Source organism: Mustela putorius, unplaced genomic scaffold (genome assembly GCF_011764305.1).
Source record: "Mustela putorius furo isolate JIRA1106 unplaced genomic scaffold, ASM1176430v1.1 tig00003914_pilon_pilon_pilon, whole genome shotgun sequence".
Lineage (NCBI taxonomy): Eukaryota > Metazoa > Chordata > Mammalia > Carnivora > Mustelidae > Mustela > Mustela putorius.
Genome location: NW_025422061.1, coordinates 3099628 through 3243806, shown reverse-complemented (window position 1 = coordinate 3243806; position 144179 = coordinate 3099628). Strand labels below are relative to the sequence as shown.

The window sequence follows — 144179 nt, the reverse complement described above, 5'->3', positions numbered from 1 at the left end:
CAGCCCAGGGTAGCACATGTGCAATTATCAAGACAGATTATTGTGTGTACATCCCAGACTATCACAAAAATGTCACAGGACTAATAAAAGATATGAATACTCAAATTAAGGCCTACAAGATCCTTCTCTCTCTCTCAGTAAATGGTTAAGTTCCTGGTTTAAAGGAGGACTATGGCCGAATCTTTTTTTCAGGCTTCTCATTCTTATCGCCTTATTAACCTTAATATGTTGCTTTGTTCCATGTTTCTCTACTTGGTGCCGAGACTCCATTGCTACAGTGACTACACCACGACAGACGATCCTTGTCGCGCACAAGGACACCTCTTTACTGTCAGCGCTGGATTCAACTGCCTCCACCTTTCGAAACTCCCTTATACATTCCTACCCTGATCAATATTAACCCCAGTAGGTAGGGACAGCTCTACGCCCCTATTCAGCACGAAGAAGTTATAGAAGATGAGACCTTCCACCTTCAACCACCTTAAAAATTTAAGGGTCTTTAAAAGCTGGCGCCTTGCATCCCCCCTTCACCCGCTCCCCTCCATAGGTGTAGCATTCCTCAGGCACCCCTGACTGCCATAAAATGATAAATAGTTGACTTGCTGAGATCACAATCCTGCAAGACAGGAGCCTCACTTGGTTTGCAAATGTCCTTGAGATTACAACAAAGAAATTACCTTATCAATAGCCCAATTTTCAATCGGCCCTTGTATCTTAAATAAACTCTTACAGTTTGTAAAAGATCGCTTGTCAGTAATCCGGACAATGGTACTGACACAGCAATATCAACTAATTAAACAGACCGGATCTCAAACTGACTTACTTCATAAACAAAGCAAATGGATATAAGATTCTATCCATGATAAAGAAAAAGGGGGGAATGAAAGACCCCTCTCCCCTTGCTAAAGGCTTGTTTAAGTAACCTGTGTCCCCAAAGCACCCCCTATCCCCTTGCTGAAGGCTTGATTGTTCCCATAGCTGGATGGCAACACATACCAGGATGTCTATTGTCTGTGATCACCCGGTCTGTCAAAAGAAAAGACAAATGAGGAATAGAGTGTACCTGGGACTTTCCAGAGTGCTGAGCCAAGGCCCACCAGAACAAACCGTTGTGTCCTTGCCTTAAACCCAGTGCCTGACAATGCTTGATTTAAGTTAACCAATCAGATCCCTGTAACCAAGCATCTGCTTCTGTAAGCTCGCTTCCCACCACCCCAACCCTTGCCCTATATAATCTGCTCCCCAATCTATCCCGGCGCGCTCAGCCCACAAAGGCTGATGCGTCCGCAGGCGCCTGTGTAACCAATAAACCTCTTGCAACTTGCATCCAGTGGAGGCTTGGTGTCTGCTTCTTGGGTGCAGATCAAGGGTCTTTCAGCTTCACCAATGATCAATGGAAAAACCACTGAGTGACACATTGGAAGTCAAATTCTGCTCATTAGGAAAAAGGCAGACATGACTGAGGGTTAGTACAAAAGTGCATTTGTTTCAGGTTTTTTTTTTTTTCCAGGTAGAAAACACAAATTTCAGCCTAAAATAACTTACACAGAAACAAAAGGGTATCCTTGATTCTAAAGAAAAGGTGGAAGAATCAAATTATGCTATTTCCAAAAGAATGACAAAGGTAGGCGGGTTGTTGTCCAGGTTACTAGGATATAATTGATTTGCATCACTCTCTAAGTTACAGCACCATGGTTTGACTCACATATATTATGATATGATCACACCCATTTCTCATATAGATACAATATATGTATCATATAGATACAATAAAAAGAAAAAAAAAAGGAGGAAAAATTTTCTCCTCGTGATGAGAACTCTTAGGATCTACTCTCTCAGCAAATTTCCTATACACCCCAAAGCAGCATTAAACATCATTTATGCATTACACCCCTAGTGCTTTCCTACTTTATAGCTGGAAGCTGATAACTGTTGACCACCTTCTTGCAATTCCTCTTATCCCCAACCACAAATCTGGGGTAACCACAAATCCCATCTCTTTCTCTAGGACTATGTGGTTCTCTGTTTTCCTTTTTCTTTTTTTTTACATTCCACATATAAATGAGATCAATAGTGCTTCCTTTCTCTGTCTAATTTCACTTAATAAAAAGTCCTCAAGGTCCATCAATGTTGATATAATTGACAAGATTTCCTCCTTTTATGGCTGAAGAATATAATAATACTATAATAATAGTTAATAATAATTAGTGATGATATAGAATAAATATAATAATATATAAATAATTAATAATATATATATATCATAAAGTCTACTTTTTATTTTTTTAAAGATTTTATTTATTTATTTGACAGAGAGATCACAAGTAGGCAGAGAGGCAGGCAAAGAGAGAGGAGGAAGCAGGCTCCCCGTTGAGCAGAGAGCCCGATGTGGGGCTCAATCCCAGGAAGCTGAGTTCATGACCTGAGCTGAAGACAGAGGCTTAACCCACTGAGCCACCAGGTGCCCCTACTTTTTAATTTTTTTCTTGAGTACAGTTGACACAATGTTACATTAGTTTCAGGTGTACAACTTGGTGATTTGACAAGTTTATATGTTATGTGTAACTACTGCCTGTCACCTTGTGACACTATCATGATATCACTGACTACATTCACTTTGGCTATATCTTTCATCCCCATGACTTATTCGTTCTGTAACTGGAAACCTGTACCACCCACTCCCCTTCACCCATTTTGAACACTACCACCCCCCACCTCTCTGGCAGCTATCAGTGTGTTCTCTGTATTTATGGGTCTGATTCTGCTAGTTTGTTTATTTAGTTTTGCTTTTACTCCACATGTGAGTAAAATCATATTAATACTTGTCCTTCTCAGTTTGATTTATTTCACTTAGCATAATACCCTTTAGGATCATCCATGTTGTTACAAATGGCAGTCTTTTCTTTAATGTCTGCATAATATTCCATTCTACACACACACACACACACACCACATCTTCCTTACCCATTCATCTATCAATGGACACAGATTGCATCCATATCTTGGCTATTGTAAATAATGCTGCAATAAATTTAGAGATGCATGTATCTTTTCAAATTAGTGTTTTTGTTATTTTGTTTTGTTTTGTTTTTTGATAAATACTCAGTAGTGGAATTATTGGGTCATATGGTACTTCTATTTTTAACTTTTGGTGGAAACTCCTTCTTGTTTTCCACAGTGGCTGTATCAATTTACATATGGACCAACACTGTATGACAAAGGTTACTTTTTCTCCACATCCTTGCCAACATTTGTTATCTCTTGTGTTGTTGATTTTAGCCATTCTGACAGATGTGAAATGATCTCTCATTGTGGTTAGGATCTGTATTTCCCTGACAATAAGTGATTTTGAGCATCTTTTCACGTGTCTGTGATCATTTATATGTCTTTTTGGGAAAATGGCCATTCACTTTTTCTGCCCCCCCTTTTATTAATTTAATTTTATTTTTTCAGTGTTCCAATATTCACTGTTTATGCACCACACCCAGTGCTCTTTGCCCTCCACAACACCCACAACCAGGCTCTCCCAACATCTCACCCCCTGCACTCCAATACCCTCGGTTTGTTTCTCAGAGTCCACAGTCTCTTATGGTTTGTCTCCCCCTCTGATTTCCCCCAACTCACTTCTCCTCTCCATTACCCAATGTCCTCCATGTTATTTCTTATGCTCCACAAGTAAGTGAAACCATATGATAATTGACTCTCTTTGCTTGACTTATTTCACTCAGCATAATCTCCTCCAGTCCTGTCCATGTTGATAACAAAAATTGGGTATTCATCCTTTCTGATAGAGGCATACTCTATTGTATACATGGACCATATCTTCTTTATCCATTCACCTGTCGAAGGGCATCTTGGCTCTTTCCACAGTCTGGCGACTGTGGTCATTGCTGCTATGAACATTGGGGTACAGATGGCCCTTCTTTTCCCTATATCTGTATCTTTGGGGTAAAAACCCAGTAGTACAATTGCAGGGTCATAGGGTAGTGTTACTTTTAATTTCCTAAGGAATCTCCAGACTGTTTTTCAAAGTGGCTGCACCAAACTTCTGCCCCTTTTTTAATTGTATTGAATTGTTTGTTTGATGTTGAGTGGTATAAATTCTTTAAATATTTTGGATATTAACCCTTTATTGAATATGTCACTTGCAAATATTCACAATTAGTAGGTTACCTTTTAATTTTGTTGATTGTTTCCTTTACTGTACAGAAACTTTTAATTTTGAGGAAGTCCCAAGAGTTTATTTGCGCTTTTGTTTCCTGTCCCTCGGGAGACATATGTAGAAAAATGTTGTTATGGCCAATGTCAGAGAAATTAATGTGTGTGCTCTCATCTAGTATTTTTATGGTTTCAGGTGTTACTTTTAGGTCTTTAATCCATTTTAAGTTTATTTTTGTGTATGGTATAAGAAATGGTCCAGTTTCATTGCATTGCATGTAGTTATCTCATCCCAACACCATTTGCTAAAGAGATTGACTTTGTATATTCTTGCCTCCTCTGTCATAGATTAATTGATTATGAAAGTTGGAGTTTATTTCTGGGCTTTCTATTCCGTTCCATTGATATTTGAATCTATTTTGTGCCAGTATAATACTGATTTTATTACCATAGCCTTATATTATATCTTGAAATTTGGAATTGCAGTATCTCCAGCTTTATTTATTTATTTTTTTCCTTCCTAAGATCACTTTGGCTGTACAAGGTCCTTTCTGGTTCCATACAAATTTTAGGATTATTTCTTCTAGTTTTGTGAAAATTGCTGTTGGTCTTTTTTTTTTTTTTAAGATTTTATTTATTTATTTAACAGAGAATTCACAAGTAGGCAGAGAGGCAGGGCGGGGGTGGGGGGTGGAGCAGGCTCCCCGCTAAACAGAGAGCTCCATGCTGATGCAGGGCTTACCCCAGGACCCTGAGATCATGACCTGAGGTGAAGGCAGTGGTCCAACCCAATGAGTCACCCAGACACTCTTCTGTTGATCATTTGATAGGGAGTGCACTAAATGTGTAGATTACTTTGAGTATTATGGGCATTTTAACAATATTAATTCTTCTAAATCACAATCATGGGATATTATTTTGTTTGTGCCATCTTCAAATCCTTTCATCAATTTCTTTATAGTTTGAGAGTACAGCCTTTCACCTCCTTGGCTAAGTTTATTCTTAGGTATTTTATTATTTTTGGTACAATTATAAATGGAAATATTTTCTTAATTTCTGTTTCTGCGACTTCATTATTAATGTGTAGAAATGCAATTTGTTTCTTTATGTTAACTTTATATCCTATACTTTTACTGAATTCATTTATTACTCCTGGCAGTTTTTGGTGGAGTCTTAGGATTTTTATGTATAGTATTATGTCATCTGCAAAGAATGATTATTTAACTCCTTCTTTACCAATATGGATGCCTCTATGTCTTTATCTTTTCTGATTTCTGTAGCTAGGATTTCCAATACTGTTGAATAAAAGTCATGAGAAGGAGCATCCTTGTTTTTTTTCCTGACCTTAGGGGAAAAGCTGTTAGTTTTTCAGCACTATGATGGTAGTTATAGATGTTTTCATATATGGCAATAATTATATTGACTTATGTTACCTCTAAACCCACTTTGTTGAGAGTTTTCATTATGAATGGATGTTGGATTTTGCAAATAATTTCTCTGCATCTATTGAGATAGTCACATGATTTTTATCTTTTGTTTTGTTGATGTGATGTATGATGTGAATATTGAACAATTCTTGCATCCCTGAAATAAATCCCACTTTGATCATGGTGAATGATCCTTCTAATGTATTGTTGGATTTGATTTGCTAATATTTTTTTTTGAGGATTTTCCCTCTATGTTTTTCAAGGATATTGGTATGTAGTTTTCTTTGTGGAATGTGTCTGATTTTAGTATCAGGGTTATGCTGGCCTCAATTTGGAAGCTTCTACATTTGAGAAAAGTATTAACTCTTATTTACATTTTTAATAAAATTCAGCTGTGAAGCCATCTGATTCTGGACTTTTATTTTTTGGTAGTTTTTTGATTACCAATTCAATTTTGTTAACAGTCATTGGTCTGTTCAGATTTTCTATTTCTTCCTGATCTGGAAGATTGCATGTTTCTAGGATTTATTCTTTTTTTTTTTTTTTTTTAGGTTGTCCAATTTGTTGGCATATCATTTTTCATGGTATTCTTTTATAATTCTTTGTATTTCTCTGTTCTCAGTCATTATTTCTCCTCCTTCATTTCTGCTTTTATTTATTTGAGTCCTTTCTCACTTCTTTCTTTCTCTTTCTTTCCTTCTTCCTTTCTTCATTAATGAGTCTGGCTAAAGGTTTATCAGTTTTGCTGATCTTTTCAAAGAACCAGCTTTTGGTTTCATTTATTTTTTTCTATTGTTTTTAGTCTCTGTGTCACTTATTTCTAGTCTAATCTTTATTTCCTTTCTTCTACTTACCTTGGGCTTTACTTGTTCTTTTTTCAGTTTCTTTAGCTATAAGGTCTGAAATTGTTTATTTGAACTTTTTTCTTGTTTCTTGAGGTATGCCAATACCACTATGTTTTTTTCTTAGAACTGCTTTTCTGTGTTCTGAAGAGTTTGGATCATTGTCTTTTTACTTCATTTGTCTCTATGTATTTTTTAAATTTTTTCTTTGATTGCTGTGTTGACAAACTGGTTGTTTAGTATCTTTTTATTTAGACTCCACATGTTTTTGCTTTTTTCCAGTTTTGTTTTCATTATGATTTATTTCTAGTTTTTTACTATTGTAGTCAGAAAAGATGCATGGTATGATTTCAATATTCTTTAATTTATTGAGACTTGTTTTGTGGCCTAATATATGATCTATTCTGGAGCATGTTCTAGATGTACTTGAAAAGGATGTGTTTTTTATTTTGTTTGATAGAATGTTCTCTATGCATGTGTTATGCCCATCTAGCCTAATACATTATTCAAATTTATACTATATCCTTACTGATTTTCTGCATTGATAATCTATCTATTGATGAAAGGGCTGTGTGAAAGTCTTTACTATTATTGTATTGCTATCCATTTCTCTATTTCCATTAATATTTGCTTTATAAATTTAGGTGCTCCTTTTTGGGGTGCATAGATATTTATAATTGTTATACCCTTTTGTTTGATCCCTTTATCATTATGTAATTAATGACTTTCTTTGTCTCTTGTCAGTCTTTTATTCAAAGTCTATTTTGCCTAATATGAGCATTACTATCCCATTTGTTGTTGCTGCTGTTGTCTTGCTTCCATTAGCATACTAAATATCTTTCTTTCTCTTGCCTTTTAGTCTATATGTGTCTTTAGGTCTAAGATGAGACTCTTGCAGGCAGCATACTTTTTTTTTTTTTAAAGATTTTATTTATTTATTCATTTATTTATTCATTTTTGTTGTTTTTTTTTATTTTTTCAATTTATTTATTTTCAGAAAAACAGTATTCATTATTTTTTTCACCACCCCCAGTGCTCTATGCAATCTGAGCCCTCTATAATACCCACCACCTTGTACCCCAAACTCCCACCCCCCCGCCACTTCAAACACCTCAGATTGTTTTTCAGAGTCCATAGTCTCTCATGATTCACCTCCCCTTCCAATTTACCACAACTCCTTTCTCCTCTCTAACACCCCTTGTCCTCCATGATATTTGTTATGCTCCACAAATAAGTGAAACCATATGATAATTGACTCTCTCTGCTTGACTTATTTTACTCAGCATAATCTCTTCCAGAGCCATACATGTTGCTACAAAAGTTGGATATTCATCCTTTCTGATGGAGGCATAATACTCCATAGTGTATATGGACCACATCTCCCTTATCCATTCATCCGTTGAAGGACATCTTGGTTCTTTCCATGGTTTGGCGACCGTGGCCATTGCTGCTATAAACATTGGGGTACAGATGGCCCTTCTTTTCACGACATCTGTATCCCTGGGGTAAATACCGAGGAGAGCAATTGCAGGGTCATAGGGAAGCTCTATTTTTAATTTCTTGAGGAATCTCCACACTGTTCTCCAAAGAGACTGCACCAACTTGCATTCCCACCAACAGTGGAAGAGGGTTCCCTTTTCTCTATATCCTCTCCAACACATGTTGTTTTCTGTTTTGTTAATTTTGGCCATTCTAACTGGTGCAAGGTGATATCTCAATGTGGTTTTAATTGAGTCTCCCTGAGGGCTAGTGATGATGAACATTTTTTTCATGTGTCTGATAGCCATTTGTATGTCTTGATTGGAGAAGTGTCTGTTCATATCTTCTGCCCATTTTTTGATATGTTGGCCTGTTTCGTGTGTGTTGAGTCTGAGGTGTTCATTATAGATCCTGGATATCAGGATCTATACTTTTGTCTGTACTCTCATTTGCAAATATCTTCTCCCATTCCATGGGTTGCCTCTTTGTTTTGTTGACTGTTTCCTTTGCTGTTCAGAAGCTTTTGATTTTGATGAAGTCCCGAAAGTTTAATTTTGCTTTTGTTTCCTTTGCCTTTGGAGACATATATTGAAAGAAGTTGCTGTGGCTGATATTGAAGAGATTACTACCTATGTTCTCCTCTAGGATTCTGATGGATTCCTGTCTCGGTCTTTCATCCATTTTGAGTTTATCTTTGTGTACGGTGTAAGAGAATGGTCGAGTTTCATTCTTCTACATATAGCTGTCCAGTTTTCCCAGCACCATTTATTGAAGAGACTGTCTTTTTTCCACTGTATATTTTTTCCTGTTTCATCGAAGATTAATTGACCATAGAGTTGAGGGTCCATATCTGGGCTCTCTACTCTGTTCCACTGGTCTATGTGTCTGTTTTTATGCCACTACCATGCTGTCCTGGTGATCACAGCTTTGTTAAAGCTTGAAATCGGGTAAAGTGATGCCCCCAGCTTTATTTTTGTTTTTCAACATTTCCTTAGTGATTCAGGGTCTCTTCTGATTCCATACAAATTTTTGGATTATTTGCTCCAGCTCTTTGAAGAATAGTGGTGGAATTTTTATCGGAATGGCATTAAAAGTATATATTGCTCTAGGCAGTGTAGACATTTTAACAATGTTTATTCTTCCGATCCAGGAACATGGAATGGTCTTCCATTTATTTGTGTCTTCTTCAATTTCTTTCATGAGTGTTGTGTAGTTCCTCGAGTACAGATCCTTTACCTCTTTGGTTAGGTATATTCCCAGGTATCTTATGGTTCTTGGTGCTATAGTAAATGGAATTAATTCTCTAATTTCCCTTTCGGTATTTTCATTGTTAGTGTATAAGAAAGCCACTGATTTCTGCACATTGACTTTGTATCCTGCCACGTTGCTGAATTGCTGTATGTGAGTTCTAGTAGTTTGGGGGTGGAGTCTCTTGGGTTTTACATATAAAGAATCATGTCATTTGTGAAGAGAGAGAGTTTGACTTCTTCATTACCAATTTGGATACCTTTTATTTCCCTTTGTTCTCTGATTGCTGTTGCTAGGACTTCTAATACTATGTTGAACAAGAGTGGTGAAAATGGGCATCCTTGTCCTGTTCCTGATCTCAATGGGAAGGCTGCAAGCTTTTTCCCATTGAGGATGATATTTGCTGTGGGTCTTTCATAGATAGTCTTGATGAGGTTCTGAAATGTTCCCTCTATCCCTGTACTTTGAAGTGTTTTAATCATGAACGGATGCTGGATTTTGTCAAATGCTTTTTCTGCATCAATTGAGAGGACCATGTGGTTCTTCTCTCTTCTCCTATTAATTTGTTGTATCACATTAATTGATTTGCAAATGTTGAACCATCCTTGTAGCCCAGGGATGAATCCCACCTGATCATGGTGGATAATCTTTTTAATGTGCTATTGGATCCTGTTTGCTAGGATCTTGTTGAGAATCGTAGCATCCATATTCATCAGTGATATTGGTCTAAAATTCTCCTTTTTGGTAAGGTCTTTGCCTGGTTTGGGGATCAGGGTAATTCTGGCTTCATAGAAAGAGTCTGGAAGTTTTCCTTCTGCTTCAATTTTTTGAAACAGCTTCAGGAGAATGGGTGTTATTTCTTCTTTGAAGATTTGGTAGAATTCCCCCAGGGAATCCGTCAGGTCCTGGGCTCTTATTTTGGGGAGGTTTTTGATCACTGCTTCAATCTCGTTATTAGATATCAGTCTATTCAGGTTGTCGATTTCTTCCTGGTTCAATTTTGGTAGTTTATATTTTTCCAGGAATGCATCCATTTCATCTAGGTTGCTAAGCTTATTGGCATATAACTGTTGATAATAACTTCTGATGATTGTTTCTACTTCCTTGGTTTTAGTTGTGATCTCTCCCTTTTCATTCATAATTTTATGAATTTGGGCTTTCTCTCTTTTTGGGGGGATTAGTGTGGCCAATGTTTTATCGATCTTATTGATTCTTTCAAAAAAACAGCTTCTAGTTTCATTGATACGTTCTACTGTATCTCTGGTTTCTACCTCATTGATCTCAGCTCTAATCTTGATGAGTTCCTTTCTTATGTGTGGAGTTGGTTTGATTTGTTGTTGATTCTCCAGTTCTTTAAGGTGTAGAGACAGCTGGTGTGTTCTGGATTTTTCCAATTTTTTTGAGGGAGGCTTGGATGGCTATGTATTTCCCCCTTAGGACTGCCTTTGCTGTATCCCATAGGTTTTGGACCAACGTATCTTCATTCTCATTGGTTTCCATGAATTGTTTCAGTTCTTCTTTGATCTACTGGTTAATCCAAGCATTCTTAAGCAAGGTGGTTTTTAGCTTCCAGGTGTTTGAGTTCCTTCTGAAATTTTCCTTGTGATCGAGATCCAGTTTCAAAGCATTGTGATCTGAGAATATGCAGGGAATAATCTTAGTCTTTTGGTCAGTTGTGTCCTGATTTGGGACCCAGTATGTGGTCTATTCTGGAGAAGGTTCCATGTGCACTTGAGAAGAATGAGTATTCTATTGTTTTAGCGTGGAATGTTCTGTATATATCTATGAGGTCCATCTGGTCCAATGTGTCATTCAATGCTCTTATTTCTTTATTGATTTTCTGCTTCGATGATCTGTCTAATTCTGAGAGAGGCGTGTTAAGATCTACTATGATTAGTGTATTCATACCAAAATGACTCTTTATCTTGATAACAGTTTTCTTAAGTAACTGGCTGCTCCCATATAGGGAGCATAGATATTTACGATTGTTAGATCATCTTGGTGGATAGTCCCTTTAAGGATTATGTAGTGTCCTTCTGTATCTCTGACTACAGTCTTTAGTTTGAAGTCTAATTTATCTGATATGAGAATCGCTACCCCAACCTTCTTTAAGGCCCATTGGCATGAAAGATGCTTCTCCATCCCTTCTCTTTCAGTCTGCGTGTATCTTTAGGTTCAAAATGGGTTTCTTGTAGACAACATATCTATGGGTCCTGTCATTTTATGCAATCTGCTACCCTGTGCCATTTTATAGGTGCATTTAGGCCATTCACATTGAGAGTGATTATTGATAGATACGTTTTTATTGACATTGAGTTACCTTTGAAGTCTTTCTTTCTGTAGAATGTGTCTATATTTCTGTTCAGTGCTATTCTTGGGATTTTTCTCTTTTATAGAACCCCCCTTAATATTTCCTGCAGTGTCAGCTTGGTGGTTGCATAGTCTTTTAAGCCTTGCTGGTCTTGGAAACTCTTTATCTCTCCATCCATTTTGAATGTCAGTCTTGCTGGATAAAATATTCTTGGCTGCATGTTCTTCTCATTTAGTGCCCTGAATATATCTTCCCAGCCTCTTCTGGCTTGCCAGGTTTCTATGGACAGGTCTGATGTTGTTCTGATGGGCTTCCCTCTGTAAGTAAGGAGCCTCTTTGCCCTGGAGGCTTTCACGAGATTATACTTACAATTATAATTCCTCAATTTGACTATCAGGTGTCGTGATGTTTTTTGGGAATGTATAATCTTGGGTGGAGACCGTTCAGCCTCTAATACATGAACGCTGGTTCCATTCCCGAGATTGGGAAAATTTTCTTGAAAGACTTGTTCCACTATATCTTCTAGACTTCTTTCTTTCTACTCCCCTTCAGGGATTCCAATAATTCTGATGTTGGAACGCTTCGTGGAATCATTTATTTCCCTGATTCTATTTTCGTGGTTTCTAAGCTGTTTGTTCCAGGCTTCCTCCTGATCCTTTCTCTCTATCTGTTTGTCCTCCAGATCACTAATTCTATCTTCTGTCTCAGTTACCCTAGCTTTGAGAGAGTTTAGATTAGATTGGAACTCATTGAGAGCATTGTGAACCTTCTCCCTGGTAGCTTTAAGCTCCGCCCTAACATTGTGAACACCTGTCTGGTCTCTTTCAGTTCGGCCCTAATCAATTCTGTTTGGTCATCCATGGCTTTCTCCAACCTAGCTATTGCCTGGATAATTGTTAGCCTGAATTCTCTTTCCAACATATTGTCTATGTTTATAGCCATTAGCTCTGTTGCAGAAGGTCCATCCTCTGTATTTTTCTTCTGTTGGGCATTCCTCCTCCTAGTCATTTTGGTGGGAGATGACTGAACAGATGTAGCTGGAAGTATCAACTGTGGTGCAGTCAAGGTGCACCCTGGAACACTTCTGAGCAATCAGGATTCCCCACCTAACGAGAGACAAGAGAAAAGGAAAAAAAAAAAAGAAAAGAAAAGAAGAAAAAAAAGAGAGAGAGAGAGAGAGACAGGAAAGAAAGGGAAGATGAAAAAGAATGTTCAGCCCAGATGAGCCCCAAGGTAAGATTTATGAAGTAGACAAACAAAAAGAGATAAAAAGATACAATAGAAAAAAATATATATATATGCAAATAAAGAAAGAACCTCTTCAAAAAGAACCCCAAGTGTAAAATTTATATGCTATCAGGACAAACACAAAAAAAAACACATAAACACTGGTGGAAGAACATGGGAGAGTTCTTATAAATTCTCAGTGTGTACGAGGAAGGTTGTTTTGATTCTTCCTGGATGTATCTTGATATCTTTGTTAAAGGACTCAACTTTCCTAAGATAAAGGGGATTAAAAATTGGTTTACCTATAGGGGTAGTATTGATTGGGGAAAGGGGATTACTTTGAAGTTTAACTCTAATTGAATATTATAGGATAAAAATAAAAAGGAATAAACTAGACTAAACTAAAATTTAAAAAAAAGAAATTCAAAAAATAAAAATGCAAAAGAAAAACATAGGTGTATGTATCAAAAAGTTCAGGTTAGAAAGGTATTATGGAATTTGATGTACTGTACAACTCGCTGTGATGGTAAATAGGTTAAAAAAAATTATCTATGTGTTAAAAAAAAAAAAAAAATGAACCGGAATAGTGGGAACGAGTGAAGAATACAAGTTTTCCTATGAAGTAGTGGTTGTTCTTTGTAGTCCTTTTTATTTTCTCTCTCTCTCTCTCTTTTTTTTTTCTTTCTTGGTTTGTTTTCTGGGGAAGGGGCCTGCCACGTGGATTGTCAGTCAATGATGTTTCCTGAGTTAAGTCCTCCGCCCCCCTCAAGGAGGTGGGCTCTGAGGAAACTCGTTTTTTTCAGGCTTTTGTTCTCTGGTGGTTTTTATGCTTGTTCAATTTTTTTTTTCTCTCACCTTGACCGCCTTTGATGGTTTTTGTAGTTTTAGAGGAAAACAAACCGCACCCTGATCTCCCTCTCAGATAGAAGCCTCAGTCTGGGTGCAGAGCCTAAATAAATTCCCCCTTGGCCGCTGGCAGAGCAGGTTCCAAGTTGCAGACCCTGGGGGCGCAGGATCTTTTGCTTGTACCCAAAGCCAAGGCCGTGGCGGCTGTCTGCGAGCCCCAGACCGCCAGAGAGATTCCAAGCAGCAATCGCACACTGAGACTTTGCCGCTGGCCTGGGCTGGGAGTGCCTAGCTTGTGCGCACCTCTTTCAGAGGCAGCGCATCTTGGGCACTGAGAATGGGGCGCTGGTCCGCAAGCACTAGGCTGGGCTTTTGCACACCTCTGTCAGGGGAGAGTTTGGGGCGCGTGGCTTACACTTTGAAACAATGGCATGGGTCAAAGAGCGCCAGCTGGGCCTTTGTAACTCAGGGGAGCATGAGGGACATGTTCACGTATCTCAAGCTTTGTGGTAGAGCTCCTGCACTCTGCCAACCAGCGTGGCTCCCATCCCCTCACAGGAACTAGAACCCATGCATTCTCGAGCATGCTGGCGGCTTAGGGACCAAGAGCTGGTTTCTCTGCCGCATTCTCTCTGCCTCAGCGCCGGGGGAGGTTGTCCTGGGACCGGGGACTTAAGCCCCTGTCCCTAGTCGCCCCTATTCCCACAATCCCCCCCCCCACCGTGATCCTTTGCTCTTTTGGAGTGCTTTCAACCAGTCTCCGAGTTAATGCTGGTCCCCAGACGCAGGGCACTCTCGCTCCTATTGGGGTATTACTTTCCAACAGGTCGCCTCTGTTGGCTCCCTCCCCCTTTTGTTTATCTTCCAATATCAGTCTGCCATTACCATTCCACTTTACCTGCCCCCTGGCATCTTCTGCCCCTGTAGAGATCCAGATGTGTATAATTCTGATCTCAGGCTGATTTCATGGGTGATCGGAGTTCTTTGGTAGGTAATCAGCTCACTTTGGGGTACCGGCTGAAAAGGCGCCTCCTCCTACTCCCCTGCCATGTTGTCCCCCCCCCCTTTTTTTAACTCATTCTACCACCCTGTGTCTTTTGATTGATACATTTAGGTCATTTGCTTCTAAAGTAAATATTGATAGGTATGTATGTATTGCCATTTGTTCATTGCTTTCTCATTGTTTTGTAGTTTTTCTCTGTTCTTTTCTTCTGCTGCTGCTCTTTTTCACTATAACTGATGAGTTTCTGAAGTGTTATATTTGGATCTTTCCTTTTATTTGTTTGTCTATTTAGGATGACTTTGAGGTTTGTGACTACCATCATGTTCATATATATCATCTTAAGAATATAACATTCTATATTAAGTTGATGGTCATTCAAGTTCAAACATACCTTCTTAATTCTTTCTTTTTTACTTCCTCCATATTTTATGTATATGTGCCATATTTCATATCTTTTTACTTATAATTTTCATGTATCTAATTATGGCTTATATAACAAATTTGTTATCCAGTCATCTGCCAATGTACCCTTAGGTTGTTTCCATGTCTTGGCTATTGTATGCAGTGCTAGTATGCAAATGGAGGAGCAAATATCTTCTAGAGTTATTGTTCCATTTTCTTTGGACAAATTCCCAGAAGTGAAATTACTACATCATATAGTAGGAATATTTTTTATTTTTTCAAGATCCTATATAGTTTTCCACAGTGGCTATACCAGTTTACAAGCTCACCAACAATAAACAAAGGTCACTTTTCTTCACACCCATACTAATATATTTTATCCTTTGTCTTTTTTGTAATGATTATTTCAACAATAATGAGATCTCTTATTGGGGTTTTGATTTGTGTGTCTCTATACTGAGGTTGAGCTTCTTTTCTTGTACCTGTTGGCCTTTTGTATATCTTTGTTGGAAAAAAAAATCTATTCCGGTCCTTTTATCACCTTTTAGTTAAGTGCATGTGCTTGTGTGTGTGTGTGTGTGCGTGTGTGTGGGTGTGTGTGTGTGTGTTGGGTTGTATGAGTTCTTTATATATTCTGGATATTTACCCCTTATGAGATATAAGATTTGCAAATATTTTCTCCCATTCCATAGGTTGCCTTTTCCTTTTGTGATTTATTTTACTGTGCAAAAGCATTTTGGTTTGGTGTGTGCTCACTTATTTATTTTTTATGTCTCTTGTGCTTTATGTGTTATATTTAAAAAACAAAAACTATGTCAAGGAATTTTTTTTCTATTTTTTTTTTCCTTTTAGGTGTTTTATGGTTTCAGATCTTACATTGAATTTTTTAATCCAATTTGAGTTAACTTTTGTCAGTGATAAAAGATAGGAGTCTATAGTTTCATACTATTACCTGAAAATATCCAATCTTCCCAGCATGATTTGTTGAAGAAACTGTTACTTGCGTGTTAGTTTTTGGGCTCCCTCATCAAATATTAGTTTACTATATATGCATGGGTTTATATTAGTTTACTATATATGCATGGGTTTATTTTCTGGGTTCTCTATTACATTCCTTTGATGTACTTACCTGTTTTTGCATTAATATAATACTGCTTTTTGTTTTTTTTTTTAATATTTTATTTATTTATTTGACAGACAGAGAACACAAGTAGACAGAGGCAGGCAGATAGAGAGGAAGGGAAGCAGGCCCCCCGCTGAGCAGAGAGCCTGGTATGGGACTTGATCCCAGGACCCTGAGATCATGACCTGAGCCAAAGGCAGGTGCTTAACCCACTGAGCCACCCAGGTGCCCTATAATACTGTTTGATTACTGTGGCTTTATAGTATAGCTTCAAATCAGGAAGTATAATGTCTCTTGCTCTATTCTTTTTCAAAATTGTTTGGGCAATTCAGAGTCATTCGTGTTTCCAAATAAATTTTAAAATTGATTTTTCCAGGGTGCCTGGGTGGCTCAATGGGTTAAGCTACTGCCTTCAGCTCAGGTCATGATCTCAGGGTCCTGGGATCGAGTCCTGCATCTGGCTTTCTGCTCAGCAGGGAGGCTGTCCCCTGCCCCCACCTGCCTCTCTGCCTACTTGTGATCTCTGCCTGTCAAATAAATAAATAAATAAACAAATAAATAATTGATTTCTCTACTTCTGTAAAAATGCCATTGAATTCTTGCAGGACTACATTGAATCTATACTTGGCTTTTTGGTAGTATTGACATTATAAGAATATTAGTTCTTCTAATTCACAAACACAAGGTACCTTTCCATTTATTTGTTTCTTACACTCTTATCAGTGTGTAATAATTTTTGGAGTAGAAGTTTTTCACTTTCTTTGTTTTTTTCTTAAGTATTTTATTGTTTTGGTGATATTGTAAATAGAATCAGTCTTTTTCCAGATAATTTATCACTAGTGTATAGAAATATTACTGGTTTCTGTTGGTTAACATTGTACCCTGAAACTTTACTGAATATATTAGTTTTTTGGTGGAGTTTTTGTGATTTTCTTTATATAAAGTCATGTCATCTGCAAATAGGAACATTTTACTTCTTCCTTTACAATTCTTATGGCTTTTGTTTTCTTTTCTTTCCTGATCAATCTGGCTAGAATTTTCAATACTTTGTTGAATAAGTGCAATGAGATAGTATCCTTTTTTCTTATTGTTGATCTTAGAGAAAAAGCTCTCAACTCAGCCTTTCAAAATTGAGTATGGTGTTAGCTGTGGGCTTGTCATAGATAACCTTTATTATGGCAAGCCACATTCCCTGTATACCTAATTTGTCAAAAGTATTCATTATATGTATATGCAATATATGTATATGCAATAAAGGGTTTACATCCAAAATATACAAAAAACTTATAAAAGTCAGCACCAAAAACCAAAACATCAAATCAAAACAACAACAAAACAACATAATCTGATATCTATTCATCAATTGTCCATTCATGGGCAGAAAACATGAATAGATTTTTTTTTCCAGTGAAGACATGCAAATGGCCAATAAACACATGAAAAGATGCTCAACACCCCTAATCATCAAGGAAATGCAAATCATAATCATAATGAGATATGACATCACACCTATCAGAATGAGTAAAATCAGAAACACAAGAAATAGCAAGTTTTGATGAGGATGTGGAGAAAAAGGAACCATCATAAAGTATGGTCAGAATGCAAATTGGTACAACCAAAAGCAAGACAGAGAGAGTTTCCTCAAAAAGTAAAAAATAGAGCTTCCCTACAATCCAGTAATTCTGCCACTGAGTATTTACCCAAAGAAAAGAAAAACACTAATTCAAAGAGATATGTGCACCCCTATTTTTATTGCAGCATTCTTTAGATTAGCCAAGATACAGAAGAAACCCAGTGTTGGTTGATAAATGAATGGATAATGAAGATGTGATATATATACAATGGAATATTATGCAAATGTGAAAAAGGATGAGATAGCGTCATTTGTGACAACACTGATGGACCTAGAGTGTACCATGCTAAGTGTAATAAGTCAGACTGAGAAAGACAACTACCATATGATTTCACTCACATCATCCAATATGTGGAATCTAAAGAAGAAAAAGGAATAAATAAATAAAAACATGGAATCAGACCTATAAGTTGCTAGAAGGGAGGAGTGTAAGGGGATGGGAAAAATGGGTGACACGGAGTGGAAGACACAGGCTTTCCATTATGGAATGAATAAGTCATGGACATAAAAGACACAGCATAGGGAATATGGTCAATGATATTGTAGTAGTGATATATGGGGACAGATGGTGGTTACACTTGTGATGAGCACAGCATAATGTATCAACTTGTTGACTGACTATGTTGTACATCTGAAACTAATGTAACATTGTCAACTATTCTCAGAATTTTAAAAAAAAAGAGGTTTTCATCATTAACAGATACTGAATTTTGTCAAATACTTATTCCATTGGTAATGAAATGATCATATAAGTTTTCCTTTTATTGTATTAATATGTTGTATCACATTGATTGATTTGCACATATTAAACCACCATTGGATCCCAGGGATAAACTCTGCTTGATTATGGGACATGATCCTTTTAATTTGCTGCTGAATTCAATGTGCTATCATTTTGCTGAGAATTTTTGCATCTATATTCAACATGGTATTGGTCTGTCATTCTCTTTTCTGGTGGTGTCTTTATCTGGAGTTTGTATTATGGTAATGCTGCCTTGGATAAATGCCTTGGAGTGCTCCTTCCTCTGATTTTTTTGGGAAAAGTTTGAGGTTTTTTTGTCATTTATTTTATAAATGTTTGGTAAAATTTATCAGTGAAGACATCTAGTTCTAGGCTTTTCTTTTATGGGAGATTTTTTAATTACTGATTCACTCTCTATAATAGCAATTAATTGGTCTATTCAGGTTTTCTATGTCTTCCTGATTCAGTTTTGGCAGTTTGCATGTTTCTAGAGTTTTTTCCATTTTATCTAGCTGTCCAGTTTGCTGGCATAAGTTACTCATAGTGCTAACAGTTAGTTTTAAATATAACCTACCACAATCTCATGTTCTAAAAGTTTGCTAGAACAGGCCAGGTTCGAAGAAATTAACGTGAAAATGTCCAAAAAGGGATAGAGATAAAAGTCAGTAAAAGCTTAGAGAAAATATTAATGAAGAAAGGGCAATTTTCTGAAATAAAAAATCGCTTTTCTCTACCTCTTGTAGATGGTATTCTAATTGATGGGTTGCTCCTTGCAGTTCCAGGTGGGCTCTGTATAGAAATGCCAGTGGCACCATCCCAGATGAATTCATCCTCTTGGGATTCTCAGATAACCCCAGGCTAGGAATGACCCTATTTGTAGTTGTGTCTGTCTTTTACACAGTAACCCTCATGGGCAACACCACCATCATACTCCTGTCTCACCTAGACCCTCACCTGCACACCCCCATGTACTTCTTCCTCGCCCACCTCTCCATCCTGGACCTCTGCTTTACCACCAGCTGCATCCCCCAGATACTGGTCAATTTCTGGGGCTCAGACAAGACCATCAGCTACCTGGGATGTGAAGTCCAGCTTTACATCTTCTTGGGACTCGGAGCTGCACAGTGTGTCCTGCTGCTGGTCATGGCCTTTAATCGCTTATGTGGCAGTGTGTCGACCCCTGCACTATGCAGTAATCATGTGCCCAAGCCTGTGTCACAAGCTGGCATTCCTGGTCTGGGCAAGTGGAATTTTTGGCACCTTGGTACAGTCTCCTACCACCATGAAACTCCCCTTTTGCCACCACCACCAGGTTGATGACTTTGTCTGTGAGGTCCCTGCACTGATCCGTCTGGCCTGCGGAGACACACATGTCAATGAGCTCCAGATTTCAGTGATTGGTGCCATCTTCTTGATGGGGCCTCTTCTGCTTATCCTTGTCTCCTACGAGAACATCGCCCAGGCAGTACTGGCCATCCAGTCCCAGGAGGGCAGAACCAAGGCCTTCAGCACCTGCTCTTCCCACCTGGCCGTCGTCTTTCTCTTCTACTGCAGTGTCACTGCTGTCTACATCCGACCCTGGAGTCACTTATCCCGGAAGGGAGGCAAGTTCCTAACTCTTTTCTACACTGTGGTAACTCCCACTCTCAACCCTCTCATCTACACTTTGAGGAACAAGGACATAAAGGGAGCTTTCAAGAGGCTCTTATGGAAAGACAGAATGGCCAGTGAAGAGTGAGGAAAGGGCTCAGACTCAGAGGGAGATCAGCTTCCTTTGCTCAAATGTGTGATTTTCATGCATGAGAACTCTGAACTATCACCTCTAGTGGAGGGGACATTAGCCTCATTGTACAGTGGACTAATGAAATGTACATTTGATGTACCTGACACTGTTACCTTTTTTTTTTTTAAGATTTATTTATTTATTTATTTATTTAACAGAGAAAGAGAGAGAGAGATCACAAGTAGGCAGAGAGGGAGGGAAAAGCAGGTTCCCTGCTGAGCGGAAAGCCCAATGCGGGGCTGGATCCCAGGACTCTGAGATCATGACCTGAGCTGAAGGCAGAGGCTTAACCAACTAAGCCACGCAGGTGCCCCTGAGTATGTTATCTTTTTTTTTTTATTTTTTTTTAAGATTTTATTTATTTATTTGACAGAGAGAGATGACAAGCAGGCAGAGATGCAGGCAGAGAGAGAGGAGGAAGCAGGCCCCCCGCTGAGCAGAGAGCCCAATGCGGGGATCGATCCTAGGACCCTGAGATCATGACCTGAGCCGAAGGCAGCGGCTTAACCCACTGAGCCACCCACGAGCCCCAAGAGTCTGTTATCTTTTTTTTTTTTTTCCAATTTTAATTTTTTATTTTTTATAAACATATATTTTTATCCCCAGGGGTACAGGTCTGTGAATCACCAGGTTTACACACTTCACAGCACACACCAAATCACATACCCTCCCCAATGTCCATAATCCCACCCCCTTCTCCCAAACCCCCTCCACCCGGCAACCCTCAGTTTGTTTTGTGAGATTAAGAGTCACTTATGGTTTGTCTCCCTCCCAATCCCATCTTGTTTCATTTATTCTTCTTCTACCCACTTAAACCTCCATGTTGCATCACCACTTCCTCATATCAGGGAGATCATATGATAGTTGTCTTTCTCTGCTTGACTTATTTCGCTAAGCATGATACGCTCTAGTTCCATCCATGTTGTTGCAAATGGCAAGATTTCATTTCTTTTGATGGCTGCATAGTATTCCATTGTGTATATATACCACATCTTCTTGATACATTCATCTGTTGATGGACATCTAGGTTCTTTCCATAGTTTGGCTATTGTGGACATTGCTGCTATAAACATTCGGGTGCATGTGTCCCTTTGGATCACTACATTTGTATCTTTAGGGTAAATACCCAATAGTGCAATTGCTGGGTCATAGGGCAGTTCTATTTTCAACATTTTGAGGAACCTCCATGCTGTTTTCCAGAGTGGCTGCACCAGCTTGCATTCCCACCAACAGTGTAGGAGGGTTCCGCTTTCTCCGCATCCTCGCCAGCATCTGTCATTTCCTGACTTGTTGATTTTAGCCATTCTGACTGGTGTGAGGTGATATCTCATTGTGGTTTTGATTTGTATTTCCCTGATGCCGAGTGATATGGAGCACTTTTTCATGTGTCTGTTGGCCATCTGGATGTCTACTTTGCAGAAATGTCTGTTCATGTCCTCTGCCCATTTCTTGATTGGATTATTTGTTCTTTGGATGTTGAGTTTGCTAAGTTCTTTATAGATTCTGGACACTAGTCCTTTATCTGATATGTCGTTTGCAAATATCTTCTCCCATTCTGTCAGTTGTCTTTTGATTTTCTTAACTGTTTCCTTTGCTGTGCAAAAGCTTTTGATCTTGATGAAATCCCAGTAGTTCATTTTTTCCCTTGCTTCCCTTGCCTTTTGCGTTGTTCCTAGGAAGATGTTGCTGCGGCAGAGGTCGAAGAGGTTGCTGCCCGTGTTCTCCACAAGGATTTTGATGGATTCCTTTCGTACATTGAGGTCCTTCATCCATTTTGAGTCTATTTTTGTGTGTGGTGTAAGGAAATGGTCCAATTTCATTTTTCTGCATGTGGCTGTCCAATTTTCCCAGCACCATTTATTGAAAAGGCTGTCTTTTTTCCATTGGACATTCTTTCCTGCTTTGTCGAAGATTAGTTGACCATAGATTTGAGGGTCTATTTCTGGGCTCTCTATTCTGTTCCATTGATCTATGTGTCTGTTTTTGTGCCAGTACCATGCTGTCTTGATGATGACAGCTTTGTAATAGAGCTTGAAGTCCGGAATTGTGATGCCACCAACGTTGGCTTTCTTTTTCAATATCCCTTTGGCTATTCGAGGGCTTTTCTGGTTCCATATAAATTTTAGAATTATTTGTTCCATTTCTTTGAAAAAGATGGATGGTACTTTGATAGGAATTGCATTAAATGTGTAGATTGCTTTAGGTAGCATAGACATTTTCACAATATTTATTCTTCCAATCCAGGAGCATGGAACATTTTTCCATTTCTTTGTGTCTTCCTCAATTTCTTTCATGAGTACTTTATAGTTTTCTGAGTATAGATTCTGTGTCTCTTTGGTTAGGTTTATTCCTAGGTATCTTATGGTTTTGGATGCAATTGTAAATGGGATTGACTCCTTAATATCTCTTTCTTCTGTCTTGCTGTTGGTGTAGAGAAATGCAACTGATTTCTGTGCATTGATTTTATATCCTGACACTTTACTGAATTCCTGTATAAGTTCTAGCAGTTTTGGAGTGGAGTCTTTTGGGTTTTCCACATATAGTATCATATCATCTGCGAAGAGTGATAATTTGACTTCTTCTTTGCCGATTTGGATGCCTTTAATTTCCTTTTGTTGTCTGATTGCTGAGGCTAGGACCTCTAGTACGATGTTGAATAGCAGTGGTGATAATGGACATCCCTGCCGTGTTCCTGACCTTAGCGGAAAAGCTTTCAGTTTTTCTCCATTGAGAATGATATTTGCGGTGGGTTTTTCATAGATGGCTTTGATGATATTGAGGTATGTGCCCTCTATCCCTACACTTTGAAGAGTTTTGATCAGGAAGAGATGTTGTACTTTGTCAAATGCTTTTTCAGCATCTATTGAGAGTATCATATGGTTCTTGTTCTTTCTTTTATTGATGTGTTGTATCACATTGACTGATTTGCGGATGTTGAACCAACCTTGCAGCCCTGGAATAAATCCCACTTGGTCGTGGTGAATAATCTTTTTAATGTACTGTTGAATCCTATTGGCTAGTATTTTGTTGAGTATTTTCGCATCTGTGTTCATCAAGGATATCGGTCTATAGCTCTCTTTTTTGGTGGGATCCTTGTCTGGTTTTGGGATCAAGGTGATGCTGGCCTCATAAAATGAGTTTGGACGTTTTCCTTCCATTTCTATTTTTTGGAACAGTTTCAGGAGAATAGGAATTAGTTCTTCTTTAAATGTTTGGTAGAATTCCCCCGGGAAGCCGTCTGGCCCTGGGCTTTTGTTTGTTTGGAGATTTTTAATGACTGTTTCAATCTCCTTACTGGGTATGGGTCTGTTCAGGCTTTCTATTTCTTCCTGGTTCAGTTGTGGTAGTTTATATGTTTCTAGGAATGCATCCATTTCTTCCAGATTATCAAATTTATTGCCGTAGAGTTGCTCATAGTATGTTCTTATAATAGTTTGTATTTCTTTGGTGTTAGTTGTGATCTCTCCTCTTTCATTCATGATTTTATTTATTTGGGTCCTTTCTCTTTTCTTTTTGATAAGTCGGGCCAGGGGTTTATCAATTTTATTAATTCTTTCAAAGAACCAGCTCCTAGTTTCGTTGATTTGTTCTATTGTTTTTTTGGTTTCTATTTCATTGATTTCTGCTCTGATCTTTATGATTTCTCTTCTCCTGCTGGGCTTAGGGTTTCTTTCTTGTTCTTTCTCCAGCTCCTTTAGGTGTAGGGTTAGGTTGTGTACCTGAGACCTTTCTTGTTTCTTGAGAAAGGCTTGTACCGCTATATATTTTCCTCTCAGGACTGCCTTTGTTGTGTCCCACAGATTTTGAACCGTTGTATTTTCATTATCATTTGTTTCCATGATTTTTTTCAATTCTTCTTTAATTTCCCGGTTGACCCATTCATTCTTTAGAAGGATACTGTTTAGTCTCCATGTATTTGGGTTCTTTCCAAACTTCTTTTTGTGGTTGAGTTCTAGCTTTAGAGCATTGTGGTCTGAAAATATGCAGGGAATGATCCCAATCTTTTGATACCGGTTGAGTCCTGATTTAGGACCGCGGATGTGATCTATTCTGGAGAATGTTCCATGTGCACTAGAGAAGAATGTGTATTCTGTTGCTTTGGGATGAAATATTCTGAATATATCTGTGATGTCCATCTGGTCCAGTGTGTCATTTAAGGCCTTTATTTCCTTGCTGATCTTTTGCTTGGATGACCTGTCCATTTCAGTGAGGGGAGTGTTAAAGTCCCCTACTATCATTGTATTATTGTTGATGTGTTTCTTTGATTTTGTTATTAATTGGTTTATATAGTTGGCTGCTCCCACATTGGGGGCATAGATATTTAAAATTGTTAAATCTTCTTGTTGGACAGACCCTTTGAGTATGATATAGTGTCCTTCCTCATCTCTTATTATAGTCTTTGGCTTAAAATCTAATTGATCTGATATAAGGATTGCCACTCCTGCTTTCTTCTGATGTCCATTGGCATGGTAAATTCTTTTCCACCCCTCACTTTAAATCTGGAGGTGTCTTCGGGCTTAAAATGTGTTTCTTGGAGGCAACATATAGATGGGTTTTGTTTTTTTATCCATTCTGATACCCTGTGTCTTTTGACAGGGGCATTTAGCCCATTCACATTCAGGGTAACTATTGAGAGATATGAATTTAGTGCCCATTGTATTGCCTGTAAGGTGACTGTTACTGTATATGGTCTCTGTTCCTTTCTGATCTACCACTTGTAGGCTCTCTCTTTGCTTAGAGGATCCCTTTCAATATTTCCTGTAGAGCTGGTTTGGTATTTGCAAATTCTTTCAGTTGTTGTTTGTCCTGGAAGCTTTTAATCTCTCCTTCTATTTTCAATGATAGCCTAGCTGGATATAGTATTCTTGGCTGCATGTTTTTCTCGTTTAGTGCTCTGAAAATATCATGCCAGCTCTTTCTGGCCTGCCAGGTCTCTGTGGACAAGTCAGCTGCCAATCTAATATTTTTACCATTGTATGTTACAGACTTCTTTTCCCGGGCTGCTTTCAGGATTTTCTCTTTGTCGTTGAGACTTGTAAATTTTACTATTAGGTGACGGGGTGTGGGCCTATTCTTATTGATTTTGAGGGGCGTTCTCTGAACCTCCTGAATTTTGATGCTCGTTCCCTTTGCCATATTGGGGAAATTCTCCCCAATAATTCTCTCCAGTATACCTTCTGCTCCCCTCTCACTTTCTTCTTCTTCTGGAATCCCAATTATTCTAATGTTGTTTCGTCTTATGGTGTCACTTATCTCTCGAATTCTCCCCTCGTGGTCCAGTAGCTGTTTGTCCCTCTTTTGCTCAGCTTCTTTATTCTCTGTCATTTGGTCTTCTATATCACTAATTCTTTCTTCTGCCTCATTTATCCTAGCAGTTAGAGCCTCCATTTTTGATTGCACCTCATTAATAGCTTTTTTGATTTCACCTTGGTTAGATTTTAGTTCTTTTATTTCTCCAGAAAGGGCTTTTATATCTCTCGAGAGGGTTTCTCTAATATCTTCCATGCCTTTTTCGAGCCCGGCTAGAACCTTGAGAATTGTCATTCTGAACTCTAGATCTGACATATTACCGATGTCTGTATTGATTAGGTCCCTAGCCTTCGGTACTGCCTCTTGTTCTTTTTTTTGTGTTGAATTTTTACGTCTTGTCATTTTGTCCAGATAAGAGTAAATGAAGGGGCAAGTAAAATACTAAAAGTGTGGCAACAACCCCAGGAAAATATGCTTTAACCAAATTAGAAGAGATCCAAAATCGTGAATGGGGGGAAAGGGGATAAAAAGAGGTTCAAAAAGGAAGAAAGAAAAAAAAATAAATAAATAAAAGAAAAAGAAAAAAAAAAGAAAAGAAAAGAAAAGAATTTTTTTAAAAAAAAAGAAAACACCTAAGAAAAATGTAAAAATATATATATATATATTAGATAAACTAGTAAAAAATCGTTAAAAAAGAAAAAGGTAACAGTTAAAAAAAATTTTACCCGAAGGCGAGAAAAAAGAAAAAAAAAAAATGAAAAAGAAAAAATTAAATTAACTGCAAGTCTAAAAAAAAATCACAGGAAAAAAGCCATGAGTTCCGTGCTTGGCTTTCTCCTCCTCTGGAATTCTGCTGCTCTCCTTGGTATTGAAACCGCACTCCTTGGTAGGTGAACTTGGTCTCGGCTGGATTTCTTGTTGATCTTCTGGGGAGGGGCCTGTTGTAGTGATTCTCAAGTGTCTTGCCCCAGGCGGAATTACACCGCCCTTACCCGGGGCCGGGGTGAGTAATCCGCTCGGGTTTGCTTTCAGGAGCTTTTGTTCCCTGAGCGCTTTCCCTAGAGTTCCAGAGGACGGGAATACAAATGGCGGCCTCCTGGTCTCCGGCCCGGAGGAGCCGAGAGCCCAGGGCCCCACTCCTCAGTGCGCCCTCAGAGAACAGCACCCAGTTACTCCCGTCTGCCTGACCTCCGGCCGCGCTCCGAGCTCACCGAGCCTGCGACCGGTTCAAGGTAACACGGAGCTGCGAGCTTACTGTCAGCTCTGTCTCTGTAGCCGGCTTTCCCGTTCCAATACCCGCAAGCTCTGCGACACTCAGACACCCCCGATCCTTCTGTGACCCTGCGGGACCTGAGGCCACGCTGACCCCGCGTGGGCTTCGCCCCGGTTTAGCCTCTGGAGCGATGTCCCTCAGCGGAACAGACTTTTAAAAGTCCTGATTTTGTGCGCGGTTGCTCCGCCGCTTGCCGGGAGCCGGCCCCTCCCCCCGGGGTCTATCTTCCCGTCACTTTGGATTCACTTCTCCGCCGGTCCTACCTTTCAGAAAGTGGTTGTTTTTCTGTTTCCAGAATTGCTGTTCTTCTTCTCTTCAATCTGCCGATGGATTTTCAGGTGTTTGCAATCTTTAGATAAGCTATCTAGCTGATCTCCGGCTAGCTGAAGCAGTCTCAGCTTGCTACTTCTCCGCCATCTTGACTCCTCCCCCCCAAGAGTCTGTTATCTTTAAACAGAGATGCTGGAGTAACACTGGGACTTGTCAGGAAGTAGATACCACTCTCACTATAAAACCAAAAAGAGAGCATTTATTATGAGGAATTAACTAGATATTGAAGGAAGGAAAACGCAAAAGGAAGCACCCTCTACCACTAGAGGAACACAAAGAAAGAATAGGAATTTTTCAAACTTAAGGCCCAGAGTAAAGGGAGCGTAAGTTTTCAGACTTCCTACTTCTGAGACAAAAGCATTGCTGGCTGGGGTTAATGTCATTGAGGAAACACTGGTTTTGTTACCACCTAGTGGAGAATCTTCATTCAACTGTTTTTTCCCTAATACACTGCCCCTATAGATGAAATGAACAGGAAAGAAACCAAACAAAAAACAAAGAGGGAAGAACACGTCTCCTTCCCAACATCAGCCTGCTCACAGCCCACCTGCTTATCTGAAGTCTCATAAGAAATGAGCAAGCGAAGCAGAAATATGGCATGCACACTCCCAGCATCACCCTCACCATGAAGCTGGGTGATACAAGTGTGGGTTCAGAGCTGTAAACCACAGGCTTCATGTCTCATAACTCTTGACACCATGAAAGCAATCCAGAATACAAATCTAATCAAGAGGAAGGTACAGCCCTGGTTATCTTACAGATTATGCTCGGTATAATTCCCACACATCACTTTCTGTTAAGCAAAAGCTCCATATGTGAGCAGAATAAAGATAAGAAACAAATATAGGAGTTTACATTCTTGAAATACCCTAAAGAAAATAATAATCTCAAAACTTACAATCTTATGGCTATAAAGACATCCTTACTGTGCCTGCTACACTGTTTTTATTTTAAATGAAACTTTGTATTTTGAGGTAATTGTAGATGCATATGCAACTGTAAGAATTAATAGATATCCCACAGACCCATTACCCAGTGTCCACCATGGTAACATCTTGCAAAACTGTACTACAATGTAACAAGCATACTGACATTGATAAACAGAAAATAGGGAGTATTTCCCCACACACAAGCATCCTTCTCACTGTCTTTGAAAGCCACACCTGCTTCTCTCCCACCCCAATCACACCTGTTTAAATCCTGGCATCAACCTATCTATGCTATGTTTCTACATTTTGGCCAACTTGAGAATTTTATACAAATATAACTACATAAAAAGTAGCCTATTGAGACTGACATTTTTCATTCAGCAGAATTCTCTGGAACTGTATCTGTTGTTGTGTGTATCAATAGTTTTTTTTGTTGTTGTTGTTGTATTTCCTTATAATTGCCAAAGAGTATTTGAGGGTATCGATACTTCAGTTCATCTAATTCACCCATTGAAGTATTCTGAGCTGTCTCCAGGTTGGGGCTATCAGAATAAAGCTGCTATGAACATTTAGGAACAGGATTTGTGTGATCGTTAGAATTGTGTTTCTCTTGGACAAATGCAGAAGAGTACAATTGCTGAATCATATAGAAAGCACGTGTCTAACGTTGTAAGAAACTGCCATAAGCTTAGCAGCTGTAAAACTTACTTTTCCCACAAAAAAACATAGGAGCAATCCAGTTTCTCTGCATCCTCTCAAGCATTTGGTGTTGTTGCTGTTGTTGTTGTTTTAATTTTACCCAATTCTGATAGATGCCTAAGAATATCTCACTGATTTTCATTTTAATTTCTCTAATGACTATAAAGATGAACATTCTTCATCTTTCATCAGTGAATCGTCCTCAATAAATCTTATCTTTTGCTTGTTTTCTAATTGTTTTCTGTTGTTAAATTTGAGATTTCCTTGTATATTCTACAGGAAAGTTTCTTGTCAGACATATGGTTTGGAAATACCTGATCCTTATCTGTAGCTTGTTGTTGCTGTGGTTGTTGTTGTTTTTACCATCATTTTAACAAAGACTTTCACACAGCAAACATTTTAATTTTTTTTAAGATTTCATTTACTTATTTGAGAGAGAGAGCACAGGGACAGAGTGAGAGGCAGAAGCAAGCTGAATAAAGAGCTTGATGAGGGACTTGATCCCAGGAACCTGAGATCATTACCTGAGCCAAAGGCAGATGCTTAGCACACTGAGCCACCCAGCCACCACTAAAATTTGTTTAAAGATTTATTTATTTATCCTAGAGAGAGGGTTAGTGGGGACAGGGGCAGAGAGAGAGAATCTTCAAGCAGACTCTGCACTGAGTGAGCCCAACTCAGGGTATGATCTCATTTGAACCAATGAGATCATAACCTGAGATGAAATGAAGAGTGGAACACCCAATTGACTGAGCTACCCAGGAGCCCCCAAACATTTTAAATATTAATGAAATCCAGTTTACCAAGTTTTCCTTTTATGGATCATGCATTTAGTGTCATCTCTAAAATCTCTCCATGCTGTAGGTCCAAGCTATAGAAACTTTCTCCTATGTTGTTTCTTGAATTTTTGTGGTTTTTCATTTTATTTTTAGGTAATCTCTATATCCAGCACGGGGCTTGAATGTACAACCCCAAAAACAAGAGTTCATGTTCCACTGACAAAGGCAGCTGTGCATCCCATTTTTGTTGATTTCTACACAAAATGTAAAGTTGGGCAGAGGTTTATTTGCTTATTCAGCATGTGAATATCCAATTACTCCAGCATCATTTGTTGAAAAGAGCTTCATGAGCTCCAAGACTGGGGGAGAGGAATGAATAATAAACAAGGAAACTGAAGCCAGGGACCTCACCACAGTGTCATTCCTTGTGTCTGGAGACCCCTGGCTGGCTTCTTCTCTCTTCTTTGAGATGCTTCCTGATACTTGTTTTATATGCAATATGCAAGGTTTCAGTTGGAAAATTTGATCCATCTTCAGAGAAGACATTCCACCAGATTGTTTTTAGTTAAATGTTGATATAAATAAAGAAGTCAACAAAATCATAACCTGCTAATGCAGTCCTATCTATCCTGCAATAAAAGAGAACCATATACTTGTCTGAGTACAGCTCAGCTGACCTGTCCCTGCTTCCCAGACAAATGCATGTGTCTCTGGACCTGTAGCCTCCCTGCTCCAGTGTGGGATAAACAGCATCAGCATCACCTGGAGCATGATATAAATGCAGAATCCCAGGTTCAAAGCCAAACCCACCAAGCCTGAATCTGTGTTTTATCCTGTTCATAGATGATATACATGAGCAGAACAGCATGGGAGGCACAGCTCCATGTATGATCACTCAGAAAGGGATTCCCCCTTGTTAGAATTTGTTATTCAAACACTTGGCATGGCCTCAGGGCCTACTGAATCATTCTCCATGCTTCATCAGCTCCAGTCCTGGGAACTGCTCATTCATCTCAAGAGGCTTGAGGAGTACCAAACCACTTCAGTAATGGAACACATACATTTCTATTGGTCTATAATCTTCATGAGCAGAATTATTTGGTGCCCTTCCTTTTGCATTCTTCATCCCACTTTTTCCTCTGCCCACTTCCTTTTTCTTTCTTTCTTCTTAAACAGCTCATCAATTTCTTTTGTAACTTTTCTCTTCTGCCATTCCACACTCAGGGCACACAACTCTGTTTTATGTTCAACCTTAGATCTCATCTAAGTGAAGTCTTCCTTGAGGAAATGGAAGAAAGTTTTCAAATTTTACTTGATTCTTCGAACCCCAGTTTTTCACTTTATATGTTTGATGCTGAAATTTCATTATCACTTATTTGATCTTTGAATGCATTTACCTGGACCTATGATCATTTGGCTGTTGATAAGTAATTTAGACCCTTTTATTGGTGCGAAAAGGCATGGATTTTCTGCACTAACTCTGCATTAGAGCATTTAGAGCATACTAGTTTGCTAGGGCTGCCATAACAAATACCACCATCAGCTTAATTGACAGCTTAAATGACAGAAAGTTATGTTGCCACTGTTTTAGAGGCTACAAAGTCCAAAATAAACATGTCAGCAGGGAAGATTTCTCTTCAGGTCTCTCTCCTTGGCCTGTGGATAACTGTCTTCTCCTTGTGTATGCGTATGGTTTTCCCTCTTCGCATGTATGTGTCCTAACCTACTCTTGTAAGGACCCAATCAGACTGAATTACAACCTAGCCTAATTAGTGTGCTTTAACTTAATATCTTTTTTGAAGTCTCTTTTTGAAGTCTCTATCTTTAAATACAGTCACCTTTTTGAGGTACTGGGGGTTGGGGTTTCAACATAGGAATTTAGGGGTGGGGGGATACAATTCAGTCCATAACACAGAGCCATAGAGAACACAGCACAGTTCAAGTATATATTCTGAACAGACAGCTATTGAGGAAGGGAAGATAATAGCTCCTCAAAGGTTAGAATGCACATGTCCATTAAGAGAATTCTAAGCAGGAATAAATAAAGAAACAGGACTGAAAACAGGCATGGTTGTCCAATCACACTCATAGCCACAAATATCTGTCTACCCCAAGTCAGGCACAGAGATCCCACCCCCATGCACAGCTGTCACCCATTGTCACACAGTGCTCCATTATTATGGAGATGAAGAACATGATGAGAACCTGCAGTCTTATCCCAATAATAGGATAGTCCTCATTTCTCAGACACACTTAAAGCTGAAAGAGACTTAATGGTACCTTTTGCATGACAGACATTATTCTAAGTGCTTTACAGATATTAACTCATTTCTTCCTCACACACCAATTATGTGTGAAGCAGATGTGATGATCTTTGTCATGTTACAGATGAGGACTCAGACACAGAGATAAAGGGGCTCCCATGGTCACACAGTCAATGAATAGTGAGGAGGTACTGGCCTGTGTGGTCAGTCCAGAGATCACTATCTTGACCCCAGGATGGGCCATGGCAATGACAATCTTGAGGGTGTGGTATGCAGCTGTGTGTGATGTGTGGCTCTCTCTGTGTGATGCAGTCCACATCTACAACAACAGGGAAATTGGGGTAGCTCCTAGAGGTTGGAATCAGACATTCCTCTGGCTGGAGGTGAGATAGAAAGGAGAGAGGGGAGAGGGGAGTGCCCTCATCCCACTGACTTCTAAGCCCTGCAACTCTTAGTGGGAAACATGACACAAACACGCATTGTGGCGATGTGATTGACAAAGGTGCCAACAGGGTCTGATCAAATCCTGGGAGTTCAAAGGTCTACAGACCTCTCTAGCACCACCACAAAATACTTTGGAGGAAGAGCAAGCAAAGTATTTACTGCTGAAGGGATGCCTGGATGGCTTAGTTGGTTAAGCTCTGCCTTTGGACTCAGGTCATGATCTCAGGTCCTGAGATCCAGTCCCAGGTGGGAGTGGGGGAGGGGGCTACTCAGCAGCGAGTCTGCTTCCCCTTCTTCCTCTGCTCCTCCACTGCACTCATGCACACTCTCTCTTTCTTTCAAATAAATAAATAAAATCTTTAAAAATATGTCTTCTGGTGAAAATAGAAGAAAATTACAGAAAACTAAGCTGCAAAGATAAATTAAGTCATGCATATAGAAAACGATGACAGGCATAGAAGACTATGACTGTCCTTTTACACAAAATTATTATCACTAACGAAAACACAGCAAAACAGATGCACCTGGAAATTATTAAAACATAGCATGTTCCTGAAATAAAAGAGAATTGAATCTGAAGATTAAAAGGCCAAAAAGAAATAGAACATGCAGTATTGAAAGAGAAGTGCCTAATGAAGTTACTTAGCTTCAAAGATAAAAAAGTAGAATCTAGGGTGGCTCAGTGGGTTGAAGCCTCTGCCTTCGGCTAGGGTCATGATCCCAATGTCCTGGGATCGAGCCCTGCTTCAGGCTCTCTGCTCATCAGGGAGCCTGCTTCAACCTCTCTCTCTGCCTGCTTCTCTAGCTACTTGTGATCTCTGTCAAATAAATAAATAAAATATATTTTTAAAAGAAGTAGAATCTAAATGCATCTTATCAGAAAAACAATTCAACTACAGAGGAGAAGAGTCAGAACAGGTTTCAATCTAAGCATAAAATGGTGCAGTCTCTACCGAGATTTAGTTTTAATGAGCTGTCAAACCATACTGTTGCTGTATAACCTGTTTTCAGACAAAAACAACCATGAAGATCCAAGAAACAAATTGAGGGTTTTAGAAGGGAGGGGGCTGGGGGAGATGGGTGAGCCTGGGGTGGGTATTAAGGAGGGCACATATTGCATGGAGCACTGGGTGTGGTACATAAACAATGAATTTTGGAACATTAAAAAAATAAAATTAAATTAGAAAAAAACTAATGTATTATTGTATGGTGACTAACATAACACACACATACAAAAAAAAAAAAAAAAAAAAGAAATCCTGAATCTCTGTATCTTGATTTCACAGTTATTTATACAGTTGGTTGATAGGTGATAGATACACAGATACATCGATGATAGGATAAAGTAAATCTATAATGAGGTTAATATGCTTAGGAACCTAGATTTTTTATATAAAATAAAGATAAAATGCCAAGAAATTAAATAAAAATCCTTTAATCTTACTTTGGAACAAGAAATATCACTTTCAAGTACTGACTTATTTGTTTATTTATAAAAATAACCCAGTAGTAACCCCGAACTTACAGTCCTGATTGTAACCTGTAAACACCATTTTACTCTAAAAGAAACCAAGAATTGTGAATCTTAGGTCAGTTCCTTTTAAACCATGGAGCATAACAGAAATATCGCCACTACTCCAAGTAGCAAAAACTGATATAGGAGAAGACATTAGAGTTCAAAGAGGATGACCAAGAAAGGATTCTTGAGATGACTTTGGTATAAAAAGATGATTTTATTAAAGCACGAAGACAGGACCTGTGGGCAGAAAGAGCTGCACCAGGGTCATGAGGAATGGCTTTCAAGTTGGGAGTGGTTAGGGAGAGCATAAGTCTCTAAGGAATTTAGAAGCAAGGTTGTCAGGACCTTGAGGGGCTAGCTATTGTTGAGAAAAGTCACTTATTACCATCTAATAAAACCTTAGTCATGAAACGCTTCAGATGTATAGTGGTGAGCCATATGCTTGGGGGATGATTGCTAACATGTATCTAGGGGGTAGAGATTAAGGAAATTTCCAAAAGAATTTTCATATGTTAAAGTAAACTTTGAGGATCGTGGGGGGTCTGGCTAAGATTGCCAGTTGCCCTTAACAAAGTAGCAACATCGAGGCATTTGGATCCCTAGAGAAATATCACTCTACCTGTTTGAAGGACTTGTCAATGGGTTGTAGATAGTAAGGAAATTTAATAATTTTTCTTCTGCCTTTGTTTCCCACATTAAAAACTATATAATGTAACAAACCAAGAAGGAAGAATAAGATGTAGGAGGATGAGTAAAGAAGAGACAGCCTTGGTATTATTTAAAAGCATTATTTATATAGGAAAAATGAGTAGATCACTAGATGAACCCACTAGACAAACTACTAGAACATTAAGACATCTCACTATAACTGTTTGACTAAAGATAAATAGTAAATATTTACATAGTAACTTACTATTTAAGTTGTTGATTTTATATATATGTGTATATATATATATATGCACGTGTGTGTATATATATATGTGCACCTGTGTGTGTGTGTGTGTATAATCACTTTCACAATCCAACAGTGACACTACCCAGGTGATCCACCCAACTGACACCAGGAATAGAAATGTGGTTATATGGGACAGGTCTACAAAGGACCCTCTTTGACAGTTTGGACCCCTATGGTTGCACAGGAAATGAACAAAATTTCTGTGAATGTTCTATCAGCAGAAACACTGACAGCTTGGAAAAGTAAGGAGGCAGATACAGAATGAAATGAAGGAAGGCTGTTAATGTAAGATTCCACTGGCAGAAAAAGGGAAAACTGAGCTATATATCTGGAAATATATATTATTTTTCAAGAAAAGGAAAGAATAATCCCAGAGGTGGTCCGAGTTTAACAAGGCTGTCACTGGCATCAGGACCCAGAGGGTAGAGTCTCAGAGGTGGGGCTGTCTTTTCCTCAGTCCCAGGGTGTAGACAAGGAGGGCAGAGGACAGCCAAAGAGGATTATTCTCAAGCCTTCAAATCTAATGAAATCTGCCATCAAGTTGCATACTCACTTGGGACCAATGCACCTGTTGCTCTTCTGATTTCTCTCCCTTGGAATGAGAGTGTCTATCTTATGCTGCCCCACCACTGTATCTGGAAAGCACATGGCAAGAGGTCTGGCTTCATGGGTTCACAGCTGGAAAGGAAGAATCATCCCTCAAGTCTCACCTATATCTGATTTAGTTGCTGTTCAGATGAAATTGGGTGCTGAAGTGAGTTAAGACTTCAGGGGATTTGGAGAGACAGTGAATAATTTTACAGGTGAGAACATGAATTTGGGGAGAGATCACATTTATGAGTTGAACCGTGTTTCCCAGAATTCATATACTGAACTCCCAATCCCTACAACCTCAGAATATGACCTTATTTAGAAAAACAACATTGCAGTTGTTAGCAATTAGCATTGCAGCTAATTAAGATGAGGACATACTAGTGTACAGTGGACCTCCTCCTTTACTACAGGTATTTCTTCAAAGTTTGGTTACTAGGAAATCTTCAGTTGAATGCCTTGATTCTGGGACTGAATGGTACCATTGTAACCCAACTGTACATTTTGCTGTTACGGACTGTATGTATTTGCTGGGGCTGCCACAAACAGCATAATCTAAACAATAGACATGTATCATCCCACAATTCTGGAGGGTAGGAATCTGACTGTGGTATGCCAAAAGATTTGGGTCCTCTCAGGGTTATAAGAAAGAATCTGTCCCATGTCTCTCTCCTGGCTTCAAGTGGTCTGTGGGAAATCCCCAACATTGCATGGCTGGTACATCTCTGTCATCATTCATCCTCACCTGGTGTTTTCCCTGCATGCATTTCTGTGTCCAAATTCCACTCTTCCCATCTCATCTTATATATAAATTAGGACTCACCACACTCCCTGTGTTCCCATCTTAACTAATGACATCTGCAACAGCTTTATTTCCAAGTAAAGTCACCCTCTGAGGTACCAGGGGTGAGGATTTTAACCTCTGAATTGAAAAGTCCGGGGGGTGGGGGCAGGGGACACACTATACCCCATAAGAAAAGGAAACAAATACAAGGGAAGTCTAATGAACTGACATCTACAGCTAGATACAGAGGCTCAGTCCCAGCGGACCTTCTGAAAGACTTGTAGAATGCATCTCAGAAAAGGGGTGAAGGGGGGCCTGGGTGACTCAGTCATTAAGCATCTGCCTTCAGACCAAATCAGGATTCCAGGGTCCTGGGATCAAGCCTTGCATTGGGCTCCCTGCTCAGTGGGTAGCCTCTTTCTCCCTCTCCCTCTGCCCCTGCTTGTGTTCCTTCTCTCATTATCTCTCTCTCTGTCAAATAAATAAATATTTTTTAAAAAGAAAAAGAAAATGGGTGGAAATCTTCATGGGGCCCCCACCAGTGTTGGTCAAAGGCAGCTCCACAGGCATTCACTTTGTTGTATTGACAGATTGAGCAAAAGGGAGTGGTTCTGCATGTGTCCTAAGCAGTGTCACAGAAACTCTATGAAGAATCACAGGCGGCCCACTGATGTGCCATGCTGTCAGATTATATCTCCTGCAGTTTGTGGCATGTGTGGGCATAATGATGGCTGGAAGGAAGTGGACCAGAGCCCAGCACAAAAAGTCTTAAGCTGGGGCTATAATGTTAACTTTACAATATTCAAAAATTTTACTTTTTAGTGTAGTTTAATTTACTAAGTTTTTTTTTATACTGTGTGCATTTTAAGTCTATTCCAAGAAATTCATTCAACTTATATCTTAGATATTTTGCCCTATTTTCTTCTAAATGGTTTATGCCTTTATCCCCCCCAACACCCATGGAAACAATATGCTTTTATGGTAATTCCATTCTGTTAAGTTAATGTTCAATGTCAATATGCTTACATGACATGCAATGAAATTTGTTGGCTTTTTTAATCCAGGTTTATATACGGTATATAATGTAATCTTTTGAAACAAGTATGCATTGTGCAATCACTACCACCAACAAGATATTTAACATATCCATCATTTCACATAGTCACCCTTTTAATCTGTGCATTTGTGTGTGTGTGTGTGAGTGATGAGAACACTTAAGATCTACCTTCTTAACAAATTTCAAGAGTGCAATACAGCATAATTAACTATAGTAGACTACTCTACATTTAGATCTACTTTTAGAAGAATCCATCAAAATGGCAGCAACCTCTTTGACATCACCCATAGCAACATCTATATTAGAGGTGTCACTGAAGGCAAGAGAAAGAAAAGCAAAAATGAACTATTGGGACTTCATCAAAATAAAAAGCCTCTACACAGTGAAAGAAACAATCAACAGAACCCAAAGACAACGTAGAAAGGTATTTTCAAATCACATATCTGATAAAGGATTACTATCTAAAATCTGTAAAGAAGTTATTAAACTTAACCCCCCCAAATAATCCAGTTAAGAAATGGGCAGAAGACATTTCTCCAAAGAAGACATACAAATGTCTAACACACATAAAAAGATGCTCAGCCTCACTCATCAGGGAAATACAGATCATACAGATCATAAAGAGATACCACCACACACCACATACAAATGTCTAACACACATAAAAAGATGCTCAACCTCACTCATCAGGGAAATACAGATCATACAGATCAAAAAGAGATACCACCTCACACCACTCAGAAAAGCTAAGATTAACAACTCAGGAAACAACAAGTGTTGGTTAGGATGTGGAGAAAGGGGAACACTCTTATACTGTTGGTGGGAAGGCAAGCTGGTGCATCCACTCTGGAAAATAGTACAGAGGTTCCCTAGGACATTAAAAATAGAGCTACCCCAGGACCCATCAATTGCCCTACTGGGTATTTACCCAAAGGATAGAAACATTGTGATCCAAAGGGACACTTGCACCCCAATGTTTGTAGTGGCAATGTCCGCAATAGCCAAACTGTGGGAAAAGCCCAGATGTCCATGGACAAATGAATGGATAAAGATATAGTATATAGTGTGTATTATAGAGGGCATGGATTGCATGGAGCACTGGGTGTGGTGCAAAAATAATGAATACTGTTATGCTGAAAATAAATAAAAAATAAATTAAAAAAAAAGATATAGTATATATATAATGGAATATTACTCAGCCTTCAGAAAGGATGAAATCTTGCAATTCGTAATGATGTGGATGAAGGTAGTCAAACAAGTCAGTCAGAAAAAGATAAATAACATGTGATTTTACTCATGTGGAATTTAAGAAAAGAAACAGGTGAACATAGGGAGAAGAAAGAGAGAGGCAAACCATGAAACAGACTATTAACTATGGAGAACACTGAGGGTTGATGGAGGGAGAGAAGTGGGGGGTGATGGGCTAAATGGGTGATGGGTATCAGGGAGGGAACTTGTGATGAGCACTGGATGTTATATGTAAGCAATGAATCACTAAATTCTACTCATGAAACTAATATTACACTATATTTTAACTAACAGGAATTTAAATAAAAAATAAAATAAATAGTTTGTCTCCCTCCCAATCCCATCTTGTTTCATTGATTCTTCTCATACCCACTTAAGCCCCCATGTTGCATCACCACTTCCTCATATCAGGGAGATCATATAATAGTCGTCTTTCGCTGCTTGACTTATTTCGCTAAGCATGATACGCTCTAGTTCCATCCATGTTGTCGCGAATGGCAAGATTTTGTTTCTTTTGATGGCTGCATAGTATTCCATTGTGTATATATACCACATCTTCTTGATCCATTCATCTGTTGATGGAAATCTAGGTTCTTTCCATAGTTTGGCTATTGTGGACATTGCTGCTATAAACATTCGGGTGCACATGCCCCTTTGGATCACTACGTTTGTATCTTTAGGGTAAATACCCAATAGTGCAATTGCTGGGTCATAGGGCAGTTCTATTTTCAACATTTTGACTCTTAATCTCACAAAACAAACTGAGGGTTGCTGGGGGGAGGGGGTTTGGGAGAAGGGGGTGGGATTATGGACATTGGGGAGGGTATGTGCTTTGGTGAGTGCTGTGAAGTGTGTAACCCTGGTGATTCACAGACCTGTACCCCTGGGGATAAAAATATATGTTTATAAAAAATAAAAAATTAAAAGTAAAAAAAAAAAAGGGAGGGAGACAAACCAAAATAATAATAATAATAATAATAAATAAATAAATAATATCAACATTATTGAAAAAAAATAAACTGTGTCTTTCCTACATAGGGAAATTATTTGTATGATATGAGCAGCAGTGTTCCCATGTTTATGGCTATTTGTCCCAACCAGGTTCCTTTCTTCATCATTTTCAATGTCACAGATGACATTTTCATGCATTCCATTGGCAGCACATGAACTCTATCCTGCCTCTACTGCATAGACCAATTTTAACACCTTAATATCTAGTACAGAAAATCCTCCTATGTTGCCAAAATTCCCCTCAATCCTCTCTCCATCTATTTTTCATATACATTTTCAAAATCATCTGGCTCAAATCTATTAAAATCCCTGTTAGTATGTTAATAGCAATTGCACTAAATTTTTGTTCGTTGGTGGAAAGTGGGGGGCAAGGGGAGAGAACTTGCATTGTTGTGGTACTGAAACTTTGGAACCTTGTCATCCATAAATAGTTCTCTATTTATTTAGTTCTTTTTTGTATAATTTTTATACAGTTTTTGATAGATTTACTTCAGGTACCTGATTTTTTTTTTAATATTTATTTATTTATTTGACCATCAGAGATCACAAGTAGGCAGAGGCAGACAGAGAGAGAGGAGGAAGCAGGCTCCCTGCTGAGCAGGAAGCCTGATGCTGGGCTCAATCCCAGGACCCTGGAATCATGACCTGAGCTGAAGGCAGAGGCTTCAACCCACTGAGCCACCCAGGCATCCCAACCCCCCAATATTTTTTATTAGATGGTCAGACCACTATCTAATTTCTGTTCTTTATACAGTTACTATTTTTTTGCAACTGATTACCCAACTGTGGAGAGATGCTTTCCAACTGTGTAAGTATCCTGCTCTTCACTTATACTCTTTTTAGAGTTTTGCATCCATTTGCTTCATACCTTATCCAATCTTGACTATGATAGTTGAGAAAAGTTATTTGTTTTACAATTGCATGCTGTTGATGTTTGTATGTAAATCTTCTATCCAGAAACTACTCATTTTTTAGTTTTACTGGTAAAGAAAGCCTCATGGATTTTTCCAAATTAATAGTCACACTGTGGCATCTTTATTTGTTCAGATATTCCTCTGATGATTGACAGGTAAACTCTTAATTCAGTTGTAAGTTCATGGTGCCCAGAAGTTTTTCTCTTTCCAGATTAAATGTGCTTTAATTACATTTTACTCAGTATGTCAAGGTGTATATAGCAGAGAGACAGTATGCAATAGTTCCCTTCACCAACATGTGAAAAATAAAAACCTACATCTGAGTTACATCCAAGTGCTAGTCCTAGACAAGAAAAAAGTTTGCAACAGAATATAAATCACATACTTCTTCCTTTATTGATATAATCTTACCAAGAAAAAAAAAAGCTTATCTAAAAAGCATATTTTGTAATGTGATTGACTTACATTATTGCACAAGTTCCTTATATCAACAGTCCACAGGCCATGCTTGAGCAGCAGAAGTCTGGATCACTAATTTAACAGAGGAAGCAGTGTTTCCATCCTGAAAAATCCCATGTGGTTCAAGGGTTGTCCCATGTGTAGAGGAGAAATTAATCAATATGAAGTATGGCAGATGAACTGCTCCTCAGATCAGATAAATCCAAGATAAGCTCTTATAATTGAAGGCAAAAGGCATTTTTTAAATTTATAAGAAAAAGTTTAATTATAAAAAGGAGTCTGTAATTTAAAAGACTGCGAAGACATAATATGCTTCATTAAATTTTGTAAAATGCTGTTTTTCTTTTTTTTTTAATTTCTTTTCAACGTAACAGAATTCATTGTTTTTGTACCACACCCAATGCTCCATGCAAAACGTGCCCTCCATAATACCCACCACCTGGCTCCCCCAACCTCCCACCCCTCACCCCTTCAAAACCCTCAGGTTTTTTTTCAGGTCCATAGTCTCTCATGGTTCACTTCCCCTTCCAATTTCCCTCAACTCCCTTCTCCTCTCCATCTCCCTATGTCCTCCATGTTATTTATTATGCTCCACAAATAAGAGAAACCATATAATAATTGACTCTCTCTCTGCTTGACTTATTTCAACCAGCATAATCTCTTCCAGTCCCATCCATGTTGCTACAAAAGTTGGGTATTCATCCTTTCTGATGGAGGCATAATACTCCATAGTGTATATGGACCACATCTTCCTTATCCATTCAACCGTTGAAGGGCATCTTGGTTCTTTCCACAGTTTGGCCACTGTGGCCATTGCTGCTATAAACATTGGGGTACAGATGGCCCTTCTTTTCACTACATCTGTACCTTTGGGGTAAATACACAGTAGTGCAATTGCAATGTCATAGGGAAGCTCTATTTTTAATTTTTTTAATTAAATTTATTTATTTTCAGCATAGCAGTATTCATTATTTTTTTCACCACTCCCAGTGTTCCATGCAATCCATGCCCTCCATAATACCCACTACCTGGTACCCCAACCTCCCACCCCCCCACCACTTAAAACGCCTCAGATTGTTTTTCAGAGTCCATAGTCTCTCATGGTTCACCTCCCCTTCCAATTTCCCTCAACTCCCTTCTCCTCTCCATCTCCCTATGTCCTCCATGTTATTTATTATGCTCCACAAATAAGAGAAACCATATGATAATTGACTCTCTCTCTGCTTGACTTATTTCAACCAGCATAATCTCTTCCAGTCCCGTCCATGTTGCTACAAAAGTTGGGTATTCATCTTTTCTGATGGAGGCATAATACTCCATACATAGTGTATATGGACCACATTTTCCTTATGCATTTGTCCATTGAAGGGCATCTTGGCTCTTTCCACAGTTTGGCGACTATGGCCATTGCTGCTATAAACATTGGGGTACAGATGGCCCTTCTTTTCACTACATCTGTATTTGTGGGGTAAATGCCCAGTAGTGCAATTGTGGGGTCATAGGGAAGCTCTATTTTTAATTTCTTGAGGAATCTCCACACTGTTCTCCAAAGAGGCTGCACCAACTTGCATTCCCACCAACAGTGTAAGAGGGTTCCCCTTTCTCCACATCCTCCCAACACGTGTTGTTTCCTGTCTTGCTAATTTGGGCCATTCTAACTAGTGTAAGGTGGTATCTCAATGTGGTTAATTTGAATCTCCCTGATGGCTAGTGATGATGAACATTTTTTCATGTGTCTGATAGCCATTTGTATGTCTTGATCGGAGAAGTGTCTTTTCATATCTTCTGCCCATTTTTTGACATGAGTATCTGTTTTGTGTGTGTTGAGTTTGAGAAGTTCTTTATAGATCCTGGATATCAGCCTTTGTCTATACTGTACATTTGCAAGTATCTTCTCCCATTCCATGGGTTGCCTCTTTGTTTTGTTGACTATTTCCTTTGCTGTGCAGAAGCAAAAGGCATTTTCTACATTATGCATTCATTTATGAGTATAGGTTCCATCTATTCTAAAACCTTCTTTTGCATGATTTTTAACTTCCTGTCCTATCAGAGCTGAAATTTCAACCAGCAGAGTTAGGGTTAAGATGATTTTTCCCCCATTTATTACAAGTGAATCATTTGCCAAAGAGATTTTTTAATGCATAAAGCAATTTAATTTATATTCAGTAGTTTAAAGTAAAAAGATTTCTAGTCACCTTCTTTTAAAATTAAGGGAAAGAGGAGTCCAAGATGGTGAAGTAGGAAACATTAATTTCTTCTGGCCCCAGGAATTCAGCTAGATAGCTATCAAATCATTCTGAACACCTGCATACTCAGCTGGAGATTGGAGAAAAGAATAGCTACAAATACAAAAAGACAAGCGATCATTTTCCATAAGGTAGGAGGTGCAGAAAAGTGAATCCAAGACGATATATGGGAAGATAAACTCCAGGGGGAGGCAACCTCCATCAGTCAGCTTCTAGAAAATGATAGAGCAGAGGAGCACAAAATCAGAACTTTTAGGAGTCTGCTTCTCTGACGGTCATCCCTCAGGCAGCCAAGCAGGAGGTAGAACACTTGCTGGGACAGTGTGGTCCCCAGATTCTCAGGGTCACAGGAAACCTTGTGCAGCAGAGATCCCTAGTATCAGAATGGGGAAGCCAGCCCAAAAAATGAGCCCAGGAGTGGGATTTCAGCTCAGGCATGACTGTGATCTGCAGCACTGTTGGCCCCTACTCCTGGAGCAGGGGCCCAACAAGTGGCAGAACCAGGGAGAGCCCCCTTCTTCCTGTAGGAGTAATAGTGAGTAGCACACCACAGGATGCTTCTGGGTTTGGAAACTCAAAACAGGGTCACGTCCCTGAGATAGAAATGCTCGGTCACAGGCTGGGTGAGCACAGATTGTGGCCAGAGACCAGGCAGACAGGAGTGATTGACTACTTTTCTCAGAGGGCTCACTGAGGAGTGGGGCCCCAAGCTTTCAGCTCCAGGCCCAGAAATTGTGAGGTCGCCATTCTCATTCTTATCCTCTAAACCTGCACAGAAAGACTTCAGGGAACAAAAGCCACATAGAGCAAACAAGAGCAGATTACTTAGCCAGGCCTCCAGACAAGGATGCAGCAATTCAATCTGGGGAAAAGTTATTTGATAATCAACACAACATGCCCTCCCACAGAAGATGTGTGAGTCTATGGAGTTTGGTACAGGCAGAGGTGGATACAGGATGATTTGTTAAGGGGCATGGACCAGGACACTGAAACTCTGTGCTGGAGATTCCTGCATGGCCACATTTGCTCTAACCATCTAGAGAGAAGCAGAAAGATACCAGGGAACAAAAGCCTGGATGATTTGTTAAGGGGCATGGACCAGGACACTGAAACTCTGTGCTGGAGATTCCTGCATGGCCACATTTGCTCTAACCATCTAGAGAGAAGCAGAAAGATACCAGGGAACAAAAGCCTGGATGATTTGTTAAGGGGCATGGACCAGGACACTGAAACTCTGTGCTGGAGATTCCTGCATGGCCACATTTGCTCTAACCATCTAGAGAGAAGCAGAAAGATACCAGGGAACAAAAGCCATACAGCCAACCAGCTCACATTAAGTTCATCCCCCTGACAAGAAGTGGGGCAACTCCACCTAGGCTAAGACACCTGAGAAGCCAAGCAACAGGCCTTTCCCTAAGAAGACCGACTAGAAGAACAGATGAATAAGCTTTTAAGCTTATTTCCCAGAGCACTGTAAAACTCCAGTGCCAGGGGGAAATAATATAAGGAGCTCCAGGTGTTCCCTTCCAACTTGATTATACTTTAGGCTAAAATGTTATATTTCTTTATTAGTTTTTTTTTTTTCTTATTTTCTTTTTTTGACCCTGCTGTCATTTCAAATAGATTTTTATTTCCCAAACTATGTATTAAGTCACTTTTTAACTTTTGTTTTCATATATATATAATAGACTTATACCCCAAACATACTCCTTGGATTCATTTCTCTACACCTCCTACCTTGTGGCCCATTTTTCACTCTATTCAATTTTATCTTGATATATGTGCAAGTTCTGTTTTTTTGCAATGTTGGGATATAGTGTCTTCTGACACAGAGACCAAAAATGAAGCAAAAACAGGCAAATCACCCTGCTGTGTCCACTCGGCGAGGTTATCATCTCTCTCCCTGTCCCCTCTCTTTTTTTCTCTCTTTTATCTTTGTTTTTTGTATTGTTTCAGATCATCTGCTTTAATGGTGTATCTGTGGTAGCTTTAGACTACTTTGGATTTTTGTGGGGGTGCATTTTGCTTGGGTCATGGTCGATATTTTGGACTCTGTACATTCCTTCAACCATTTCTCAACAGAATGACTAGGAGGAAGAACTCCCAACAAAGAAAAGAACCAGAGAAAATGGTCTCTGACACAGAACTACTAGATATGAATATAAGCAAGATATCAGAGATAGACTTCAAGGTAGCAATTATGAAGTCAATAGTTAGGCCTCATAAAAGCATTAGCAACCTGGGGCGCCTGGGTGGCTCACTGGGTTAAGCCTCTGCCTTTGGCTCAGGTCATGATCTCAGGGTCCTGGGATCGAATTCCACATCAGGCGCTTTACTCAGCAGGGAGCCTACTTCCTCCTCTCTCTCTCTCTCTGCCTGCCTCTCTGCCTACTAGTGATCTCTCTGTGTCAAATAAATAAATAAAATCCTTAAAAAAAAAAGCATTAGCAATAATATAGAATCTCTGAGGGCAGAAATGTGGTCTAATAGGCCAAACTTTAAAATGCTATGAATAGAATACAGTCTAAACTGGATACTCCAACAACCAGGGTAAATGAGGCAGAACAAATTGGTATTCTAGAAGCTAAGCTGATAGAAAGGAAGGAAGCTGAGGAGGATAGCAATAAACAGCTAGAAGCCCATGAGAACAGACCTAGAGAGATCAATGATGCCATGAAATGCTCCAATGTCAGAATTCTTGGGATCACTGAGGGGGTGGAGAGAAAGAGAGGACTAGAAGATATATTTGATCAAATCATAGCTGAGAGCTTACTTAACTTGGGGTAGGAAACAAGTGATTGTGTCCAAAAGGCAGAGAGGACCCCTCTCAAGATCAGTAAAATAATTAAAATCGATAAAAATAAAGCAACACTGACATATAATAATGAAACTTTCACATCTTAGAGCCATGTAATCTGTCCTGAGAGCAGCTTTGGAAATATATTTCTTACATATGGAGGGAGGGTCATCAGAATAACATCAGACATGTCTACAGAAACCTGGAAAGCCAGTAAGGGCTGACAAGACATATTCAGGGTACTAAATGAGAAGAACATGCAGCCAAAAATACTGTATTCAGCAAGGCTGTCATCCAGAATGGATGGAGAGATAAAGAGTTTCCAGAATGGGCGGAAACTGAAAGAATATATGGCCACCAAGCCAGTCCTGCAAGAAATATCAAGGGAGATTTTATAAAAGAAGAAAGATCCCAAAGGTAATATGGACCAGAAATTTAGAGAGATAATCTATAAAAATAGGGATTTTACAGGCAATATGATGGCACTAAATTCTTATCTGTCGATGGTTACCCTCAACATGAATGGCCTAAATGCCCCCATGAAATGACACAGGATTGCAAATTGGGTAAAAAAACAGGACCCATCCCTACATAGTCTACAAGAGACTTATTTTGAACCTAAAGACACTTCCAGATTGAAAGTAGGGGGATGGAGAACCATTTATCAGGCCAATGGACCTCAAAAGAAAGCTGGTGTAGTAATTCTCATATCAGACAATTAGATTTTAAACCAAAGACTGTAGTAAGAGATGCGGAGGGACACTGTATCATACTGAAAGGGTCTTTCCAACAAGAAGATCTAAAAATTATAAATATCTATTCCCCAACATGGGAGTAGCCAACTAGTCAACTGTTAACCAAAAAAAGAATCACGTTGATAGTAATACATTAATAGTAGGAGACCTAAACACTCCACTCACAAAAACAGATACATCATCTAAGCAGATCAACAAAGAAACAAGAGCTTTGATTGACACATTGGACCAGAAGGACTTCATAGATATATACAAAAATTCCACCCTAAAATAAAAGAATATTCATTCTTCTCCAGTGCACATGGAATTTTCTCCAGAATACACCACATACTGGGTCACAAATCAGGTCTCAACTGATACCAAAAGATTGTGATTATTCCCTGCATATTATCAGACCACAATGTTTTGAAACTTGAACTCAATCACAAGAAAAAATTTGGAAGAAATTCAAATATTTGGAAGTTAAAGAGCATCATGCTAAAGAATGAATGGGTCAACCAAGGAATCAAAGGAGAACTTAAACAATTCATGGAAACTAATGAGAATGAAAACACATCAGTCCAAAACCTATGGGATACTGCAAAGGTGGACCTAAGGGGAAATACATAGCCATCCAGCCCTCTCTCAATAAAGTAGAAAAATCCCAAAGGCACAAGCTAACCCCACACCTAAAAGAGAAAGAACAGCAAACAAAACCTAAGACAAGCAGGAGAAGAGAAATAATAAAGATTAGAGCAGAGTTCAATGAAATAGAAACCAAAAAAAAAAAAAACAGTAAGACAGATCAATGAAACTAGAAGCTAGTTCCACGAAAGAATAAGATCAATAAACCACCGGCCAAACTTATCCAGGAAAAAAGAAAAAAAAAAGGACCCAAATTAATAAAATCATGAATGAAAGGGGAAACATCATGACTAACAGCAAGGAATTGAAACAATTATTAGAAATTATTACCAGCGAAGATGGCGGAGAAGTAGCAAGCTGAGACTGCTTCAGCTAGCCGGAGATCAGCTAGATAGCTTATCTAAAGATTGCAAACACCTGAAAATCCATCGGCAGATCGAAGAGAAGAAGAACAGCAATTCTGGAAACAGAAAAACAACCACTTTCTGAAAGGTAGGACCGGCGGAGAAGTGAATCCAAAGCGACGGGAAGATAGACCCCGGGGGGAGGGGCCGGCTCCCGGCAAGCGGCGGAGCAACCGCGCACAAAATCAGGACTTTTAAAAGTCTGTTCCGCTGAGGGACATCGCTCCAGAGGCTAAACCGGGGCGAAGCCCACGCGGGGTCAGCGTGGCCTCAGGTCCCGCAGGGTCACAGAAGGATCGGGGGTGTCTGAGTGTCGCAGAGCTTGCGGGTATTGGAACGGGAAAGCCAGCTACAGAGGCAGAGCTGACAGTAAGCTCGCAGCTCCGTGTTACCTTGAACCTGTCGCAGGCTCGGTGAGCTCGGAGCGCGGCCGGAGGTCAGGCAGACGGGAGTAACTGGGCGCTGTTCTCTGAGGGCGCACTGAGGAGTGGGGCCCTGGGCTCTCGGCTCCTCCGGGCCGGAGACCAGGAGGCCGCCATTTGTATTCCCGTCCTCTGGAACTCTAGGGAAAGCGCTCAGGGAACAAAAGCTCCTGAAAGCAAACCCGAGCGGATTACTCACCCCGGCCCCGGGTAAGGGCGGTGTAATTCCGCCTGGGGCAAAGACACTTGAGAATCACTACAACAGGCCCCTCCCCCAGAAGATCAACAAGAAATCCAGCCGAGACCAAGTTCACCTACCAAGGAGTGCGGTTTCAATACCAAGTAGAGCAGCAGAATTCCAGAGGAGGAGAAAGCCAAGCACGGAACTCATGGCTTTTTTCCTGTGATTTTTTTTAGTCTTGCAGTTAATTTAATTTTTTCTTTTTCATTTTTTTTTTTTTCTCGCCTTCGGGTAAAATTTTTTTTTAACTGTTACCTTTTTCTTTTTTAACGATTTTTTACTAGTTTATCTAATATATATATATATATTTTTTTACATTTTTCTTAGGTGTTTTCTTTTTTTAAAAATTCTTTTCTTTTCTTTTTTTTTTTTTTTTTTTTTTTTTCTTTTTGTTTTTTTTTTTTTTTTTCTTTCTTCCTTTTTGAACCTCTTTTTATCCCCTTACTCCCCACTCACGATTTTGGATCTCTTCTAATTTGGTTAAAGCATATTTTCCTGGGGTTGTTGCCACCCTTTTAGTATTTTACTTCCCCCTTCATTTACTCTTATCTGGACAAAATGACAAGACGTAAAAATTCAACACAAAAAAAAGAACAAGAGGCAGTACCGAAGGCTAGGGACCTAATCAATACAGACATCGGTAATATGTCAGATCTAGAGTTCAGAATGACAATTCTCAAGGTTCTAGCCGGGCTCGAAAAAGGCATGGAAGATATTAGAGAAACCCTCTCGAGAGATATAAAAGCCCTTTCTGGAGAAATAAAAGAACTAAAATCTAACCAAGGTGAAATCAAAAAAGCTATTAATGAGGTGCAATCAAAAATGGAAGCTCTAACTGCTAGGATAAATGAGGCAGAAGAAAGAATTAGTGATATAGAAGACCAAATGACAGAGAATAAAGAAGCTGAGCAAAAGAGGGACAAACAGCTACTGGACCACGAGGGGAGAATTCGAGAGATAAGTGACACCATAAGACGAAACAACATTAGAATAATTGGGATTCCAGAAGAAGAAGAAAGAGAGAGGGGAGCAGAAGGTATACTGGAGAGAATTATTGGGGAGAATTTCCCCAATATGGCAAAGGGAACGAGCATCAAAATTCAGGAGGTTCAGAGAATGCCCCTCAAAATCAATAAGAATAGGCCCCACACCCCCCGTCACCTAATAGTAAAATTTACAAGTCTCAATGACAAAGAGAAAATCCTGAAAGCAGCCCGGGAAAAGAAGTCTGTAACATACAATGGTAAAAAATATTAGATTGGCAGCTGACTTATCCACAGAGACCTGGCAGGCCAGAAAGAGCTGGCATGATATTTTCAGAGCACTAAACGAGAAAAACATGCAGCCAAGAATACTATATCCAGCTAGGCTATCATTGAAAATAGAAGGAGAGATTAAAAGCTTCCAGGACAAACAACAACTGATAGAATTTGCAAATACCAAACCAGCTCTACAGGAAATCTTGAAAGGGGTCCTCTAAGCAAAGAGAGAGCCTACAAGTGGTAGATCAGAAAGGAACAGAGACCATATACAGTAACAGTCACCCTACAGGCAATACAATGGCACTAAATTCATATCTCTCAATAGTTACCCTGAATGTGAATGGGCTAAATGCCCCTGTCAAAAGACACAGGGTATCAGAATGGATAAAAAAACAAAACCCATCTATATGTTGCCTCCAAGAAACACATTTTAAGCCCGAAGACACCTCCAGATTTAAAGTGAGGGGGTGGAAAAGAATTTACCATGCTAATGGACATCAGAAGAAAGCAGGAGTGGCAATCCTTATATCAGATCAATTAGATTTTAAGCCTAAGACTATAATAAGAGATGAGGAAGGACACTATATCATACTCAAAGGGTCTGTCCAACAAGAAGATTTAACAATTTTAAATATCTATGCCCCCAATGTGGGAGCAGCCAACTATATAAACCAATTAATAACAAAATCAAAGAAACACATCAACCATAATACAATAATAGTAGGGGACTTTAACACTCCCCTCACTGAAATGGACAGGTCATCCAAGCAAAAGATCAGCAAGGAAATAAAGGCCTTAAACGACACACTGGACCAGATGGACATCACAGATATATTCAGAATATTTCATCCCAAAGCAACAGAATACACATTCTTCTCTAGTGCACATGGAACATTCTCCAGAATAGATCACATCCTCGGTCCTAAATCAGGACTCAACCGGTATCAAAAGATTGGGATCATTCCCTGCATATTTTCAGACCACAATGCTCTAAAGCTAGAACTCAACCACAAAAGGAAGTTTGGAAAGAACCCAAATACATGGAGACTAAACAGTATCCTTCTAAAGAATGAATGGGTCAACCGGGAAATTAAAGAAGAATTGAAAAAAATCATGGAAACAAATGATAATGAAAATACAACGGTTCAAAATCTGTGGGACACAACAAAGGCAGTCCTGAGAGGAAAATATATAGCGGTACAAGCCTTTCTCAAGAAACAAGAAAGGTCTCAGGTACACAACCTAACCCTACACCTAAAGGAGCTGGAGAAAGAACAAGAAAGAAACCCTAAGCCCAGCAGGAGAAGAGAAATCATAAAGATCAGAGCAGAAATCAATGAAATAGAAACCAAAAAAACAATAGAACAAATCAACGAAAGTAGGAGCTGGTTCTTTGAAAGAATTAATAAAATTGATAAACCCCTGGCCCGACTTATCAAAAAGAAAGAGAAAGGACCCAAATAAATAAAATCATGAATGAAAGAGGAGAGATCACAACTAACACCAAAGAAATACAAACTATTATAAGAACATACTATGAGCAACTCTACGGCAATAAATTCGACAATCTGGAAGAAATGGATGCATTCCTAGAAACATATAAACTACCACAACCGAACCAGGAAGAAATAGAAAGCCTGAACAGACCCATAACCAGTAAGGAGATTGAAACAGTCATTAAAAATCTCCAAACAAACAAAAGCCCAGGGCCAGACGGCTTCCCGGGGGAATTCTACCAAACATTTAAAGAAGAACTAATTCCTATTCTCCTGAAACTGTTCCAAAAAATAGAAATGGAAGGAAAACTTCCAAACTCATTTTATGAGGCCAGCATCACCTTGATCCCAAAACCAGACAAGGATCCCACCAAAAAAGAGAGCTATAGACCGATATCCTTGATGAACACAGATGCGAAAATACTCAACAAAATACTAGCCAATAGGATTCAACAGTACATTAAAAAGATTATTCACCACGACCAAGTGGGATTTATTCCAGGGCTGCAAGGTTGGTTCAACATCCGCAAATCAGTCAATGTGATACAACACATCAATAAAAGAAAGAACAAGAACCATATGATACTCTCAATAGATGCTGAAAAAGCATTTGACAAAGTACAACATCCCTTCCTGATCAAAACTCTTCAAAGTGTAGGAATAGAGGGCACATACCTCAATATCATCAAAGCCATCTATGAAAAAACCCACCGCAAATATCATTCTCAATGGAGAAAAACTGAAAGCTTTTCCGCTAAGGTCAGGAACACGGCAGGGATGTCCATTATCACCACTGCTATTCAACATAGTACTAGAGGTCCTAGCCTCAGCAATCAGACAACAAAAGGAAATTAAAGGCATCCAAATCGGCAAAGAAGAAGTCAAATTATCACTCTTCGCAGATGATATGATACTATATGTGGAAAACCCAAAAGACTCCACTCCAAAACTGCTAGAACTTATACAGGAATTCAGTAAAGTGTCAGGATATAAAATCAATGCACAGAAATCAGTTGCATTTCTCTACACCAACAGCAGGACAGAAGAAAGAGATATTAAGGAGTCAATCCCATTTACAATTGCATCCAAAACCATAAGATACCTAGGAATAAACCTAACCAAAGAGACACAGAATCTATACTCAGAAAACTATAAAGTACTCATGAAAGAAATTGAGGAAGACACAAAGAAATGGAAAAATGTTCCATGCTCCTGGATTGGAAGAATAAATATTGTGAAAATGTCTATGCTACCTAAAGCAATCTACACATTTAATGCAATTCCTATCAAAGTACCATCCATCTTTTTCAAAGAAATGGAACAAATAATGCTAAAAATTTATATGGAACCAGAAAAGACCTCGAATAGCCAAAGGGATATTGAAAAAAGAAAGCCAACGTTGGTGGCATCACAATTCCGGACTTCAAGCTCTATTACAAAGCTGTCATCATCAAGACAGCATGGTACTGGCACAAAAACAGACACATAGGTCAATGGAACAGAATAGAGAGCCCAGAAATAGACCCTCAAATCTATGGTCAACTAATCTTCGACAAAGCAGGAAAGAATGTCCAATGGATAAAAGACAGCCTTTTCAATAAATGGTGCTGGGAAAATTGGACAGCCACATGCAGAAAAATGAAATTGGACCATTTCCTTACACCACACACAAAAATAGACTCAAAATGGATGAAGGACCTCAATGTGCGAAAGGAATCCATCAAAATCCTTGAGGAGAACACGGGCAGCAACCTCTTCGACCTCTGCCGCAGCAACATCTTCCTAGGAACAACGCAAAAGGCAAGGGAAGCAAGGGAAAAAATGAACTACTGGGATTTCATCAAGATCAAAAGCTTTTGCACAGCAAAGGAAACAGTTAAGAAAATCAAAAGACAACTGACAGAATGGGAGAAGATATTTGCAAACGACATATCAGATAAAGGACTTGTGTCCAGAATCTATAAAGAACTTAGCAAACTCAACACCCAAAGAACAAATAATCCAATCAAGAAATGGGCAGAAGACATGAACAGACATTTCTGCAAAGAAGACATCCAGATGGCCAACAGACACATGAAAAAGTGCTCCATATCACTCGGCATCAGGGAAATACAAATCAAAACCACAATGAGATATCACCTCACACCAGTCAGAATGGCTAAAATCAACAAGTCAGGAAATGACAGATGCTGGCGAGGATGCGGAGAAAGGGGAACCCTCCTACACTGTTGGTGGGAATGCAAGCTGGTGCAGCCACTCTGGAAAACAGCATGGAGGTTCCTCAAAATGTTGAAAATAGAACTGCCCTATGACCCAGCAATTGCACTATTGGGTATTTACCCTAAAGATACAAATGTAGTGATCCAAAGGGACACATGCACCCGAATGTTTATAGCAGCAATGTCCACAATAGCCAAACTATGGAAAGAACCTAGATGTCCATCAACAGATGAATGTATCAAGAAGATGTGGTATATATACACAATGGAATACTATGCAGCCATCAAAAGAAATGAAATCTTGCCATTTGCAACAACATGGATGGAACTAGAGCGTATCATGCTTAGCGAAATAAGTCAAGCAGAGAAAGACAACTATCATATGATCTCCCTGATATGAGGAAGTGGTGATGCAACATGGAGGTTTAAGTGGGTAGAAGAAGAATAAATGAAACAAGATGGGATTGGGAGGGAGACAAACCATAAGTGACTCTTAATCTCACAAAACGAACTGAGGGTTGCCGGGGGGAGGGGGTTTGGGAGAAGGGGTTGGGATTATGGACATTGGGGAGGGTATGTGATTTGGTGAGTGCTGTGAAGTGTGTGGACCTGGTGATTCACAGACCTGTACCCCTGGGGATAAAAATATATGTTTATAAAAAATAAAAAATTAAAAAAAAAAAAAAAAGAAATTATTACCAGCAACTATATGTGAACAAATTAAGCAATCTGGAAGAAATGGATGCCTTCCTGGAAATATACAAACTAAAAACTGAAACTGGGTTCGAAGAATAACATTGTTAAATGTCTATGCTGCCAAGAACAATCTACACGTACAGTGAAATCCCTATCAAAATGTCACTGGCATTTTTTGCAGAGCTAGAATAAACAATCCTGAAATTTATATGGAACCAAAAAGACCCCAAATTTACCAGGGATTGTTGAAAAAGAAAACCAAAGCTACAGGTATTACAGTGCTTGACTCCAAGCTATATTACAAAGCTGTGATCATCAAGAAAGCATGATATCAGCACACAAACAGACACATAGATCAGTGGAACATAATAGAGACCCCAGAAATGGACCCTCATCACTATGGTCAACTAATCTTTGACAAAGCAGGAAAGAATACCCAATGGAAAAAAAGACAGGCTCTTCAATAAATGGTGCTGGGAAAATTGAACAGCCACATGCAGAAGAATGAGTTTGGACCATTCACTTACACCATACACAAAGGTAAACTCTAAATGGTTGAAAGACCTCAATATGAGAAAGGAATCTATCGAAGTCCTAAAGGAGAACATAAGAAGTAACCTCTTCAACATTGGTCACAGTGATCTCTTTCAAGACACATGTATAAAGGCAAGGGAAACAAAAGCAAAAATGAACTCTTAGGACTTCATCAAGATAAAAAGCTTTTGCACATCAAAAGAAATAGTCAACAAAACAAAGAGGCAATCCACAGAATGGGAAAAATAATTGCAAATGATATTATGGATAAAAGACTGGTATCCAGATCTATAAAGAACTTCTCAAACTCAACACCCAAAAAATAAATAATCCAGTCAATAAATGGATAAATGGGCAGAAGAGTTGAACAGACATATCTCCAAAAAGAAGACATACAAATGGCTAACAAACAAATGAAAAAATGTTCAACATCACTAGCCATCAGGGAAATACAAATCAAAACCACAATGAGATATTACCTTACTCCCATTAGAATGGCAAAAATTAAAAAGACAGGAAACAAGTGTGGGTGAGGATGTAGAGAAAGGGTAACTCTCTTACACTGTTGGTAGAATGCAAGCTGGTACAGCCACTCTGGAAAACAGTATGGAGGTTTTCTCAGGTTATTAATAATAGAATTACCTTAGGATGCAGTAATTACACTGCTAGGTATTTACCCAAAAGATAAAGATGTAGTGAAAAGAATGGGTACATACATCCAAATATTCATAGCAGCAATGTCCACAATACCCAAATTGTGGGAGGAAACAAGATGCCCTTCAACAGATGAATGGATAAAGAAGATGTGGTTCATATATACAATGAAGTATTACTCAGCCATCAGAAAGGATGAATACCCAGCATTAACATCAACATGGACAGAACTGGAGGAAATTATGCTAAGTGAAATAAGTCAAGCAGAGAAAGACAGTTATCAGATGGTTTCACTCATATGTGGAAACTAAGTAAAAGCACAGGAGAAGGGAGGGAAAACTGAATTGGAAGAAATCAGAGAGGGAGACAAACTATGAAAGACTCGACTCCAGGAAACTAACTGAGAGTTAAAGAAGGGAGGACATGGGGGATGGGGTAGCTGGGTGATGGGTATTAAGGAGGGCACATGTTGTGATGAGCACTGTGTGTTATATGCAACTAATGAATCGTTGTTCATTAAAAACTAATGATGTACTATCATTGCACATAATAATAATAATTTTAAAATAAAATTAATTAATTAAGGGAAAGACTATTTAAATCAATAAATACAAAAAGGTTTTAAATTTTCTCACTTTTCAACCAGCTACAATAAACATGAATTATTTTATTAGAAAATATAACTGTTACAAAAATTAAAAATAAATAAGTTGCTGCTACAAAACTGCAACATAGCATATAGTTTACTAGTTCTGTTATAGTCAGAAAGATAGGAGTGTGTGATAATGATGATATGGGTGAAAGTAAACAGAACAAAGATGGGTAAAAAGGGTATGAGGGAAAGGAGATTTAGAGAGAGTAAGAAGAGAAAAACAGAAAAAGTGCTTTATTACATGAGTTAGTTATATGAGGTCACCAACAGGAACATATCCTCTAAGGTTCTATAATGAGAACCACCTCATTTGGATGATTTCATTGTCCTGGTGTCTTCAAGCCAGGGGAAAGGAGATGCTTCTCTTGTAAAACACACCATCGGCAAGATTTCGCTGTCCCACCCTGGACCAGAGGAGTCGTGGAGTGATGGTCTTCACCTTGGTTGGGGGAGTGCTCATTCTCACTTCTCCACACCTGGATGACAGGGAGCCAAAATGCTTGCATCTGGTAGCCGGCATCTATCACTACCAAAAGGGCTCAAAGACAATGGTCAACTCCGGCTTTTCTTCTTGAAGTGTTTCTAATGCACATTTTGTATCATAATTGAAATACATTTCACATAACCTGTAAGAACAAATTCACAGCCTTGTGTTATATTCTTCAGAGAGCACTCTCAGAGTTTTGCCTTAAAAACTCATCTCCTTACTTTCCTTAACCTAACATACTTCTAAGCTCTCCAATGCTACACTTCATGCCTATTGTTTTTATGTTATATTTTTAACCTTCAAGTTTGGAAATATTTAAACATGTTAATTTAGAGAGAATGAGTTAATCCCTATGCCTATTACCCAAATTTGACAATTAATAACCCATTGCCAGGGACGCCTGGGGAGTTCAGTCAGTTAAGCATCTGCCTTCAGCTCAGGTTATGATCCCAAGGTCCTGGAATTGACTACCATGTCATCAGGCTCCCTGCTCAGTGAGGGGTCTGCTTCTCATTCTCCCTCTACCGTCCTCCCCTGCTCATGCTCTTGCTCTCTCTCAATCTTTGTCTCTCAAATAAGTAAATAAAATCTTTTTAAAAAATACATTAAAAAAATAACTCATGGTTACCTGTACCCCTGGGGATAAAAATATATGTTTATAAAAAATAAAAAATTAAATAAAAAAATAATAATAATAAAAACAACTCATGGTCAATCTTGTTTCATCTATCACCCACCCAATGGATTATTACAAACAGCATTGCTTGCATCTATAAATGTTGCACTATGTGACACTAAATGAAGGTTTTTAGAAACACAACCACCAATGCCAATATCACACTTAAAAAGTTAACACTGATCCCTTAATATCAATATATGTCCAGTCAGCATTTAAATTTCCTCGATTAGCTGATACATTTTTTATATTAGGTTCATTTAATCAGGAGCCAAGTAAAGCTCCCACATTGCAACTGTTTTGTATGCCTCTCAAGTCTTCTTTGATATATAATTTCTTCCCTCTTGTCTCTTTTTTTCTTGTTTCCCTTGCAACTTAGCTAAGAAATCACACCATTTGTCCTGCACCATTTTTACCAATCTTTATTTGGTTGTGTTATGGATTGAATGTTTGTGATTCTTCAAAATTCCTATACAGAAGCCCTAATCCCTCATATGATGGTATTTGAAATGGGACATTTAAGATATAGTTAAGGTTATATGAGGTCATGGGAGTGGGTCATCACAATGAGATCATTCCCCTAAGGTAAGAGATGTGAGGGCACACAGTGTCTCTGTCTCTGTCTCTCTCTTCCACATAAGTACATGGGTAAAAGACAGCCATCTGCAAGCCTGGAAGAAAACTCTCACCAGAACCTGAATTGGTTGGCACTGTGATCTTAGACTTCCCATATTCAAAACTGTGAGCAATAAATATCTGTTGTTTAAGGCACCCTGAGCTAATGAGACAGGTTGATTGTATCCAGAGGTTCCTTAGTCAGTTTGAAGCCTATCCCTCATCTGCAGAGTGTCCCTCAGGGCTAGGTCAGTGACTTCAGATACAGCATTTTCTCAGCTTCATCCTGGCCTACCCTTCCCTTTTTCATTCTATTTCTCTTCACTCTTAGAATGTTGGCTTTTCCTGCAGTACCTGTGTTCCACTATCTCTACATAAGGATGCACACTTCTGTTTATTTGAGCCTGCATTCCAACTGGTTCTCAGCCTTGAGGTCATGAACTAGAACAGAAGCCCAGGACTAATAGAATTTATATTATTTGAGTAAGATATAGATAACAAATAAGCAAGAAAGTGATGTAGCAGGTATGTATGATGGTGATCACACTGTGGAGGAAAATAAGCAGAAAAGGGGGGAATATGCTGGACTGTTATTTTCAGTAGGATGGTCAGAGACAGACACAGAAGAAGACCTTGAAGCAGAGAATTTAAGGATACATGGGAACAAGACACATGGATATCAAAGGGGAGAGAGGTTCAGGCAGAGGGAACAGGAAATGCCAAGTTATGGAGGTGACCATATTTTTGGAAAACTGCAAAATCAGTGTGTGTGGAGCAGAAGGAACATGGATTAGGAGACAATGAATTTGCAGAAAGAGCAGAGGGGGATCAAAGGAGGCCTTAGGCATTTCCATGGATTTGTGGATGTTACTTTCAATGTGATAGGGAGTCACTAGAGCACATGGGTAGGAATGATATAATCACTTGCTCCTGTTTTAGCTGCACCCTCCATCTGCCATGGTCAGTATACTAATAGATGCAGAGTAGCCTGGAAGGTGCCATTGGAACAATTCAGACAAGGGGGACAGTGGCTTGAACTAGGGTAGGAGTCATGAAGCTGGCATGATATGGAAGCAAAACAAACAGGACATGCCAATGAGCTAATGTGCATATAAGAAAGTTGACCTAGAGTGATGGGGTTTTTTGTTGTTTTTGTGGCATTGTTTTGTTTGTGTTTGGCTTGAGCAATTCTCACTGAGTAACCATTGACTTGAGATAAGGAAGAGGCAGAAGAGGGGCCAATATAGGTTTGGATTTGAACATGTAAAGTTTAGCACATTTATTAGACATAAAATGGAAAGGTCAGACTAACATTTTGACATAGAATTCATGCAGGTATAAATTGGCTGGCACAGCATATATATGGTAAAGCCAGAACACTGGATGATATCAACATGGGATAAAGTATAAAGAAAAAAAAATAGCTCAATGATTGAGTCCTGGTGTTTCAGCATGTGCAGGTCAGGATGATAAAGAGAATCCACAAAAGGAGACTGAGCAGAAATAGCAAATGAAGGAGAAAAAAATCCAGTGTGGAGAAGGTGTGGCCCCTAAAGCCAAGTGAGGGAAAGTTCTTCTGGCAAGAACGTGATTATCAGGGTTGACAAAGGTACAGGACTCACTAGGAAGCTCTTACTGGAGAGGTAATGAATACCAGTGGTATCACCAGTAATGAAACACAACACAATGCACATAAACTGGCTTATGGAATTTCTATCTTGACATTTCTGGAACTTTCTTTTCTCATTTTCAAATTCTAAGAATACCCCCACTGTGCAAAGACCTTTGCAATTAAGAGGAACCATGGACTGCTCTAGGTCTACGAAGTACCTTTGGTCCCTTTCAGGGTCATATAATTTTATTTGGCCACTTTCACTGGGACTTGGATTTCTTTCAGGAATATAAATGGAAACTCTTTTGACACCCAACTGAACCTTAATTATTCTAACTGTCTGGATGAAGTTAAATATGTGGTTTGTGAATCATAAAAAAGTCTGCAACAATAGACACAGACCCAACCTCACTCTTTGAATACAAATGAAGACATCCTGGGTTTTGATAACTCATCAACTTGTCCTTAGTACTCTGAACACTGCCATATAAATATGTTCAAAGCATACTTACTTCAGGCTTTTTAGGAGGCAGCCCTGCTGTTTTAACACTTCACAGAGCAGCATGACCCCTAGATCACCCAGGTCATTACTGCCCAGGCTCAATTCCCGCAGGCTCCTATTGGAGGTCAGAAGTGTGGAAAGATCCCAGCAACAGTGTGAGGTGAGGCTACAGCCATCTAATCTGCAAGAAAGATGGTGATTTAAGGAAAATGTCCCCTTAACTATCCTCCTAGACCCCCCAGATCTCAGCCTGCAATGTTTCAAATGCACAAAAAGCACAGGATTAATGAATTTGGAACAATTTTATGTGTCTGTGGTTATCCTTCTCCCTTTTTCAGATGAAGGCATTTTTTCCAGTCTCCTGGATTGTGCAGATCCAATCAGTAATCGTTTTTGAACTGATTTTTCCAAAATTCTATGGCTCTCTCCAAATTTCCCTTAAACACAAGTGCCATATTGCCCCATTCTTTTGTGATGAAATCCAGTTTTTACCTTTATACCACCAAGAAATAGAACTCCTCCCAGTCCCATGATCCTGCAATAAGCCAAATCTTAGGAGATCACCATCACTTCTCAGATAAAAATCATCCCACCATCATTCCCCCCACCTTAGCCATTATGCATCCCCATCACTATAATTAGCTAAGGGACTTACTCCAATATCTGAAGCTTACAGTTGGGGTGCAAGAGGCCCTCACAGAGTAGCTTAACTCCCGTGTCTCCAAGAGAATTGCCCCGTAGGTAAAGGTGTGTGAGCTTCTGGTTAGTGCTGAGCACTGATGACAAAGCTGGACAACAACCTGATGTAAGGCCAGAATTCATCAACCTGGAGAAGGAACAAGGAAATGAGGCCTCAATGTTCAGCCTTTCTTGAACACTGCAAAGCTATCTTAGCACAGGAATCTCATCTCATCTAAAAAGTGCATCCTTAGGGCACTTGGGTGGCTCAGTTGGTGAAGCATCTGCCTTTGGCTCAGATTGTTGTCCCAGTGTCCTGTGATCAAGCCCCATGTCAGGCTCAGTGGAGAGTCTGCTTCTCCCTCTCTCTGCCCCCCACTCCAAACTGGTTCTCTCTCTCTCTCTCTCTCTTTCTCTCTCTCTCTCCCTCTTTCTCTCAAATAAATTAAATCTTAAAAATTTTTTTTTTTTTTAAAAAGCTGCATCCTTCTCCTTCAAGGTCAGGACCCAGCCTCTTGGATATAGTCTGAGGAAAGCATGACTCTCTGTCTCTGAACCCATAAGAGAGACAAATAATAGTCACAGTGGCTGCTCTCCTGGGATTGGTGGAACAGACAGAAAAAGCAAACGGATTCAGATTTCTTACATATTCTTCTTCCATCTTAGACATTCTTCTCCCTTCTTATACATATTACCTCTGCCATGCATGCTCTTTACCACCACACCTACCAGAAATACATCCCAAATTATCCTTCACTGATAATTCCAACAACATTGCAAAGAGTTGCCTTATTGGATTCTCACATTAACTGAGTAAGGCAGCACTGCAGCTGTAACTATTATGTGTCTTTTGCAGACTAGAAATCAGGTTTACCGAATCCTATGTTTCTCTTAAGTTGAAAGAGCAAGTGTTTAGTGGGAAGAGACATGAATTTAAGCCTTATAGGGCCATCCCTCTTCTGTGGCCCTTCTATCCGTATCACCCTTCCTTCTGCACTGGTAGGGGACTCTCAGAGTTTAGAGCTCTAGATTTTTATTACACTCAGTGGGACTAAGAAATTTGGTGTGCTGCATTTGGGTCAAATTGAATATATTCTCTCACCCAACAGAACATGAGGGTTTTAGGAGAGAGCTGCATCCCTCTAGCACAGAAGCTCAGAGGTGGGTATACAGTACACAGAAAGCCACTTATGCTAGGCCTTCAACAAAACCTTGACTTAACAACATTTCATGCAGTCACATTCCTTCCTGAAGGAATTCTTAACAATAACATGTTCATAAGTTCCAAGATGTTTTAGAATCAGAAAAAATAGAAACATAGAAAGTAGCACCAGCAGGTAGTCAAAAGAAAACAGAAGTATTTATCTACATACTGGCTTCCATCTTGGCAGTCAGGGATGAATCGTAATTAAAAAAAAAAAAAAAAAAAACCTGAATATGCAAGACAAAGAGGGGAATAAATCCCAAGATGGATGAATTTAAAAAAAAAAACAACAAATAAACAAACAAACAAACAAACAAAAAACAGGACAAGGCTTCTAGTAAGAACTTTATTTCCAGCTGAGAATAATTTCATCAGATAGTCCTTAATTAATGTGCAAGATTATTAGCTATTACAAGCCAAATGTTTGTGTCATATTGAAATCATATGTTGAAATCTTAACCTTCATTGTGATGGTAAGAGTGCAGACTTTAAGAAGTAATTACATCATCAGGGTGGAGTCTTCATGATGGAATTAGTGCCCTGATAAAACAGACCCCAAAGAGTTCCCTTGCCACTATTGTCATGTGAAGACACAACAATAAGGTGGCTATTTGAAAGCCAGGAAGGAAATGATCTACAGGCACCTTGATATTGGGCCTCCAGCCTCCAGAACTGTGAGTCATGTTTGTTGTTTGAGTCACCCAGACCATGGTGTTTTTGTTACAGCAGCCTGAACAGACAAGATGAAGACAAAGAACAGCAAAGATGAAGACCATTCCAGAAAACTGAAGATACCCATCCAAAAGGAAAGGAAAAATTATTTTGTAAGCTACAAAATGACAAGCTTTGCCATCATTTCCAGAAAATGACTAGAAGGAATTATGAACAGGTGTTTGACTAGCAGTGCACGAAATGGTAGCACAAGGTGGTTTTGTTAAATATAAATCACATCTCAATTATCAAAATGTTAATTACTATTGAGACTGAGTGGTGGGTGCATGGAGTGCATAATGAAATGTTTAGGCAATCAAATGAGTTCTACCCAACAATCCAGTTGATTAGAGGGATGTAACCAACATCACACATCTTGGTCTCAATCAATCCATTTGACTCAGTTCTACATTCACTGAGTAAAGATATCTTGCCATATACTATATTGTTAAATGATTGTGGTTTTTTTTTTTTAATCACTAATATATGCTTATGTTATAAAAATGTGTCAGAAAGAAAATTAAGGAATAAAAATGCAACAAGTCTGTTTCATTTCTACACAATAATATTTGGCTGAAATAATGACTTAAAATGGGATTGTCTCATAGAATTACAACAAAACCAAGATTTAGGTATCATTTTTGTCCTTATTTTTAAATGGAAAAGCTGTGAAATTACTTGAAAAATAAGGAGGAATTTCCTAGATAGACTATGATGATGGGTGAATAATTTGCATACTAGGCAAAAAGAAAGTGGTAAGCAAAGGAAGGAAGGGTAAAATAGGTCACATTCTTAGAACTAAAAGCTTACTAAATATGACTCAGAATGGAGTGAAGGATGTGGCAGAAGCAATGATCTAAAGCTGATCAGGGACAATTTTGTATACTATGCTAAGACACAGCAACTACACTTTGACTTCAAAGAACTTATGAAGTTTGTTTGTTTTTGTTTGTTTTTGTTTAATTTATATGACATAAGCAGCTAAAGAAATACAAGCAGGGGGAGTGGGAGAGGAAGAAGCAGGATCCATGCTGAGCCCGGAGCCCAATGCAAGGCTCAGTCCCAGGACCCTGGGATCATGACCTGAGCCAAAGGCAGACACTTAACAACTGAGTCACCCAGGTGTCCCCTTTTGAAATTTTTTTGAGAAAAAGTGTGATATTATCAAGTCTGCATTTTAGAAAACTCCTCTGGTGTTTTGAAAAAGAAAGAAGCAGGTAAAGGGAACTGAAAGGAAAGATAATCTAGGTTTTTCCTCTGTTTACTGGCTAATCAGCCTTCTGGAAAATCCCAGTATTCAACAAGGCAGTAAAGAAAGGGCAAGAAGGGGACAAAGGATGACAGTGGAGAGTAAGTTATAAGAATTAAAGAATTTTGCAATTGCTCACTATGAGGCACTTATGTAATATGGGAGGGGGGAGTGCAAAATGCAACCAAAAATAAAGGCCTAAAATTCAGGACATGTGGCCATACCTAACAAAATATAAAATGCCGTAAAGGATGACTTCATTAATTATGTTTATAGGTTTCCATCTCAAAAGAAATATCCACACATAAATAAATTTATATATATAAATATATTTTTTCATAGTTACTTATAATAATAAAAAAGGAAAAGGTCATCCAAAAGTTTATCATTTGGTAAGAACCTAAATAAATTACTGTAATGTATACTATGTAATATTATGCCTAAATCTGTAGATCTGTATATGTCAGCATGGTAATAAATTCCTGATAAATTTAAGAAGATATAATAAAAAAGACTCCACAAAAATATTGCTAGACTTGATACACAAATTTAGTAAAGTCACTGTACACAAAATCAGTGTACACAAGTCTGATGCATTTCTATATACTAATAACGAAGTAGCAGAAAAAGAAAAAGGAATTGATCCCATTTATAATTGCACCAAAAACAATGAGATACCTAGGAATAATCCTAATCGAAGAGGTAAAAGATCTGAAAACTATAGAATACTTACAAAAGAAATTGAAGAGGACACAAAGAAATGGGGGAAAAAGTCCATATAGTAGACTGGAAGAATAAACATTGCTAAAATGTCTATACTACCCAAAGCAATCTACATATTTAAAGCAACCCCCTATCAAAATAACACCAGCATTCTTCAGAGAGCTAGAACAAACAATTCTAAAATTTGCATGGAACCAGAAAAGAGGCCGAATAGCCAAAGCAATCCTGAAAAGAAAACTTGAAAGCATCACAATTCTAGACCTCAAGATATATTACAAAGTTGTAGTCAACAAGACAGTAAGATACTCACACAAAAACAGACGCATAGATTCATGGAACAGAATGGAGAACCCAGAAATTGACCCTCATCTTTATGGTCAACTAATCTTCAACAAAACAGGAAAGAGCATGCAATGGAGAAAGATGGTCTCTTCAACAAACAGTGCTGGGAAAATTGGATGGCCACACATAGATGAATGAAACTGGACCATTCTCTTACACCATACACAAAGATAAACTCAAAATAGATGAAAGACCTCAATGTGAGAAAAGAAACCACCAAAATCCTAGAAAGGAAAAAATGAAGCAATTTATTTGACCTCAGCTGCAGGAACTTCTTGCTAGACATGTCTCCAGAGGTGAGGGAAACAAAGACAAAAATTAACCATTGGCACTTCATCTAGTTAAAAACCTTCTGAAGAGTGAGGAAACAGTCAAAAAAACCTAAAAGTCAATGTTCAGAATGGGAGAAGATTTGAAAATGACATCTGATAAAGAGTTGGTATCCAAAATCTATAAAGAACATATCAAACTCAATACCCAAATACAAATAACCCAGTTAAAAAATGGGCAGAAGACATGAATAGACATTTTTCCAAAGAAGACATCCAGATCACCAATAGACTCATGATATAGATGTTCAGTATTTCCCACCTTCAGGGAACTACAAATCAAAACCATGATGAGAGCACCCCACACCTGTCAGAATGGCTAAAAAGCACAGGAATCAACAGATGTTGGCAAGGATGTGGAGAAAGGTAAGCCCTCTTATGCTGTTGATAGGAATGTAAACTGGTGTAGTCACTCTGGAAAGTAGTATGGAGATTCCTCAAAAAGTTAAAAATAAAACTACCTTACAACCCAACAATTGTACTTCTAGGCATTTACTCAAAAGATATAAAAATACAGATTTGGGGACAGGTTCAGTCAGTTAAGCATCTGCCTTTGGCTTGGGTCATGATCTCAGAACCGTGTTCCACATTGGGCTCCTTGCTCATAGGGAGCCTGCTTTTCCTTCTGCCTGATCCTCCCACTGTTTGTGCTTCCTGATAAATAAACAAATAAAATATTTTAAAAAATAAAAGAATGTTAGATGGCCCTTAGCTCTATGCTTTGGAGACACTAAAAAAAAAAAAAAATACGGATTTGAAGGGGGCACATGCACTCTGATGTTCATAACAACATTATCAACAATTGCCAAACTATGGGAAGAGCCCAAATATATACAGTGACTGATGAATGGATAAAGATGTGGGGTATACATATATACGTACACACACACACACACACACACACACACACAATGGACTATTGCTCAGCCATCAAAAAGAATGAAATCTTATCATTTGCAATGATGTGGATGGAGCTAGAGTGTATCATGCTAAGTGAAATAAGTCAGTCACAGAAAGACAAGTACTGTATGATCTCACTCACATGTGGAATTTACAAAACAATATAGATGAACATAAGGGGAGGGGGAAAAGAGAAAGGGATGCAAATCACAAGAGATTCTTAACTATAGAAAACAAACTAAGGGTTGATGGAGGGTGGTGGGTGAGTATGGGCTAAATTGGTGATGAGTGTTAAGGAGGGTCCTTATTTTGATGAGCACTGGGTGTTGATGTAAGTGATGAATCACTGAATTCTACTCCTTAAACCTATATTACACTATTGTTAACTAACCAGAATTTAAATTTAAAAATTCAAAAAAAAAGAAAAAAAGGAAGAACAACAACTATAACCAACAAACTGGACAACCCAGAAGAAACGGAAAAATTCTTAGAAACATACAACTTACCAAAACTGAACAAAGAAGAAATAATGTGAGCAGAACAACTACTAGAAAGGAGATTGAACCAATAATCAAAAATTTCCCCACAAAGAAAGAGTCAGGAACAGATGGCTTCAATGGTGAATTTCATCAACACTTAAAGAATTAATAGTAAGCCGCCTCAAACTTTCCCCAAAAAATTCAGAGAAAGGAATACTCTCAAAGTCATTTTTGAAACTAACATTACCCTGATGTTAACAAACCAGACACTACAAGAAAACCGGAGGTCCATGTTCCTCATGAATATAGAGCAAAAATTTTCAACAAAATAATAGTAAACAGAATTGGGCAGCACATGTAAAAGATTAATTATGTCAAGTGGAATTTATCCCTAAGATTCCAAGATGGTTTCCACATATGAAAATCAATGAATGTAATAAGTAACAGTAATAAAATGAAAGATAAAATTCATTTGATCCAGTGGTGGGTATTATGGAGAGCACGTATTGCATGGAGCATTGGGTGGGGTGCATAAAGAGTGTATTCTAGAAATTTTGAAAAGAATTTAAAAAAGAAATTTAAATTAAAAAAAAGAAATTTAAAAAAATAAATCTAAAAAGAAAGAACAGGAAGAAAATACATTTGATCCTCTTAATAGAAGCGGAATAGACATTTAATAAAACTCAACATCCATTCATTATTAAAACTTTTAACAAATTAAGCATAGAAGGAATGTACCACAACATAATAAAAACAATATATGGTGAGCACAGAGCTAACATCTTGGTCAATGGTGAAAGGTTGAAAGTTTTTTCTCTATGGTCAGGAACAAAACAAGAGTACCCATTCCCTGCACTCCTATTCAACATAGTCTGGGAAATCCTGGCCAGAGCCAGCAGGAAACAAAAAGAAATAAAAGTCCTCAGAATTGGAAAGGAGAAGTAAATATGACTTTTACAATTGACTTGATTTTATAGATAGAAAATCCAAAAGACTCAACCAAAAAACAGTTACAGCCTGCACCTCGGTGGCTCAGTGGGTTAAGCCTCTGCCTTTGGCTCAGGTCATAGTCTCAGGGTCCTGGAATCGAGGCCCGCATTGAGCTCTTTGCCCAGCAGGGAGCCTGCTTCCCCTTCTCTCTCTCTACCTGGCTCTCTGCCTATTTCTGATTTCTCTCTCTATCAAATAAATAAGTAGGTGATTCTTTTTTAAAAATCTAATCAATGGATTCAGTAAAGCTGCGGGATACAACATTAATATACAAAAATTAGTACTATTTCTATAATGAATTATCTGAAAATGAAATTTTTAAAAGTATCTCATTTTCAATAACATCAAAAACAGTAAACTATTTAGGAATAAGTTTAACCAAGGAATGGAGAGATCTCTACTAAAATCTACAAAATTGAAGATGAGACTAATAAATGTAAAGATACCCTGGTTCATGGATTAGAATTAATATTATTGGGGCACCTGGGTGGTGCACTCAATTAAGTGTTTTAACTCCTGGTTTTGGTTCAGATCGAGCTCTGTGTTGGGCTCTACAGTTAGTGTGAAGTAAGATTGAGATACTCTTAGTCTCCCTCTCCCTCAGCCCTTCCCTCTCATGCTCTCTCAATCAATCAATCAATCAATCATCTTTAAAAAGTAACCATATTAAAAAAATAATTAATATTGTTAAAATGTCCATTCTATCCAAAGCCATCTATAGATTCAATACAATCTATATCAAGACTCCAGTGGCATTTTTAAGTGGGAAAAAAAAAAAAATTCTAAAATTTGTATGAAGCACAAAAATCTCCCAAATAGCTAGAGTAGTCATGAAAGAGAAGAATGCAGCTATAGGCATCACACTTCCTGATTTCAAATGGCATTATAAAGCTATAGTAATCAAAACAGTATGGTACTGACATAAAAACAGACACATATATCAATGGAACAGAATCAAGAACACAGAAATAAAGCCATGTGAATATGGTTAACTAATACTTAAAGTATTAGTTACTTATTTAGATACTTAGTTACTTAGATAAGGAAGCTAACATTACTCAGTAGAGAAAAGACAATTTCCTCAATAAATGGTACTGAGAAAACTGAATATTCACATGTAAAACAAAATAAAACTAGACCCCTATTTTACACCATTCACAAAATTACTCAAAATGAACGAATGATTTAAAATAAGACCTGAAACCATAAAAACTTATGGAGGAAAATACAGGGAAAAATCTCTTTGACATAAGTCTTAAGAATGATCTCTTTTTAATATGACACCTGAAACACAAGCAATAAAATAAACAAACAGAACAAACAAATGAAAAACATGGAGAATTTCACCAGTCTAAAAATCTTCTGCACAGTATGGGAAATGATCAACAAAATGAAAAGGCAACTTAAAAATGGGGGAAAAATTGCAAATGATATATCAGATAAAGGGCTAATATCCAAAGTGGATAAACATCAATAAATATATAAACATCACTAATCATCAGCAAAATGCAAATAAAAAATACCAAGAGATTGCCACCTCACACCTGCCAAAATGACTATCATTATAGAGACAAGAGATAACAATAATAATAATCCTGGGAGGATGTGGAATAAATCTCATGAAATGTTGGTGGGAATTCAAATTGGTAAGATCAGCGGAAACCAGTGTGGATGTCAAAAAATTAAGAATACAACTATCATGTCCTACCAATTTCTCATTTGAGTACTTATCTAAAAGAAATAAGATCAGTATATGAAAGATATCTGCACCCCATGTTCATTGCAGCATTATATACAATAGCCAAAACAAGGAAACAACCTAACTGTCCATCTGCATATGAATGGGTAAATAAGATATGATTGTGTATACAACTGAATACTGTTCAACCATAAAAAAGAAATAAATTCTGTCATTTACTACAAGATGGGTGGACATTGGGGAACGCTATACTGAATGACACAAGTCAGAGAAAAACAAATATTATGATCTCACTTATACATGAAATTTAAAATATTAAAAACTGAAACCACACTTACAGAAAAAGATATCAGATTTGTGATTATCAGAGATGTGGGGAAGGGAGTGGGGGAACTGGATGAAGGTGGTCAAAGGGATAAACTTCTAGTTATAAATAAGTACTGGGGACATTACATAACATAATGACTATAGTTAATACTGCTGTATGGAATACTTCAAAGTTGATAAGAAAGTAAATCTTAAATGTTCTCATTACAGGGAAAAAAACATATTTTTGTAACTAAACGAGTTGACGGATGTTAACTAGACTTATTGTGATGATTTTTACACTATATGTACATCAAGTCATTATGCTTTAGACCTTAAATTATACAGTGCTGGGTGTCAACTGAATCTCAATAAAGCTAAAGGAAAATAAATGACTCTTGTTAACCACTCTTTTGTGGATGTTGGTTACAGCAGACCTAGAAAAACAATTTATTTTGAGTGTATTAAGATAGGTGGGTGGAACAGTTGCCAAACTGTGGAAAGAACCAAGATGCCCTTCAATGGATGAATGGATAAAGAAGATGTGGTCCATATACACTATGGAGTATTATGCCTCCATCAGAAAGGATGAATACCTAACTTTTGTGGCAACATGGATGGGACTGGAAGAGATTATGCTGAGTGAAATAAGTCAAGCAGCGAGAGTCAATTATTACATGGTTTCACTTATTTGTGGAGCATAACAAATAGCATGGAGGACATGGGGAGATGGAGAGGAGAACGGAGTTGAGGGAAATTGGAAGGGGAGGTGAACCATGAGAGATTATGGACTCTGAAAAACAATCTGGAGCACTGGGTGTGGTGCAAAAACAATAAATACTGTTACGCTGAAAAGAAATAAAAATAAATAAATAAATAAATAAAAATAAAAGAATCCTATAAATATGTCTATGCCTACAGAGTTAATAAGCTAGGTTAAATGGACCAATGATTAAAGAATACAATCTGCCAAACTCACTCAAGAAGAAATACACAATCTGAATAGGCTTTTTATCTATTAAAGCAATTGAATCAATAATTAATCAATTTGAACACATACAAACACACACACATAAGCACCTGACCCAGACTGTTTCACTGGTTAATTCTAGCAAATATTTAAGGAAGAAATTTTGTCAATTATCTACATCTCTCTGAAAAGAAAAGAGTAAAAGGAATACTCTCAAATTCATTCTATAAGGCCAATATTAACTTAATATCAAAACCAGACAAAGATATTACAAGAAAAAAAAATACATATATTTCCTATAACCATAAGTTCAAAAATCTCAACAAAATATCACCAAATTGAATCCAACAATGTATAAAGAGAATTACATGCCACAACCACATAGGATTTATTCCCAGTACACAAAGCTGAATCTACCTTTGAAAGTTACTTAACATTTAAAAATAAATTAAGGGGCACCTGGGTGGCTCAGTGGGTTAAAGCCTCTGCCTTTAGCTCAGGTCATGATCCCAGGGTCCTGGGATCGAGCCCTGCACTGGGCTCTCTGCTTTGCAGAGAGCCTGCTTTCCCCTCTCTCTCTCTGCCTGCCTCTCTGCCTATTTGTGATCTCAGTCTATCAAATAAATAAATAAAATCTTTTTAAAAATAATAAAATAAAATAAATTAATATAACACATCACATCAAAAGACTATAGAAGAGAAATCACATGATGATATCAATAGATGCAGGAAGAGTTTTTGACAAAATTCCAATACTCATTCATGATCAAAGTATTCAGCCAATTAAAAATAGAGGGGAACTTCCTCAATTTAACAAAGAATATCTACAAAAAAAATCTACTGCAGCAGCATATATAGTGGAAAGGAACTCAAAGATTTCCCACTTAAATCAGAAAAAGACAAGGATGCTCCCATTCTTTAATTCTTTTAATTCACCTAATGGAAGTCCTATCTAATGCAATATGACAACAAAAGGTAAAACACAAAGAAATATACAGATTAGAAAGGAACAAATGAAACCGTTTGGAAATGGCATGATCTTTTACATAAAAAATCTGAAAGAATTTACTAAAAAACTCTTAGAATGAAATATATGCTGACATATATCACAAAATATGTACAAGATCCGTATGAGAAAAACTACAAAATTCTGATGAAAGAAATCAAAGAAAAAACAAATAAATGAACAGACAGTGCATGCTCATAGTTAGAAGACTCAGTGTTGTCAAGATGTCAGTTCTGCCCAATTTTATCTATAGATTTGATGCAATTCCAACAAAATCCCAGAAAATGTTTTTAAGATACTGACAAATTGACTCTGAAGTCTATATGGGTGGACAAAAAAACCAGAACAACCTACACGGTATTGAAGGAATAGAACAAATTCAGAGGACTGACATTACTGAACTCCAAGAGTTGCTATAAAGCAACAATAATGAAGACAATGTGGTACTGCCAAATTAACAGACAGAGCAGAATAGAAAGCTCAAAAATAGACCCACATAAACATCATCAGTTGATCTTTGACAAAGAAACAATGGACCAAAGTTAATCTTTTCAAAAAATGGTGCAGGAACAACTGGACATCCACGTGAAAAAAAATAAAAAATAAAAATGTCTCTTGACACTGATCTTAATGTATTTCATGTATGTATGTAAAAAAATTTAATTGATGCAAAACAGATCTAAATGTAAAAAACACAAAATTATAAAACTCTTATAAGATAACAGGAGGGAACCTAGATCACCTGTGCTTGACAATGAATTTTTAGATACAATACCAAAGGCAAGAAACAGGGAACAAGAATCAGTAAGTTGAACTTTATTAAAATTAAAATTATTTTCTGTAAGATACCATCAAAAGAATAAAAAACACAAGCCATACTGGGAGAAAATATCTCCAAAGACATTTTTGATAAAGGACTGCTATTTGGAATATACAAAGAACCCTTAACACCCAATAAGAACATAAAACACCTGATTTAAAATGTGCCAAAGACTATAACAGACACCTTATCAAAAAATACACACAAATGACTAATAAGTTTATGAAAAGACACTCAATGTCATAAGTCATCAAAGAAATGCAAACTAAAACAAAAAGAAAAACAAAATATGACCACATGAATATTAAAATTGCCATGATGGAAACTGACAATGCCAATTGCTGGTGAGGATATGAAGCAACACAAGTGCTCATTCATGGTGTTTGGGATGCAGAATGGTACACACCATCTTTAGAAGGCCCGTTTGAGATTTCTTACAAAACTAAACATCCTTTAATTATATAATGCAGCAATATCTCTCCTTGATATTTATCCTGAGGAGCTGAAAACTTATTTCCATGCAAAAACCTTCACACAGATGTGTATGCCCCCTAATTCATACATATCAAAACTTGAACACAAGAGGTTCAGTAAGATGATGGAGTAGGAAAAATTCAAAAGATGGCTGCAGAGTAGGAGGACCCTAGGTTCATCTCTTCCATGAACACAATTAGATATCTAACAAATCATCTTAAAAACCTCCAGAAACTGACCTGAAGACTGACAGAGCACACTATACAACTAAAGGGACATAAGAGAGCACACTGAAGAAGAAGATAGGAAGGTCAGAGACGTGGTTTGAGGGAGAAATGAATTATGGGTGTCTGGTGGGATGGGACCCATGGTAACAGAGACCGGTGAAAGAGAGGAGAGCAAGCACATAGGGGAAGTTCAAGGAGAAAAATTCACCAAAGGCATTGGCTGGGAAAGTGAGAAAGACTGAATTTTGTGAGTTCTTGAAAACCAGCAGGGCTTAAAGCTTGGATTTTAAAAGTCAGCAGGCTTGGCTGGGATACAGCCTAGAGGGTGCTACCCTATTCCTACAGCAGATAACATTGAAAGAGTAATTTGAAAATGCCTGGGGCACACAGTGGGACAATTATTCCCTCTTCCTGGAACACTTTCCCACTCAAGGAAGCATTCAAGGAGACCCTCTACAGGAACAAAGGAAGTAGCTAGTGCCATTTCCTTCCTCCATCCCTCAGCATAAACAGAAATCACCTGCAGAAAGCAAGGCAGAACCCACATTGGCTGCCTAACCTGCTTACACCAAGCCCCGCACACCTATGCTCTGGAGACTCTGCCCTTCTCAGCAAAGTTTGCTTCACTTTCAGCATGGTGGGGCCCTCCCCACAGAAGACCACACATAGCACAGCCCCCACCACATCAACTGACCAGAGAGTTCTATAGGGTCCCCTGATCTCATGGAAGTGGTATCAGGTTTCATTTTATAAGCAGACAAGAACATACCACATTAAAACTTACCACATGCAAGTCAGGGACCAAACACTGCCCACAGCAGGAAAAGAGTGCTTCTTCAGATGACTGGCCTGAAAGATAGAGCAGCCAGAACACAACAGCACAGTGCATGCAACACACACCAGAGATACTCCCTGAGGCACCAGAACCTTGACACTATATGATCTCTCCTTGACACAACGCCAAGATGGAAGAATTTATCCCAAATGAAAGAACAAGATAAGGGATGGCCAGAGATCTAATTGAAACAGTTATGGGTAATGTGTGGTAGAGAATTTAAAGCAACCAGCATAAGGTTACTGACTGGGCTTGAGAAAGAAGACCCTTACCACAGAGACAAAATACCACAATGAGACCCTTACCACAGAGATAAAAGTTAAAAAGAATCAGAGATGAAGAACACAATAAACGAGACTGGAAACAGACTTGATGCAATGAACAGCAAACTGGAAGAAGCGGAAGAAGGAATTAGTGGCATATAAGACAAGATAATGGAAAATAATAAAGCTGAACAAAAGAGAGAAAGAATTATGGATCATGAGAAAAGACTTAGGGACTCAGTGGCTGCCATCAATCATAATAACATTTGTATTTTAGGAATCCTGGAAGAAGAGAGAGAAAATGGGACAGAAAATTAATTTGAGAAAATTACAGCTGAAAACTTCTATAATCTGGGGAAGAAAACAAATATCCAGATCCAGCAGACACCGAAAACTCCCATCAAAATCAAGAGAAGCAAGTCAACACCAAGATATATTGTAATTAGATTTTCAAAATATAATGTTAAGTGGTGCCTTAATGATATGGGACTTTAACACCTCACTCACAACAATGGACAGATCATCTACAGAAAATCTGTAGAAATTCATCTGCAGACAGATCATCTGCAGAAGATCACCAAGGAAACAATGGCTTTGAATGACACACTAGACCAGATGGACTTAACAAATATATTCAGACATTACCATCCTCAAACAGCACAATACACATGCCTTTCAAGTGCAGATAAGATATTCTCCAGAATAGATCACACATTAGGTCACAAATCAGGCATCAAAAAACACACAAAAAAAGATTGTTTATGTGGAGTAACAAAAGATCCTGAATAACCAAAGAATACTTGAAAAAGAAAAGCAAAGCTGGACACATCACAATTGTGGACTTCGAGTTATATTACAAAGCTGTAATCAAAACAGCACAGAACTGGCACATATATCAATGGAACAGAATAGAAAACCCAGAAATGAACCTATAACTATGTGGTCAACTAATCTTCAACAAAACAGTAAAGAATATCTATTGGAAAAATTGTGTTGGGAAAACTGGACAACATCATGCAGAAGAATGAAACTGGACCACTTTATCACACCTTACACAAAAATAAATTCAAAATGGATAAAAGACCTAAAACCTGAAACCATAAAAAGTCCTAGAAGAGAAGACTGGCAATAACCTCTTTGGTCAGCCATAGCAACTTCTTTCTAGATATGTCTCCTGAGGCAGGGGAAACAAAAGCAAAAATAAACTATTGGGACTTAATCAAGATAAAAATCTCTGCACAGCAAAAGAAATAATCAACAAACTAAAGACATCCTACTGAGTTAGAGAAGATATTTACAAATAGCATATCTGATAAAGGATTAGTAGGCAAAATCTACAAAGAACTTCTCAAACTTAACACCCAAAAACCAAACAATCCACTTAAAATAGGGGCAGAAGACATGAATAAACATTTTTTCTAAGAAGATATACAGATGACCAACAGACACATGAAAATATTTTCAACATCACTCAGCATCAGGAAAATACAAATCAAAACTACAATGAGACATCACCCCACACCTGTCACAATGATTCAAATCAACACAAGAAATAAGTGTTGATAAGGATATGGAGAATGGGAAACCCTCTTACACTGCTGGTGGATATGTAAACTGGTACAGCCACTTCAGAAAATAGTATGGAGGTTCCCCAAAAAGTGGAAAATATAACTACTCTAAGATCCAGCAATTGCACTGCTAGATATTTGCCCAAAGGACACAAGAACATTAATTTGAAGGGACACATGCATCCTGATGTTTATGGCAGCATTATCTACAATAGTCAAATGATGGAAAGAGCCCAAATGTCCACAGAATGATGTATGGATAAACAAGATGTGGGTGTGTGTGTGTGTGTGTGTGTGTGTGTGTGTAATGGAATGTTATTCAACCATAAAAAAAAGAGTAAACCTTGCCATTTGCAATGACATAGATGGAGTGAAAGAGTATTATGTTAAGCAAAGTAAGTCAATTAGAGAAAAGCAAATACCATAGAGTATCACTCATGTGTAGAAATTTTTAATTAAAAATTTTATTTATTTATTTGTCAGAGAGAGTGAGCACAAGCAGGGGGAGCTGTAGGCAGAGGGAGAAGTAGGCTTTCTGCTGAGCAAGGAGCCCAATGTGGAACTTGATTTCAGAACCCTGGGATTGTGACCTGAGCTGAAGGTAGACACTTAAACCGACTGAGCCACCCAGGCATCCCTCATGTGTGAAACTTAAGAAACAAGACAAATGAGCAAAGGGAAAAAGAAACAAACCAAGAAACAGACTCTAACTATAGAGAAATACTGATGGTTACCAGAGGGGAAGTAGGTGAGGGGATGAGTGAAATGGTGATAGGGATTAAGAACACTTCTTGTGATGAGCACTGACTGTTGTATGGAAGTGCTGAATCACTGTATTATACATCTGAAACTAATGGTACATTGTACGTTAACTAACTGAAATTTAAATTAAAACTTTTTTAAAAGATGGTGGTAGAAGAGGATCCTGAGTTCACCTTGACCCATGGACACACCAAGAGCTACATCTCTAGAACTAAAACTCTGAAAATAATTGGAAAACTGGTGGAAAAGATATTCCACAGAGAGAAGGCCACATGGAAACAGAAGTCATGGAGGCCCAGTTAAGAACAAAATGCCTGGCAAGTCTAACCACAAATGAGATGGACAACACAAGCATGAGGGACTCAAACTGTGAAGAAAATTCACCATAACATCTAGCTTTGAAAATAAGCAGGACTTAACTCTGGGCACTTTAAAAATCAGCAGACTAAAATTTAGGAGAGCCAGAGGACAACAAAAAATGTAATCCTTGCTGGCTCAGTCAGAAGAGTGTGGGATTCTTGATAGATTCATGAATTTAAGCCCCATGTTGGGTACAGAGAGTAATTTTTTTTAAAAAAATTAAAACTATTTATTTATTTGTTTATTTGAGAAAGAGAGAGAAACAGTGGAAGAAGGAGAAGATGGAGGGGGAGAGAAAGAACCCCAAGCAGACTCCCTGCTGAGCAGGAAGCCCAAAGCAGGACTCAATCCCATAACCCATGAGATCATGACATGACTAGAGATCAAGAGTCAGACACTTACTGTCTGATACTTACTGGACTGAGCTACCCAGGTGCGCCAAGTTAAAAATATTTTTAAAAACAACAACATAAAAGATAATATAGCCCAAAACACAACACACAACTGAAAAGTGCCTAGTCAGAGGGGAAGAGCCTCAGTGGTTCAGTAGATTTTTGGTTCAGGTCATGGTCTCAAGGTTGTGAGACTGAGATCTGTGTCAGGATCCTTGTTCAGTGGGGAGCCTGTTTGAGATTCTTTGTCCTTTGCCCTTCATCCCCTTTTTAATTAATTAATTAATTAATTTTTTTTAAGTGCCTGGGGTATATGTGAAAATGATTTATCTTCTTTTTTTTTTTAAGATTTTATTTGTTTATTTGACAGACCAATCACAAGTAGGCAGAGAGGCAGGCAGAGAGTGAGAGAGAAACAGGCTCCCTGCTGAGCAGAAAGCCCAATGCAGGGCTTGATCCCAGGACCCTGAGATCATGACCTGAGCCGAAGGCAGAGGCTTTAACTCACTGAGCCACCCAGGCGCCCCAAAAGTGATTTGTTTTCTTATCTAAGATCACCTTCTGGAGGGGCAGTAGTCTTCAGAAGATTTTTCTGAGAGTAAAAGTGTTAGTTGGTACCATTTCTCTTTTCCTTCCTCACCTAGATAGCTGGAAACTAGCCAAAGCCAGCACTAACATTCTCCACCTACCTTACTAACATTGCATGCCCTTCTCTGTATTCCCCTGCAGACCCATCATATCCGAACCACCCACCTCAACAAGTGTCCACCCAAAATGGCTGCCCCACCAAAACCAGCAAGCCACCCCAGCAGGGACCTGCACCACTCCAAGGTGACTCTTGTCCTTTAGAGATAGGAAGATAACCCCACACACCAGCTTCAGCAACTAAGCCTTTAAGCTGGCTGCACAGGAATATTGCCTTGCCTTTCCATGTACTCACATCTGTAGCAGAGAGGCTAAGTCCAGAAAACTAGCCTGATTGTTGACCCCACCTACCTATAAGCCTGTAGCAGCCTCAGAAGGCTCCTCAACAAAGCAGGAACTAAACCCCATCCACTGCACCTACAGTAGGCACAAGAAGGTGTATGAAGTCCACATAGAAGAGCACGCCTGGAATTCTTGATTCTGTTAACCAGGAGCATTGCACCATAAAGAATCAAAGAATCTTTTCTACACAAGGTCACTACTTCCAAGACCAGGAGATGTAGATAATTTCCTTAATACAAAGAAGCAAATACAGAGAGTCATACAAAAAGAGGAGGAAGATAAATATGTCCCAAATGGAAAAAACAAGACAAATTTACAGCAAAAGAACTAAATAAAACACAGAAAACCAATATGCCTGGTAAAGAATTCAAAGTAACAGTCATAAAGATAAAGGACTTGAGAAAAGAGTAGATGAACTCAGAGAGAACCTCAACAAAAAGATAGAAAATATAAAAAAGAACAAGCCAGATATAAAGAATTCAATAGCTGAAATAAAATATACACCAGAGGGAATCAACAGCAGATTTAAGGATACAGAGTAATGGATCAAAAATCTGGAAGACAAAGTAATGGAAACCAACCAAGTTGAACAATGAGAAGAAAAAAGAAAAGAAAAAATTACAATAGATTAAAGTACTTTACCAACATCATCAAGCATAACATTTACATTCTAGGGATCCCAGAAGGAGAAGAGCAATAACATACTTGAAGAAATAATAGCTGAAAAATTCTCTAATCTTGGGACAGAAATAGACATCCAGGTCCAGCAAGCACAGAGTTCCTAACAAGATAAACCTAAAGAGGTTTACACAAGAATGCATAACAATTTAAATGACAAAAAAAGTAATGATAGAATTTTTTTTTTAATTTTCAGCAAAAGAATTTCAGGCCAGAAGATAGTGGTATGATATATTCAAAATGTTGGAAGGAAAAAGTCTGCAATCAAGAATATCCTACCTGGCAAGATTATCATTCAGAATAGGAAGAGAGACACAGTATTTCCCAGATGAAAAAAAAGTTAAAGGGGTTCATTACCACTACATCAACCTTACAAGAAATGCGAAAGGAATAAATGTAAGAAAAAGCTTTCAATGTAAAGAAAAAGCCATAACTAGAAGTAAGAAAAAAATTATAAAAGAAAAAAGAAAAAAAAAATCGATAATAACAAACATTCAGTAAAGGTAGTAGACTAATCACTTATAAAGTTAGTATGAAGGTTAAAACAAGAAGGTAATAAAATCAATTATATTTACAAATATCAGTCAGGTGATACGCAAACTAAAAAAGGAGATAAAATATGACATCATATACATAAAACATGGAAGGGGAGTAAAAATTTAGTGTTTTTAGAATGTGTTCAAACTCAAGCAACCATTAACTTAATATAGACTGATAAATGCCTAAGATGCTATATATGAACCTCATGGTAACTACAAATCAAAAACCTATAATAAATACCTACCCCCAAAATTTTTAACTTAATCTACACATAACACTGGAACTTAATCTACACAAATCACAAGGGAAGAAAACAAGAGGACAAGAAATGAACTACAAAAGCAACCAGAAAACAATTAACCAAATGGAAATAAATGCATGCTTATTAATAACCAATTTAAATGTAAATGGACTAAGTACTCCAATCAAAACACATAGGCTGACTGAATAAATTAAAAAAAAAAAAAAGAAAGAAATAGATCCATCTACATGTTCCCTGCAAGAAATTTACTACAAACTTAAAGACAAAAACAGACTTGGGCACCTGGGTAGCTCAGTCATTAAGCATCTGCCTTCAGCTCAGGTCGTGATCCCAGGGTCCTGGAATTGAACCCCGCATCAGGATCCCTGCTCAGCGGGGAGTCTGCTTCTCCCTCTCCCACTCCCCCTGCTTCTGTTCCCTCTCTCACTGTGCTTGCTCTATCAAATAAATAAATAAAATCTTTAGAAAAAAGGGGTACCTTGGTGGTCCTGGGTTCGAGCCCCACATTGGGCTCTCTGCTCTTCGGGGATCCTGTTTTCTCCTCTCTCTCTGCCTGCCTCTCTGCCTACTTGTGATTTCTGTCTGTCAAATAAAAAAATGAAATCTTAAAAAAAATCTTTAAAAAAAAGACAAAAACGGACTAAAAGTGAAAGGATTGAAAAATATACTATACAAATAGAAAAGAAAAAAAAAGTCAAAGTGGTAATACTTGTCTCTAACAAAACAAACTTTAAAGCAAAGATTGTGGGGTGCCTGGGTGGCTCAGTAGGTTAAAGCCTCTGCCTTCGGCTCAGGTCATGATCTTAGGGTCCTGGGATTCAGCCCTGCAATGGGCTCTCTGCTCAACAGGGAGTCCGTTTCCCTTCCTCTCTCTCTGCCAGCCTCTCTGCCTGCTTGTGATCTTTGTCAAATAAAATCTTAAAAAAAAAAATAAAAATAAAGCAAAGATTGTAATAAAAAAAGGGAAAAAGAAAGGCACTGTATAATGGTAATGGGAAAATCCAATAAGAGGCTATAACAATTGTCAATATCTATGCACCCAACATAGGAATACCTATAAATAAATCAGTTATTAACAGGCATAGAAGGAGAAAATGACAGTAATACAATTACAATAGGTGATTTTAACACTCCAATTACACCAATGGACAGATCATCCACACAGAAGGTCAATGAGAAAACAGTGGCTTTGAATAACGCATTGGACCAGATGGACCTAACAGATATATACAGAACATTCCACCCAGAAACAGCAGAATACACATTCTTTTCAAGTGCATATAAATATTCTCCACAAGACAAATCTCAATAAATTTAAGAAGTTTGAAGTTATATCAAGCATCTTTTCTGACCACAACAGTAAAAAACCAGAAATGAATTACAAGAAACAATCTGTGAGGAACACTAATACATGGAGGTTAAACAACATTCTCCAAAACAATGAATGGGTCAACCAAAAAATCAAAGAGGAAATTTTTAAAACCATGGAGACAAATCGATAACAGAGCAATCCGAAATCTTTGGGATGCAGCAAAACCTATTCTAAGAGAAAACTTAATAGCAATACAAGCCTGCCTGAAGAAACAAGAAAAAATGTTCTAGACTAGAACATAAATAAATTAAATAGAGACTAAAGAAACAGTGCAAAAGATCAATGAAACCAGGAGCTGGTTCTCTGAAACTATAAACAAAATTAAAAACCCTTATCCAGACTCATTAAGAGAGAAAGGAGACCCAGATACATGAAAATAGAAATGAAGGAGAAATAACAACAGACACCACAGAAGTACAAATGAATATAAGAGAATTTTATGAAAACGTATATGCCAACAAACTGGACAACCTATAAGAAGTAGATAAATTCTTAGAAACATAATTTTTCAAAATTGAATCAGAAAGAAATAGAAAATTTGAACAGACCAATTAATGAAATGTTATCAGTAATCAAATATAATTACCAACAAATAAAAGTCAGGGCCAGATGGTTTTACAGGTGAATTCTATCAAATATTTAAAAAAGAGTATTACCTATTCCTCTCAAACTATTCCAAACAATAGAAGAGGAAGGAAACTTCCAAATTCATTCCCTGACTCCAGCATTACTCCAATACCAAAACCAGACAAAGACACACACACACACACACACACACACACACACACACAGAAAAGAAAAAGAAAGAGAGAGAGAGAACTACAGGCCAATATCCCTGATGAAGCTAAATGAAAAAATTCTCAACAAAATATTCAACAATACACTAAAAAATCACTCATCATGGTCAAGTAGGATTTATCAGGGATGCAAGAGTGCTTCAATATTTACAAAACAATCAATGTGATACATCACATTAATAAGAGAAAGGTTATATGATCATCTCAATACATGTAGAAAAATCATATGAAAAATACAACATCCATTCATAATAAAACCTCCCAACAAAGTGGGTTCAGAAGGAATATATTTCAACATAATGAAGGTCATATGTGGAAAAACTCACAGCTATCATCATATTCAATTGTGAAAAACTGAGGATTCCTCTAAGACCAGAAATAAGAAAAGATTGCCACTCCCACCACTGTTATTCAACATGTTACTGGAAGTCCTAGCTGCAGGAATCAGACAAGAAAAAAAAAAAAGGAATCCAAAGTGGTAAGGAAAAAGAAAGATTTTCATTATTTGCCAATCACATGATACTATAGACCCTAAAGAATACAACAAAAAAACTATTTGAACTGATAAATGAATTCAGTAAAGTTGCAGGATACAAAATTAATATACAGAAATTGGTTGCATTTCTATACACTAATAATGGAACAGAAAGAGAAATTGAGAAAATGATCCTATTTAATATATCACATGATATATATATGGAATCTAAAAAACAAAACAAAACAAGAAATCAACAAAAAACAGAGACAGAATCATAAATACAGGGAACAAACTGGTGGTTCCATGAACAAAATGGAGACAAATGGAGATGGAAACAAATGAGAAAGCAAAATAGGTGAAGGGGATAACTTGTGGTTATAAAATAAATTAGTGATGAGGACAAAAAGTACAGCATAGAGAATATAGTCAATAAAATTGTAGTAACTTTGCATGCTGACAGATGGTGACTGTATTTATCATGGTAAGCATAGCATAATGTATAGAATTGCCAAATCACTTTGTGGTACACCTAAAATTAATATAACATTTTATGTTAACTCTTCTTCAATTAAAAAACAAAAAACAGTTGTTTGTTGGAATTAGCAAAAGGGATGGATGAATAGTCCAAACACAAAAGATTTGGGGACAATGAAACTACTTTCTGTGATACTACAGTAGTAGATACATGTCATTATACACTTGCCCAAACTCATATGATGTACATAACTGAGAGTGAATTCTGATATAAACTGTGCACTTTGTGTGATAATGATATGCCATTAAGTCTTTAACTGTAATAAATGTACCACTGTGGTCACCGATGTTGATAACAGGGAGACTATGCATGTAAGGGGGCAGAAGGCATATAGGAAATCTCAGTACCTTCCCCTCAATCCTCAGTGAATCTAAAACTGCTCTAAGGTATGAAAATCTATTAAAAAAGAAAAGTTAATGAACAATACCTGGGTTTAAGACCATTTTTCAGAGCCACCTCTGTACACATTGTTTTTGAGGCTAAGTGGCATATAAAAGTTCCCAGAGAGTGTACAAACATTAGTAAAAAAGAAAACCAGTGGTGAAATTCCCCAGACCACAGGATGAGAAGTCAATGCAGGACCCAGAGAAGGAGAAGTTTTAGAATTCACAGGAAAGAATGAGCAATTCCCCAAAAATAAGAGAATAGTTTCAGGAAAATGAGGAGAATTAAAGACAACAGATGTCAATGAAAATAGAGACTGGGAAGGATGTATACGTCAGAACCAGGATCACTGAGGACCAACTGAGAGTCTATGTTCTGGACCTCTTCCTTCTATTTTTCCCTTGGGTTTTGTTTTTCATTTGTTTGTTTGTTTGTTTTTCCCTGACTCCTTCACCACTCATACTTTCACTTCACTAAGTACTTGATCCCACGTCACTCAAGAGGCATTTGAGAAACACTTGGACAAGAAAGCAAACTTTTACTGTCAACTCCAGTTTTATTATGTCACTTGCATGTACTGTATATTGTTTGTCTATTGTCTAGTGTCTGTTGCCTGTTCTACCAATATTTGTGAAAAATGACTCTTGGTCTGTCTTACTCACTGCCACTGTCAGCAACTACAAGTGAGCCTCCAGCATGCCCAGAAATAAAGGAGCCAAAATATGTCTGTTGAACAAATAGGGAGTAGCAGAAGCCAAACTGCTGAGGTAGAGTAAGAAGGAGAGGATATGGAGACGTTGAAGACAGGGCTTTCCAAGGAAAGAGATGCGGTGATATCTGAGGATGGGTTGATGGGACAGATAGAAGGATATCAGAGTGTTGTGAACCTATGCAGGTTGTAATGATGAATTAATGTATTATTCCTCATTAAAGACCCTTTCTGTTATATTTGTCTTGGTGCTGATATGGTTGGTATTCATATCAGTAATGTCAATGAAGACATTTACAGTTTGCTTGTTGTAGGTAGAGATAACATTGACAGAATCACAATTCAAAAATGCCTAAGCAATCTGTCCAAAAAAAGATAAGATTGTGAGGCCCAGACAGGGATGTAAATGCCCCATAGAAAACCTGACAGCAAGACTCATGACTTAGTATTGCACTAGTGTTAAGCAACAGGGCAGGGGGTTACACTGGGCTGTATCTTCATGGGTTCCACTGCCTTCTATCCAAGTGTCCTTGGGAAAAGGTCTTAAGCTCTCTTGGCCTCATTTGTTCCTATTTGAGTTAGAGACACTAATATCTACTTGGCATAATTTTTATGAGGTCAGCTGAGATAATCCATGTAAAATGATCATGGAAAAGCCATGATACATGTTTAAGTACATGATTATCAGTAGATATTTTGTGTGTCATAATGAGAAATACATTTAGTCTTTGTCCCCAGTTTCTGCACAGAGCTTCTAAAACCCTTGAAATGTCCTAAGTGAAGCAGCCTCTTTTCCTATTCAAAGGAGCCCTTTCTGATCACAGGTAAGTTTGTAGTAATGAGGTGACTGAAGGTGGGTCCCACAGATAGCCTTGGGATGGGGCTGGTCACCAGAATGATCACGCAGTTGGTGAGGTGGAACTTTCAACCCATCCACCAACCCTGAGGAGGCAGAAAGGAGGAAGGCTGATCAAACTCTATAAAATCTCTTAAACAATGAGGTTTGGGGACCTTATAGGTTGGTGAATGCATCCGTTGCTGGGAGGGTGAAATGCCCCAAATACATGGGGACAAGTGTCCCTGTGCTCCGGACCCTTCTCAACTTCACCCTGTATCACTGTTTATATGTATTTTTTATAATATCTTTTATAATAAATGTAACTGTAAGTTGTGTTTCCCTGATTTCTGTGAGGGGTCCTAGCAAACTTTAAAACCTGAGGAGGGGGGTGTAAAAACCCCCAGGTCATAAAGAAAGAAGTGCAAGTAACTTGTGCCACTACTTGCGATGATATCTGATATTGCCAGTGTGGGAACATGTAGGACTAGGTTCTTAACCTGTGGGGTCCGCACTACCTCTGAGTAGATAGTGTCAAAACTGAATTGACTTGTATGGCACCTAGTTGGAAGTCTGCAGAGATTTGGGTGTTAATGTTAGAAAACACACCAGAATTTCACATTATTATTTACTACAGAATTCCAATTTGAACTTGTGATCTGATGTGACTGCCAGAAACACAAGAAAATCAGAGGCTCCCTCTGTGACAGTTACAGGGCCCTGCCACAGGAGGTGAAAATTTCACCATACATCTCTAGGAGTATCAGGTTCAGGTCTGGGCAATGTACTTCAAATAGGGACACGAACAGAACAGCCCTTCCCTAGGACAACATGACTATGTAGGTGAAGGCGTGAAGCTATATCCTTCTTGAGAATTTAGAGATGTCCAGGCAAGAGAGGAGAAGGCCTAGAATGTGAGTATTGTCTCTTGGGAACTGAGATCAATATCTCTCAGCAGAGTCCTGCGTAGCAGAGCAAGGACCAACACACAGAAACCAAAGGTGTTATATAGAAATAAGAACTCTCTCTTACTGCAATGGCCGCATGTGCAGCAATGGCTGGTGTGCTTGGAAGAGTCCACACATGAAACCAGTAACTATCCATGTGAATGTCTGAGAAACAATGGTTTCCCTCAGCGGGGGATTGAGCTGAGCAATCCCTAAGGTTTCTTTCAGTTCTATAGTCATAAATAACTTACTAGTAGAAAGTAGTATCTAGTATTCCAACGACTTCATATACTGTCTCCTCCATTCTCTACCCTCAACTCTGTCTGATCATCCTACTATAGAACGACCCTCATCCATGTTTCCCAAGCAATACATCGTGAAGAGAAGCTGATTTCTACTGAGATACCAATGAAGACTTACCCCAGTTTCTGCAGCTTACATTGTGGATGCTTTGCTTTTTCACATAGAATTCCAACTCCTGCATCTCCCAAGGCATTTTCCCCCAAGTAGAGTCTGGTCAGGGACTGGTTGGTGCTCAGGACGGATGCAAGGTCCTCACAACATGCTGATGTGAGACAGCAACTGACCAACCTTCCATAAAGATGGCAGAATGTCAGACATTTCTCTCACCTCACTGTCTGTGAGTCATGGAAGCACTTGCTCCAATGCTGTTTCTAGTCCTTTCCACACACAGGAAGAGTGTCCAAACTGTATATTAACTATTTATTTCCTTTTGTTTGGTGTAATAGCAAGTAAACACCTTCCAAGCCCATGCCAATACTCCATCTTATCAGCTCCCTATACTTTTTTTTATTGTGGTAAAATATACATAACATAAAAATTACCATTGTAATCCTTAAGTGTACAATTCAGTAGCATTTAAGTTACCTTCTCATTGTTGTATAACTGTGACCACCATCCATCTCCAGAAGGTTTTCATCTTTCCAAACTGCAACTTAGTACATACTGAACACTAACTCCTCACTCCTCTCTCCCCCCGCCCCCAGGACCCACTATTCTATTTTTTGCCTGTATGAATTTGATTATTTTAGGTCATTCCTGTAAGTGGAATCACACATTTCTGCCCTTTTGTGTATGGCTTATTTTAATTAGTATAATGTTTTCAAGATCCATCCATGTTGCAGCATGTGTCTGAATTCTCCTGAAGGCTGTATGCATATACCTACCACATTCTTCTACCCCCAACCCCACCCCCTTACCACATGTTTAATCCATTCATTATTCCATGGGTATTTGAGTTGTTTCTACTTTCTGGCTATTGTGAATAATGCTGCTATGGACACAAGTGTACAAATACAGGTTTGGATCCCTGATTACACTGCTTTTTATATACGTGGAAGTGAAATTGCTGGATCATACGGTAATTCTATGTCCACTTTGAGGAACTAACATACCAGCTATACTATTTTACATTCCCACCAGCAATTATGATGGTTCCAATTTCTCCTCGCCTACACTTATCTTTTGTTTTGTTTTGTTTGTTTATAATAGCCATCCTAATGGCCCTACCATTTTCAAGTGCTTTCTCTTATTCAAAAATCAAGTCTCCCAGAAACATTTAGTGAAGGGCTTCATAAAAGATCAAGTGTGTTAACACCTCTTTTCTGTTTTGTGTGGAGACCAAGAGCTTGTCATAAAGTCCCAAAACTCTCCTGGAGCTGGTTGTATTTTCTCAGCTTGACTGTAAATACGTTAAAAGTGAGCATGATTTGTTGGATTACTTAAGTTCATTTCTAAGACTTAGTATATGGCTCTTCCCACAACAAACACTAACTGAATGAATTACTGATAAACACCTGGAAATCTTCTGAGCAGTAAAGTCTATTCTCATGCTAAAACTGTAGTGCATAATAGATCCCGGAAGCCACAGCTCATGTTACCTGAAGGAAAATAGCTCAGACTCACCAAAGCTTCTTCAGATTGCAGAATAGATGCCTCAGCCCCACACAAAGAAGTCTAATTCCAAAGTCTCCCAGGGTGTTGTGGCTCAGATCCAATTCCATCAGCTTCTGGTTGCTGCTCAGGACTGAGGAGATGTTGAAGCAGCAGTGATGGGAAAGGCAACACCGCCCCAACCTTCATGCCAAGTAGAGAAGCAGAAAGCATCAGAACAAGGCTGCTTCTCTGACACTGCCTTCTGGTCTATGCCAGTTTTCAGCACCAACTGGGGCGATTTGTGGTCTCATGTTACAAAGGGAAAATTTTAAGGAAAGAAGTTAGGTGAGAGTATGATCTTACCAGAACTCCCACATGCAGGCTGAGACTTATTGTGAAGTTAGTTCCCAGGCTTATGAACTCATAGCCTGAGACCACAACCACTGAGTATGTCAGTGAACTCCCTCCATAAATAATGGTCAGCTCTACAATATATACAGGCATGTCCCTGTTTTATAAATGAAAAAGGAGGTAAATCTGTGTCCCACCTCTGTATCACATGTTCTTCACTGCAAAAATCCCTCAGGTGGACACTGATCTCTCTGGGGTTTTTAACTTATCTACTTCTTTGTCAATCTTGTCTCCATTGTTCTGTTTAATGATTAAATTCCAGCCCTCCACCTACACCAAAATAGCAGGAAGCTCTGTTTCTTGATTTGATTTACAACTCCCCCCAACACACACACAGACACACACAAAGACACCGCTATCACCATCATCAACAACAACTAGGAGTGCCAGTGTCAGAGGACTAAGAATGTTGATTCTTTCCAGATGAATACTTCATCATCCTAAAGCCTGTTAACATCTTCCTTTATACCCCTATCTTCACACCAACTAGAGCTGAATGCATGACTAAACCTCTATTTACTTGCAAAATATCTCATCATCACCCATGTCTCTCTATTTGTGTCTCACTCTATGGAATCACACAGGGGCACCCAGCAGGATAGTGGGAAGACTGGCATGGGATGAAGAAGGCAAGGAGCCCAAACCAGCCAGAGCCTTGAAGGCAAGAGGAGGATTTGTAATTTATCAAAAGAACAAAGAGAAAGCATTCAAGCAAGGGAATGACATAATTAAAGTAGAATTTTCTAAATAACCCTCTGACTTCTGTATGGAGAATAGGATGGTGCTATATGGAGAATAGGAAGGTGGTAAGGGTGGATGTGGGAAAACCAGTCAGTAGTCACTCAGTATGTATTTTTGAGCACTGATGCGTGCTAAGACACTTGTCCAGACATTGTAGGGACAGTGGAAAGATGAACACAAATTCTGTCCCATGATCTTGAATTGTATTGCAATATCATGGCAAACAGTCATGTTTACTGGGCCTGGGCTACTGGTTTGTATAGGAGATAAAATTGATAAAGTTGGTGTTAGGGTGGGTATAATGATCAAGAAAGGGATGTATGAAAACACCCTGGAGGGATGGGCTTTAGTGCTGGCTATGTAGCTCATAAAAAATGCAGATGTGTGATGGAAGAGTGTCTGTAGGATGGCCCAGACACTCATGTATTGTCTTGGGGAATTTGAGTCTGATTCACAGTGTGAGTCCAGAGCAAGCACTCTTTATTAAGAAAGCTGAAAGAGATTCTCTGTGACATTTCAACCTATATGAAATGTTTTGATGGGGTCCAGCCCAGGTAGACATTGTCTATGATGAAACTCTCCAATTCTCAGCCATGATGAGGGCCAGTGAGGAAACAGAAGATATTGAGGGCCATGCACTTTTTGTCCTATCGCCAAGAAATGGCTTACTTTCAGTTCCCCATCATTCTTCCCTATTTGAAGCTTTCTAAACAAGTGACCTCCAATCCATTTTACTTTCCTACTTGTTATGGGCTGAACTGTGTCCACCCCCCCCCAAAAAAATCATAATCCCTAGGATTTCAGAATTGTGACTATATTTGGAGATCAGGTTTTAGACCCTTAAATGAAGTCATGAGGACAGGCCCCAATCCAACATAACTGGTATCCTTTAGGAAATCAGACACGAACACAGAGACCACATGAAGACTTAGGGAGAAGACCACCATCTACAAGCCAAAAAGAGAGACTCAGGAGAAACCAATCCTGCTGACACCTTCAGCTTGGACTTCCAGACTCCAGGACTATGAGAATATGAATTTCTATTGTTCAAGCTTCTTTTTCTCTGGTACTTTGTTACAGCAGCCCTAGAAAATTAACAAACCATTGATCTGGACCCTGAGGTCTTCCTCCACTCTGCTCTCTGTGTCACTCACAGATATGCGTGCACACACAAACACACACACACAGTTTCTTACCACAGTCTCCGAATATTACAGCCGGGTCGCTGGAGCATTTCACATAACACCTGTACCCCTGGGTCCCCCAGAGCATTGTCACTGAGGTTCAGTTCAGTGAGGTTCAGTGAGTTAGTGCTTAGGACTGAGAAAAGCCCCTGCCAAAGGCTGAGAGTGACATAACAATTCACCAACCTGAAATTGTAGGGAAGGAAGAAAGAAAAGAAAATCAGGAGTGTCTGGCCCCAGTTCAAAGACTCCCCAGGGATTAAGAACTGACTCACAGAACCAAAAATTGCCTACTAAGGAATGACAAAGACCAGGGGGCCATGGTAAGACTGTCCTGCATACCTTATTATGGAAACAGCATGAGTCTGTGACTGGCTGCCTTGGCACACCCTCCAGTACCTCCCTCAGATGTCTTTCTCCTCCTCTGTCATCAGACAGCTGTCCTGCCCAAGGCCTTGTTTTCTGTTAAGTAATCCAGAGACTACACTGTGAGATCCAGATCTCAGATCTCACATTGGCTGCATAATAGCATCACCAATGTTCTCAAAAGAGAGCCAGGCCACACCATAGGACTAAAGTCAGAATCTCTGAGGCAGGACCAAGTATATCAAGAGTTTTAAGACTTCCACATGGTTCCAACATGCAGTCCTTGTTAGAATACAGATTCTGGCTCTGTGTGTCTAAGATTGTGCCTGCAATTCTGCACTTTTGACAGCATGGGGTGGGATATCCATGCTGCTGGCCTTCAGAAGGTTCTGGAACACACAAAGCAAGCTCCTGCCCTCAGAAGAAGGTAACTGTCACCCAATCAAATGGGCATCAGGCTTTTCATCAGGAGTTTTAATTCAAGTCTCTCCCAGCCTTCTTTATAGCTCTGTAATCTTGATCAGGTTTCTTTCCAACATAGTTTTTAGGGCCCTAAGAGACAGATGTGCTTCCTTCCCTCATTACCTTTCTCTCACCCTCTCTAGGTTTTCTGAATCATTTCCCATCATAGGGACATAATTGTTTCCCCAGCCTCTGCCCTCTGAACCCACTGTTCCCTCTGTTTGAGCTGCCCCTTGCCCACACTCAGGTTTCTCATACTCCATGTGTCAGAGTCCAGCTGTTCAAGGGCTTCCCACCATGTGTTTCTGGTGCATTCTATATGTGTTCTTGCCATAGCCCATCCTCTCCACTGTCTGTCCTTTTTTCCCAGATATCCCCACAATTGAACCTTAAGTTGCTATGAGCAAGGCCTGGGTCTTCATCACCACTGAAGCCCCAGCAGGAGGTCCTGGATGACCAAATGATAAATTAAAAGGTCATCCTGCTAGTGATGCCAAGGATGAAAGAAGGAGCTGAAAATTTATTATTCTTGGTGGAAAGGCCAGTCCCCTTTCTCCTTAATTTTATCCTGTATCAAGTGCTTTCTGTGCAGGCTAAACCCAAGCTTTCATAGACTATCCACCCTCCCACCGTAGCTGTGGCAGTTCCCAAGCAGGGACTTCAGAGGTCAGGTAACTGAACTGCATTGCTGTCCCAACATAGCAACTCGCCTCTGATCTCCTACATTACTGAACAGACCCCAAAGAGGGAGCTGTTGGTGACTTCCTGGTTGTAAACACAGTGTAGGAGCTTAAAAACACCCTCTCCTTCCCAGGCCTATGTCCCTCAATTTTCCCTCATTATATCTGTTCCAATGAAGCCATGTCCCTTGGCATAGTCTCCTATGTACATTGTTCCTCAGACACCAGACTCTACTGCTAGAATCCCTTTAACTTCTCCTGCACTCACCCACATCCTACCAGTCCTTCAAGGCAGGCTCAAAACTTACTCCTCTGATAAACCTCCCCCCAGCACCCAGAACTAAAGGCTTTCTGTCCTCTGTGTTCCTGGGACAGTCACTGGGGTTGTTTGGCTCCTTGTGTGTTAACTGAATACTATGCAGTAGAGCCCCAAGTCGACTGCAAGCATTTTGAGTTTACATTTTTATTCAACTCTGTAACCCACATAATACCTTGCGCTGAGTTGGCATCTACCAAACACTTGCTTATTTTCTTCATTGGCTTTTCTCCTCATCCATTTATCCACCTCCCTCTCCTCTACTTGTCCATCTCTGCCACTGAAGGAGTCTGGTAGAAATGGGGGGTGGTGGTATTATTATGGAGCTGTGGCAACCATATTGTGAAGACAGTTACGAAGCAGGCAGAAAGAACAAATGCCCAGAGAAAGGTGGCTAGATGGCGGAGGACAGCCCTACCATTCTAATACCTACCTGAAGGCAAATCACCTTACCGGTGAGTACAGGCAGCATGAGGATCTAGGCGGACACAGTGATCCACCTCAGAGAGCTGCATTTCCCCTTCTTCCTCCTCTTCCTCCTCCTCCTCCTTTGAGGAGTTATGAAGCAGCCTCAGGGAAAGTGATTCCATGCTGTGGCAGTTCTCAATACAAAAGGAAGAAACCACATGGTCCATTCTGGTGGAGAGACTGATCTCAATTTTGGGGAAATGGCCCATGGCTTTTTGTACAAAATCCTCCTCTTGCATCTCATACAAACAGTAGAACAATTCCAGCTGGCTGGGCTGGATTTGGAGATTCTTGGCCTTGGCTTTCTCTTTAATCCATTTTAGCAGTTCCAGCCTGATGTGCTGAGAGATCTTGCAACTCAGTTTTTTCTCCAAGTAGGAGGTTCTCTCCTGGTTTACAAGGCCAAAGAGGAAACGGACAACAAAGATCAGATATCCCTTTTCAAATTTGCCGTAGTTTTCAAGAAGGACAGTCACGTCTCGGTTGGGAAGCTTGGAACTTCTCCATGGCAGGTTCCTCAACTCTCCCTGTTCCTCCTCTTCCAGCAGGTAGTACATGGCAGCAAAGAACTCCTGGAAAGTCATGTGAATGAAGCTGTAGAATTTCTCACAGTCCACTTCTTTTTGGAATAGGTTCATCCTCAAGAAAGCAGACACATCGGCCCTCTGAAGGCCATGGTTCCTAAGGTCACACTCTTCAAACAGGATTTTCTGATTCCAGATTCCATCTGCAGCCAGTGAGCAGAGACCCCGGATGTTGGCAGAGACTTGGTGTTTCTGGTTCTCTCCATGAGACTGCAACAAACTGGAGAGGAAGAAGACATACACAGCAGTGGTGGTCTTGGATGTCTGGGCAAGACTCTTGCCACTGTCCATCTGCTGCTTTAACCCAGTGCATACAATCCAGCAGACCAAGGGGATAAAGCACATGGTGAAGAGGACCTCATTCTCCTGAATCAGCCTGAAGGCCTCTGTGGCTTGTTGCTCATCTGAAAAATACTTAAAGAAATATTCCTTTCTTTTGGCCTCTGAGAAACCCAGGATCTCCACATGACGGGGACGGTCCAGCAAATGCTGCAGTTTCTCCAGAGCCACAGGTCTTGTGGTGATGAGTAAAGAGGCCTCAGGAAGGAGCCTCTTTCTGATGAGGCTGCTCAGGAGAATGTCTCCCCGCTCCACCTTCTGCCAGTTTGTGCATAGAGTCTCTGTGTGCTCATCAAAGGCACCCTGCAGCTCATCGAAGCCATCCATGAGGAAAAGAATCCTGGAAGGCTTGCTCACAATCTTACATATGGGTGGATTTGGGTCAGGGCAGCAGCTGACAATCAGGTCCCCCAGGCTCCTCCGTGTCCCGAGGCTTACCTCCCGACAGTGTATATAAAACAAATAGTCAAACCTGTCCTGGTAAATTTTCTCTGATGCCCAATCCAACATGATCTTCCTGGCCAGTATTGTTTTCCCAATGCCTGCCGCTCCCTGGAATACCACCGTGTGAACAGGCTCTGAGTGTTGGTCATCAGGCTCAAACAGCAATTCCATATTCAGGGAACTCACAGGGCTGTCCAGCATCCTGGCTGAGGTCCTGCCAATGGCCAGGAGTTCATGCTCCCTCTCCTGCTGGCTCTGGTGTTCTTTGACAAGACGCAGCCTGGTGTAGCGTTTGTTGAGGTTCACACTCTCACCTAGACGGGCATTCCTGTCTTTAATACATTGGAATCTGCTCCTCACGTGTTTTTTGTACTTCTTACAGTAATCTGGGGTAAAGACAGAAAGGTAGTATTTGGGAGAAGTCCAAGCATACATTAGCTATCAACAAGGATCTGTGGTCCAGAGGGAGTGATGACCAGAGCTAAGGAAAGGGAGATATACATTCTCTTCACTGTGGGTATGGACAGCCCGAGAAACTCTAGGATGTCAAAATCTTCCTATACACAGTTGAGCAGGAGAACAGCAAAGTGCCATAGGTACTGTCACTTGCCAGAAAATCCTTCTTATTTGTTTTTTTTTTTTCCTCTTATTCAGTTCTATTCCTTTAGGTAGTCTGCAGCCCATACCTTTTAGAACCTGAGACACTCAATCACCTCCACTTGGTTCTGGGACTACAAGGAGCCATGTGAACACTGATCTGTTTTTCAGCTCTAGTGGATTTCCTGAAATGGGCCTTTGCTCACCAAGGAGAAGTAACATTTAGAATGATCAAGCTTCTCAGCTTCCAAAACTGGGTTTCCAAATGCAATAGGAAGCACTACCCTCATTGCTTACCTTTCCTTTTTTTACAAATAGAGATTCTGGTTAGGTACCCCAATAAACCCATCCACTCTTCTTCAAGGCTTTCTTCCTGGCATACCACATGTACATTATCTGGAAGAACAAAAAAAAAAAAAAAAGAAATACAAAGTTAAAAATCAGGACTCCTGAATAAGATGATGTAATTGAGACCCAGTACTCAACACCTGGCACAGCTCAAAGTCACTATCCCAGACATCTTGCAAACAAAAACATAGCTTTGAACTTCAGATGACAGGTGTACAGTTTAACATCCAGTTTGTGGCATTTGTGCACTCCTAATTTCAAAGCAATGGATGTCACTATCACTTACCCAGTTAGCATTGTGTGCCCACAGTATCCAGTCTCAGGATCTCTCCCAGGCTCAGAAATCAATCAGCAAACACATGAGATAGGCAAGGTTTCTCCTATCCTTTGTTTTTGGCAAACTTCCCTTGGTGCCCTGGTTTTGAGGCCATCCCCACACTAAATATCTAAATATGCCCAAAATGGTTATGGGCCAGCAGGATTCTCCTCCTCCCCTGCCCCCAAATGCCTGGATTAATCATACACACATTCTGAGTCTTCAAGACAGAATTATCAAGCAGGTTTGTTTAACTCAGTGGTTCATAATCCCTACTGACTTGAAATTCACCTAGGAAGCTTTTAAAAAGCTCTACCCCCAGTAAATATTTTTCAGTCTATCCAAGGTGTGACCAACACCATTATATATTTTTATTTTTTTATAAACATATAATGTATTTTTATCCCCAGGGGTACAGGTCTGTGAATCGCCAGGTTTACACACTTCACAGCACTCACCATGGCACATACCCTCCCCAATGTCCATAATCCAACCACCCTCTCCCGACCTCCCTTCCCCCAGCAACCCTCAGTTTGTTTTGTGAGATTAAGAGTCACTTATGGTTTGTCTCCCTCCCAATCCCATCTTGTTTCATTTATTCTTTTCCTTCCCCCCAACCCCCCATGTTGCATCTCCACTTCCTCATATCAGGGAGATCATATGACAGTTGTCTTTCTCTGATTGACTTATTACGCTAAGCATAATAACCTCTAGTTCCATCCATGTCGTCGTAAATGGCAAGATTTCATTTCTTTTGATGGCTGCATAGTATTCCATCGTGTATATGCATGTATATATATATATATATATATATATATATACATACTACCACTTATTTATCTATTCATCTGTTGATGGACATCTAGGTTCTTTCCATAGTTTGGCTATTGTGGACATTGCTGCTATAAACATTCGGGTGCACATGCACTATTATATTTTGAAAGCTCCAACATGCACCTACAGTTAAGAATCATAGATCTGGGGGGCGCCTGGGTGGCTCAGTGGGTGGAGCCGCTGCCTTCGGCTCGGGTCATGATCTCAGGGTCCTGGGATCGAGTCCCGCATCGGGCTCTCTGCTCGGCAGGGAGCCTGCTTCCTCCTCTCTCTCTCTCTGCCTGCCTCTCTGCCTACTTGTGATCTCTCTCTGTCAAATAAATAAATAAATAAATCTTTAAAAAAAGAATCATAGATCTAAGCAGTCACTAAATTACACATCCTAAAGAGGAGGCACTTCACTGAAGAAACTGAGGTACAAAAGAATGAGTGCTAAGCACCAGGGGAAATATTTGGGAGATGAACCCAATATCAACATAAAGGATTCCTGGTAGGCGTCTACTCAGTCTGAATGCAAAAGCTATTGGTGACCCCAATTACAAAACAAAATCTAAACATTAACTCATGCCAAAATCATGACTTAATTCTTATCTAAAGCCTTACCCTATAATCTGGTCCTCCCCAGCAAAAGACAAACAAACTTCTTACTAGGTATAATTCTTCCATCTCATAGCCCAGTTACAGAAGCCAAAATAGCCTAGTGGTTAAGAGCCAGATTCCAGCCAAAGACACACCCAACATTGAACCCAGGCCTTGGCTCTGACTGAAAGAGAGCCACAAGCAACCAAAACCTCTTTCAGGCTCACTTTACGTGGCTGGTTGAGCTCCAGAATTATCTTTTGTTTGCAAAACTGAAATTCTATAGCCATTAAAAATTCCCCAGTCCCTACTCGGCAGCCCTTGGCAACCACTTCTTGTCTATAAATTTATCTACTCTAGTACCTATTACAAACAGAATCATACTGCATTTGTCTTTTCGTGACTGGTGTACTTCGTTTAGTAATGAAATTGAAAGTTCTTTCGAAAGTGCAGCCTGAAGGTTGCTGGCTGGTATAGTTGGTAGGCCATGAAACTCTTGATCTAGAGATTGTAAGTTCAAGCCCTGGGCGTGTACAGACTACAAAAAAAAAAAAAGGTAAAATGCCAGTTTTGTGGTGTTTTTATGAGGAATGATGAAAATCTGTAAAAACTGCTTAGTAAACTCACTTCTGTAACTTAAATTTGGTTAGTTAGTATATAAGCACTGACACAATCATAATTGTGTTATTATATGCAATTTGTTTATAACATCCACCTACCGTGCACCCGTGCCTCATGCCTCCATGTCATGTGTCTCTCCCTCATTTCACCCATATTGCTGCTCCACTCACCATGCTTCTCCTAATCTGCTTTTCCATTTTTATTCCTCTTTTCAACTAGTTCAACATCACCATCCTGTGATTTTCTAGATTCCTCTGAGCCCTTGCTTGTGCTCTTCCCATGATCTGAACACCAAGCCAAAAGAATAAAACTTCACTCCTAGCATCTCCATAGTCCTAGGGGTAGGTGAGCCCTGACTTTCATTTTTAAAGAAAATTTCATTTCATTTCATTCTAGTTTCATTTTTAAAGAAACTAGAAAAAAGAAAACCGTTTTCCTCCAACTTCTCATAGCACTATCATGAGAAGAAAACAGAGGATAAAGCCAAGATGGTAAAAGGAATTATCGAAAAACAAATATACTAACTTCATTGCATCAAAAAATACCATCAACAGATGAAATCGTAATCCATGGAATGGGAGAAAACATTGCAAATCATATATCTGATAGTGTTAGTATCCAGGATATATAAAGAACCCTTATAAGTCAACAACAAAAAAAATAACCCAATTAAAATATGGGAAAAAGTTGAATAGACATTTCTCCAAAGATAAACAAATGGTGAACAAGCACATGAAAAGTCATTCAGTATCAGTAGTCAATAGGGAAATGCAAACCAAAACCACAAGGAGATATCATCTCACACCCATTAGAATAACTAGTATCAAAACAAAAATAAAATAAAATAAACATTGGTGATGATGACGAAAAATTAGAACCCTTGTACCCTGTTGATGGAAGTGCAAAATGGGGCAGCCACTATAAAAAACATTATGATGGTTCCTCAAAAAATGAAACCTAGAGTCACTATATAATACAACAATTCTACTTCTGAACATATAATCAAAAGAACTGAAAGCAGGGTCTCAAAGAGGTTTGTACCTTCATGTTCCTAGCATCATTATTCACAATAAACTAGAAGCAATCTAAATGTCCACTGATGGATAAATAAATGAACAAAATGTGGTATACGCATACCACAGGATATTATTCTACCTTAAAAAGGACTGAAATCATGTCATATGTGACAACATGGAAGGGGCTCGAGGACTTTATACTACATAAAGTAAGCCAGATACAAACAGACAAATACTTTATCATGCAGTTTATAAGTACCAAGAGTAGTTAAATTCATAGAGACAGAAGGTGGTGGTTCCAGGGTCTGAGGGGAGGGGAAAAGAGGAATTGTTGTTTAATGGGCACAGGGTGTTGCAAGATGAAGAAAAGTTGTAGAGATTGATTGCACAACAGGAATGTGCTTAAAACTGCTGAAACGTATGCTGAGAAATGGCTTAAAAAGGTAATTTTATGTTATATGAATTTTATTATGATTTTAAAAATATGCTGTCTTCCTTCCACTCACCCCATTCTGGTGCATCCCTCTTAGCTTTCTCATAAAGGTCTCTCCTGTTGATTGCAGCAAAAATCCACACTGCCATGGCCCATGCCTTCTCCTCACCATTGAAGTCAATCATCAGAGTGGCCAGATCCATGTGGTCGGCTTTCTCTGTCTGACTCCGAGGGAGTGGTCGGCACCCTTTCTGAGAAGGATAGTCTTGTAAGTGCATTTTGAACTTCTTAAAGTCTGCATCCTCCAGATCCTCCAGGTAACGAGCCAGCTTGCAACGGACACTAGTCATGTTCATCTGTGGCTTTTCTCAGGGTCCTTGTGTAGAGATTCACACAAGGAAGCTGGATGGTGAAAACAGTGCACATGCAAGGAGAGTCTTCAATAAAGTCTATCCTCTTTAGAAAGAACTAAACCATGAAAAACCCACAATACAAAGGAAAAAAAAAATATATATATATACATATATATATATATATGTATATATATATATAAACACTGAACTTTAATTAGATGCCATCTTTAGTTTTGAAAAGTGACCCAAATACCCACCACAACGTTTTCCTGTTGGCTTGACTCAGGGGTGTGTCCTGATCCATGGAAAAATGGTGTCCCTATGGAGAGAAACAGTAGTTAAACCTACAAAAGCAATCATGTCCACAGTACTATATGCCCAAACCGCTTCACAATGTCCCCTCAACATACCACGGGGAGAACTTTGTTCTTACTGTTTCCTGGACTATGTTCTAGGACAAACTCTTCCTCAGCTTCTGTTTCTTCATCTATAAAATGACAGAATGGAAAATATGCCTTTTCTATTCCTTCCAACTGAAAGGCTCTGGTTCCCTGTTTCTGTTTTGACCCAGGAAGTGAGTAAGTATAATTGTAATAGAGCAGCACGTGGCTAGACAGAGAAAGGAGAAGACGGACATGCACAGAGAAGGGAATGGTCTTCGACTGCACTTCCATCCATCTATTGATAGATAAAAACAAATGAGATGACATTTGGGATGCATAGGGGGAATGATAAACACATAACACCTCCTTGAGGTCTCCTGGCAACATTCACAATCATAGTCATTGTTAGAACTCATGGTTACTGAGAACCTCTCATGGGCAGGACCCTGCACTAATGTGTTTTCTTAACTCTTGCAAAGCCCTGGGAGGTAGTACATAGGCCTAGACCCACTTTATGGAAGAGGAACTGAGTCTTAGGAGAAATTAAGTGAGTTGCCCAGAATTTCAAAACAAAAGGGGGGGGTGGTTCAAAACCAGAATTTAGATCAGGTTCACTGATTTCTGAACTTATGTCCCTAAATACTACTTTCACAGCATGAAAATGTGTGTGACTCTATCATCTACTACTTACCTAGGTTCCTTAGTCAGATACCAACAATCAAGATCAAAGACAATAAAATAGATGGTTAAAAGGCAAAAAAAAAAAAAAAACACTTTCACAGCATTTACCACACACAGCATCTTGTTACAGAGTTCATCATCTGTTTTACTACATAGACTTAGGGTTCACAAAGAGCAGAGGTCAGCTACTGTGTCTTTCTCTGTTCTATGTCTCCCATATTTTGGATTAATAAATACTTTGTCTTTGTTTGGGATCAATCCCCTCACATTACTGAATTTGGGAAAGCACACCAACCCAAAGCCATAAATGATGTTAACAGGAGATAGAGGGCCTATGGAGCTGTGGAACAGTGCATATGGGAATTTAGTGTGACCACAGCGAGTGTGCAAGAAAACTGAAGCATGCTCACCTCTCCTTGTGTCTTCATCTTGCCTCTCACTTTTGGCTCCACACAACCACCAAGTCCATTCCTTACGCATTTGAAAGGGAGGTGGGGCATGTCCAGATAGATCCATCAGTTTTACAGACCTTCCCAGGTACCCCTCCATCAGTCTTTCCGCCCACACCAGGACTCTACCTCTCCTCTGTGACCCCTATCCCTAAGTCTCATGCACTCTATCCTTTTACCTCCTGTGTCCCTTGGTGTCCAAGACATTTATTTCCTCATACACATCCACTCCTTGGCGGGGGGTGGGGGGCGTGCTTGGCAAATCTGATGCAGTTGTGGGTATAAGCTATACACTACTTCCCTCACCCTCTGCCCCTACACACATACACACTTGCATACATGCACAGAGCCCAATAATGAGAAACATAAAAGGAATTTCCAGAATCATTGCTGAAGGGCAGACTTGGAAGTGGTCAGAAGAAATCCTTAGTGTATTAACCAAGACAACTCTGGCCCTCAACATCCCCTCCTCATTTCTCCCCAGACCTTTCCAGCCATGCAGCTCCACAGAACTGGACTCACCCAGACGACAGCCTCAGAAACAGCCCAAGAGGAAACTTGATGCATTTATAATGGTCACAGCCCAGCAGGAGAAGGAAGGATGTGGCCTCAGCATGGAGTGAACAAGCTTGCATCACAGACAAAGCCAGAGACTAACAGTTACTTATATAGCTGGATTTTCCAAACCAAATGAATAGTGTTCTTATTTCTGGCTGTAGTCAGAGATGTCTGCACTGTCCTCAGTGGCCATTGGGGTAGGGGTGTTCCCTCTGGGTCTCCAGCGGCCATGGGAAGGTTCTGAGTGGGATAGAGGATTCTGCCAGGGCTGGCAAGTACAGGATCAAAAGCCTGATATGAGGAAGTGGTGATGCAACATGGGGGCTTAAGTGGGTACGAGAAGAATCAATGAAACAAGATGGGATTGGGAGGGAGACAAACCATAAGTGACTCTTAATCTCACAAAACAAACTGAGGTTGCTGGGGGGAGGGGGTTTGGGAGAAGGGGGTGGGATTATGGACATTGGGGAGGGTATGTGCTTTGGTGAGTGCTGTGAAGTGTGTAAACCTGGTGATTCACAGACCTGTACCCCTGGGGACTAAAAATATATGTTTATAAAAAATAAAAAATTAAAAGTTAAAAAAAAAAAAAAGCCTGACCAGCCCTCAAGCCATCAGATGGAAGCCGTTGGCAGGCAGTAGGCTCTCCACATCACCTGTCACTGTCTGTAACCACCTTACTGAAGTGAGAATATGCTTGTGAAAACATCACCTCCACCAGACCACATTTATCTCCTCCCAAAGTTTCCTAATATCCTTGTATTATTGTTGTTATTTTATCATTACTTTTTTGTGTGTATGGTAAGAACACTTAAGACAAGATCTACCTTTTAGTAAATATTTAGTGCACATCACAGAATGATCAGTTATGGGCACTGTGCTGCACAGATCTCCAAGACCCGGACATCTTGCATCACAGAAACTTGGTTACACTGACCGATACTTCCCCAGTCCTCCCTTCCCCAGCCCATGACCACTACTATTCCACTCTCTGTTTCTATAATTTTGACTAATTCACATTCCACATATATGTGACATCATACAGTATTTGTCTTTCTCTGTATGACTATGTCACCTTGCATAATGCCCTCAAGGTCTATCCATGTTGTTGCAAACACCAGGATTTCCTTTTCTTTCATGGCTGAATAATATCCATGCTGTGTGATATATATATATATATGTATATATATACATGTATATATATACATATATATATATATATATACCCACACCATATTCATCCATTCTTCCGTTTATGGACACTTAGATTGTTTCCATATCTAACTATTGTGAGTAATGCTATAATGGACCTGGGAGTGTAAGCCTCTCTCCGAGAGCCTGATTTCAATTCCTTTGGACAGACACAAACTTTGCTCCCTGACTAACTCACTTGTCTACAAACACTTAAAGAGCACCTGGTGTGTGCCAGGCATGACTGCAAGCCTGAAAAGCACCTTGGTAGGCCCAGGAAGATCTGGGGTCAGAGAAGCACCCAGACCATGTTTCCCAGCACTCATGGTAGCTGCAGGACCAGAGTGTGCCACTGTCATGTGTTTCATAGAGCATAGTGGAGGACAGGTGCTCAGCTCCCCAAGCCAAGGCAGAACCCTTGAGTGAGAGGGACACGAATCCATGTCCAGAGGAGGGGTGCTGGAAAATGGTTTTGTCTCTGTGCTGATGGCACTGAAGGCAGAGAGTTATCCTAGGGATTGAACAAATGACTAAATGAGCACAACCTGATTCAGTGAAGCTGGAGTCAGTGATTAAGTCCTGCTACTGGTAGTAGCAATTGTTATACAATTGTGTGCAGAATGTCCTGAGAGAAGAAAGAGAGATACCTACTCCTACTATGGAAAGGGCAGAAGAACAGACCTGAATGCCAAGCTTTACTGATCTGAGGAGTAGCAAGCACTTCATATGGTCAGGACAGTGACACAGTGACAGTGACACAGACAATCACGCTGAACCAGAAAACATGGAATTTATTTTTTTTTTTCTTTTAGGACAAGACAGCCTTTCCCTTTTGTTTTCTATCTTTCTGTACTATTTGAATTTTATTTTGTTACCAGGCATTACTCATATGAGTAAGAAATAAATTAATCAGTTAATAGACCCCACTTCTTCAAAGTAGATCTAAAAGAAACCTTCAATCTTTTTGAGGTGCTGTTGGATCCCATTTGATAGGATCTTGTTGAGAATCTTGGCATCCATATTCATCAGGGATGATGGTCTAAAATTCTCCTTTTTGATGGGGTCTTTGCCTGATTTGGAGATCAGAGTGATGCTGGCTTCATTTAAAAAAAAAAAAAAAGGTCTAGAAGCTTTTCCTTCTGTTTCTATTTTTTGAAACAGCTTCGGGAGAATAGGTATTATTTCTTCTTTGAATGCTTGGTAGAATTCCCCAGGGAATCTGTCAGGTCCTGGGCTCTTGTTTTTCGGGGAGGTTTTTGATCACTGCTTCAATCTTGTTACTAGATATTGGTCTATTCAGTTTGTCAGATTCTTCCTGTCTCAGTCTTAGAGCTTTCCAGAAATGCATCCATTTCTTCTAGGTTGCTTAACTTACTGGCATATAACTATTGATAATAATGTCTGATGATTGTTTCTGTTTCCTTGAAGTTAGTCATGATCTCTCCCCTTTCATTCCTAATCTTGTTAATTTAGGTCCTCCCTTTTTCCTTTTGGATTAGTTTGACCAGTGGTTTATCAATCTTATTGATTCTTTCAAAAAACCAGCTTCTAGTTTTGTTGATGTGTTCTACTGTATCTCTGGTTTCTATCTCATTGATCTCCACTCTAATCTTATTTTCCTTCTTGTGCATGGGGTTGGCTTAATTAGTTGATTTTTTCAGTTCTCTGAGGGGTAAAGAGAGCTGTTGTACTCTGGATTTTTCAATTTTTGTGAGTGAGGCTTGGATGTCTATGTATTTACCCTTTAGGACTGCTTTTGCTGTATCCCATGGTTTTGGAACAATGTGTCTTCATTCTCACTGGTTTCCTTAAACTCAACACACACAAAACATATAATCATGTCAAAAACTGGGCAGAAGATATAAACAGACACTTCTCCAGTGAAGACATACAAATGGCTATCAGACACATGAAAAAATGTTTATCACCATTAGCCATCAGGGAGATTCAAATCAAAGCCACATTGACATACCACCTTACACCAGTTAGAATGGCCAAAATTAGCAAGACAGGAAACAACGTGTGTTGGAGAGGATGTGGAAAAAGGGCAACCCTCTTCCACTGCTGGTGGGAATGCAAGTTGGTGCAGCCACTTTGGAAAACAGTGTGGAGATTCCTCAAGAAATTAAAAATAGAGCTTCCCTATGACCCCACAATTGCACTACTGGGTATTTACCCCAAAGATACAGATGTAGTGAAAAGAAGGGCCATCTGTACCCCAATGTTTAAAGCAGCAATGGCCACGGTCACCACACTGTGGAAAGAACCAAGATGCCCTTCAATGGACAAATGGATAAGGAAGATATGGTCCATATACACTATGGAGTATTATGCCTCCATCAGAAAGGATGAATACCCAACTTTTGTATCAACATGGACGGGACTGGAGGAGATTATGCTGAGTGAAATAAGTCAAGCAGAGAAAGTCAACTATCATATGGTTTCAATTGCCTGTGGAGCATAAGGAATAACATGGAGGACACTGGGAGAAGGAGAGGAGAAGTGAACTGGGGGAAATCGTAGGGGAGAAAAACCATGAGGGACTGTGGACTCTGAGAACCAAACTAAGGGTTTTGGAGGGGAGGGGAACATGGGATTGGGTGAGACTGGTGGTTGGTATTAAGGGGGGCATGTATTGCATAGAGCACTGGGTGTGGTGCATAAACAATGATTCTTGGAACACTGAAAAAAAAATTGAGCTTTTACCTCAATATAATAGAAATATTTTAAATCCTATACTGAAGACAAATTGGAGCAATACTGTTTTAAAAGATTTTTCTTTCCTCCTTATTATTACATTTGTTAATGTATTAGGAAGAAACAACAAAATCCTGAGTAGGCTTTTTTTCTAAAAAATTCAACATTCTTTGTTCAGATTTTAGATTCTCAGAATAATTGCCTTTTATAGATGAAAGCAAAAAACAAAAACAAAACAAAACAAAACAAAAACAAAAACAAACAACAAAAACCACTTCCAACATCCCCCAACCTCTACTCCTCCCTCTTCCACCCACAGACCCAGGCATCCATGGGGACCTAGTTTCCAGAGTGTCACAGACACAGAATCCAATGGCATGTAGCCTTTTGTGGCCAGGTCCTTCCATTCCTTGTGATGCCCATGAACCTCATTCCTGCTGCTGCATCTCCATCCTCCTTTGCTGCTAAGATGGATTCCATGGTGTGCACAAACCACAGTGTGTTTGTCTATTTTCCACACAAGCACATGTGGGTTGTGTCTCATTTTCGGCAAATGTTAATAAAGCCACTATAAACACTCACATGCAGATTTGTGTGTATGCTTTCATTCCCTTGTGTAGATATCTAGGAGTGGAATGGCTGGATTGTATGAGAAGACTGTGTTTAAATGCTAAGAACTGTCAAACTATCTTCCAAAGTGGTTCCACCACCAACCATGCATGAGGACTCCAGTCCCTCTGCCCCCTTGCCAGAAACAGTTGTGTTGTACTTGTTTAAGCCACTGTAACAGGTTTGTAGGGAACTTGTGAAATTAAAGAAATCATTTGAAAATTGGTGCAGTTTGACTAATTGCAATTACTTAGGGACATTAGTCATTGGGAATCTGAGGAAGAAAAGACATGATCTCCAGCCTTCACAATGCTTAACCTCATTTCCTTCTATCCCTATTGGCTGGTCCATGCCCTTTTCCCTTTCAAATGTGGGAATAGAAAAGTCAACATGAATAATAAGCAAGGATGGTCAGCCACAAAAGTAAAACATACTTTCTTCTTCATTTGTATTCATACCTCCTTGAAAAACAGAGTGGAGAACCACAATTTTAAACAGTGAACTGAAGAAAAAGCCTATTTAACACTCGAAGCTCACACTGTAAGGAGAACCCAAAGTGGCCACAAATTCTTTCTCACTGAACGAACTACAGGAAGCTAAAAGAAAACAAAAATAAACCCACTCTGAGAAACCAATGACCAATGTAAGCCACAGGGACAGCAGCCTACCAAATGTGAGGGGAAAAGCAATATGGCCAGCACAGATATACTTTGCCCTCCCTACATCGTAGTCCTCAAGACCAGGACAAGCCCTTGTTCAGCAGATGGGAGCAGAGCCAGGAAATCACACAGATTTTTCTGATCCAAAAATTCACACACCAGACCTGGGGACAAAGACCCAAATATTGAAAGTCAGGATCATTTTGGAAAACCCAAAGCAATAGTAACAGAGCAGGACACCCCAAATCCTTACCCTCCTCCCTGATCCCTGCTCCCTCCACCTACCCTGGGAACACCATGCCACATCAATCATCCCCTCTGGGTGGGCAGGGGACACAGTTTTATTTCTCCCACATGGGTTGCAAGAACTACACTCACTGGCTTCCTGGAAGAGAAATTCTCTCAGTCTACAGGGTGGCTGTTACTTTCTGTCTGTTAGCCCTCCAGTGATCAGTATAGGAGCCATTAGCTACCTGTGTTTACTGAGATTCAACTTCATTTTTCCCCACTTTTCTAAAGTTGTTTTTTTTTTTTTAGTTTTAAGGTTTTATTTAAATTTTAGTTAGCTAACGTATAGTGAAATATTCAGGTGTACAATATAGTGATTCTACAGTTCAACATACGAGTGAAGTCATATGGTATTTGTCTTTCTCTGACTTATTTCACTTAACATAATACTCTCTAGTTCCATCCAGATCATTGCAAATGACAAAATGTCATTCCTTTTGATAGCCAAGTAATGTTCCATTATGTATATGAACCACATCTTTTTTTTTCTTTTTTTTTTTTTAAGATTTTGTTTATCTATTTGAGAGACAGAGAGATAGTGAGAAAGAGGATAATCAAGGTGGAGAGAGAGAAGCACGTTCCCGAATGGGAGCCTGATGCAAGGTTATATATCCTAGGACCCCAGGATCATGACCTGAGCCAAAGGCTGATACTTAAAAGACTGAGCCACCCAGTTACCCCCTGAACCACATCTTTATCTGTTCATCTGTCCATGGACTTCTGGGCTCTTTCCATAGTTTGACTACTGTGGACATTGCTGCTGTAAACATTGGGGTTCAGGTGCCCCTTTGAATCAGTACTTCTGTATCCTTTGGATAAATACCTAGTAGTGCAATTGCTGGGTCATTGGGTAACTCTATTTTTAACTTTCTGAGGAACTGCAATACTGTTCTCTAGAATAGCTGCACCAGTTTGCATTCCCAGCAACAGTGTAAGAGGATTCCCCTTTCCCTACATCCTTGCAACATCTATTGTTTCCTGAGTTGTTAATTTTAGCCATTCGGACTGGTGTGAGGTGGTATCACATTGGGGTTTTGATCTGTATTTCTCTGTTGCTGAGTGATGTTGAGCATGTTTTCATGAGTTTATTGGCCATCTGTATGTCTTCTTTGGAGAAATGCCTATTCATGTTTCTGCCTATGCTTTAATTAGATTATTTGTGGTTTGGGTATTCAGTTTGATAAGCTCTCTATAGGTTTTGGATACATCCCCTTTATCTGTCATGTCATTTGCAAATATTTTCTTGCATTCCATAGGTTGCCTTTTAGTTTTGTGGACTATTTATTCCCCTGTGTGAAAGTTTTTATATTGATGAAGTCTCAATAGTTCATTTTTGTTTTGTGGAGATATATCTAGTAAGAAGTTGCTGCACCTGAGGTCGAAGAGATTGCCACCTGTGTTCTCCTCTAGGATTTTGATGGATTTCTGTCTCACATTTTGGTCTTTCATCTGTTTTTAGTCTATTTTTGTGTATGGTGTAAGAGAATAATCCAGTTTCATTCTTCTGCGTGTGACTGTCCAGCTTTCCCAGCATCATTTATTGAAGAGACTGTCTTTTTTTCCATTGGATATTCTTTCCTGATTTGTTGAAGTTTATTTGACTATAGAGATGAGGGTTTGTTTCTGGGATATCTATTCTGTTCCATTGATCTATGTGTCTGTTTTTTGTGCCAATACCATGATGTCTTGTTGATCACAGCTTTGTAATATAGCTTGAAGTCTGGCATTTGTGATACCTCCAGCTGTGCTTTTCTTTTTCAAGATTACTTTGGCTATTGGGGGTCTTTTTTTTTTTAAGATTTTATTTATTTATTTGATAGAGAGATCACAAGTAGACAGAGAGGCAGGCAGAGAGAGAGAGAGAGAGGGAAGCAGGCTCCCTGCTGAGCAGAGAGCCTGATGCGGGCCTCGATCCCAGGACCCTGAGATCATGACCTGAGCCGAGGGCAGCAGCTTAACCCACTGAGCTACTCAGGCACCCTATTGGGGGTCTTTTTTGGTTCCATATTAATTTTAGGATTGTTTTTTCTAGCTCTGACCAAAAATTGGTGGTATGTCAATAGGGATTGCTATCGGCATGTGTAGATTGAATGTGTAGCTTGCTTTCGGTAGTATAGACATTTTAACAATTTTTGTTCTTCTGATCCATAAGCATTGAGTATTTTCCCATTTCTTTGTTTTGCCTTCAATTTTTTTCATAATCATTTCATAGTTTTTGGACTACAGATATTTTACCTCTTTGGTCAGGTTTATTCCAAGATATGTTATTGCTTTTGGTATAAATGGAAATGGGATCGATTCCTAGGTTTCTTGTTCTTTTACTTCATTATTGGTGTGTAGAAATGCAACATTCTTTTACACTAATTTTTTTATTCAGTGACTTTATGAATTTGTGTATCAGTTCCTACTGTGTTTTGCTGGAGTCTTCCATGTTTTCTACATAGAATATCATGTCATATTTGAAGAGTGAGAGTTTGACTTCTTTGCCAATTTGGATGTCTTTTATTTCTTTTTCTTGTCTGATTGCTGAAGCTAGGACTTCTAGGACTATGCTGAACAACAGTGGGAATGGGCATCCCTGTTATGTTCCTAACCTCAGGGGAGAAGCTCTCAGTTTTTCTCCATTGAAGATGATGTTAGCTGTGGGTTTTTCATATGTGGCTTTTACTATGTTGAGGTACATTCCCTCTCAACTTACTTTATTGAGGGTTTTAATCATGAATAGATGTTATAGTCCTTATCCTTTCTCTTATTGCTTTGGTGTATCACATTGATTGATTTGTGATAAGAAATCATTGTTGCAGCCCAGAAATAAATTCCACTGTATCATGGTGAATGATTCTTTTTTTTTTTTTTAAAGATTTTATTTATTTATCAGAGAGAGAGGGGGGGGGAGAGAGCGAGCACAGGCAGACAGAATGGCAGGCAGAGGCAGAGGGAGAAGCAGGCTCCCTGCTGAGCAAGGATCCTGATGTGGGACTCGATCCCAGGACGCTGGGATCATGACCTGAGCCGAAGGCAGCTGCTTAACCAACTGAGCCACCCAGGTGTCCCGGTGAATGATTCTTTTAATGTACCATTGGATTCAATTTTCTAGTGTTTTATTAGAAATTTTTGCATCCATGTTCATCAGGGATATTAGCTTGTACTTCTGTTTTATTAGTAGAGTTTTTGTTTTATATCTCAGGGAAATGCTGGTCTCATAGAATGCATTTGAAAGTTGTCTTTCCTTTTCTATTTTTTGGAATAATTTGAGAATAGGTATTAATTTTTCTTTAAATGCTTGGTAGAATTCCCCTGTGAATCCATCTGGTCCTGGGGTTTTGTTTCTTGGGAGGTTTTTAATTACTGATTCCAGAGAGGGGAGTCAAGATGGCAGAGAAGTAGCAGGTTGAGAATACTTCAGCTAGCAGGAGATCAGCTAGATAGCTTATCTAAAGATTGCAAACACCTACAAATCCATCAGCAGATCGAAGAGAAGAAGAACAGCAATTCTAGAAACAGAAAAACAACCACTTTCTGAAAGGTAGGACTGGCGGAGAAGTGAATCCAAAGCGACGGGAAGATAGACCCCGGGGGGAGGGGCTGGCGCCTGGCAAGCGGCGGAGCAACGGAGCACAAAATCAGTACTTTTAAAAGTCTGTTCCTCTGAGGGACATCACTCCAGAGGCTAAACCGGGGTGAAGCCCACACGGGGTCAGCGTGGCCTCAGGTCCTGCAGGGTCACAGAAGGATCAGGGGTGTCTGAGTGTCGCAGAGCTTACAGGTATTAGAACAGGGAAGCTGGCTACAGAGACAGAGCTTGGGGTTACCTGGAACCGGTCACAGGCTCGGTGAGCTTGGAGCACTGCCGGAGGTCAGGCAGACGGGAGTTACTGGGCACTGTTCTCTGAAGGCGCACTGAGGAGTGGGGCCCCGGGCTTTCGGCTCCTCCAGGCTGGGGACCAGGAGGCCGCCATTTGTATTCCCATCCTCTGGAGCTCTAAGGAAAGTGCTCAGGGAACAAAAGCTCCTGAAAGCAAACCCGAGCAGATTACTCAACCTGGCCACTGGTAAGGGCGGTACAATTCCGCCTGGGGCAAAGACACTTGAGAATCACTACAACAGGCCCCTCCCCAAGAAGATCAACAAGAAATCCAGACAGACCAAGTTTACCTACCAAGGAGTGCAGTTTCAATACCAAAGAGAGCAGCAGAATTCCAGAGGAGGAGAAAGCAAAGCAGGAAACTCATGGCTTTCTTCCCATGATTCTTTAGTCTTGCAGTTAATTTAAATTTTTCTTCTTTTTCATTTTTTTTCTCTTCTTCTGCTAAAATTTTTTTAACTTTTACCCTTTTCTTATTTAACGTTTTTAACTAGTTTATCTAATATATATATATATATTTCTTTTTTATACTTTTCTTTACTCATTATCTTTTTTTAATTCATTTCTTTCTTTTATTTTTCCTCTTTCTTTCTTTCAGAACCTCTTTTTATCCCCTTTCTCCCCCCTCACAATTTGGGATCTCTTCTGATTGGCTTAAAGCATATTTTACTGGGGTTGTTGCCACCCTTTTAGTATTTTACTTGCTCCTTCATATACTCTTATCTGGACAAAATGACAAAGTGGAAAAATTCACCACAAAAAAAAAAAAAAAAAAAAAAGAACAAGAGGCAGTACTGAAGTCTAGGGACATAATAAATACAGACATTGGTAATATGTCAGATCTAGAGTTCAGAATGACAATTCTCAAGGTTCTAGCTGGTCTCAAAAAAGGCATAGAAGGTATTAGAGAAACCCTCTCGGGAGATATAAAAGCCCTTTCTGGAGAAATAAAAAAACTAAAATCTAACCAAGTTGAAATCAAAAAAGCTATTAATGAGGTGCAATCAAAAATGGAGGCTCTCACTGCTAGGATAAATGAGGCAGAAGAAAGAATTAGCAATATAGAAGACCAAATGACAGAGAATAAAGAAGCTGAGCAAAAGAGGGACAAACAGCTACTGATCCACAAGGGGAGAATTCGAGAGATAAATGACACCATAAGATGAAACAACATTAGAATAATTGGGATTCCAGAAAAAGAAGAAAGAGAGAGGGGAGCAGAAGGTATACTGGAGAGAATTATTGGGGAGAATTTCCCCAATATGGCAAAGGGAACAAGCATCAAAATTCAGGAGGTGCAGAGAATGCCCAACAAAATCAATAAGAATAGGCCCACACCCCGTCACCTAATAGTAAAATTTACAAGTCTTAGTAACAAAGAGAAAATCCTGAAAGCAGCCCAGGAAAAGAAGTCTGTAACATACAATGGTAAAAATATTAGATTGGCAGCTGACTTATCCACAGAGACCTGGCAGGCCAGAAAGAGCTGGCATGATATTTTCAGAGCACTAAACGAGAAAAACATGCAGCCAAGAATACTATATCCAGCTAGGCTATAATTGAAAATAGAAGGAGAGATTAAAAGCTTCCAGGACAAACAAAAACTGAAAGAATTTGCAAACACCAAACCAGATCTACAGGGAATACTGAAAGGGGTCCTCTAAGCAAAGAGAGAGCCTACAAGTGGTAGACTAGTAAGGAATAGAGACAATATACAGTAACAGTCACCTTACAGGCAATACAATGGGACTAAATTCATATCTCTCAATAGTTACCCTGAATGTTAATGGGCTAAATGCCCCAATCAAAAGGCACAGGGTATCAGAATGGATAAAAAAACAAAACCCATCTATATGTTGCCTCCAAGAAACTCATTTTAAGCCTGAAGACACCTCCAGATTTAAAGTGAGGGGGTGGAAAAGAATTTACCATGCTAATGGAAATCAGAAGAAAGGAGTGGCAATCCTTATATCAGATCATTAGATTTAGAGCCAAGGACTATAATAAGAGATGAGGAAGGACACTATATTTTACTCAAAGGGTCTGTCCAACAAGAAGATCTAACAATTTTAAATACCTATGCCCCCAACGTGGGATCAGCCAACTATATAAACCAATTAATAACAAAATCAAAGACACACATCAACAATAATACAATAATAGTAGGGGACTTTAACACTCCCCTCACTGAAATGGACAGATCATCCAAGCAAAAGATCAACAAGGAAATAAAGGCCTTAAATGACACACTGGACCAGATGGACATCACAGATATATTCAGAACCCTTTATCCCAAAGCAACGGAATACACATTCTTCTCTTGAGCACATGGAACATTCTCCAGATAGATCACATCCTCGGTCCTAAGTCAGGACTCAACCGGTATCAAAAGATTGGGATAATTCCCTGCATATTTTCAGACCACAATGCTCTGAAGCTAGAACTCAATCGCAAGAGGAAGTTTGGAAAGAACTCAAATACATGGAGACTAAACAGCATCCTTCTAAAGAATGAATGGGTCAACCAGGAAATTAAAGAATTGAAAAAACTCATGGAAACAAATGATAATGAAAACACAACGGTTCAAAATCTGTGGGACACAGCAAAGGCAGTCCTGAGAGGAAAATATATAGTGGTACAAGCATTTCTCAAGTAACAAGAAAGGTCTCAGGTAAACAACCTAACACTACACCTAAAGGAGCGGGAGAAAGAACAACAAAGAAACCCTAAGACCAGCAGGAGAAGAGAAATCATAAAGATCAGAGCAGAAATCAATAAAATAGAAACCAAAAAAACAATAGAACAAATCAACGAAACTAGGAGCTGGTTCTTTGAAAAAAATTAATAAAATTGATAAACCACTAGCCAGACTTATCAAAAAGAAAAGAGAAAGGACCCAAATAAATAAAATCATGAATGAAAGAGGAGAGATCACAACTAACACCAAAGAAATACAAACTATTATAAGAACATACTATGAGCAACTCTACACCAACAAATTTGACAATCTGGAAGAAATGGATGCATTCCTAGAAAGATATAAACTACCACAACTGAACCAGGAAGAAATAGAAAGCCTGAACAGACCCATACCCAGTAAGGAGATTGAAACAGTCATTAAAAATCTCCAAACAAACAAAAGCCCAGGGCCAGACGGCTTCCCGGGGGAATTCTACCAAACATTTAAAGAAGAACTAATGCCTATTCTCCTGAAACTGTTCCAAAAAATAGATATGGAAGGAAAACTTCCAAACTCATTTTATGAGGCCAGCATCACCTTGATCCCAAAACCAGACAAGGATCCCACCAAAAAAGAGAGCTATAGACCGATATCCTTGATGAACACAGATGCGAAAATACTCAACAAAATACTAGCCAATAGGATTCAACAGTACATTAAAAGGATTATTCACCACGACCAAGTGGGATTTATTCCAGGGCCGCAAGGTTGGTTCAACATCCGCAAATCAGTCAATGTGATACAATACATCAATAAAAGAAAGGACAAGAACCATATGATACTCTCAATAGATGCTGAAAAAGCATTTGACAAAGTGCAGAATCCCTTCCTGATCAAAACTCTTCAAAGTGTAGGGATAGAGGGCACATACCTCAATATCATCAAAGCCATCTATGAAAAACCTGCTGCAAATATCATTCTCAATGGAGAAAAACCGAAAGCTTTTCCGCTAAGGTCAGGAACATGGCAGGGATGTCCATTATCACCACTGCTATTCAACATAGTACTAGAAGTCCTAGCCTCAGCAATCAGACAACAAAAGGAAATTAAAGGCATCCAAATCGGCAAAGAAGAAGTCAAATTATCACTCTTCGCAGATGATATGATACTATATGTGGAAAACCCAAAAGACTCCACTCCAAAACTGCTAGAACTTATACAGGAATTCAGTAAAGTGTCAGGATATAAAATCAATGCACAGAAATCAGTTGCATTTCTCTACACCAACAACAAGACAGAAGAAAGAGAAATTAAGGAGTCAATCCCATTTACAAATGCACCCCAAACCATACAATACCTAGGAATAAACCTAATCAAAGAGGCAAGGAATCTATACTCAGAAAACTATAAAGTACTCATTAAAGAAATTGAGGAAGACACAAAGAAATGGAAAAACTTTCCATGCTCCTGGATTGGAAGAATAAACATTGTGAAAATGTCTATGCTCCCTAAAGCAATCTACACATTTAATGCAATTCCTAGCAAAGTACCATCCATCTTTTTCAAAGAAATGGAACAAATAATTCTAAAATTTATATGGAACCAGAAAAGACCTCGAATAGCCAAAGGGATATTGAAAAAGAAAGCCAAAGATGGTGGCATCACAATTCTGGACATCAAGCTCTATTACAAAGCTGTCATCATCAAGACAGCATGGTACTGGCACAAAAACAGACACATAGACCAATGGAACAGAATAGAGAGCCCAGAAATAGAACCTCAATTCTATGGCCAACTAATCTTCGACAAAGCAGGAAAGAATGTCCAATGGAAAAAAGACAGTCTCTTCAATAAATGGTGCTAGGAAAATTGGACAGCCACATGCAGAAAAATGAAATTGGACCATTTCCTTACACCATACACAAAAATAGACTCAAAATGGATGAAGGACCTCAATGTGCGAAAGGAATCCATCCAAATCCTTGAGGAGAACACAGGCAGCAACCTCTTCTACCTCAGCCGCAGCAACATCTTCCTAGGAACATCGCCAAAGGCAAAGGAAGCAAGGACAAAAATGAACTATTGGGATTTCATGGAGATCAAAAGCTTTTGCACAGCAAAGGAAACAGTTAACAAAATCAAAAGACAACTGACAGAATGAGAGAAGATATTTGCAAACGACCTATCAGATAAAGGACTGTGTCCAAAATCTATAAAGAACTTAGCAAACTCAACACCCAAAGAACAAATAATCCAATCAAGAAATGGGCAGAGGACATGAACAGACATTTCTGCAAAGTAGACATCCAGATGGCCAACAGACACATGAAAAAGTGCTCCATATCACTCGGCATCAGGGAAATACAAATCAAAACCACAATGAGATATCACCTCACACCAGTCAGAATAGCTAAAATCAACAAGTCAGGAAATGACAGATGCTGGTGAGGATGCGGAGAAAGGGGAACCCTCCTACACTGTGGGTGGGAATGCAAGCTGGTGCAACCATTCTGGAAAACAGCATGGAGGTTCCTCAAAATGTTGAAAATAGAACTGCCCTATGATCCAGCAACTGCACTACTGGGTATTTACCCTAAAGATACAAATGTAGTGATCCAAAGGGGCACCTGCACCCAAATGTTTATAGCAGCAATGTCCACAATAGCCAAACTATGGAAAAAACTTAGATGTCCATCAACAGATGAATGGATAAAGAAGATGTGGTATATATACACAATGAAATACTCTGGAGCCATCAAAAGAAATGAAATCTTGCCATTGCGACAATGTGGATGGAAGTAGAGCGTATCATGCATAAAGAAATAAGTCAAGCGGAGAAAAACAACTATCATATGATCTCCCTGATATGAGGAAGTGGTGATGCAACATGGGGGCTTAAGGGGGTAGGAGAAGAATCAATGAAACAAGATGGGATTGGGAGGGAGACAAACCATTAGTGACTCTTAATCTCACAAAACAAACTGAGGGTTGCTGGGGGGAGGGGGGTTGGGAGAAGGGGGGTGGGGTTTTGGACATTGGGGAGGGTATGTGCTTTTTTTTTTTTAATTTTTAATTTTTTATAAACATGTATTTTTATCCCCAGGGGTACAGGTCTGTGAATCAGCACTCACCAAAGCACATACTGTTTATTAAAAAAATAAAAATTAAAAATAAAAAAATCTCCTGCAGAATATTTTATGAGACACTAAGCAATTTGTTGAAGGTATGCATGATATTACTTATTTTCTTTTTTTTATATTTATATGCATTTTCTAGTACACATGTAGACAAATCTGGAAGAACTATGTTTGAAACTGCAAATATGAAGTGAAAGCTCCTGAGGATATTTATTTTCTACAATAATAAGGAATGTGGGGTGCCTTGGTGGCTCAGCTGATTAAGTGTCTGCCTTCAGCTCGGGTCATGATCCCAGGATTCTGGGATCAAGTCATGCTTTGCCTCAGGGCTTCTGCCCCTTTTCCTCTGCCCCTCTCCCTCTGCTCATGCTCTCTCACTTTCTCTCTCAAGTAAATAAATAATCTTCAAAGAAAGTAGAAAAATGCTATTATTTTGTACATTTCTTTATTAATTGTTTTTTCCAACAAGCATATATAGCTTTGTAACTTATTTTTTAAATATTTTATTTATTTATTTATTCATTTATTTATTTGGGAGATAGAGAGCACAGAGGGAGACTACATGGGGTTCAATCCCAAGACCCTGAGATCATGACCTGAACTGAAGGCAAATGTTTAACCAACTAAGCCACCCAGGTGCCCTTATAATTTTGTAATATAAAAAGAAAAACAAAGAGATAATGTTACCTAACCCATGTATCAAGTTGGTGGAATTTTGGTCACCTCAATATAGGATGGTAGGGACAACTGGACTGCCCTTCTCTTCCAGCCTTCATCAGTATACAAGCCCACTATCTAATCATGGTCTTTTTTTCTCTGCCCCAGCAGGTACTAATCCTTTTTTTCCTGCTTTCTATTTCATGTCAAAGCCTGAACTACAAAAGTCTAAGTATGTACTATACTCTAAAATGAAGGTAGAATTCCACAGAAGTGGAGCAAATCCTTTAGGTGGTCAGACCAGCATCCATTGTCTGTCTTCTTCCTTGGTAATAAGACTCCAGTTTTGCATAATTGTCCATCTTTTCCCCCACAAGACTCAAGAAAAGTGAACTCTTTCCTCCAACTCCAGGAGTGTATTCCAATTTACGCAAGGTAATCATTGGATCTTCTTCTCCTAATGATTCTTTAGGGAGTCAACTATTGAGTAAGTCCTATGAAGACCAGAACTTCACAGGGGTGAAAAGGTCTGTGCTCCTATGAAAGAATTTTTATAATGTTTGCTCCTTTACTAATAAAGGAGCTTACATCTGGCATGAAATGCTGCCTGAAATAGCTGAGACCATTTTGTGGCTATGAGAGAGCACAAAACAAGAAGGATGGCAGAGCCAGGAATGCACAGAACATGTCCACTGATGCAACAAACCCAACAATAATATGCCTCGATATTTAAGCCAATTTTGCATTTCTTTTTGTTCCTTATATCCAAAGGCAACATATGGAGTAGATGCCATTTTTGAGATTTGACTATTCTCTTTGAGTTTCCACTTCCCTGGAACTGACTTTGAGCTAAGAATTAGTGGTACAGATGTAATATTGCTGACAATGTGACTGTCTGATATATGGGTGTCTGTGCCCTAGGACTATGAAATATTTCTCAAGAATTCTCCTGCTATAGGCCACTAGCATCCCTTTACTAATTGCTCACCATAATTTTCCCTGCGGCAACATGGTCAAAAATAAGAAGTTTTCAGCCAGCTCTGAATTTCAAGTTAGAATGACGACTTTGAACAAAGAACTTCTGTGGTCAAATACAGGCTGTGTGTGTGTGTGTGCGTGTGTGTGTGTGTTTTCAATTAGCCACTGTATAATACATCATTAGTTTCTGATGTAGCATTCAATGATTCATTCGTTACATAAAACACCCAGCTCTGGTCACAACACATGCCCTCCTTAAGGGGGAGAAATGAGAGATGGAGATGAGTTGTGACAGACTGTGGACCCTGCAAATACAGGCTTTTTGAGAGAGAAAAGTTTTGTTGAGCTCCTAGTAGCATAAGCATTCATGAATTCAGGAAACAAATTTCATCTCATACTACAGCACAGGGAAGACTATGAGGTGATATAAGGACAATTTCAAAGAACATGAAATTTTTTTATTAACATATAATGTGTTACTTGCTGCAGGGGTACAGGTCTGTGAATCATTAGGCTTACACATTTCACAGCACTCACCATAGCACATACCCTCCCCAATGTTGATAACCCACCCACCCCATCCCTACCCCCCTAGACCCCCCAGCAACCCTCAGTTTGTTTCATGAGATTAAGAGTCTCTTATGGTGAAAATTTTAACATGAGGCTGAATTGGAGAATGGAAGAGTCCCTACACTGGGTAATTTAATGTGTCAAGTTAGCCAGTCCATGGTACCCAGATATTTGGTCTGGATGCTGCTGTGAGAGTACTTTTTTAGATGAGATCAAGTTGTGTAACCAGTTGAAAGTCTTAAGAAAGAAGACTGTGATATTCCAAAGAAGAAGGAGTTCTGCCTGTAAGCTGCCTTCAGATTCAAAACTTCAATGTTATTTCTTCCTAGGTCTCCAGCCTGCCCTGCCAGTTTGGGACTTGACAGCTTCCACAATCATATGAGATAATTCTTTAAAATACCCATAGATAAATAGGTAGATTGATTGACAGATGACAGATAGATTGATTGACTGATGGTTTATTGATAGATGATTTGTAGGGAAATATAGATCAATATATAAATAAGATATATGTACAATATATACATATATATTGCATCTATTCAGAATACTATGACAAAAATGTCAGACCATAAAATGGGTGGCTAAAAATATAAGCATTTATTTAACACAGTTCTGGAAGTCATGTAGTCCAAGACAAAGGAACAAGCAGATACAGTGTCTAATGAGGGTCAGCTTTCTAGCTTCTAGGTCATCTCTCTACTGTGTCCTCACAATGAAGAAGGAGGGAGGGCTCTCCTTGATATCCTACACAAGAGCTCTAACTACACTCTAGTCACCTAAGATGTCCCAAAGGCCCCACCTCCAAATGTCATCTCATTGGGGATTAGGTTTCAACATATGAGTTTCAGGGGGTGACACCAACATTCATATATATACATAAATAAATGTACACATCCTACAAATGCTGTTTCTCTGGAGAGCTCTAATACAGTCCCTGAGTAAGGACCCAGAGCCCAACCACACAACTGAGGTGCAATTCCCAGGATGAGTTTGACAGAAGCTCCTAGTAGGTGGAGGGGATCTGAAAATAAATTAAAAAAAAAAAATCTTCACTATCCCAAATGTAGCTCAGAAAGAGCACACACCTCTCAGAGAAGTCCCTCTTCAAAAATAAGGAAATGGGGGACGCTTGGGTGGCTCAGTGGGTTAAGCCGCTGCCTTCAGCTCAGGTAATGATCCCAGGGTCCTGGGATCGAGTCCCGCATCGGGCTCTCTGCTCGGCAGGGAGCCTGCTTCCCTCCCTCTCTCTACCTGCCTCTCCATCTACTTGTGTGCTTTCTCTCTCTCTCTCTCTTTCTGACAAATAAATAAATAAAATCTTTAAAATATATATATATATATATATATATATATATATATATATATGTGTGTGAGTTGCCAGGCCATGATGTATGCACAAAACCCTCCATGGACCAGACTCAAGGAGGGAGCATGCATTCTGGAACAACCAGAAATCCCAGAGCACCTGAGATCAATGAGGACATGGTGCCAGATGCAGCTGGGAGAAAGATGGGGAGCCAGGTGAGTGCAGGGAGACCTCCAAGAGGTCTAGCAAAGACAGAGAGCAGCCCCAGAGCTGGACACCCTCCCTTTACCAGGGACAAGGGAAGGGACAGGAGACATGGGGTCCCAAGGTATCTAGGCTTTCCTTGAAAAAGATTCCATTGTAAATGCAGGTAACCAAAGCAAGTCACATGGTGAAAAGGAGATGTTCAGGCAGGGGCAGTGCTGTGTAAATACAAAGGCAGGGTTGGGAAATAAAGCTGTCATTTTTCATTACTGAGTCCATGAGTTCTTGTAGGAAGAAGCCTGGTCAAGGCATCCAATGCTGTCACTGTGTTCCATCTCTGAAACCACCACCTCCCCAGAAAAGGTGGGTTTCCATGGGTGTATGAACCCCCAATTCTTAGACCTCTACACCGGGGATATGGATTGAAGAATATTTGGCTGGTGATCATGACAAATAGTTCTCAGTTCTTACTTTACAAAAGGCAAGCCCTCCATTCAAAATCCTGTGCCTCATATTTCTACAAGGTTGTTCATTTCCATTTTTTTGCCTGTGTCATTAAGCCTTTCTGTAGAATTACTCTTTACAAAGAACATTAGCATTGGAGACCCTGGTCAGGGGGTTCCAACCATGGCTTGTTGCCTCCTCTTCCTATTAGTTCTCCACAACAATCCTGGTTGACAGGGACTAAGGAGAAGGACAGAGGGAGTTGTTGAGTGGGTACAAGGTCCAGTTTGAGATGGACAGTGGCAATCATTGCACGATAATGTGAACATTTAGCCCAGAAGAAAATAAACAAGAGCTTTAGTATAAATGCTACTTTTTTACATTCATAAAGCTAAAAGTAAGCAATTATACTTCACTTTATAAGATATGCCTATATAAATTGAAGATGGATTGAACACAAAACATTTGAATATAAGAATAGAGAAAAGACAGGAAAATAGATACCACACATATTTTGCCTCTCAGGTCACCCCCTAAGAGAGGTGACTCTGGGTGGGAAGATATACCTACATCACACTGTTCTGTGCTACCTCTTTGTTCTAAGGGACTTCAGTAAATATAAAAAGATAATAATGCAAATAGCTGACAAGCTGTTAAAGAAGGCAGAGGGGAAGCCCTCAATCCTGTGTCATCTCTGAAGTCAACTGAAGACAACAAGAAAGAGAGACTGAGAAAGAACCTCCACTTGATAAAGTCACCAAGCAGGAGAGGCTCCTAGATCCATGGAGCCTGGGCTGGCAACAGAAGGACACAAGGAGGGAGCACATCTGCAGGGAAATAAAGGGAATCTAGGGTTTTGGGTGGGGGGGACATGCATGGGTGGGAAGGAGTCACTCCAGACCTACCCTCCTTGAATCTAGAAGTCTAGGTGAACAGGCAAACCACCAAACATACTTGGATCCTATGCTCCACAGGCTTTGGCGATGAAGCAGGGACATGTATTTTCAATAGCAGGTACTGGTCACCAGTGTGGAGAGAAAGTATAAGACAGTAAAAACCTAACACAGGCTGACACTGGTCACTGAGAATTCCAATAAAGTCACCCAAAACCTCTGTCATTCAAGCACGACGCGAGTCAAGGACACTTCCTATTACTCACACCAACCAGAGAAAGGCTCCAGTTTCTACGGTACCAAATGCAAATGACTTATGGATGCTACTGGGCTGTACTGCCTGCATTTGTGAGAGAAAATTGAGATTCAACTTTCTCCTACCCATGTTCAAAGACCCCTAAATTATAGCCACGAAATGCTCGGGAATATTTCCAGCTACTCCAGGAAAAACTCCATTATTTCAAAGAAATGTGATTTTTTTTTTTAAGGAAACCATCATGAAAACTGTGTAAACATAATTGGGGATGGGGGAAGCAGAAGGAGGAAAGGCATCTGGCCAATAGAAGATAGTGAAGAACACTCCAATAGGGTGGATATTCGGTAGGCATAGTCATGCTCTCACCCTGTGTCCACACGCTGATTCTCATAAGCCATGAGCATGTTACAGTGTATGGCCCAGGGCAGTTAAGGCAGCAGAGGGCATGAAGCATGGTCATCATTGACCTTAAGTTAGGGAGAGGACCCTGGGATGTCCAGGTGGGCTTAATGTCATTACAGGGTCCTTAAAAGAGGAAGGGAGGAAGGGAAGAGTTTATAGTGATTCCATGTGAGAGGGACTCTGGAAGCTGGAAAAGACAGGGAAACAATTCTTCACCTAGACCCTCTAGAAAGGAACATGGTCATTGAAAAGCTTTTGCACAAAATTAAAAAAGGCAACGTACTTAATGGGGAAGGTATTTGCAAATGGTATATCTGCCAAGGGGCTAATATTTAAATATATAAAGAAGTTGTAAAACTCAAAACCAAAAGTAAATAAAATTAAAATAAGCTGAATAAAAAGGGACAGAGGACCTGAATAAACATTTTCTCTAAAAGACATCCAGATAACCAACAGAAACATGAAAAGATGCAACATCACTCATCATCAGGGAAATTCAAAGTGAAACCACAATGAGATACCACCTCATACCAATCAGAATGGATAAAATCAACAAGACATGGTATTGGTGAGGATGTAAAGAAAAAGGGGATTCAACATATACATAAAGCTTATCCCTGAAGACAAGAGCAAATGCAATAGGAAAAAAAGAAAAAAAAAAAAAAAGAAAAAGAAAATCAAAGACTTAAATAAAGCTTTCCTAAAATGAAGGCATGCTTGAATCTACCAGCTAAAAAGCACAATGCATCTCAAGGAAAAATGATTTGGGATGTACAACATTTGGGCATGCCTTTCAGAGACTGAGAAATACTCCTATGGCCAAAAGTGAACTGATAAAAGCATCTGTAAAGCATACCAACCAAGCTACCCTGACTTGATCAAAGTCTCAGCATCATTTAATTGAAATCTTAAAGCAAAGTTTGGCTTAAACTATGGAAAGACCCTAGATATTTGTCAACAGATGAATGGATAAAGTTGTGGGGGGCACCTGGGTGGCTCAATCATTAAGCATCTGCCTTTGGCTCTTCAGTTCAGAGTCCTGGGATCAAGCCCTGGGATCAAGACTCAGCAGGAAACCTTCTTCTCCCTCTTCCTCTCCCCTACTTGTATTCCCTCTCTACCTGTGTTTCTCTCAGTCAATTAAATAATTAAATTTTTTTTTAAAAAAAGGTGTGGTATACACATGTGTGCATGCAGTGGAATATTATGCAGCCATCAAAGAAATGAAATCTTGCCATTTGCAACGACATGGATGGAACTAGAGGGTATTACACTAAGCAAAATAAGTCAATCAGAGAAAGACAATTATATGATCTCATTGATAGGAGGAATCTGAGAAACAAGAGAGAGGATCATAGAGAAAAAGAGGGAAAATAAAACAAGACAAAACCAGAGAGGGAGACAAACCATAAGGGACTCTTAATCTCAGGAAACAAACTGAGGGGTTGCTGGAGGGGAGGGGGGTTGGGATGGATGGGTTAGCTGTGTGATGGACATTGTGGAGTGTATGTGCTATGGTGAGTGCTGTGAATTGTGTAAGACTGATGATTCACAGACATGTACCCCTGAAATAAACACTACATTATATTAATAAAAAAGAAGGGGCACATGCACTCCAATGTTCATAGCAGCAGTGTCCACAATAGACAAACTGTGCAAAGAGCTGAGATGCCCTTCAACAGATGAACAGATAAAGAAGATGTTGTCCATGTATACCATAGACTATTATTCAGCCATCAGAAAGGATGAATACCAACTTTTGCATTGAATGGATGAGACAGGAGGAGATTATGCTGAATGAAATAAGCCAAGCAGAGAAAGTCAATTATCATATGGTTTCACTTGTGGAACATAAGGAATAACATGGAGGACATTAGGAGAAGCAAAGGATAAGTGAAGGGGGTGGAAATCGGAAGGTGAGAAGTACCCAAGAAAGGCTGTGGACTCTGAGAAACAAACTGAGGGTTTTGGAGGGGAGAGGGGAAGGGGTTTGGGAGAGCCTGGTGGTTGGTATTAAGGAGGGCACATATTGCATGGATCACTGAATGTGGTGCATAAACAATGAATCTTGGAACACTGAAAAAATAAAATCAAATTTAAAAAAAAGAAAAAGAAACAAAAATTTTCAGGACAAACAAAAATTAAATGAATTCATATCACCATTAAATCAGCCTTACAAGAAATGTTAAAGGGAATTCTTTGGAAAGAAAAAGTCTAAATCAGGTATATGAAATTTAATAAAGGGAAAAAATTCACAGGCAAATAAAAACATAATAAAAGTAGAAGATTAAACTCTTTAAAACTGGTACAGAGGTTAAAGCACAAAAGCAATAAATAAATTTTATCTATAAAAATTAGTCAAGGAGGTCTAGCTACTTCAGTTGGTGGATCATGTGACTCAACCTCAGGGTCAAATAAAATTAAATTAAAGAAAAAGAGAATTGTGGATGCAGCTAATTCATTGAAGCAAATACTCAAGAAAAGCATTTTCAAACAGATAAGAACCTCAAAAATACCATTGCCATGCCTACTTTTTGGAAAAGGAGGAAAACAAACAAACAAACAACCCTGCTAGAGAACAAAGTTAAGCCTATCTGTAACAAAAGGAGAAGACACCGTAAAATGATGGGGAGCTGAGCTTCCTTTTATATTTTGAAATTAATTTTTACCATTCTAACTGGTATAAGGTGGTATCTCAATGTGGTTTTTATTTGTATTTCCCTGATGGCTAATGATGTTGAACATTTTTAATGTGTCTGTTAACAATTCTTATGTCTTTGGAGAAATGTCTGCTCATGTCTTCTGCCCATTTTTGAGTTGATTATCCATTTTTTGGGTGTTGAGTTTGAGAAATTCTTTATAGATTTTGGATATGTCATTTGCAAATATCTTTTCCCATTCTGTGGGTTGCTTCTTTTTTTTTTTTTTAAGATTTTTATTTATTTATTTGATAGACAGAGAGAGATCACAAGTAGGCAGAGAGGCAGGCAGAGAGAGAGGGGGAAGCAGGCTCCCTGCTGAGCAGAGAGCCCAATGTGGGGCTTGATCCCACGACCCTGAGATCATGACCCGCGCCGAAGGCAGAGGCTTAAACCACTGAGCCACCCAGGCGCCCCCTGTGGGTTGCTTCTTGGTTTTGTTGACGGTTTCTTTTGCTGTGCAGAAGCTTTTGATCTTGATGAAGTCCCAAAAGTTCATTTTTGCTTTTGTTTTTCTTACCTTCGGAAACATGTCTTGAAAGAAGTTACTGTAGCCAATGTTGAAGAGGTTGCTGTGTATGTTGTCCTCTAGGATTTTGATGGATTCCTGTCTCACATTGAAGTTTTTCATCCCTTTAGATTTTATCTTTGGGTGTAAGAGAATGATCAAGTTTCATTTTTCTATACATAGCTGTCCAATTTTCCCAGCACCTTTTATTGAGAAAACTGTCTTTTTTCCATTGGATATTCTTTCCTGATTTGTTGAAGATTAGTTGACCATAGAGTTGAGGGTCTTTTTCTGGGTTTTCTGTTCTGTTCCATGGATCTATGTGTCTGGTTTTGTGCCGGTACCATACTGTGTTTATCGCTACAAGTTTTTTGTTGTTGTTGTTGTTTGTTTTGTTTTGTTTTGTTTTCTCGCTACAAGTGTTTTAATACAGCTTGAAGTCCGGAATTGTGCTGCCTCCAGCTTGCCTTTTTTTTTCCCCCAAGATTGTTTTTAGGATTATTTTAATTCTGTGAAAGATGGTGATATTTTGATAGGGATTGCATTGAATGCGTAGATTGCTTTGGGTTGGTTTTCCTAAAGGAATGTGAGTGATGGAAATCCCAATGGGGTTTACAGATATTATTTTCAATAAATGCTCTCCTACAGTTTAAATAAAATGTGATACACCCAGACTATGGAATGCTCCAGAGCTGCTAAAAAGAATGAAGTGGTTTATATTTTAATAAACAGGTTATTTTAAAACCTGAGGTAGAGTCTTGTGGCTCCACGAAAATGAAGTAATACGATTCCAGGTCCTCCTTTGCATAACTGAAGAATCCTGGATACAACACAATAAAAACACATAGGAAGTACCTGAAAGTTCTAAAGAAGAAGGTGGACTGTCTTGGGATAGCATGACTATAGGAAGCTGAGGTCCCTGGGTTTCTTTCTTGCCTCCCTTACATGCTGGATAGAGCAGTAAAGAATCCTCTGATGGAGCTCAGGGCACTCTGCCCCCAAATATGGTGCCTTGCCTTAATGGAATATTTTAGGATGAAGGAATTAAGAAATGGCAGGTGCAATAAGGCCTTTCTGACCTTCCCTGAAGCAGGTCATAAAACCCTCAATCCTCTGCTCTTCCTGAATAAACCCATTTTTCTTGTTAAAATAACAAGCAGTTTATCTTATATCTTTTTATGGTCCTATTACGTCTTTCCATGACTTTCCACTCTTCGTGAAACTATGATAAAAATGTTCAGACTTAACTGCTTCTTCACAACTTTATTCCCTCATGAAGGTTCCTATGTCATATAAAATAAGAATTAAATAAATCTGTAAGCTTTTCTCTTGTAAGTGACATTTTCCCAACAACAGCTAGCCTTCTCAAGGTCCTGGAAACTTTACTTCCAAAATTCTTTAGAGACTCACGTTCTCCCTAACCCCCTCCCACGTAGGAAAGAATAAAATGGGCCACGCCTCCTGACCCCAGTGCAACTCTTTCTGCCCATGGGTCCTGTCACCATGCTTTAATAAAATCACCTTTTTGCACCAAAGATGTCTCAAGAATTCTTTCTCGGCCATGGGCTTCAAACCCTAATGTCTTTCCTACATTAATAGTCCCTGCAGTACAACATTCTAATTTTTTTTTTCATATTTCTACAAGTCTCACGTTCAAAGCACAATATTACTGAAGGTATTTCTAAGTATAGTAGGAGATTAAAAAAAAAAATCAGCGTTTCAGGTAATGTTGTCCAGTGACAGAAGTCTCACCTTGCCCAGAATTCACTTAGGTTCCTTTGGCCTTCATCCCGCCTTCTGACAGTCACGCTAGCTTCAGGGAGAATTCTGCTAGGTCCTCCCACCTACACCCCCTCAGATCCCATCAGGTTTCTCACCCCCACCCTGAAAGGCTCAGCAGCCCCCCCCCCCACCGCCCCTTGGCCTTTAGTAAGAATGATGTTAGCTGGGTTTCTGGAGAATCTTCAGCAACAGACCTCCTCCCTGTTGTCCTGGCCTGTCTCTACGTCTCAGCTGTCTCTACTGTATTTCATGTTGAGAGGGATCTCTCTCCCCTCCTGCAAGACCTCTGTTACAATAGTCCTGTGAAGTCATTCCACTATAACAAGTGTCAGAATGATCTCTTATTCCTTAAGAACAGCCGTTGCTCAAGCTCCTAATTGTACAAAACGCCCCAGCTCAGCTAGAGTCCCCTAGTGAGATTACTGTGTTCAGAAACAGGACCTGAAATTCTGCACCCTGCCAGAGAGCCCCCTCACTGTCTTTTTGGGCACCTAGAAATAAAATATCATTGCACGGGACCTTGAATACATGTAAATGCAGGTTCATTCCAGGTAACCAGTGAAAACACACCCGTTTTGAAACTCTGCTTTGTCATTTCTTCTCCTCCTTCTTCCCCTTTTTTTAATGAGCTGGGATTCTCAAATCAAAAAAAAAAGAAAAGTAGGGGAAGAAAAAAAAATGGAAGTGGCCTGACTGTGCTTTCGCAATACTTGTCCTGCCCGCCTCCGGGACACTTCTCCTTTCTAGGACCTGAGCGCAGCTGCATCTTACTTAGCTGGGGAATCTCAGCAGGCCTGGCCTGGCCCCTGCAGTCCCAGCACCTGCCTTCTGAGCTCCAGGCAGGTGGGAGTGCTCCACAGCTTCACCTGCTGCTTTCTGCTGCCCTCTACTGCTCATGGCTGTCAGAGGTGCTCTCCCACCCTCACCCCCAAGCAAAGCAAGGACGGAGGGGCATGCATAGGCCTGGAAAAGGAGAAGGTTCCTCAGGGAGGAAAGAGCACAGGAGGCCTGGGAACAGCTGGCACAGAGAGAGGACAGGATGCCTGTGGAAGATGTCCTTTGAATGAACGTGAATGTCGCTGCTTGCAGGGGTGGGAGAGGCCAGGCGAGGGAGTATGTCTGGCATACAGGGATTATCGTGGACTTTTGCGAGAGAAAAACGTCCTTTGTTTGCAAAAGCCTCCAGTCATGAAATCTGAATCCTAGAAGTCTCCCACGCAGCTCCCGGAGAGCGCCCCTTTTTCCAGATGGGACAGGATGTGACTCCTTGTCCAGGCAGCCCTCCAACGACCCCCTTCCCCGAGCTCCCTTCAAGGAGACTGCAGCAGCCAGTGCATCCTTTGCTGGGAACATGGACCAAAGGCTCCATGCACCCTCCTGAACACCTGCACAGCTAGTGAACTCCTGCACACCCTCTCCACACCCTGTCCAGGCTGTGATCCACCCCCCCCCCGCGTGCCCCTTCCTGGGCTCCTCTGTGCTTGCAGATCTGGAGTCCTGTTCAAATCAAATCCCTGCTCTGTACCCACTGAACCCCTGAGCCGGGCAGTGCAGAGCCCCAATCCCAGCAGGCCCTCCCCTCCGTGCACCAGCGCCTTCCTCACCTCCTGCACCCCCCCCCCCCGCCTCATCGACATCCAGTCACAAGAAAGGCTCGTGCAAGCCTGCAACTGTACAGAAGTGAAGAGACATTAGAAACCATCCCATCTAATGCTCTCCCTTTAACCCAGACTCAGGCAAGGTTGGAGACCTTTGTGTGCTCTGTGTTAAAAAGGCTGAAGCCCCAGTTCTCCACGTGTTTGGCCTCAAGGACCCTTTACCCTCCCCAAAATGAGAATCCCAGAGGGCTTTCCGGGGGAGCATCCCATCTATCAATACTTATGGTGTCATAAATCAAAAGGAAGGAAAATGCTAATTGTTCATTGTAATTGTTAATTTAACAATTGTAATTGTTAATCTAATTGTATTGACAATTGTAATTGTTAATCTAATTGTAATTGTTAATTTGTTTTAAAATAATAATAAAAACATGTGACCTTAAGTTTTCTTAAAAATAACTGTTTCCCCTGACAAACAAATGTCTCATGAGAGGAGTGACCTTCTTTTACCTTTGGCACATCTCCTGAACTTCTCTGATCGAGTGGAAAACTGAATTCTCACATCTGCTTCTGCATACTGGCTGTTGCAATACCATACGTCGTGGAGCCTACTGAAATTCCACTGCATCCTTGTGAGGGTGAAAAAGAAATGTCTGAATACTATTATGAAAATAGTTTGAACCTCGCAGACCCCCTGAAAGGCTGCCAAGGGTCAGGAGGTTTCCCCTACTGCATTTTAAGGACTATAGGTAGACATCTGGAGTGTCTCCCAAACCTCTCTCTTCTGCCTTGACATCCTCTGATTCTACTATGCATTATCATGTCATCTCTTTATTTATTTATTTTTTAAAAATCAAAATTATTGTTAGAGCTTTATAGAAAACTCTGGAGAATATGTTCAGGATGACTGGACTGAAAAGAGAAGTTGCATGAATCACCTCAAAAAGATATCCGGTTTTCTCTTCACGGAACCCAAAGGAGAATTGCAGAAGATGGGCTCCAGCATTGCTGTGGGTGGTAGACACAAATTGTTGGTGCCAGCACATTCCCCACTGCTTGGCTCTGCACACAAGAGCTGCTCTTTGGGCACTGAAAGTTCTTCCCTATGGAAACTCTACATCCTGATGCACTCCAAGGGTGGAAAACACTCCTGCTGTCTTTCTTTTTAATTTAACAGTGGTTAGTGGTTTAGGCTCATGCAGCTAGGGCCAACCAGGCAGTTGAGGATATTTTGCCTTCAGTCCATTAGTAGGGAGCCCATAAAGGTTGTTGCAGGGAGGACAGCCTCCGTCCTGGGACCCACAGAATGAAGAGGGAGAGCTGCAAATCTGAGTGCTGCCTGTCTCCCTCCTCCTCTCCCTACCTCTCAGGCCCTTCTCCTCTGCCTTGCTCCAACTCCCACTGAAGCTCTCTGCTCCAGGACTCAAGGAAGTTGCTCTTTTCTTCCAGTTTTAATCCAGATATGAGGAGTACAAACACAAAGTTTCTGAGCATCAGCAAACCCCTGGATATGGTAGCACAACAAAAGACAAAAAAAAAAAAAAAAAAAAAGGCAGGGTGAGTAGAGAGAGACTTTCCGGTGTTAAGAAATTGGTTAATCTTGTGGAGTGTTGGTGGAATTGTAAATTAGTACACCCATGAGGGAAAACAAAAGGGAAGTTCCTCAAAAAATTTAAAATAGAGCTGTCACATGAGCTAGCAATTCCACTTCTGGGTATATATCAAAAGGAAATGAAATTCATGCTGAAGATGTCTGCACCCCCATGTTCATCACAGCATTATTCCCCGTAGTCAGGACATGGAAACAACCTAAATGTCCATCAATACATGAGTGGGTAAAGAAAATGTGATATATTCAGACATTTTAAGAAAGGGAAATCCTGCCATTTGCAATAGTGTGGATGGACCTTGAGGGGATTATGCTGAGTGAAATAAGTCAGATAGAAAAAATTAGGACTGTACAATCTCGTTTATATGTGCAATTTAAAAAATCATGCAGAAGGAGATCTGATTTGTGGTTACCAGAGGCAAGGACTGGGGTGTAGGAGAACTGGATGAAGGTGGGACAAAGTACAAACTTCCAGGTTCCCCGCTATTCAATAAATAAGTACCAGTGATGGGACGTCCCTCATGATGACCAGAGTTAACACAGCTCTATGATATGGTTGGAGTTGCTAAGAGAATAATTTGTGTAAGTTTTCATCACCAAGGAAAAACACATTCTGTTTTCTCTTTTGTATCTATATGTGATGATGTTCTTGACAGTCATCTCATGATATAGAAGTCATTGTGCTGTCCACCCTAAATTTAAATAGTGCATGTGTCAACGACACCTAGGTAACACTGGAAAAGAAAGGAACTGGTTAATGTCATTCATTAATATTAATAGGACAAAAAAGCACAAAAACAATCACATGGTCATCTCCATGAAAGCTAATGATACATTAATAAAATTCAACATCTTTATTGATTTGTTTTATTGACCTATTTTTGATTTTTAAATACTTTTTGGGGTGCCTGGGTAGCTCAGTTGTTAAGTGTCTGCTTTCAGCTCAGGTCATGATCCCAGGGTCCTGGGATTCAGCCCAGCATTGGGCTCTCTGCTCAGCAGAGAGCCTGCTTCGGCCTCTCCCACTCTCTCTCTTTTACTGTGTGTCTCTCTGTCCAATAAGTAAATAAAATCTTTAAAAAAAAAAAGAATAAATAAATAAATACTCCTTAAAGTAACAGTCATAGTACCAAGTACATGCCATGATGATAAGCATTATCTACCACCACTTAGCTATGGATGGGATTGATAGGTTGGCGTCCTAACTCACAGAAGGTGACCTTGTTTGGAAATTGGTTAGTTGCAGCAGTAGTTTGTTAACATGAGGTTGTGCTTGAATAGGGTAGACCCTTAGTCCTTAGATGAAGGACCCAGGCACATGGATAGCTATGGGAGAATGCAGACAGACAGCAGAGGAACACAATTGCAGGCCAAGGGGCACCAAGGGTTGCTGGCAAACACTGGAATCTAGAAGAAGCAAAGAAGGGCTCTGTCCTGGGTGTCCAAGTATGTGGTCTTGTCAACACCATTATTTCAGATGTCTGGCCTTCAGAATGAATAGACGATAAATTTCTGTTAAGTCATGTAGTTTGCAGCACTTTCTTATGGCGGTCCTAGAAAACAAATATGCCCCCAAATGTCAACCTCATGCAGAATGGAAAAACGTAAGGAGTATCCTAATTACATGTGGGAACAGGACACGTCTACCCAAGATTATTTTTAACCCTGGTCCAGAGGTGGTGACCTGCAGTCAGGTAAGAGAAAAATGGGCACTGTAAAAACTAAACAGAAATATCGAGTTGTCATTCTTTCCAGACCAGGTGATTGTTTCCTGAGGAACTCTAATTTTCTTTCTAGAGAATTAACCCAGAAATTTTTAAGAAGCAGGAAAGTTAGAATTTACAGCTGAACACAAACCTGCAGAAATCAGTACATTTCATGTATATAAGCAAATCAAAGTTAAAAAGGTAAAAGGTATATCTATAACTGCAAACAAAAGAATAAATACCAAATAGGTGAACTGTATTTAAGATGTGCATAAGGGGCGCCTGTGTGGCTCAGTCGGTTAAGCCTCAATTCTTGGTTTCAGCTCAGGTCGTGATCTCATGGATGGTGAGATCAAGCCCCCATCGATCTCTGCATTCAGCGGAGAGTCTGCTTGAGGTTCTCCCTCGCTCTCTGCCCCTCCCCACCTCCGCTTGCACATGTTCTCTTTCTATCTCTCTAAAATAAATAAATGAGGGCACCTGGGTGGCTCAGTCTGTTGAGGGACGGTCTTCAGCTAAGTTCATGATCCTTGAGTCCCAGGATCAAGCCCTACATTGGGCTCCCTGCTCAGTGGGAAGTCTGTTTCTCCCTCTGCCCCTCACCCTGCTCATGCTCACTCTCTATCAAATAAATAAATAAAATATTTTTTAAAATAAATTAATAAAAATAAATGAGATGAAATTCATTAAAATAAAAATTGATTAAAATAAATAAAAAACTTTAAAAAGAAAGAAATGTGCAAGCATTTTGTATCTTCATGTGTATGTTCATTTCAGCTTTATTTATGATGGTGAAAAAACTGGACACACCTTAAAATTCCAATAAAATGTGAATGGTTAAAACTTATGGCACATCTAAGTAATAAAATGCCTATAAAACTCAGATTGACCAAGTGTACAGGGGAATGCTTATTTTGTACCATAAAGGAAAGCATTTATATTAACTAGTATAAACTCAAATATTTGAAAAGCTGTACAAGACATTAGAGGAATGTTTACAAATACTATAATAAAAATGAACTTTTGGGAAGACATTTTTAATAATGATTTTTTTTCCTGTTCTGTTCTATTTTTCTATACTTTCCAACTTGTCTAAAATGAGCATGTTATTTTTTTTAATATAAAGTTAAGAAAAAACGAAGAAAGAAATGTGCCAATACTATATGAAGAGACACGGAATATAGAAGGGGATTAGAGAAAACGTGAGCCCCCCTTGGCTAGCAGGACTCAGGACCCTAAAACCACTGCTTTTGCCAAGTCAAACTCCAGGGTCAATAGTCAATAGGTTCTGTGCATGAGAGATGGGGACACACAGGATTTTATGAGCAAAGAGAAAATGCTGCAAAGAAAGAATGAAGAGGAAAGATTAATCCCTCTGGATATTAAAACATTTTAGAAAACTGAGCTGGCATGTCGGTGGGATGAGAACATCTCTGTCCCCTGCAGACACTCAATTTGTGCACATGGTGGCTGGGACCCCACATTGCATTTGTTTGTGTCTGGCTTTCCTGCTGGATGTTGATGTCCTTAGTTCCAGTGCATCAGTCTCTGCCTCTCCAGTGCCCAGAGGTGCTTCACCAGCCAGGAGTGCTCAGACTCCTGCTCTGCACACATGTCCTCCTGCCCTGTGCAGGGCCCTATGGGCGAGGGGAGGGTGGGCACACCTCGAGGCCAGAGGGCAGTATCCGATATTACTTTGTCTCTGCAGGAAGGGATCCCTCATTCTCCAAGTGGTGCTCCCAATCAGCTCCCAGTCAGCTCCCAGTCAGCCTTGCAAAGGCCAAGCCAATCAGCATCCCTCCCCAGCCAAGTTGCTGCCCAACATCTGCAGGAGGACAGGCAGCACACCCCACCTCCACATCCCAAACATCCCCGCCATCCACAAATCTGCTGTGATGCCTCCGAGACTCCACACGCCCATGTGTGTCAGTGAAAATGCTCATGTCCCTGGAAGTTCAAGGGATCACCAACCATGAACAGCTTACTCTGAGATGCCTTAGCAGCTCCAAGAATCAATAGGGCCCACTGCACTGGGATAGGACAGCACTGTCCATACCCATGTGTTTGTGCTCTGATCAACCGAAACTCACTCACACACCATATGGGGCTTCATTCAGCCACAGCACAGGTTCTCTCAGCTCTCTGGTATTTCCTGCCTTCAACAGTGGAACGGAAAATAGTCTAGAGAGGCTCTGTGATGTCTCCCAGCTGTTTGAACATACAACGCTTTCATACCATCTCCTCTGTTTCAGACCCACTGGTTGTCCTCCCAAATTCCTATGTTGAAGTCCTAATCCCCAGGACCTCCACATGTGACCATATTTGGACACAGGATCTTTGTTTTTTTGTTGTGGTTGTTTTGGGGGGAATTATCGTATTTTTTTATTATGCTCAACTAGCCACCATACAGTGCATCAGGGGCTCCTGGGTGGCCCAGTGGGTTAAGCCTCTGTCTTTGGCTCAGGTCATGATCTCAGGGTGCTGGGATCAAGCCCCACTTCAGCCTCTCTGCTCAGCGGGGAGCCTGCTTCCCCCTCTCTCTCTACCTGCCTCTCTGCCTTCTTATGATCTCTCTGTCAAATACATAAAATCTGTTTTAAAAAAGTACAGTGCATCATTAGTTTTTTATGTAGTGTTCAATGATTCATTATTTGCATGTAACACACAGTGCTCATCACAACTCCTGCCCTCCTTAAAACCCATCACTGGGTTACCCTCCCTACCCCCTTCTCCTCTGTAACCCTCAGTTTAGTTCTTGGAGTCCAGAGTCTCTCATCATTTGTCTCCCTCTCTGATTTCTTCCCATTCAGTTTTCCGTCCATTCCCCTGTGGTCCTCCATACTATTCCTTATGTTCCACATATGACTGAAACCATATGATAACTGTCTTTCTCTGCTTGACTTACTATACTCAGCATAAGCTCCTCCAGTTCCATCCATGTGGATGCAAATGGTGGGTATTTATCCTTTCTGATGGCTAAGTAATATTCCATTATATATATGAACCACATCTTCTTTAGCCATTCATCTGTTGAAGGGCATTTTGGCTCCTTCCACAGTTTGGCTATTGTGGTCATTGCTGCTATGAACATTGGAGTACAGGTGCTCCTTCTTCTCACTACATCTGTATCTTTGGGGTGAACACCCAGTAATACAATTGCTGGTTCCTAGGGTAGCAGTATTTTTAACTTTTTGAAGAACATTATACCATTTCCAGAGAGGTTGTACCAGCTTTCATTTCCACCAACAGTGTCAGAGAGGTCGCTTGGACATAGGGTCTTTGGAGAGGTAATTACAATTAAATTGAGGTCATTTGAGTTGGCCCTGATCCAATACAATTGATGTCCTCGTATGAAGAGACTAGGACACCCACACACATAGAGGGACAGCTATGTGAGCCCAAAATGGTCATCAACAAGCCAAGGAGTGAAGCCTCAGGAGAAGCTAGGCCTGCCCACACTGTGATCTCAGACTTCAGCCTCCACAATGGTGAAAACACAAATTTCTATGTTTATGTTACGGCGATGCAGCAAATTCATACACACCGCCACCCTGGTATCTTCTTCCTGCACCACCCCATGTTCACAATGAGGGGTGCAAGGCGCTAGGAGCAGACAATACTGGGATTTTACGATGTAGCTCTTGAGGAAGAACCTGTCTTCCCCCTCACTAAATGCTGGTGATGCTCCTCAGCCCCCAGGACAACTGGAAACACTCACTGCACTGCCCAGCACACGCTCTGGGCACCCATGTGGACGCGTGGGAAGCAGATGCAGGACAAGGCCTGGCTTGAGGATTTCACCTGTGAGCTTGCAGAGTAGCTGCACTGATGTTCCCATATGTCATCCTTGTGGCCCTCATCCCACACCCAAATACTCCTACCGGAGAGTAAGGGTGGGGCACCTCCCAGAGAAGAGTCTGACCCACACTGTGGCTAAGCAGTTCCGTATGCTGCGCTCCATTCCCAGCAGAAGGCCCCACACTGCACAACCCAGGAGATGCTGACACGGTCTCATGACAGCCTTCCTTTGCAGACAGACAGACATGGATGATGGCCTCCCCGGCAGCGTTCCCAGGCTCACCGTGGGGACGGCCTCACGGGCAGCATGTCACAGGCTCAGGGGCACACTGTGGTGTTTATGGCAGCCCCAAGATCACCAATTTGAACATGCCTATGTCTCCGACAGCCTGGTGGAATCATGGTCCACCCCCGCCCCACTGACCCCGTCACCCACCCCCACCCCCATCCCCGTTCCGGAGCCTTGGAGCTTTCACCTCCACCAAAAACACACTCACACTGGCTACCTCACATGGTTAACCCTTGGCTGCCCACTCTTCTGGAATGACCCAGAGGAAGCGAGGCGTGGAAAAGGCTGCCAACTCAGCAGGTCAGACGGTCTTGTCTCCCCATTTCTCAGCTTTCCTTTATTCCCAGCTATTAGGGCATGTCTGCATTCCATGTCACACACGACTGCTACTGTCTCTGTGTCTTCCAGGAGACAACAAAGGCCTACAGGGTCAGCATCCATTGACTGACATGTTTGTTTAAAAGGACTCAAGTTTGGGACTTCTGGCTGGCTCCCTCGCAAAGACAGGCAACTCTGGATCTCAGGATGGTGCATCTGAGCCCCCTGTTATGTGGAGAGATTACTAAAAGATAAAGAAAGAGGTAAACTTTCAAAAAAATAAAAAATGACGGGTGTCTGGGTGACTCAGTCTGTTAAGCATCCGCCTTTGGCTCAGGTCATGATCCCAGAGTCCTGGAATGGAGCTCAACTCAGAGTTGGGCCCCTGGCTTAGCAGGGGGTCTGCTTCTTCTTCTGGCTGCTGCCCGCCCCCACTGCCCGCTTGTACTCATTCACTTTCACTCTCTCTTTCGAATAAAGAAATAACATCTTTAATATAAATAAATAAAATAAAAACAGGGAGAAACATAAAAACTAAAAAGAGGGCTTGGCATAAATCAAGACAGAGGATTTAAACAAGATAAAAAGACTCAGTTTCTTCTTTCTCAGTAATTTCAAGACCATCATGGAAGACTGTGTGTCCTTGCTAACAACACCCAATTTAACCCCTCACTTTCATTCACCAATTCCCCAGTTCTCTGGACCTCAGGTTGGAGGCCTATAATTCAATTCTGACAGTACCTGGAGTCTGCGTCAAATCTCATGGACTCAGGGCTCCATCCCACAAGACAGCCCCCATCGCAGATGCCAATCTCATCAGATTGTCACTGGGATGTCTCGTGACATCTCCTACATTCAAGGGTTTCCGCGTCCACTCCCCACCTCGAGTTGAAAGCCTTTCTAGAATGGCTCACAAAACTCAGAAAAGCACTTTACTAGTTTGTTATAAAGAATACAACTCAGTAAAGGCCCAATGGAAGCTGCACACAGACTAATTTAGGGCAGGGGCAGAGCTTCCATACCCTCTGTGGACACCACATCCTCCTGCCAGGGCTCCGCCTTGGCCCTTCTGAAAGTTCTCCAAACCCCCTCACTTGATGGTATTACACATGCGTGAATGAGTCAATCATTGGGCATGGGTGATGGAACTCAATCTCCAGTCCTCTCCCCTCCCAGGGGGTCTGAGGATGGGGCTAAAGCTTCCAATGCCCAAATCACATGATGGGTTGGTCTACCAACCAGCCCCCACCCCAAGACAATGCAGGGGCCCCTCCTAGACTCACCTCATTAGCTTAAACTCAGGCGTGTTTAAAAGGGGCTTGTTGAGAATAACAAGAGATGCTCCTCTAACCCACCTCACTCCATAAATTCCAAGGGCTCTAGAAATTCTGTGTCAGGAGACAGGACAAAGACCTAATGTACATTTAACACCACACACTCACAGCCATCCTGTCCGGCATGCATCACGAAGGCTCAACACTTCCATTCTATCAACAGGGATGCTGAAGCCCGGGAAATGATCACAGTATGCATCACAACACCTGCTTTGTGTAGGCAGTGGTCCTGTGCATATGGCAGACAGCATTCTAAACTGGGGTGTGATACCCACACAGTCATGCATACACTGTGTGTGAGGTACCATGCTGTAATCTAGACCACTGTGCATCTGTTTATGTATTGCACTGTAGAGCACATCGATCTGATATTTCATTCCTGTAGGAACCTTATTTGGTACCATCAGTGGACAAGTGAGCAAACTGTGCTGCAAAGAAGGTTGACGGTGCACAGAAGCTCACACTGTGTGGCTGGCAGACTAGCTGCTAATGTGCACTTGTTGCAAACACTCCTTGAAACCAGGGGAATTTGTCTCAGAGCTGTCAGTTGTCACACCTCCAGGGATCTTCAGTGCTAACAGCATTCTCTCCCTACTTCAATTGGAAATCTTTACCCCCAATCGGCTTCACATTTCCTAGATTCTAAACGTTGTACTTGACAAAAGGTGCCATAAAGTTTTTGTGTTTTTTTTTTTTTTAAGATTTTATTTTTTTATTTGTCAGAAGGAGAGAAATTACAAGCAGGGGGAGCTGAAGGCAGAGGGGAGAAGCACGATCCCCGCTGAGCAAGAAACTGGATGCAGAACTCAATCCCAGGACCCTGACTGGGATCATGACCTGAGCCGAAGGCAGCAGCTTAACCGACGGAGCCTCCCAGATGTCCCAAAAGATGTCATATTGTTAAAACATCAAGTGATGCAGAATATTATTTGTGAAAATGTTCTCATTTTATACAATAAATTATTAACATCCAAGGTGTGTAAAAACCTACTAAAAATAAGCCAGAAAATAAGCCCTATTGGCTGTCTGTTGCCATGTGTATAACAAGGGGCTATGAAGAGCAAGCATGGGTTAAATGAGTCTGTGCCTCCCAGATGTGGGTGTGATGGGGTTCTGACTCTGGGTGTGGGTCCACTTCCAGGATCCACTTCCAGGGCCGCTCTGCGACACTGGCAGTTCTGGCCACAATCCCCCCCCCCCCACCACCACTATGTCTGCTCCCATATAGCTGGCCTCCCCAGAGCAAGGATGGAAGAGACCGAGGAAGACTGCACAAGTGGGCAGGAGAGTGCAATCTTCTGTCACTTCTACTTGGAAGAGATACATCATCCCTTCTGCCTGGTGCTGCTAAGGGTCACACAGATAAACCCTCCTGCAATGGGGAGGGACAACCAGGGTGCCCCAACAGCAGAACATGGAACAGGAGCCGCCTTCAATGCTGGCTGTCAGCAACATTAAGATGGTTAATCCATAGAGAGACAAGGAAATGCAAATAACAAGAAAAACCTACTCCTCACCTGTCAGATTTGCTAAAACTTTAAAAGTTTGATATTGTCTGTCACTGACCACAATGTTGGCAAATGGTGCGCTTTACAACTTGTCTGGGAAGCTTAAATTGATTTGATTTGATTTGACTTGATTGTATTTTATTTTATTTTATTTTATTTTATGAGAGAAAGCACAAGCGGCAGGAGCTGCAGAGACAGAGACAGAGAGAGAGAGAGAGAGAGAAGCAGGATCCCCACTGAGCAGGGAGCCCCACAGGGGGACTACATCCCAGGACTCTGGGTGGGGGACTCCATCCCAGGACCCTGAGATCATGAACTGAGCAGAAGGCAGATGCTTAATCAACTGAGCCACCCAGGCGCCCTGGTAAGCATACATCAGCCTGGCCCTTGGCAGGAAGAGGGGGAAAGGTAGAGGGGTGGGTAGCGGTGGGGGGAGGGGAAAAGGAAGGAAAGGATGGCACAGAGACGACCCACCCTGGCGCTGCAGGGAAGCTCGCTGCTCCCAGAGTCGGTGTGCTGCCGCGCTGAGCTGGGTGGGCTTGAAAGACCCCTCCCCCTATCCATGATAAAGAAAAAGGGGGGAATGAAAGACCCCTCCCCTAGAAGATAGATAGGATAACTAACCGCTTGTTTGCTTTTCTGTAAACCGCTGGCTTTTAGGTATAGACCAGGTTATTAATTAGGTTATTAATTGCTTATTAATCGCTCTTTTGCCCTTCTGTAACCGCTTGGCTTATAGAAATAATAGAGACGCCATGATGGCATTCCTACCTTCCCCCTTCTTGTTCCCCTTTCCCGCCTCTCTCCTCCCACGCGCGGGCCCTCAGAACCAATCAGCTTGTCACCCCTTCCCGCCTCTCTCTTCGCGTGCAAGCGCGCGGGTCCTTAGAGCCAATCAGCAAACTCCACGTATGCCTTTTTCAAAAGTTCTAACTGTCAACCAATCAGTTGCGCCCCACCCAAAACTTGTTTGTACCTGTCTATAAAAATCCTGCACCACCCCAGCCAGGTGTGCTCAGCTAGCAGGAGCTGCTGACCACCCGCAGGCGTCTGCGTAACAATAAAGAACCTCTTGCTGATTGCATCCAGTGGCAGTGTTGGGTTCTTGGGTAAGGGGATCCGCGGGTCTTTCAGGCTCAGTGCGCGTGGGCGGTGGAGCGCTGCTGCATCCGGGGCACCAGAACCGTGGGGCATCTCTAGCCAGTAGCCCTGGCCATTCAGATGTGAGGAACCCTCTTAGCATTGAGAAGGGAGCCAGCCCCCGGGGTTCCCAGTGCAGCACTTCCCAAACCACCTTTCCAGCCGGCAGATTGGAGAAAGCGCAGTTTTGAACCCGAAGGCCAAACGACCCTCCGGCACCTTCTCCGCTCTCTGGTAGCTATGGCAAAAGAAAACTGTTGGGCAAGTTTACCTCCGCTACACTCGGGTGTGCACGGATGGATTTATGCAGGTGTCCTGCGGGAAACGCTTGACCTTGCAATTTGTATAAGAAATAAAATAAAGGGGCGCTTGGGTGGTTCAGTGGGTTAAGCCTCCGCCCACGGCTCAGGTCATGACCTCAGGGTACGGGGATCGAGTCCCGCATTGGGCTCTCTGCTCTGCAGGGAACCTGCTTCCTCTCTCTCTCTCTGCCTGCCTCTCTGCCTACTTGTGATCTCTGTCAAATAAATAAATAAAATATCTTTAATAAAAGAAATAAAATAAAAACCGGTCACCATTTCACCGCATGTGTGCACCCCAGCGGACCAGCTGTGCCCTCGCGTTCTGCTCAGCACCCGCGCGTCTGGAGCCCCTCTGCAGCCTGAACCCCATGCAGCACGGAGAGTCGCGCCCTTGTCACCCCGAACTTCGAGGACCTCTGGTGGTCTCGGAGGACCTCTGGTGGTCACTCCCGGAGGGGAGCGCCCTGATGCCCTGAATGCCTCAGAGTAAACTTTGGCCGAAACTGCAAGGAAGTCGCTCGGCAGCGACAGGCCAGGGAGGCACGGAAAGGGGGCTCCAGGGGATCTCCTGGGTGAGGCAGGGCGCACAGGACACTAACTTTTTTTTTTAATTTTTTTTTAAGATAATTTTTCCATCTTCAGCAAGCCACTTTATTTTTAGAAGAGTGCGGGATTGCTGATATGCAGTCAGCAGGCATTGTGCAGGCAGCTCATAAACTACACGCCCCACTCCACTGCCAAGGGTACGGGCGCCCACATTGGCCTTGGCGTTCCTGCAGAGCCCATGGCTGTGCAGGCTCCCACCGGGCCTCAAGTCCAGGGAGGGAGTGTGGGCAGAGATGGAGGCTTTGGGCTTTACAGCCCCTCCCTGCCTGTCTTTTGTTACCCATTAAAGTACAGCGCTGGGGGGAGGGGTGAAATGGATGAAGGTGGCCAGAAGGTGCAAACTTCCAGGTACCAAGTAAATCCTGGGAGTACAGGCCTACTGCGTTTTGAGAACTGGAGATTGACATGCTCTCCCCGTGTTTCCTACTGGGAAGGCTCGAGGGGCGGCCAGGAATCAGCATTTTCCTGGCACACGATTGGGGTACAATATAGGTAACCCCACAGACTGCTCTTTAGGAACTCGGGGTTTAATATGGCTACTGTCTTTCACGCGTTCTTAAATTGAAAGCCAAAGAAACTCATTTCACACTGTATTTATGTAAGTGCAACCGCGTGTATGTGTCCAATGAGAACAAATGTCCCGGACTACCCTGACACTGAGGAGAAAAAGCAGCCCCTCCAACATCAGAACTAAGCCACTAGTTCCAAGAGTTGAAAAACCACAACAAAATTCCTTACATTTTCTTTGTTCTGAAGAAACCCCAGACTCCTCTCACTCCTCTTTGAAATGTATATTTGAATCGCTTTTTGGCGTTTGGCGACGTTTCTGGAAGAGGGAGGAGAGAGAAACAGCACTCTCGCTAGTTAGCAGAACCCGGGGAGCAGCTGTAGTTGAAGCCCGAGGGTGAGAGTTCGCAACTGCAGGCGATTCCCCCTGCAGCGAGGGCTCTCCAGCCTGGGACTGAGTTTGCATTTGCGAAGGTGCGGATTCTCTTAAGGCGCAGGAAGCCGGCGCCGCTCCGTGCCTAGTCGCGCCCCTTAGGACCTTAAATGGTCGCTAACAATGCATTGGAACAATCTCGCGCCAGGGACCCCCTAGCTTCCCTTCCAAAGGAGATGCCCTAGGAACAAGATTTTCTTGCACAATTTTATTTAAACCACCTTCGGCCCTAGCAATGGGAGAACTGACCTTTGGTTTACTTTGTATTTCAAACATCTGCATGACAATTTGGAAATAAGCACGCGCCCCGGGAGGCTCTGGGGCTCGTCTCTGGGGGAGGGGTGGAGCTATTTGAGACTTCCATTCCTGCCCTCAGACGGTGCTGGAGGCTGAGCCAGCCCCTACCTTCCAGTCCCGACACCGAAATTGGTCGGTGATTGATGGTGGGTCCAGCCAGATGCCGAGTCACCAAAGAGAGCCTGGCAGAGATGCAAACATTACAGAGATGCTCCCACTCGCTGACCCTTGGCTTCCCAGGGAAGGCCCGCCCGGAGGAGGAGGTCTGCTTCTAGACACTCCCCTGGGCTCGACCACCGCGGGTTCCACCCCGGAGGCCCTTCGCCCTAGTGATGAAGTCCCAGAACCTAATTCAGGTTCGGTGGGGTGAGGAGGTTCGGAGCCGACGACTAAAGAAAGAATTCTTAAGACGTCATTGGTGCAAAATGGTGGTTTATTAAAGCACGGGGACAGGACCCGTGGGCAGGAAGAGCTGCTGCGCTGGGTTGTGAAGGTGGGCATGTTATATACCCCACGGTTGGGGGGAGGTGGTGAAGGAATGGGAGATTTCAACAGAGTTCTCACATGCTAGGGAGGGCCTACAAGGTGCGGGGGGGGGGGGAGTCTTTGCCCTTATGGCTTGATCAATGTCGTCTTTAGGTCAGGCACTAACATCAAGATAATGGGGGATTCTTGGTGGGGCATTATGATCTGGCTATCATTTACATTCCCTTCTACCCCAGTCTCCTCCAGTTTATGGTGGGAGGGGGACATTAGGACTTCAGGAACCAAGAGTTATTTGCCTCTGGAAATTTGTGCTATTGATAAGGTAACCTCCCTGTTTAGGTCTCTAGGACATCTTGTAGGGCAAGGGAGATTCCTGTTCTGCAGGACTGTGATCCCTGCAAGTTAACTATTTATCTTTTTATGGCAGTCAGGGGTGCCTGAGGAATGCTACACATATGGAGGGGAGCGGGTGAAGAGGGGGTGCAAGGCGCCAGCTTTTGCTTTGTCCTCAGCCAGCCTCCTGCTCCCTCATCACTAGGATGCACCGCATGCAGGGCGGGCCCCCAGAAACTCCTGGAGCCGGGGCAGGGACCCCGACTGTAACAGGGCCCCGCATGGCAAAGGAACTGCCGAAGCCAGGCGTCCCGTGGAGAGGACGGGGGAGAGGAATGTCATGACGGGTTTGGCTCAACACACGGGTAAGGGTCTGGAATCCTAGAGAGACTATCTGGAAACGATCCCGGAACAGAGAGGGGAATCTAAAGTCAAAGGCACTGTGTGTCCCCAGAAATCCCTCGAAGTTTTCCAGGCCTTAGTTTCAACAGTTCAGAAATTTGATACTCGGCTAGTTGGTGAGGATTTATCATGGCATTAACTCTGTTAGTAGAAGCAGCAAATTAAAAATTTAAAAAAAAAACTGTTTAAAGAAATTGTATCATAGCTGTGGGCGTAAATAATTGATCTTGAAACATGGAGGTGTGTGTGAGAGAGAGGCTAAGGATATAAGTAAATTCTCAACTTCCACACAAGAATATGTAAAGAAAGACAATGAGAATGCAAAGGAACATTTAAGCTATCTATTCCCGGAGTTGGAAACCTGGATCATGGCAGGCATGGCTCACACGGAGTCCATTATAGCTAGCTAGCCAGCTGGTTCATCTGTCCCTCCTGCCCAAGCTGTGACCAGATCCAGAACCTGGGTGAGGGTTAAGGGCCAGAACTACCACATTTCCCACAATGCAGTCCTCACAAAAGGCTAAAGAGGTTTTGGTTCCCAGGCATCCCACAGTTCTGGGAGAGAATTTTTACCTGACACTGTCTTTCCACAACCTGTTGGTGGCTGAGACATATAAAGGGCCCCTTCAGGTACTGCTGGATTCAGTCCCAGTTAAGAAGCAGCTGTCTTTCCAGCCTTCAATTCCTGTGCTGACAATTGTCTATTTTCTTGTCAGTGAGCCAGCAACCCACACTTCTCTTTCCTGGCCTTTTCCAAAATGCTACCTGTCAAGATCCTCCCAGCCTTCTGTGAACCCATCATCAAGACCCCCATTATATTAAAAAGTGCGTTACAGTCTGTGCCAGTGTTAAAGGGAAAAAAAAAAAAATCCATGACACTTGTTAAAACACTATAAAGGACTAGAGAGATAGTTGTAGGGGTCTGACAATGGAATCTCGCATTGGGGCAGAGAGATTGGGCTCCAGTCTGAAAACAACAAGGAAAAGTGGAAATTTATGGCCATAGAGCAGGGCGTGAGTCAGTGGATAGAAAGCTACTAAAAGGAAATTTTAGGAGTCAAAGGGGATCCTGGCCACAGCTACATGACCCAAGGGGATTCCCACAGCAGGGTGATCTGACATCACCCAAGGGACACCTCATCAGGCATCTCTGGGGTGATCAGGCATCTCCAGGGGCAGTTGCTAAAATTG

The 144179-nt window shown here is 40.2% G+C and overlaps 2 protein-coding genes across 16 annotated transcripts; one reads left to right on the top strand and one right to left on the bottom strand.

Moving 5' to 3' along the window:
• The first annotated feature begins 19266 nt into the window (after positions 1-19266).
• On the top strand, positions 19267-20179 carry LOC101686112 (olfactory receptor 2H2-like). The gene is given in 2 exon segments (XM_013050966.2): positions 19267-19599; positions 19601-20179. Coding segments are annotated over 2 exon segments (873 nt in total). The 5' UTR covers positions 19267-19305.
• A 35548-nt stretch (positions 20180-55727) lies between these two features.
• NLRP3 (NLR family pyrin domain containing 3) lies at positions 55728-100026 on the bottom strand. Of its 15 annotated transcripts, none has more exons than XM_045069227.1 (12): positions 99898-100026; positions 98857-98910; positions 98681-98742; positions 98144-98321; positions 94221-94319; positions 91945-93712; positions 89680-89853; positions 87362-87532; positions 85856-86026; positions 60280-60450; positions 59635-59805; positions 55728-56208 (listed from the first exon to the last, which is right to left on the bottom strand). In XM_045069227.1, the coding sequence occupies exons 1-12, from the start codon at positions 100001-100003 to the stop codon at positions 56070-56072; spliced, it is 3264 nt and encodes a 1087-aa protein (XP_044925162.1). In that variant the 5' UTR covers positions 100004-100026; the 3' UTR covers positions 55728-56069. The 15 variants fall into 15 exon arrangements, 14 of the variants coding, with proteins under 14 accessions (XP_044925162.1, XP_044925166.1, XP_044925167.1 ...); XM_045069231.1 differs by having other exon boundaries at positions 98144-98472; positions 98834-98910; positions 99898-100024; XM_045069232.1 differs by having other exon boundaries at positions 98144-98472; positions 99898-100024.
• Between the last annotated feature and the right edge of the window lie 44153 nt (positions 100027-144179).

Bases quoted from the DNA above. Each gene is read 5' to 3' on its own strand.
- NLRP3 (XM_045069226.1), bottom strand. From the start codon at position 99,097: ATGGAAGTGCAGTCGAAGACCATTCCCTTCTCTGTGCATGTCCGTCTT. The intron at 87,533-89,679 runs GTAAGAAACTGT...CTTGGCATGAAG, and splicing joins TGTAATATTCGGAGACTGTG to GTTGGGGCGGTGTTGCCTTT. The intron at 60,451-85,855 runs GTAAGTCTTCAT...TTCCTTCTCCAG, and splicing joins TGTAAGCTGCAGAAACTGGG to GTTGATGAATTCTGGCCTTA.